This window comes from Durio zibethinus, chromosome 6 (genome assembly GCF_047325235.1).
Source record: "Durio zibethinus cultivar Kanyao isolate XHJ-2024 chromosome 6, ASM4732523v1, whole genome shotgun sequence".
In the NCBI taxonomy this organism is placed as follows: Eukaryota; Viridiplantae; Streptophyta; class Magnoliopsida; order Malvales; family Malvaceae; genus Durio; species Durio zibethinus.
This window is the reverse complement of record NC_143167.1, coordinates 32,615,323-32,721,393: the sequence shown is the minus strand read 5'-3', so window position 1 is coordinate 32,721,393 and position 106,071 is coordinate 32,615,323. Positions and strand designations below refer to the sequence as shown.

General features: G+C 33.1%; 12 protein-coding genes and 1 non-coding gene across 27 annotated transcripts; 6 read left to right on the top strand and 7 right to left on the bottom strand.

Annotated features, from left to right (window-relative positions):
- Positions 1–1,521: 1,521 nt before the first annotated feature.
- LOC111285854 (uncharacterized) lies at positions 1,522–4,940 on the top strand. 2 transcript variants are annotated; one of them, XR_016343188.1, is made up of 3 exons: positions 1,522–2,249; positions 2,382–3,771; positions 4,604–4,940. XR_016343188.1 is itself a non-coding variant. In XM_022875486.2 (2 exons), the coding sequence occupies exons 1-2, from the start codon at positions 1,744–1,746 to the stop codon at positions 3,718–3,720; spliced, it is 1,845 nt and encodes a 614-aa protein (XP_022731221.2). In that variant the 5' UTR covers positions 1,522–1,743; the 3' UTR covers positions 3,721–4,940. The 2 variants fall into 2 exon arrangements, 1 of the variants encoding a protein (XP_022731221.2); XM_022875486.2 differs by having other exon boundaries at positions 2,382–4,940.
- A 6,742-nt stretch (positions 4,941–11,682) lies between these two features.
- On the bottom strand, positions 11,683–13,365 carry LOC111284480 (transcription factor MYB123-like). Its single transcript, XM_022873131.2, has 3 exons — positions 12,811–13,365; positions 12,567–12,696; positions 11,683–12,476 (listed from the first exon to the last, which is right to left on the bottom strand). Exons 1-3 carry the CDS (start codon positions 12,941–12,943, stop codon positions 11,957–11,959), a joined length of 783 nt encoding a protein of 260 aa, XP_022728866.2. The 5' UTR covers positions 12,944–13,365; the 3' UTR covers positions 11,683–11,956.
- Positions 13,366–16,624: 3,259 nt separating this feature from the next.
- On the bottom strand, positions 16,625–18,035 carry LOC111286267 (transcription factor MYB1-like). The gene is made up of 3 exons (XM_022876151.2): positions 17,812–18,035; positions 17,513–17,642; positions 16,625–17,432 (listed from the first exon to the last, which is right to left on the bottom strand). The coding sequence occupies exons 1-3, from the start codon at positions 17,942–17,944 to the stop codon at positions 16,784–16,786; spliced, it is 912 nt and encodes a 303-aa protein (XP_022731886.2). The 5' UTR covers positions 17,945–18,035; the 3' UTR covers positions 16,625–16,783.
- Positions 18,036–23,526: 5,491 nt separating this feature from the next.
- LOC111285972 (uncharacterized) lies at positions 23,527–29,389 on the top strand. 10 transcript variants are annotated; one of them, XM_089763038.1, is made up of 16 exons: positions 23,527–23,834; positions 24,100–24,166; positions 24,263–24,332; positions 24,719–24,855; positions 25,020–25,090; positions 25,189–25,249; positions 25,379–25,494; positions 25,722–25,892; positions 25,987–26,259; positions 26,424–26,471; positions 26,578–26,612; positions 27,019–27,109; positions 27,208–27,394; positions 27,483–27,611; positions 27,953–28,642; positions 28,862–29,389. In XM_089763038.1, exons 1-15 carry the CDS (start codon positions 23,666–23,668, stop codon positions 28,614–28,616), a joined length of 2,289 nt encoding a protein of 762 aa, XP_089619164.1. In that variant the 5' UTR covers positions 23,527–23,665; the 3' UTR covers positions 28,617–28,642; positions 28,862–29,389. The 10 variants fall into 10 exon arrangements, with proteins under 10 accessions (XP_089619164.1, XP_089619161.1, XP_089619159.1 ...); XM_089763035.1 differs by having other exon boundaries at positions 27,190–27,394; positions 28,947–29,389; XM_089763033.1 differs by having other exon boundaries at positions 27,190–27,394.
- Positions 28,947–36,808, top strand: LOC111285974 (peroxisome biogenesis factor 10-like). 5 transcript variants are annotated; one of them, XM_089763039.1, is made up of 13 exons: positions 32,680–32,818; positions 32,923–33,041; positions 33,272–33,469; positions 33,567–33,598; positions 33,678–33,767; positions 33,897–33,991; positions 34,119–34,329; positions 34,522–34,591; positions 34,675–34,774; positions 34,933–35,066; positions 35,453–35,541; positions 36,102–36,187; positions 36,278–36,808. In XM_089763039.1, exons 3-13 carry the CDS (start codon positions 33,274–33,276, stop codon positions 36,378–36,380), a joined length of 1,206 nt encoding a protein of 401 aa, XP_089619165.1. In that variant the 5' UTR covers positions 32,680–32,818; positions 32,923–33,041; positions 33,272–33,273; the 3' UTR covers positions 36,381–36,808. The 5 variants fall into 5 exon arrangements, with proteins under 5 accessions (XP_089619168.1, XP_089619167.1, XP_089619165.1 ...); XM_089763040.1 differs by lacking the exons at positions 32,680–32,818; positions 32,923–33,041 and having other exon boundaries at positions 33,061–33,469; XM_089763043.1 differs by lacking the exons at positions 32,680–32,818; positions 32,923–33,041 and having other exon boundaries at positions 33,257–33,469; positions 34,689–34,764; positions 34,930–35,066.
- On the bottom strand, positions 31,259–32,851 carry NDHU (Chaperone DnaJ-domain superfamily protein). Its single transcript, XM_022875717.2, has 5 exons — positions 32,590–32,851; positions 32,350–32,411; positions 32,177–32,266; positions 31,934–32,074; positions 31,259–31,486 (listed from the first exon to the last, which is right to left on the bottom strand). Exons 1-5 carry the CDS (start codon positions 32,849–32,851, stop codon positions 31,391–31,393), a joined length of 651 nt encoding a protein of 216 aa, XP_022731452.2. The 3' UTR covers positions 31,259–31,390.
- On the top strand, positions 33,025–33,096 carry TRNAD-GUC (transfer RNA aspartic acid (anticodon GUC)). The gene has a single exon. It is a non-coding gene; the product is annotated as a tRNA-Asp (tRNA).
- Positions 36,809–37,327: 519 nt separating the features above from the next.
- On the top strand, positions 37,328–39,906 carry LOC111285861 (small ribosomal subunit protein uS3y-like). The gene is made up of 6 exons (XM_022875495.2): positions 37,328–37,487; positions 37,832–37,979; positions 38,093–38,264; positions 39,075–39,129; positions 39,221–39,352; positions 39,548–39,906. Exons 1-6 carry the CDS (start codon positions 37,458–37,460, stop codon positions 39,728–39,730), a joined length of 720 nt encoding a protein of 239 aa, XP_022731230.2. The 5' UTR covers positions 37,328–37,457; the 3' UTR covers positions 39,731–39,906.
- Positions 39,907–49,233: 9,327 nt separating this feature from the next.
- Positions 49,234–52,214, top strand: ACL5 (S-adenosyl-L-methionine-dependent methyltransferases superfamily protein). Its single transcript, XM_022875320.2, has 10 exons — positions 49,234–49,492; positions 49,766–49,832; positions 49,960–50,054; positions 50,700–50,802; positions 50,891–50,979; positions 51,072–51,228; positions 51,324–51,399; positions 51,487–51,545; positions 51,646–51,782; positions 51,881–52,214. The coding sequence occupies exons 1-10, from the start codon at positions 49,341–49,343 to the stop codon at positions 51,957–51,959; spliced, it is 1,014 nt and encodes a 337-aa protein (XP_022731055.1). The 5' UTR covers positions 49,234–49,340; the 3' UTR covers positions 51,960–52,214.
- Positions 52,215–66,892: 14,678 nt separating this feature from the next.
- LOC111286626 (mechanosensitive ion channel protein 10-like) lies at positions 66,893–72,378 on the bottom strand. Its single transcript, XM_022876687.2, has 7 exons — positions 71,928–72,378; positions 70,187–71,638; positions 69,969–70,089; positions 69,011–69,304; positions 68,728–68,930; positions 67,723–68,034; positions 66,893–67,211 (listed from the first exon to the last, which is right to left on the bottom strand). Exons 2-6 carry the CDS (start codon positions 71,629–71,631, stop codon positions 67,761–67,763), a joined length of 2,337 nt encoding a protein of 778 aa, XP_022732422.2. The 5' UTR covers positions 71,632–71,638; positions 71,928–72,378; the 3' UTR covers positions 66,893–67,211; positions 67,723–67,760.
- Positions 72,379–73,147: 769 nt separating this feature from the next.
- On the bottom strand, positions 73,148–77,351 carry LOC111284479 (serine/threonine/tyrosine-protein kinase HT1-like). The gene is made up of 8 exons (XM_089761602.1): positions 76,699–77,351; positions 75,642–75,920; positions 75,048–75,561; positions 74,793–74,935; positions 74,381–74,526; positions 74,048–74,117; positions 73,391–73,469; positions 73,148–73,194 (listed from the first exon to the last, which is right to left on the bottom strand). The coding sequence occupies exons 1-8, from the start codon at positions 76,945–76,947 to the stop codon at positions 73,148–73,150; spliced, it is 1,527 nt and encodes a 508-aa protein (XP_089617728.1). The 5' UTR covers positions 76,948–77,351.
- A 4,457-nt stretch (positions 77,352–81,808) lies between these two features.
- Positions 81,809–83,574, bottom strand: LOC111285311 (protein BIG GRAIN 1-like D). The gene has a single exon (XM_022874685.2). The coding sequence runs from the start codon at positions 83,241–83,243 to the stop codon at positions 81,852–81,854; it is 1,392 nt and encodes a 463-aa protein (XP_022730420.2). The 5' UTR covers positions 83,244–83,574; the 3' UTR covers positions 81,809–81,851.
- A 9,087-nt stretch (positions 83,575–92,661) lies between these two features.
- LOC111285979 (omega-amidase, chloroplastic-like) lies at positions 92,662–97,458 on the bottom strand. The gene is made up of 10 exons (XM_022875722.2): positions 96,915–97,458; positions 96,708–96,824; positions 95,965–96,189; positions 95,388–95,481; positions 95,063–95,137; positions 94,551–94,629; positions 93,917–93,932; positions 93,377–93,457; positions 93,144–93,226; positions 92,662–93,033 (listed from the first exon to the last, which is right to left on the bottom strand). The coding sequence occupies exons 1-10, from the start codon at positions 97,182–97,184 to the stop codon at positions 92,955–92,957; spliced, it is 1,119 nt and encodes a 372-aa protein (XP_022731457.2). The 5' UTR covers positions 97,185–97,458; the 3' UTR covers positions 92,662–92,954.
- Positions 97,459–106,071: the final 8,613 nt, after the last annotated feature.

Genomic DNA, 106,071 nt, shown 5'->3' with positions numbered 1-106,071 from the left:
AAATTAAATCAAATAATTATAAAATAAAAGTGAAATCAAATTTTAAATAAATCTCTCTTGATCTAATTCGATATATATATAAAAAAAATTATTTTTTAATTAATTAGTTATTTATATATATTTAATTTTATATTTATATTAAAAATTAATATTTTATATATAAAAAATATTTTATTAATCAAATAGAATCAAATTAAATATAATTTTATATAACATCTAAGATCAAATATAAAAAAATTAAAAAAATATCAAATTTAAATATTATTAATAATCTATCAAATCATATTCAAAACAAATAAAAATACATCCGATCCGACCGACCTTTTACCATACCCATGCGCGAGTGAGGTGAGCGGCAGGTCGAGTGATGTGCAATGTCAAACTGGCAGCAGACAGAGAAATTAAAAACGAGAGGAGACATGAGGACAATGTACTGTATTGAATTCACGTGCACATCAATTGTATGCTTCCAAAGAGGATGTCTTTCACGTCTGCCTGGGACACGTGTCACGTTTCCTGCTCCAAATACAAAATACTACGGACCGTTTGGGACCCAACCAACCCTCCCCTTTGCCTTTTGCCGTCAATACGTAACGACCCCCACACCTTACTGCAAGGCAAACTCTTCATTTAATTTGGCTGCCTGCCTTCCTTTTCAACCTTAGTCTGCCTTGTACTGCTCATAATATTGCTCTTTTGCCTCTCTAATGGTGCATGAACCATTACTAACCCTTCCTACCAAAAAGAAGAACAAAAAAAAAAGAAAGAGGATTTTACCTTACTACATTTTCATGCAAAACAGATGCTACTATATTTTATTATTATGCTGGAGGGCAGAAAAAAAAAAAAGAATCAATTTTAGTTGTGCAGATGAAGCATGAATGTTGTTATATATGATACTTGAGAAAAATAATAATTGGAATGAGAGGGTTAATCTAATATGTAGGAATTATCCTAAAAAAGGATAAAATTTAAATTGAAGTAAATGATATCTAAAAAGTTGGTAAAAAAAACATCACACCTTAAAACTACATATAGATCATTGAAAATAAAATGATAATCATGAAAAAAAAAAAACATATGTTTCAAATTTATGGCAAACTATATATTTTCTAATTGTTAAAAATTAAAAGGTTTTCAAGACCAAGTTCCAAATCAGCCTTTTTAAAAAATTATTAAAAACAAAATGAAAGAATAATGAGTAGAAGTGTTTATTGATCGAGAGCAAATTAGTGTTAAAATTAATATCTTTAAATTTTAAGTTTAAACTTGATAAATTCAATTAATTTGTAAGTATTGTTAAAATATAAAAAAAATTAAAATTAAAATTAAATAAAAATAAATATCATAGATAAATCAAGTTGAGTCAAGCATTGATCTTAAAAATCATTTTCAAAGTTTGACTCAGTATGAATAGTGTTAATAATGAGTAAATTACATAAAAATTAAATTTGGGTCATAATCTCATAATACTCTTTTGTTCTTTTTTTGTTATTATTTGGGGATAAACCAAAACCCTAACGACCAAGATGACTTGTAGAAGTATCTATCCCACGTAACAGCTTTCTATGTTTCGTCTCTACGCTTCCTCCTCTCGCACTCGCACTCTTCAGTCTTCACCCTTTTAAGCCTTCTTCAATTTTCTCCTCTCTGTGTGTTTAAATCTCTTTTTCTGAAAGGGAAGGGCCTATTTTGTGTCTTCTTCCATTTACATTCCAAACCAAACAAAAATCCTTAAAAAAAATGCATCCTGTTAAATATGGTGCCCATCATCTACAGCAACAGCTGTTAATGGATGATGATGGTTCTTCTTCTTCAGTTTTCTCCATTTCCAATCCTTATCATCAACAACAGCAATCTGTTTTGCATCCTAATTACCCATTACATTTTCAACAACAACAGAAACAACACCAAACACTTTTCCAGCAACATTCACTTCCTGTTACCCATCAGCTTTTCCAACATCATCATCAGCATCAGTTTCAACCATTTCAAGAACAAGCAGAGACTGTTCATCATCATCATGTCCATCAACAACCCTTTTTGGCTGTCAATTTCAAGTTGGGTCTTAATGAAAATAGTAGGAAAAAAGAGGTTGCTTTAGCATTGAATCATCAAACAAATGATGCTACCTTTCTCCATGGAAATGAGCAACATGTTCCAGAGAATCGCCGGCCACAACAACATTCCCTTTTGACACCCCATTGTTGGCATCCCCAAGAAGATTCTCCCATCAAAGAACCCTTTTGGTAATTTATTATAATTAATATCTAATGTAGTGCTCTATTATATATATATTTTTTTTTCAAAGAAAAAGGTTGCTTTTTTTTTTTTTCAAAATTGACTTCTTTGTCACCATGTGTTTGTGTTAATGTTACCAGGAAGCCCCTAAACAGATGTGAAGATAGGCAGTGCAGTGGAGATGAAGGTAGAGAGATAGAGTGGAATAAGTACAACAAGGTTTTGCAACAACCGGATCAATGTACAAGTGAGATAAGCAAGAATTTAGAAAACAGATATAGACTCTTTGGTGAGCTTGAAGCTATTTATGGCCTTGCAAAGGGAGGAGAAACTACTCGAGCTGGTTCTGGGTCTGCTCTCACGGGTGAAAATTCACCTGCAAATGTCGGTCTTTCCATGCTCTTAACTGAATTTCAAGGGCATAATGTAGGTGCCAATGTTGGGTTTGGTAACGTTGCAACTGGGGTTGATCATGGATCAGAAGCTTCTATTGGAGAAGAAGCTTCACTAAGGAAGATTCAAAAGAAGAAGAGGAAGAAGAAAATGAAGGAGCAATTGAGTTCAATGGTTGGGTTTTTTGAGAGTTTGGTGAAGCAAGTGATGGATCATCAAGAGGGTCTTCATAGAAGGTTCTTGGAAGTGATTGAAAGAATGGATAAAGAAAGGTCAGTGAAAGAAGAATCATGGAGTCGACAAGAGGCTGAAAAGCGTAATAGAGAAGCCATTGCAAGAGCACATGAACAAGCTTTAGCTTCGAGTAGAGAAGCTTTTATTGTTTCGTATTTGGAGAAAATTACAGGTCAAAGCATCAATCTCCCGGCAAGGGCTCCATTGTTAATGCAGCGAGAAAGTGCAATCGAACCCTACAATGAAAGCACGCCTGTGAAAGTTGATAACAATAGCAGGTGGCCTAGAGCTGAAGTTGAGGCCTTGATTCAAGTGCGATGTAACCTAGAATCAAAGTTTCGAGAACCTGGATTAAAGGGGCCTCTTTGGGAAGAGGTGAGCTCTTTCATGGCTTCCCTTGGTTATCAAAGAAGTGCCAAAAGGTGCAAAGAAAAATGGGAGAACATTAACAAGTATTTCAGGAAGAGCAAAGAAAATGTTAAGAAGCGCTCTCAGCAATCTAAAACCTGCCCTTATTTTGATCAATTGGATCAGCTTTACTCAAGAATACCCATTACTTGTCCCACTTCGCCTACGCCTTTGATTAACAGCTACATTGAGATGCAACAGCAAGATGATTCAAACTTTTTGGAAGCCTATATGCCTAAGAGAGACCTTGGGACTGCACAAGTTAATGGTAGCGGGAACCTTAAAGTTTCTGAAATGAACTTCCCGAAATTGGATTTTGATGGCGCGGTTTGTGAGAATATAGTACAAGGAAGCAATAGAAAGGACAATGAAAGCCATGGAAATTACTTGAATAATGAGGGTGAGCGAGTAGATGATGATAATGAAAGTGATGGGGAAGAATGAGAATTGTGGTGAACGAAAAGAATAGAATGCTAAAACTCGGTCTGCTACGAGGTAATTCCTTTTCCATTCTTAAAGATTTTCAGCTCCAATGGTGTTTAGTTCAGCAATTGTTGCTATTAACTTTGATTTTGAACTAAATTTTCATTACAACTGACTGTGTATAAGCAATATGTTCGACCAAATATGTTGGATATGAACTAGTAATTTCAACCCATCTAAAAATAGTTGATAAAAAAATTTAAGTGAATGCAGACCTCTTCTCTCGATGTGGTAGGCATTACTTTTTCTTATTCTTTGTCATTTCTTTTGTTCTTTTTTTTTGTTTTTTTTTCCTTTGTATCACCTGTCTATTTAGGATGGATAGTTTTGGTCCAACAATCCATTTTTAGTTTCAAAATTTGAACCTTTATCTATGGCTTCCTCTTCTCTTCATAGTAACAATATTGTTCTATTGGCTTCTAATAGGATTTCATTTGATTGAAAGTTGGGGATGTAATGAAACAGATACAGAATAACTGTCTTGAGTAAGAACAATACTGAGTACTTAAAAATGAAGTTCTTATTGTTTTAATCCATTGGTATGCCAAAATATTAGTACAGAAATACAAACTTTTCAAATGAAAAACAAAAGATGCTAGTAGCATCCTTCCCTTTCTTTTTTTTTTATGTAGATGATGATTCTGTTTGGGCAAAAAGAGTAGATTATCTTTAACTTCTCCTGGGAACAGTGCATGCAATTGGTGAGTACGTGTGGGGGTGGGGCCTGCCCTGCATGTCATGGGACGGCACAGAGAGATTTGATATGAGGGCTTCTTTTCCCTCTTCCAGTATAGGTTTGAGAAAAAAAATCTGAAATCTGAGTACATTTGATTTTAATGAGCAGATGAGATGACATCACTTGTAAGAGCACGCACGGTGACCCGATTCACATGGCTGCATCTGATTTACAGCAGAACACTCCACTTGTTTTTCTGCACTGCCTTCCATTGCTTGCATCCAGCAGCTATTAACTCCCTCCCCAGCCCTGGAGACTGCACCAATAATTTTCATCTTGGGTCTATCAAAGTTTTGTCTTTCTTATTTTCACATATTCTAACTTTATTATTATGGGATTGGAATTCTAATTATTGCCTTCGATTTTTCTATTTTTTATTCAGACAAAAATGGCTTTCCATTCTTGGATTACACAATAACAAGTAATTAGTAGTAAATCCACCCTTCTGCCATTTTATATTCACTCTTATAATGGATCAACATTAATTGATGATTGATGTCACACGACTGCTGCGTGCTGCGGGAGTAAATTTTGGCTTTAAAACATTTGGGTTTTCAAAGTTTGAGAGAATTAAAGAAGCTAAGAATTATTTGACTTGGCTGATTCCTTTGCAATCTTTCCCCAACTCCATTCACCATGTTCTTTTGATTTAATCTGAAATTGGCCTCCAAAAAGTAGTCCAAGCCTCCCTTGTATCATCGTCCAACTGCACTAATAATATAAAAAGCGACAAATTATAAAGTGAAATTTATCAAAATATGAGGTGGTGGTGAATTGGCTCGGTTTGACAAATGTGACAGAAATAAAAATTTTTGTAAGTTAGAGTAAGTTATTATAGAAAATTTGTTGAAAGGTTTTCTCAAATTGCTATGCTATTAACTTGTTTAACTCAAAAACAAGTGAAATTTGAGCCGACTGAAGAATGTGAATAGAGTTTTCAAAAGTTAAAACAACAATTGGTATCAACACCTATCTTTATCTTACATTTTAATATTGACAGTTTTATTATTTATAGTGATGCTTCCAAGAAAGGGTTGGGTTGTGTGTTAATGTAGAATGATAGGATAATTGCTCATGCTTCTAGATAATTAAAACCATACTAACAGAATTATCTGATTCATGACTTAGAGTTGGCCACCATTGTGTTTGCCTTAAAAATATAGCGACATTGTTTGTATGGCGAGCTTCGTAAAATTTATACAGATCATAAGAGTTTAAAGTATCTATTCACGTAAAAATAATTGAACATGAGACAGAAAAGATGGTTGAAACAAATCAAAGATTACGATTTAACCATTAAATATCATCCAAGCAAAGCTAATGTAGTCGTTGATAATTTTAGTAAAAAGTCCATTGGAAGTATAGCTGTTTTGATTACTTCGTAACCAAAATTGTTAGAAGAACTTAATGAACAGCAAATCAAGGTGACTATACAAGGAAAATGTGTTGTTATGGCTAGTTTATTGGTTCAACCAACTTTGATCGAGAAGATAAAATTGACACAAAAGGAAGATAGTGAGTTGTATAGAATCAATGAATATGTGCAGAATGATTTGAGACCATAGTTTAAGCTTCACGATGATGTCACATTACGCTTTGGGAATAAATTATGTGTACCAAATGATTTTAAGCTCAAACGAGAGATCTTGAAAAAAACACATAGGTCTCGATTCATTATACATCCTAGATGCACTAAGATGTATAAGGATTTGAAAGAAAGTTTTTGATGGAATAACATGAAATGGGAAATAGCTCAGTTTGTATCCTAATGTCTAGTGTGTCAACAAGTTAAAGCTGAATACCAAAGACTATCAGGGTTGTTACAACCTTTAAAGGTACCGAAATGGAAATGAGAGCACATCTTTATGGATTTCATGATGAGATTGCCTAGGTCATCGAAAGGGAATAATGCAATGTGGGTAGTTGTTGATAGGCTCACTAAATCAACTTATTTTTTACTTATCAAGTCGAGTACTTCACTTGATAAACTAAAACAATTGTGTATGGATAAAATTATCCGATTGCATAAAGTTTTAGTAAGTATTGTGTTAGATAAAGATTTTAAATTTATCTCTAAATTTTAGATAAGCTTGCTACGAGCTATGAGGATAAATTTGAAATTGAGTATATCTTTTCACTTTCAAACTGATGGGTAAATGAAGAATGAATCAAATTTTGGAAGATATGCTTTGAGCATGTGTGATTAATCCAAAAGGTAGTTAGGACAATTACTTACCTTTAGCAAAGTTTGTTTATAATAACAGTTACCAATCTAGTATTGGGATGGTTCATTTTGAAGCCTTGTACGATAAAAAATGTAAATCCTATTTATGTTGGGATGATGTTGGGGAGAGAAAACTATTAGGGTCGAAAGTGGCGTAATTGATTATGGAAAAGATCAAGGTGATTAGGGAAAGAATTAAAATAACACAAGATCATAAAAAAGAGTTGGGCAGACAAAAAGATAAGGGAGTTAGAGTTTCAATAGGAGGACTATGTCTTTTTAAAGGTGTCACCCACAAAAGATATTATATGGTTTGGAAAGCGAAAAAAGTTAAGCCCATATTATATAGGATCGTTTGAAATTTTTGATAAGGTAAAAGAAGTTACATACAGATAGCCTTGCCATCTCAGCTATATAGTGTGCCTAATTTGTTTCATGTGTCATGTTAAGAAAATATATCTCTGACATGAGCCATATGGTAGAGTATAAACCTTTAGAAGTTCAAGAGGAGTTAATTACTTGAAATATCATATTTGAATAGTTGATTGAAAATAGCAGGTCTTGAGGCACATAATTATTCTTTTTATAAAAGTTTAATGGAGCAATCATACATTAAGAGAAGTAACTTGATAAATGAAAGATAATATGAAGAAATGACATTCTCAATTATTCGAAAATGAATGTAAATTAAGTTTCGATGATGAAACTTTTTATAAGTTTGAGAGAATGTAATACCTGTAAAAAAAAATTATGTATTTTATAACTGAAGGGAGTATTTTATAAAAAGTTAGAAAGGTAAAGGACTTATCAATAAATAACTCAATTTTTAGTAGGGTTAATTTATACTACTATTTTCGATCGATAACTGATAAAAAAAAAAAAAGCTTATTTCTCTTTTTTTTTTTCTTATATAGAACACACAGGTTAAAGAATTTCAATTGAAGGGCAAGAATAAAATCTACAAAGAAAGTCATATTTCAAAGGTCAGTAAATAATTTTTTTTTATTTTGAAAAATAATAGTGATGGTTAAATCTTAAGGTTTAACTTGTAATAAAAAAACCTAAAATTTTAGGAAATTCATTATCCCTCTACAAGATTGGTTTAAACAAATCATTTAGACTTTAATTAGGGTATAATAAAGTGTTGATAAAGTTTAGTAATGTGATATTATTGCTATAAAAATAAGAAACAAAAATTTGATGGGGTTAGAAAAGAAAATTTATGTTTCATATGAACCCTAGTGTTTGCAATGGTAGATTAAGATAATATTATGTATTAAGGGATAAAATATTGCTATAATTATTATATATCATTGGAAAGCTTGCTGAATTTACTTTTCAATGAAATAAAAGGGAGTTAATTTCAAGTTTTCTATGAAGAGTAGTTTAATTTTTACTTAAGGATGTGTAAGTTACCTACTAGCAATAGTAGAAAGGAATTATGAAATTTCTCTTAATTTTTATACAAAGAATTATATATTAAGCCATACATGTTTGAAAAGATCATTAAGTTTACTTTTCAACAAAACAAGCGGAATTGAATTTAGAGTCTCCTATGAATAAATATGTAATTTTTATTAGAAAATATATATGTTATATGGCAGTAGCATATGATGTGGATTACAAAAATTATTACAATTAATATACAAGGAATAAAGAGATGGTCCAATATGGGTAGAAAGCTTATCGAGTATAGTTTTCAATGCATTAAAGAGATCTTGATTCCAAATTGTATATCTTGAGATAGGGTCATTTAAGTGAAAGCAACTTAGGCTGGCAATATTAGTTAATTACGTTAACTCTTGTGTAACATGGTTGTTTTTAGTATTAATGGTTTTAAAAAGAGTTGATTAATTTTTGATGTGTTGATATGATCTTGAATCGATCATTAATTATTTTGAAAAATAATTAAGTGGTGAAATCAAAATGAGGTAAGTAAAATCTCACATAATTTACTTGTTTTCAAATCTATATATACTTATAAATGAGTAAATATTTATTTCTTTATTTTTTTTATATATAAAAAGGATCAAACATATAATTATTTTGTGTTTTTGCTATGTAAATAATGGATCATTCTTATGAATGAAATGAGAAAATTATTTATGTTTAAGGAACAAATTTATGATAGTTACATTTTTATATCCTAAGAAGTGCGATCATCGACATCAACACTAATTCTACGACCATGGTTAATGGATAATAGTAGTTAGTATAATCATACGATCCTACTAATGAGTTATAGTAATTAGTGTAAGGTCATGATTAATAGGTTATAATAGTTAACAATGATCATGATGATGAAATTGTCGATATGACTAATGTCATAGGTTATAGTAGTGATCGTAGTTAATTATAAATGAATGATAATAATGACTTATGATGATTTTTTAAAATTGATTCATGATTTTATTTAATTACGATATTTGAATGACGATACATTTTGAAATGATTTATGAATTGATATGTTTGATATTAATTTATAAATTTATGAAATGTTTAATAGAACGATGATATTTGAAATGCTTTGACATTATGATTTGATGAATTTTAAATTATTTATATGATATGTATAAAAATGATACTTGATCCGATAAAGTATATAAACTTATATTTCTTGAACTGTGATTTACTTTTTTTTTTTTTTTCTCTTTATAGATAAATAAATGATAAGTTTGATTAATCTTATAAAAAACTAGAAGATCAAATTAAAAAGATTATTTGAGTATTAAAAATATTATTGACGAATGATATCTTATTAAATAATTTTATATTTTTATTAATTTATATTTAAATATATAAAGATTTATTATCAATTTATTAAAATAATTTAAAATGATTAAAAAATATTTTATATTATCTTAAATTTTATTTTAAAATAATATGATTATATTGAATCTTGACCTGATATAAGCATTATCTCTAAATTAAAGTAAACTAACGAACTAAGGACCACACATAGTAAAAGAATGGTGTCAATCATGTTTGTTAATAATTAAGTGATGGTACGCGCTTGTTCCTTTTTCTCTTGCTTCCTTCGACCCTTTTGCAGCCACTAGCCAGGCCTTTGAGTTTTGGGCTACTTTTGGGTCTAGATTTTCCAGGTCTTGAGTCCCCTTCCTGTTTTCTATTTTATGATTAGAAGGGCCATCGAATTTGTCCCATATGTCTTGTTTTGGGCTGGATGTTAATGCAATTGCAGACCAGCTATTTTTTTAATTTTTTATTTTAAAACCATTCAAGCATACCAACATGGATGTCATATGACATCCACATGAAATTTTCATGTAGTATTTAATAATTTCTTAATTAAGACATGGCAAATATGTGGCGTGTTGTATTAATTAGATGCCACGTATATGTATTGAGTTGTCAATATTAATCGATGAATTAAAATATTATAAGCTTTAAAAATTCGAAAAGGGAATCGTATATTTTGTTAAAATTTGAATATCAAAATTATAATTAACTCTATAGTAAAAGATTTGATAATAATTATAATGATAATTACAGTTGGTTTAGCTAAACCTCGCAGAGGAATCGATTTGGTTGACAGTTAATAATATATTTGGTATAAAAACAGCCAAAATTAACTTTCCAAAAAGATGGGCCTAGGGAGTTGGTTGTCTAGGCTTTGCTAACCACCACAAAATCAAAATGGTGGTGGCATTTCGTCTGATTAGTCAACATAGTTGTTATTGTGGTTTTTTTTTTTTAATCTATGAGAACACATGTGATCAATGAGATTGAAAATCAAACTTTTTGTATCCAATGTTTTAGTTATAGAATTTTTACCCTCTTATTTATCATTTGTTCAAGTGAATTTGGTCATGCACAAATGGAGTACAATAATTGTTAAATCATAGGATGGTAGACTGTAAAATTCAAAGGATGAAATATAAAATTAATGAAAGGTAAGCCTAGCTGAATGAAGCTTCAAAGTCAGGGGAAAACAATAATGAAACCTGCATTTATACATATATATATATATATATATTCTTCGCATGATTCACAATTCATTTTTCACATTATTTTATATATATATATATATATATTTCATGCGGTTGATAGCAGAAGCAAAACAAAAAATTAATAAAGGAGATATTAAATAATAAATTTTAAAAAATAAAAATAATAATTAAGTGAGACTAATTATTATATAACAAGAGAGGTAAAAAATTTGGGGGCGGCTAATCCTTTCACCCTGACTACAAACTTACCTAGTAGGCGAGGATGTTCCATATCGAACTCCAACTATAATCCTTCTCAGCATCTTATGACCACATATCTCATGCCAAATGAACCAAGGGCTCATTGACTTATGCTTTATTATTATTATTATTATTATTTGTTTAGTGATGTTGGCCATCACCTTATGAAGTTTGGCATATTACCATATGTCTGATGTCTCCCAACGATGTGAATGATTGAAGGAGGCTAATTTGTAGCGACGTGTGATAGCATAATTTAACAGATGAACAAAATTTCCGTTGTATTAGTATTATTTTTGAAGTTTTTTTATTTATTTTTAAATTTTCTTACTCTATTATATATTTAATTGAAAAAATTATTACACATTTAAATTTTTTTAAACTCATAATTTACCGACTGATTTAAGAAATAATCGATAAATTTTTATTATATTAATATAAATTATAATTAATATTTTAGCCAAATTAAAAAAATTGTGAATCATGTGTTTAAGCTTAAACCAATCATTAAAACTTTATATGCGTCCCCACCCACGCAAAAAGTAGGATGCCAAAAAAAAGAAGAAAGCAAAATCAAACCAAAAGTAGGTTCGGACTTGCTTTATCAATTAGATGATTAATTAGTCTAATTAATAAAATATTTTTCTTGTTATTTTAACTTCTTTAAATCCTTCTTTCTAAAAAATGTACAAAGACAATAGGTCAAAGTTGTAAAATTTTTATTTAAAAAACAAAATCAATACGAATTGTATGTCAAGTCAATAATTTAAAACAGATTTCCTTTTTTTTTTCAATCCAGAAATTTGAAAAAAAAAAGGAAAAATTACTAATTGTATGTCAAGTCAACACCTTTCATTAGCTGAAAAGATGGAAAATACCGATTTAATTCTACAATGTGCGCCAAGACTTTTACAGTGAAGGTAATTTTGAACGTCGGATTTTCTTCAATATAATAATGCCTTGGAAATTCAAGAAAAGTAGAAAACAATAGCCCATCTGCAAAACAGCGAGGTAATTTAGCACATACTACATATCATATCTTATCCAATCTTTGAGCATTTCCTCGGAAAATTGAAGATGTTGATCTGAAGAAAACCAGGTTTTCCTGGCAACACCGCTGCTTTCAGCTTCTTCTATGCTATTATTATTCTGACAGGACTTCCAAAACTCTGAATCTGAGATATCAAGCGCCAGAAGATCCGCTATATCAAAATCCAGTGTTGAGTTCACTGAATGAGTTTCCTCTGATGTGGTAGAAAATGTTCCATCACTCAGTTTGGCATCATGCACCGGGATAGAATCAACATTTTCAGCTTTATATGGCTCCTGGTGGGTGACTAAAAACTTGGAGCACTTCGATGCCTTGGTTTTAATTGCAGTGAATTGTGGGGTTTCAGCCGCTGATTGTGTCTTGGCTTTCTTCAAATTTTGGTCTTTAGATTGCTTCAGTTGTTCGCCTCCAACCTTTTTTCCTAAGGTTGAGTTCCAGTAATTTTTTATTTCATTGTCTGTTCGTCCTGGAAGTCTCCCCGCTATCAAAGACCATCTGCAAACAACACAATTTGATATATCCACTTATATCAAATAACATTAATAAAAAAATTAGAAATGAAAGAGAAAAAAGAAAAAGAAAAACCTGTTGCCTAGCAACTTGTGAAGCCTAATGATAAGATCTTCTTCTTGTTCAGATATGTTTCCTCTCTTGATATCAGGCCTCAAATAGTTCAGCCATCTAAGCCTGCAACTCTTTCCACATCTCTTTAAGCCTGAGCCATAAAAAAACCAGTAATAATTAGTGTCAGCAAATATAGAACGAGCCCAAAAATAGAACTGTGTCTTTGTGTATACATTGATCAAAAGTAATTAACAGTACTACTTACCAGCTTTCTTGGGAATATTTCCCCATTTGCCTTCACCATTGGCTTTGATGTAATCTATCAGAATCTGGTCCTCAATAGCATTCCAAGCTCCTCTGTTCAGTCCTTCTTTTGAGCAGCAAGGTTTTCTACCCATTTGAACTTCACTCCTCTGTCTGTCTATCTCTCTCTCTCTCTCTAATTAATAAAATTTCAAAACAAACTTTGCATGGGATCTTGGTGTTTTTTTCTTTTAACTAAAGAGAGCAAGATTCTTATAGACTGTCCCTTTTCGTTTGGACATGAGGGTTGTATGAATTCAACATACAAATTTATTCAATTCAACTTACATAATAAAATGAAATCAGCTTTTTGGAAATTAATAAAAAATTATGGCGGTGAGGAAAAGTTCATGTCAATATTTAGAAATTCAAGTAAGGTATCAGTGGAATTGGGCCTTGTTCTTAATTTTCTTGTATCACGTGTTTTCATGGTTAATATATAATGCTCTAAATTCTCTGTTTGATATAGGCTGTTTGATGATTAAGAAAATTGATTGCCTTATTATACACAAAAAGCCACTTAGTGATTGAGAGGGATTGCGTGCCTTAAAGGTAGTTTGATTGATTCATCGTTTTTTGAGCTTCTAACCAAATCAGAACAAGACAAATGCTACTATTTTTTTTTATTGCTAGAGTCAAGAATTTCCATTCAACTATGGAAGTCCAGCATCCAAATAAGAAGAAATAAGCATGACAATAACTACAAAGATGCCGAAAGAAAAAAAAAATACCAGTCCCTTTTAGAACTTAGCTACTTAATTGATCTTAAAAACTTTGGCAAAATAAAAAAATAAAAAAGAGAAATGTTGACAGGTATTTATCGCAATACTTATTAAAATGATATTAAAAAAATTATATTTAGCATACTGTCATGTATAGATTTTATAATTAAATAATATCAATTTGTTAATAAATTTTTTAATTAAAAATAAGTTTTTAATTATAAATATATATTTGATCATTCATGATATAAAATAATTTGATTTATTAATAACATATAAAATATATAAACTAATATGTATCAAATATTAACTTTAAAAAATTATAGTTATGTGTTATATAACCTTAAATTTGATGAAAAGGGTAAATGAATATAATTTTGGTTTGGCAACTTGCAGGAAGTAGTTAGGTTTTTTGCCCAATAAAGCTACTTTTACTTTATTGTCAAGTTGTCATATATGCATGGAAAAAAGTACGCATGTGTAAGAATTGCATCAAGGAAACTCAGTTTTCACCCCAAAAAAATGGGTCAATTAGCAGCCATTAACATTGTTGAAGGAACCTTCCTTTCTGGCATTTCATTGATGAGTAGGTTTTATATTTTTCATTCATTGTCAAGTGGCCTATATGAAAAAAGAAAAACCATTAGAGTTGAAGAATTGTCAAGATGCTTCCATGGAGTAAAAAAAAAGGCATCACCCGTCAGCAAACACGCAAGATTGAAAGAGAAACAACGAAAATTTTAACATTATATTTACAGTTATACTACTGAGTGTTTAAAATTTGCTTCAACTTTATGTACACAGAACCAGCAAGCATTTATTTACAGCAATATTATAATTAAATATTAAGAATTAAAAGATCGGTTTCATAACCAATCAATTTGATCCTACCTTTTGTGACCATTTAAGGTAAACGGTTAGTGAGATTCAGTCTCTTCTAGTTTGCTACTAACAATGATTATAATTCAATCGCTTAAGCTTGAATCTTCCTGCAGGAAATGAGAAAACAAATAACAAGTTTTTCTCCACAGAAATTAAAAATTCTGATGGCATGTTTCATGCTCAACATTCATTGTTCAGCCTTTTTGAGTTTCATTTCATTAGATTTTCTCCCATTGGGTTCTGCAATACAAGCTTTACCGACACTCAATCTTGATTACTTTAATGTTGCGAATCATGATTTATCTAGCTTAAGGGTATAAAAAAATTCTATAATATGCACCATTGATTCACCAATGGTCACTTACTTATAAGCAATATCGATATTTCCAAACAGTATTTGATCTAATACTGTACAGAGCATGCAGCTAAACAAAACCTTACGGCGAAAGTCATGAGATATGTAAGGGTACGGAAGATTATGAAGCGTTTGTTTCATTGCTAATTAATAATTACTAGAGTATTAAAAATGTAATTAATGTCGATGTAGATATAATACTTGCCTTTTCTTTAACGGTTGAGTTATCAAAACAAGAGAAAAGTCAATCCAGCTATTATAAGTGGATTTCTGAATCTCAATCTCAAAATTTTATTAGAAAAATCTAAATTTTTATACATAAAAACCTTGACTAGCTAAGTTTATTTGATAGAAAAAAAACAAGAGAGAGTTCATTTTAAGGGAGAAAAAATCCAAAAAAAGAATATTAGCTGCTAACACAACGATGCTTTACTGCTCTTGCATAAAACAAGTAAAATTTAACAGATAATAAATGCATATAATGATATGAATAGGATAAAAATTCCCTTTCTCCAAGATTTTAGCAACTTACTAAGTGCAAGGTCAGAAGACAGAAATCAGAAAAATCCTTTGGGTAGTCTTGTTTGATGTTCGGTACCGTTTTGATATGGTTGTATGTTAATTATTGTAGTCAGCACCCCAATTTCTATGGTAGGTTTTTGGGTTTTCGTGTCGTGAGAAAGTTTTCTTTCTACCAATATAATTGAGACAAAACAATAAAGAGTTGACCAAACCTTCCACCCGGTATTGGGCTAGGGTGTAGAACAAGTAACAACCTTGACATTGCCTAAGATGCCGGCGTCGATTTGCTCAACTTATTATGACTCCACTATGTTTCGAGAACCGGGCTCAGTTTCCGAAGTCGAATTTTTTTTTACTTAGATTTAAGAATTTAAATTTTCATCATTTAATAAACCTGACAAAATCTTAATTTTTTATATTAAGTTTGTTTTAAATCTTAAAAAATGTTTATTGATATTTATTTGTTAAGATCAGTGTTTATACAAAAAAATTATAATTAATGTAATATTATTTTCTTTTAAATTGGATGAAAACAGTGGATACATGCAAAAAAAATAAAGTTTTCTAAAATTAACGTGCACCCATTAATTGGAATTTTTTTGGTATTTTTGTGAAAATATAGCTAAAAGATAAACTAGATCCTAAGATCTTAGATTATATAGGTTGCAAGAGTTATGTATAAGAGGCCAAAGAAGGCCAACGATGACATTTATGAGCAAAGATTAATTTCTTTTCATTAAGAGTTGTTGAATAATTATATGGTCAAAGTATATGAATTTAAAATTTAATTCAATTAATTTATATAATTACTGTTAAAATATGACATTCGATAAATTTAAAATTTATATCTTAATACATATAATCCTTTCATTACTTTCAAATTATGACTTCTTTTATATAAAAGAACAAACTTAGTACTTACAACTTTCATTTAATCAATTATTTTATACATTAATTGGCTGCACTGTTTTAAACATTTGATACTTAATTAACTATTGCTAATAATACTAGGATTGAGTTTAAAAAAATAACTAATACTAGGATGTATTATGGTTATTTTTCGTCATATATATATATATATATATCTAGATATCTATTGCAAATTAAAAGAGATGAAAATTCTTATATTATTTAATTAAATCCTGGATTTCAGAAAGCAACCATGTGTATATATATTAAAATAATTAGTCCTGTTGCATATGAATACTATAATACGAACAAATAATAATATAAAAAATAAATATATATGGTTAATATTTGATTAATGTAGAATCAATATTTTACTTTTTTTTTTTCGAAGTTACAAGCTCAAAATTTACTCATTGATAGTTGGCTCCACACTATGGCATTTATTCTCATGCACTTTTGACATGGACAGAGGTAGGGTGCCATTGCAACTGCCAAGCTAACAAATGTAAGATCTATACTCGCGAGTTTAGATTAACAAAAAGGAATCAAATTATCCATTCTTCAGCAGATTCAAGGAAAGCAACCAGAGATCCAAAATCTGAATCCAAGTTGGCTTGAATATTATAGTCACTTCCACGCCAGTTCTGCTCCATTTCCTCTGGTAACAAAAATGCTTGTGATTCCGCAATTTTGCTCGTATAAGTATCAGCATCATCTCCTTTCATCACTCTATCCATCTCCGGAGCATCAAGATCATGACTATGATTTGTGAAACCAGAATCAAGGATTTCTGAAATATTTATTTCCCTAGGCTTGATATTCACCATGAAATCCAGAGAATAATTTTCTTCATTGCAGGACATAAATGTAACATCACTGGATTCCAATCCTGCTGCAACATTTTGCACTAAATTTGCATCCACTGAGGGTGGAATAGCCACGATTCTGTGTTGCTGAATCTGATCATCAGGGGTGATAAAGACCTCTTTGAAACGCGGTGCCTTGGTGCGAATAACACATGACCTAATTGGGTTCTCATCCATTCTACTGGTGATAGGTTTCTTTTCAACTTTGGAATGGTTTGATTCTGGTCGTCGCTCCTTCTCTTGTCCCCTCTTTGATAAATGGGTGTTCCAATAGTTCTTGATTTCATTGTCCGTTCGCCCCGGAAGTCTCCCTGCTATCAGGGACCATCTACAAGAACAAATTATATTGCATTAAGTCAACAAATCATCCATTTCAGTTGCATTATTATCATGAAAGTAGAATAGAACCTGTTGCCCAAGAGTTTGTGAAGTCTGATGATGAGATCTTCTTCATCAGAAGAAATGTTCCCTCTTCTGATATCAGGTCTCAAATAGTTCCTCCACCGAAGCCTACAGCTTTTCCCACATCTATTAAGGCCTGCATGAAATAAAAGAAATGAACTTGATTTTCATGCAACAAGCAAACCCAAACTCTGTATTTCTTTGGCTTAGACGGTAATGGATTCATTTGCAGGAGTGCCACTGAAAAAGAATAAGCCAATTTTCCATCCTAATTAATCATTCATGATCAAGTCTATATATCTCACCTGCTTCCCTGGGAATGTTACTCCATTTCCCTTCACCATGAACCTTGATATAATCAGTGAGAATTTTGTCTTCAGTGGCGGTCCAAGCTCCTCTGTTCATTCCCTCTTTAGAACAACAAGGGCTTCTACCCATTACTGCTCTACTCTGTCTCCTCTCTTCTTGTGCGAGTTCGAGACAACTGAGAGTTCCAATAGATGTGAAAGTCCTTTGCTAATGAATGTACGGTTGGGGTGTCAGTAGACTGACTCTTATATAGATGTATTTGTTCAATTTTAAAAATTTGGATCAGTGTCAATAGGTAGTAATTAAAGTATTTAATTATTATTTCAAATTTTGTTTGTATTTAATTCACTACTTTTATCGATTGATAACAACAATTTTTAGAAATTAAAAACAATCCCAATGTGATTCAGCTGCAAGTGCTTTTAAACAACAAGAAACCAAGCTGTAATAATCAATTAATCCCAAGTTCTTAAATTCATATTAAATAAATAAATTATCATTATTCTGTGAAGGTGAGTGAAGTAGCACACTGTCATTTCAGTCCCCAAGCACTTTTAAATATTGTCACTCGATTGGGCTCTGCATTGCCTTTGATCTGCAGGATCATAATAAAGTAATGACTTAATTACCTAATGCGCGCTTAACCATTTTCCCACCTAGTGTAAGGCTTGATCATGTTAGCATTGCTGTTTCCATTATGAGTTGGAGATAGACAACTTGATATAGAAATTCAGCTACCATTCCCAGTTGTTTATTCACTCTTGAACTAACGTTCCCACCCCGGTCTAGAAGCTTGAAAGTTTGTTGCTTTTCTCTCATCCTTTTATGGAAAGGATTGCAAATCTACAAAGGAGAGGAATCAAAAATAAATTATTTGTAAGGGTGAATTACACTTTTTATCATCTAATTTTAGGATGAAATTTATAAGACTTGCACTCGTGGCGAGGAGGGTTCTACCTCTTTTGGGTAAATTAGTTTAATTTTCCACTTGAATTTAAACAACATTAATTTTAACTCTATGGGCAGGTGGTAATTAGTAATTGATTAGAGGAAAGCTAAATTAAGCACAAAACAAATAGAAATTGAAACTTGACAGAAACATTGAAAAATAAAACAAAGTGTTCAAAATATATATTACAACTTGGCAAATGCCAAGGGCTTGGTTACTAAATTTCTGTGGGGTGCTCATGCATGTGTATATACATATATATGCTTTTTCAAGAAACGGCCAATTTATTTGCAGAGGATGTATAACTAGAGCCTCCCAACGAGCATAGAAAATTTCTGGCATCCGACCCATCATCATAATCTTCTCTTGCATGCATGCATGCTCAAGTGTCTCTGATTTTTCATGGTTGTAGATCCTGAAGCAATATAATAGTATAGCCAAGGGTCCAATTAATTAGTCTCGCAATAATACAATCAAATGCTGATTGCAATGGACTATGCTCTTGGTATATAGTCAAACAAAACGAAGTTTTGCATATGAATGATTTATTACCTATAGAAAAAGAATTGTCACATTACTCTCACAGATCAATCTTTACATATGCCAGCAGTAACAAGGAGGTGAGACAAAAAGCTTGCGATCGGGTGGGATACGGGTATCAGTTTTAAATGTTCACGAGATCCTAGCATAGATCTTATATATATTAATATATATATATATTCAATTCTTAAATATTCTTCAACTGCAAATTAACTTAAAATAGTAATATAAAAACAAATATATCAAGAGCATTTTTTTAGAATTTTGTTACTCTTCCAACTAAATCTGGTGAGTGAATTAATTAAGAAAATATTGTTATCCAACGCGACATTTTGTGATTAAATATTGGATAGCCAAACGTCCATAATAGGCCATTTGTAAACAATTGGAGTGTCGAAAGTGATCAGATAAAATAGCAACACTCATTACATTAATTATTTTTATAAAACCTTCAACTTAAATTATATAAAAAAAAAAGTGAAATCTATCTTAAATTCAACCATCTCACAATTTTTAACCATTTGAGTATACTCAAGTCTATGTCACTTTTGATATAAAATTTATGTCTAAATTTTATGGAAGAAAGTACCCATGATATTAGAACTTAAAATTAAAAATGGGTTCATTTCCTTTGAGTTTGAGGATAATAAGTCACCTAAAAATTTTAAGTAACAAATTCTATAAATTATTCACCAAATTAATATCTTATACATTGGGCCTTATGTAAAACATTTTCTTTAAGCTTTATATTGCTTAACACATATCTTTTGAACTTATATATATAATATATCTAATCAAAATAAAAAATCGTTCTTTTAAAACTTTGATATTAAATAGTATGTCAACATCGATCTCAGGAGTTTTGCCCCTTTTTTTTTTTTATTAACATTGGCTACGTTAACTAGCAATAAGTAGAAGCAAGAAATTTGGGGTGGTGGACTGATTTTCATACAAAAATCAGATAGCAGTTTGCTGCTATATTTATAAAATTTATGTACTTACGATTATTAGAGATTGAAATCAAATCATTAAAAGTAAAAATCAACATTTTATCAACACTTAAATCATGTAACTATTGAAATTACTCAATTGAATTGGACTTGAACAGAGAACCAAAGTACATTTTTTCTCCATAATCACTTTTAAAATGATAGCAAAAGCTATAATTAATATTAACTCTTCATTACAGTAATAAATATATATATATATATATATATATTTATATTCTGCACGATCATTGATATTTAATTAACAGAAAAAAAAAAAAAGAAAGAATGGGGCATATAAATATTTGGCCATGATATTTACAAATCAAGAGTTTGGTAAGTTGATTAATATATATATATCAGAACGTGATGAGAGAAGATACTATCTTACAAATTTCAGAAAATAGTTTTTTTCTTTAATTAAAGATTGAAAGTTAGCTGAGACCTAACTAGGAATTGACAATTTCAACGCAGGCTGGAAAGCAACCCACAGCAGCCCTCCCGAAATAGACAGGCTTTAATTTGTTTATATTCATTCTCCACGTTTTCGTGCTTCTGCTGCATTGTTTGCATTAAAAAAATGCTGTCTTACTGGTTCTTATAGAAGATGAAGGGAAAAAAATGCTGTCTGACGGACTTCACCCTCATCATTTTTTTTTCGGTAGTATTAAATTCCTGATCTTTACCTAGCATCTAGCGAGTTTGGAGATCTTAATTTAGATTATTCTTTAATAGCTGGATCAGTCACCGTCATTCTGATTCATATTATACATTTGCCCGAATGGCTGGCAATGAAACAATAACTCTTTTTTTTTTTTTTTTGCTTGTAAAATTAATAAAGGGAGTTAAAGTGAAGAACAAACCGAAAAATCTCTCATTTTCCACTGTAATTAATTCATCGGAACCAATTAAAAGAGACGACACCTGAACTGTAACTGATATCGTTTCTCAACAGAAATTCTAAACAGTAGTCGACTGGTTCTTTTTATGTGTTTCAATGTCATGATTTGACTGCCATTGTTCTTAACTGCAGACCTTTTGCTTTTTAAACGTACTTCATGTTCTTAATTTCAGCTTTTGGTACGTACACGTCTCAGAAGGGCATGTGCTCCTTGGCTGCAGCATGCCCGCAATCCCAGCCATATGATTTAGTTTGGAGTTTATCAACAGTATCCTCGGATAGATAGAAGTAAATGCTGTCTGTCAATCCTGGGGTCCCTATTCTTTGTCCAATTGCTAGAGTACAGATTCATAAATTAGAATCATACGATTCAAATTTCATCACCTTTTTCTCTGAGCCAGTATTCGTTTCAGTTAGAATTAAGAAATGGGTTTTCTTTTTCTTTAACAAAAATGAGATTATCTTCATTAGACAAAGACTAAATGTAGATCCGCTACAAATGGCTAATTGAGAGCTTAAAAAACAACAAAGCAAACAAAACAGCATAAAGCAATAAACTTTATTTAAATCGTCAATATTAAAATTCTGAATCTGTTCTTTGTCTGTCAATAAATATATGTATAAACACCAACTTGCTGTAAAATATCAAATCCCATTCATCAAGATGCTTGACAGAAGAAAACATATCAAAGTGGTCCAGGTGATCAAAATAAACAAAGCAGAGGAGGCCGATGTAATAACTTGGTCTTTCCAGAATGGTTGAAGAAATTAAACCTTTATCAGCAGGGAAGGATCCAAGAAATTACTGTTGTTCAAAAATTATCATCCAACATACTAGGCCAAAAATATTCGTTTCCTAATAGTCTTTTCTTTTCAGACTTTAGCATATGTTTTCTTAAACCCTAACCAAACCAATATCTATATTTGTACGACAGTCAGATTTCCTACTTCAGCGTTCTATTTTTTTTTTTTTTTAAACTTGATTCTAATTTGCAAACTGTTCGATTGCTTCCCCAGCCCAAAAAAGTGATTTTTTTATAATTAACATGAGCTTCGTAGCCACCCGGCCGCTCGTGATGACATTTATGACTGATATGATAACAGTCTAAAAGCCCAATATCTTGCGGAGGCATATCTCGAGTGCTCGGAGGCTGGACCTAAAAGCAGCACCCTAGCCTGTTTGCCATCTTTTCAATGGGCCCATGGGTCCTGGTCTGATCGTGGTCGCAACCGATAGCAAGACCGGATTCTTCGTTTATTTATTCACTACCATAACGTAATGAACCCACCTATTAGATATTTATATTGATTGTGAAAGCTAAATTACTAAGGTGGACAATGGTTCGTTTCATTTTGATTTCATAAAAATATTTTGTTTTTTGAAAAATAAAACCAAATTTAATAATAAATCAAATCAACTTTAATAAAAAAAATTTTGAACTATAAATTTATAATGATTTGATCATCAATATTTATAAAATTTAATATAAGCTTTTTATCAATAAATATTGATTAAATAATGATTAGTTTTAAATAATTCATAAAATTATATTTTTATGTAAAAGTACATCAATTAAAAGTTTTAAAAAAATATTGTCAATTGTGCATTAGTTTAGATAGTATGTAGTTTGATTATATTATCGAAGGTTGTGACTTTGATAGGATTTATATATATAATATTTTTACATGAGTTATAGGAATTTGGAGATTAATGGTAGATTAAAAATTTTAAAAAATTTATAAATTAATTACTATTTCATACATTGTTATGGATTTTATAATACTATTTATTTATTAATGTTTTTAAATATATGTTAATGATGTATAAAATAACTCTCGAAAGTCGTAATGCACCTTAAAAAATTTATCAAAAAATAAATCAAAAAATTTTTCTCTATGAATAACATCTCAACTAATAATAAAATGACATTATATATATATAGGAATTGTGATGATTGACATTTTTTTTTCTTCATCACTAGTTAATTCATGATGCTTTAATATCAAGAGGTTATGGACAGTTGGATAGTACTTAAGATGTTTGGTTCAAGAAATAAGAAAATGGCTTTTTCATAAAAAAAAAAAAAAATCGCTTTTCCGTAATGCCATAATTTCATGGAATTCAAGGAATAATAATTCAATCAATATAAAGAATACAACTATCAATATCAGTTAGTAAAACTTATTTGTCTATTTTTTACTTAGCTTTTAATGAAAAAAAGGACTCAAGACGTTCATTCCAATGTCACGTACATCGCACGTGACTTTCCACATCCAAATTTATTCTTTTCGTGCATGCCCCGTTATAAAAACCGTTTTGATTCCCACTTCAAACGAACAAAATCCCCAAATTCTCTCAATTCGACGGTTCCTACGCATAACCGGATCGCCCTTCTCCCTCCCTTCTTCCTTCCTTCACGAGCCTATTCGAGAAAATTGGGTTTACAATTGAACTCGCCGCTTCGAGCTCGGCCATGTCCGTCCGCTTCAAATTCAGAAGCTCGGCCCACTACGACTCGGTCGACATTGGAGGGCTGCCTTCGATTTCGGTTCGTGATCTCAAATCCAGAATCGTCCAAAACAAGAAACTTAATCTTTGCCTGGATTTCGATCTCCTCTTCTCTGATCCTATCTCCGGTCAAGGTTACCTCTCGCTCTATCTGCTTTTAATTTTATTCTCTGTTTGGTTGCTTTCTCTGCACGTTATCTAGGAATCCAAAATTAAAGAATAAATCAAGCTTATAGGTATAGTAGCCTCATGAATTACAGGGAACTGGAATGTCGAAAGGAGGATTGAATTATTTTTGTAGCCAAACGTAGCTTTCTTTGTATTAGTTTCAGCTTAGGGTTAGGCTGATTGGTTTGACAATTTGACAATTACTTTGGTTGTTTGATGGATTTAATGCAGAGCACGTGGACGAAGATTTTCAAATTCCTCGTGATTCGAGTGTGATCATAAAGAGAGTTCCCGCGGGGTTAGTGCCCTTTCTGTTGATTTTAATTTTATGTGCAAATTTTACTATGTGCCATCCTACCTTTGGTTCCTTACCTATGATGCTGATTCTGTGCAGGGCACGCGTTAGCTCACACAAAAAATTTGCTACGACAGATACCAATATTCGCAAAACCTCTCACCCAGAGGTGAGTTTTATGCCTGCTATTCAGTGCAACTATATGTCTTAGGAGAAAATAATTGCATAATTTTATGTTGTTACAAAATAAATAGATTTAGAATTGGGGTTTGGATAGTTCTCATTTTATTTACAAGAAGTGTGAAAAGAAATAAATTGTTTTACACATCTTTCTTTTATTCGGTTTGGCCTGAAGTTTTACGCTATGTTCACTGCTTCTTGTTAAGCTTTAGTTATTCTACTACGTTTTTTGTGATTCAATGAATTTCTAGATAGATGAAGAACTACAAAATTTTCTATTACATAATATATTGTGACCTCAAAGTACGGTTTTCTACTTAATTTAGTTTTGAACTTTTTTTTTTTTTAAGTGGTGGGATAACATATCTTTTGCAGAATGTGGAAACTGTAAACTTTGATGACTTTGGGGCAGAATTATGCCCTGTACCTGAGGGGAACTTATCTCGCATTGATCTTGATATGGAGAACAAATTTTGTATTGGCGATGAGAAGACAAATATCAAATTAAAAAGGTATCAATTATTGCATTTCTTATTTCTTAAATGCATTATTTAGTTGCATCAGAGGTTTTGATCTATTATCAGTCTATTTATGATTGAATTGCTAGTATAGAACCTGTATTATTATTCTTTCTCTTATAGATGGGTTTTTTTTTTTTTTTTTTTCCGGCATTCAGGTGGTCTGAGCAACCTGTGGTAGAATGTCACAAATTTGAAGTGAGTGACATCAGTGAGGCCATTCCACTAGGTGTGAAATCCTTTGGCTACTCCTCCTTAATATGGACAGCTTTTTTTTATTTTATTTTTTATTTATTTTGACTTACCATGCAGCTATTTGTATATCAGGTCTGAATGCATCAGAGACAAAATCAAAACCTGACATTGAACTGAATACTAAACTGTCTGAGTAAGAGCTTTAGTCACTTATCACACCAGTTATCTTATTGTCATTATTTAGTCTTAACATCTGTTTTCCAATTTTTTTTTTTTTAACTTTCAAATGTTCTGTGGATGTTGAAAGAGTGGTAATTCGCAGTTTTCCAGCAATGCAAACTGCTGATTTTCCCTCAGAGATGAAATGCTCTCTTTGCTACACATTTTTTAAGGAGGCCGTTATGATACCCTGCTGCCAGCACAGTTTCTGTGATAAATGTAAGTATCATGTGTAGTTGTTGACATTCGGACATTTTTGCATTTTCCTTTTCCTATGCATTATAAGAAGGTACTTCTTAAAATGTATTAATCATGGAAGAAAATTTGAGTACAAAATGCTCTCTGGCTCCAGAGTACTTGTTTCTTATATGAAATTTTAGTGCAATAAGGTTGTTTACTGTTTGCACCTGTCAGTCTTGTATACTGATGATGGTGTTTGTTTGCAGGCATTTGTCATGTGCTGGTTGAGAAGGCTACGTGTCCCAAATGCTTTTCTACTAAATGCAAAGTGGAAGATTTGTTACCAAATGTGTCACTGAGGCAAGCCATTGAGCGTTTCCTGAAGTCGCAAATTCTTGTTAATGGTTTAGAAAATGCTTTACATCGATATGCTCCAGGTTTGGGAATAATATATTCTTGACTTTTTCTTCTCTCTTTTCTTCTTACACTGTTCCCAGGACAGTGAATAATTGCTTAATAATCCAAAAACAGACGGAGAATCAGGGATTCAAGTGAATGATGTTTCTTGTGATGTATCTGTCCTTCAAAGAGGAGCAGAGTTGCCTCCTTCTCCCTGTGCAACAGGGAGGGGATCCAATCAGGTTCCTGCAGAATCGATGGGTGGCGTAGGTTCTCATTTCAATGGTAATCATTTGCTCAAAGACCAAATCTCTAAATTGCCTGTTCACAAGATGTTGCAACTACCTGAGGACCTGGAAGGTTTTGCTGATTTCCAGGGGGAAAACCAGCCCATTAATGAGGAAGGTATAATCTTTTAGAAGTTCTCAAGCTATTTATCTAATGATTCTATTACTAGTCTTTTAGCTTCTAGCAAGTGATGCCAAATATACTGCTTTTTAATATCACTATATTTATCTTATTTATTCTCCATTCTTGGAATTCTAACTTTTTTTCTTGTGTAACTACAGCTGAATTCAATGTCAAGAAGAAGAGGGCATTGTGGGTTAACACTGCAGGTAGAACATTTAACCTAATTTAGAGACTTTCCCAACTCTAATGTAGGCATGATATCTGTGTATGTCTTCTGTGTTCTGACTAACTTGGTGTTACTTTAAGATGCAGAGAAGAGTTATGTGGAGAATGGAAGACTAAAAAAGGTGATATGTTTGTCTATCATCTCCTTGAACTGAATGTAATCATCAGTTGACATGCCTGAGCATGCAGCATACTACACATATAATTCATTCTATAGTATGTCTTTGATGTGCTGCTTTGATAACAGTTGTTGTGCATATTTTATCTGTCTGACATGTCTCAATTTTGTGCTATTCTTCTGGGTCCCAATGCCCTGCCTGACATCATTCATGCGTGTTGCATGTAAGCTTAGTTTTTACCTTCTTAAAATACAGGTTTCTACAAAATGGTTAAGCATTAAGTTTCATAAAGTTGAACTCTTCTTTGCACTGTCCTGATTAACTTTCAAGCCAGTTATTTGCTTATTACAAACTTGCAATATCTAAAATGACAACAATATGGAATTTTGATTTGTTTGATTGAAATTAGGGGGACCGTGCCTGCTACATGTGTGGTTCTCCTGGTCATTTGAGGAGAGATTGCCCAGCTGTTTCCAGTCCACATCCTATGCTTCAAAGAGGTAAATGCTGGACATTTTGATGTCATTTTTTTATTTACTGTGCAAGCTATTTTTTTCGTTATGTTTTATTGGCTTTGTAGGAAATGCTATGTTTCCAGGAGCAATGCCTGGTTTTGTATCAGTAGCACCCTACTGGAATAGACCTCCCTTTCCCCATATAATGCCATTTGTAAACCCATACGGCAACTCTGGGATGATGCCCTTCAATTCAACAGTGATTCCTGCTGCACCTTTTCCTGTTCCTACATACATGCCATCTATGTTCAGTGCATCACCTGCCTTTGGGTAAGTCCGTTTATTTATAGTGCCTTCTAAAACATGTATTTCTTTTATTGCATTATGTGTCTATATTTTATACTGGGGCATTTTGTAGGGGATTTACAAGGATGGGAGGCATAGCAGCTGCAACAAAAAATAATATAGACCACCAACTATTTCGTTCAAACTTGGATGCTCAAGATTATGATAAGAGACACCAGTTTACAAATGAGAATGTCTTGAGGTATAAATCTTTTCCATATTAATCAACAACTTTGTGTGTGAATAATTAGAATTTTCAACGTGTATGACTCTTCTATTTGGTGAATGAACTGTTTTTTTTTGGCATGGTCTTTTGGATTTAAGTGGTGTTTTAAGTTTATTCTTTCTTGGACTTTCAACTAATCTAAATTTTGAGAAAATATCTGAAGAAAGTTGCAACAAAACCCCTCTTTTTCTCTCTTTAAAGAGTCCAAAATGGAAAGTCACACTCAGATCATTGTCATCAATTAAATTGTAATTTCTTTGGCATACTTTTTTCTTCTTATATGCTGATCTTTAATATGCTAATTTTCTGTGCATCAGAAAACATTTTTATGGTGAGGATGATGTTAAGAGACCTCAATATGATGAGGCGGAAAGAACATTTGATAAAAAATTTAATCATGAGAAGGAAAGGAGTGCTAGCTACTCTGAAGACAGCTTCACAAAAAAGTCACTTAAGAAACATTGGCATCCACATAACATTGATGACGATATTTATTCTGACGATGAAATGCATGAGAAAAGTTCTCAAGTTGTTGGTCAAAATCCAAGGCCTTATCATCACTCCAAGAGATCAAGGTCAGAAGTAGATGATATGCCCGGTAGCCCCACCTGGCACTCTGAGGAGAGGCATAGGCATGGTCATAGGAGCTCCAAAAAGCATCGTGACCATGACAGTGATTCTAGTTGGACCCACTATCCAACTAATAAAGAGAAAGATGTTAAAAGAACAGTTAAGCATGATTCTGAGAGACAGCATCAGAAACATTACAATCACTCTGAATCCAGTATGGAACCAAACCATTCCACTGACCAGAAAAAGAAAAGAAGAGAGAAAGATTCCAGCCGAAGTTCCAGGCATTCTGGGCATAAAGCAAAATCAGCAATTGATGAATTGAGTCATGGTAGGTGGCAGATGGCCAGCAGGTCAGATGAAGACAATCAAGAGGACTATCAATATTATAGAAGGAAAAGGGTTTACTAAAACAAGCAACAAGTCTGATTTTTGAGGTAAATGTGTATATGAAGTTGCATATCAGAAATTAGGTGATAAATATGGTACTAATTTCCTTGCAAGTGAAAAGAAGTTAAATGTATTAACTTGGTTTACTACTAGTTCTGTTTTATTGCTTTTTATCTGGTTAGGATATGGATTTAGCACATTGCACTGGATGAACGCAGGGATGTTTCGTATCTAATTTTGATTCTCTGTTGGTTTTCTTGATACAGATCTAGTTGAGTGGTCGGCTTTTGGACAGTAGCTTCATGGATTATTTTAAAGTATCTTTCTACTAACCATTGTTTCCATTTCTAGCTTGAGCTGTTGAGGCAAGCAATAGGAAAGTTTTGACCAGGGGAGCAATTGCCTAAATTATATTTTAGGTTCGGATGCTTTGTCCTTTGCCCAAACATTCAGAAATTGATGAAGCCAGGAAAGGTATGTTTCCTTTTCCAAGAAAGAAGAAAATATTAAAATAAGGAGAAAAAAGAGAAGACACCTGATTGCCAGTTAATTTCTTTTCACCACTTTGCATGTTTGCACCCTATATAGCAACTTGATAAATACTACATAATTTAGCTAACAAAGGAGCCGAGGGGTTTTTTTTTTTTTTAAAGGAGTGGTTGTTTTGAACAGTCTCTCATGCTTGTGGCAGTGGGCTTTATATTCCGTTTTTGGGTTGTCCACGGCCCATGGACAATATGTTGTTTTCTGTCAGATTTAATGCAGGTAGAGCTAGTCAAAACATTTTGAAACAATCCCCCTCCCTTTTATTTTCTTTCTTTTTTTTTTTCTTGAATCGGAGACTTTTTCTTTAAAAAAAAAATGGAGGGAGGTTTTTGGTTTTAAAAAAAAAAGGAAATATGACTAAACAATATTGTTTTTCTTTCAAAATTCTATTGATTGTCCTCGACAGTTAAAAAAAAAGTTTTGATTGATTACCAGTCTCAAGGTTTACTACAATTTTTTTATATTTTTGTACAAAGCACAGCTGCTGAAAAACAAAATAGTAAATATATTTGATTTAGAAGATCAAATGTTACACTAGAAACAACTATAATATTAATTTTAAGAAGAGGAAGCTAACTTGTACCAAAAAAATTTTTAATCTCTTTACATTTTTTTAATAATAGAATTAAAACAGATTACATTTTTTTTGTTTTCTAATCTTTTAGATTTATTAAAATCAATGATTAAAAATGATTAAAAAATATGTAAAATTAAAAATATGTTATACAGTTATAAGTTGATATTGCCCTTAATTTTTCTTTGTGTTTTGAATGATTATGATTTTGATTCTAAATGCGCTCTCGTTCACGGTGAGTCGATCAAGCTTGTGATGCTTGTTGGAGCATAATATTCACGAGTCTTAATTTGTACTACTATAAAAAAAAAAAAGAAAAAAGAAAAGCCCTACGTGGGTGCCTAATGGGCTTTAAAGTAAATTTTTCTGTCAAAGAAAAATGGACTGATATGTTAACCGAGCATGTTGCCATATCATGCAGTTTTAAGCGTCGCCTTCAATTGCGAAAATTATTTAAAAATTTTAAAAAATTATAATAAACATAATTATTATTAAATAAAAATTATAAAAACGTTAGATTTTCCAAAAAAAAATACTGAATTTTAATTTTCAGAAAAAAAAATTGCACATGGGTGTGCCAAATTTTAGTAGTCATAATTACACATAAGCTAGTTTATTTTTGTAAGCCATTTTCGTAATATGGTGAGAATCTGTGGTTAGCGATGTTGCTAGAAGGTCGCTCTTTGAAATGCGATCAGTCTAGGGCTTTCTTTCAATGGGCCAAAAATCTCGCCGACGGTATTACGTTCATTTGTTTGGTTATTTTCCATATTTCCATTATCCTTATATGTTTAATGGAAATCTTCTTCTAAATTATTTTTAATGTGATTTTTGGAATTGGTTTAACATTTCATACATCATTAAGGGAAAGCAGTTGTTTTTTTTTTTTTTTTCTATTCCAAACTGGAAGAAAGATAATAAAAGAATTTTCTTTTACTTAAAAGTTTTTCTTTTTAATCGCTGGGGTGAGGGGGGCTACTTTCAAAAATCGAAATTGCTTTATTTTTTTTCAATAAAAAATCCATTTATAATGTTACCCATTTTTTCTTGTAGTCTTAAAATTTTCCTTTATTTAATTTAATAAAATATTTCTCAAAAGATTGATTAATTTAACATGCACGTACATTGCATTGTCCTGTGCTCTCGATGTGATCAGACTTTAAGTGCAGGGTCCTTGATGCTAGAGAATGATGGTGGTAGCAGTACTCTTCAGGTGAGTTCGTGTGAACATTAATATTTGGATTTTTTAAAATTAAAATAAGTTTTTGAGTTATTTTTTTAAAATAAAATTATATATTTTATTGTATATAAATAAATTTTTATTGTTTTATTTGTATTAAAAAAGCTTTTTATTTTCAATGAGATATTAATTTATGTTAAGAATTTATTTAAATACAAATTAAAAGTTCAGAGTTTATTTAAGTATAAATAAAAAAATTAAAGTTTTATTTGAATGTAATAAGAGTAAAAAGGTTTATTTTAGATATAAATTAAAAATTAAAAATTTATTTGGATGCAATAAGAATATAAAGGTTTATTTAAGTAAAATGGTAAAATTAAGTGATTTTTTTATTGTTTTAATTTTTTTTATCGAAATTTGTTTTAATCACCTTTATTGTTGTTGACAAAAAAAAAAAAGCGCTTTATGATTAGTTATAGAATAAAAATACATCCCCTATCGAGCAAGGGCGATAGACAAGACGAAGGACAGTATGAGCCATACCAGCATGAAATACCCCACCAATCTAGTTGGGCCGACGTCCTCTGGCTCCTGTCAACAAAAAAAGCTCTCATTGCCAGCTGAAACTGATGGTTTAAAACTAGTATAATCGGCCGAAATGAAGAAATACTTTCATGGGCTTTCGTGACTTTTAGAATTTAATCAGAGTAGAAAGAAGATAAAATATATTGAATTTCATGTGGAAAAAAGAATATAAAAGCTTTTGTTTATTGTTATCAAATTCAAAGGTTTTAGCTTTTTATCTCGGTTTTTCCATGGGGGAAAGATAGGAAAAGAGAAAAGAATCTGCCTTTCTACTCCTACGGAATTCCATTCTTTTTTTTTCTTTTAAAATGAGGAACAGGAAAATAAGAGCAATTTGAAAAGAAAAAAAATTCACTTGTAGCAAAAATTTAAATGAAGAAACAAAGAAAGAATTAAAACTGACTAAAATAAAAATTTGATACCTATAGGTAGATTCAGGATTTTGGTTCATACCTCTGGTGGAGGGTCCTCCCTGGGAGTTTGGGTGATGTCCACCTCGAAAGGCCAGGCATATATGTCCGGTTGTTCACTTCTTGCCAAGCTCCAATCATACATTCTTCTTTCTTCCCCGGAGGACAAAATCGAGTAAGATTCCTGATTACAAAATGGTGAACTTTTCAACATGTAGTTATTGAGCTGTTAGTCAAGTTTCAATTTTTAACAGAAAAAATAATGCACATTATCTTTCAGACTGACTTTTAACAGATCCATTTTCTTGCTGAGTTCTACTTCATCCAGCCCCTGATTCAGTAGTTCATCAACCTCATTTTTGTAGGCCACGGTGACCTGAAAGACAATGGGACAGAAAGAAATTGAAAAAAAAAAAAACCAGTTTTGTCAGATGGGACTATGCTGATTTGAGTAAGGACCTGTTCATAAGAACATCCTCTTTGTAACCCAAGTCTGCCATAGTGATCTGCATCTGTGATCGCTGCATGCTAAACCAAATCCTCATCAATTGAGTACAGTCTTTCTCCAGCCGTAATGGTGGATGCACAAGGATTTTAAACAGTAGTAATAAAAAAAATCTCTGAAATCTTGTCAGAATTTAAATTGGATTAAATGCTAGTAGTATAAATAACACACGAAAAGGGTCAATCATGATTTACCGATGCCACGAAGAGCTCGTTCAACATTAAGAGCAGAGATCAGGGAAGGAGGTCCTTTTGGAGCTTCATCAATGGATTTTTCTGATTCTGCTTCTGTTGCTGGTGTCTCGGATGATACATCACCAGAGCTCCTGATGCTTAGTCTTCTCTGCTTTGTTGCGAATCTGATGGTATTTAAGAATATGGAGCCGTTTTTGGGCGTTGGGGCGTGAAGACTGTTGCCTGAAATGTAGAGTGTTGCAATTGTAGATGACACAGCCATGACTTCTTGACAGTTTTCTGCTACCTGTTTCTAATGGCTTTTCTTTATTGGGTTTCCTATTGCCGTTTCAGGAGAGAGATAAGACGGGCTTTCAACCAAAGGAGCGTTATCTTGACTGAAGGATTACTAAACAATACGATATATTATTGGCCTTCATTTAATTTGCCAACAAAGTCGTTGTAGTATAGTGGTAAGTATTCCCGCCTGTCACGCGGGCGACCCGGGTTCGATCCCCGGCAACGGCGTCAATCTTTTTCCTCTTTTTATTTGTTAGTATTTTGTTTCCATTTTCACTGTTTAGCGTACGACATCGTTTAGTCTTTTTTTTTCCAAATCTCTTATCACTGTTTGTGCCTCTGCACTCTTCCACTCGAGTTAAAAAGAAAAGACTTGGATTTGATTGAAACAAAACTGAAACAGAGATGGGATTGGGGAGAAACGACTCGCCCGGGTTAGACGACCCAGGGCCAAGTGGGGAATCCTATCCCTCCACCGCGACGGAGCCACGACGGTTCCTTCTGGCGGCTCAACCAGAGATAATGAGGGCAGCCGAGAAAGACGACCAATACGCTTCCTTCGTCTACGACGCCTGCCGCGACGCCTTTCGCCACGTTTTTGGTTTTTTTTTAAAAAAACTTTTCCCTATTCTCTTCATCGTCTTATGAATTAAACCTAAACCCTGTAAAAGATAAAGAAATTTAAATTTTTTTGGTAGGCACTAGAGTTGCAGTAGCTTATCAGAATGAGGTTAGTTCTAAATTTCAATTCATGAATAATTCTCTAAATATTTTTAAAGTTTTAATTTTTTATTTAATTTATTATGCAGACAAAACTTCTGGGTCAGATGCTTTACTATGTTTTAACAACTTGTTCTGGGCGGCAAACGTTAGGAGAAGAATACTGTGACATCACTCAGGTTTTATATATTTAAAAAGAAATGAATTTACTTTTAGGGTTTTTCTTGCTGAAATTTGCATCTGAATTCATCTTTTTTAGTATCTTACACTTCATTTATTCTCTTATAGTTGATATGGTGTTTTGTTAGGTTGCAGGACCTCATGGCCTTTCGCCAACGCCAGCTAGAAGTGCTCTCTTCATTGTGTATCAGACCGTGGTTCCTTATATTGCCGAAAGAATTAGGTTTAAATTGATTTTTTCTTCCCTTTTTGGTGTTCATTTTCCATATATATATATATATATTTTTTGGTGATAAAGGGACATCTGAAACAATTTTTGGAATTTGAGGAGATCTCTTTTGCTTTTTCAGTTCCAGGATTGCATCCCGTGGTATAATCCTTTCCGAGTTACAGTCTGATGAGTTCTACGGTAACAATGCTTCTGAGAGGAGTCAAGTAGAGTCATCTGCGGCAATTGAAATTTCATTACCCTCAGAATCAAGAGAATTGGTTTTGGCATTGTCGAGGTTGAAAGAGAAATTGAGTGGAATGTGGCTGCACGCGGTTCAGAGATGGCCAGCAGTATGAAAATTATGATTTTTATTTTCAGAAGATTTCATTTCATTTATATAAACCCTATTTTGTTTTTACCCTCTTATTAACCTTTTTTTCCTAGGGCTCTTTCTCACAAGCTCAACTTAATTCTTTTTATGTATATTTTTCATTGTTGATGTAGTCCTTTAGATGAATATGTTTTGGTGCTATTATATACAGATGCTGCCTTTACCTCATGAATTCTTGCAATTGGTTCTACGTGCTAACCTCATGTTCTTCTACTTTGAAGGTATTTATAGCTTACTTTTGTAGACTTGGTATTAAATTTTGAAGAGGAAGTTTAGTCATCTTAATATTGTTAATTGTCCCTAGGCAAACCTTGGCAGGTCTCTATTATCATATATCAAAACGTGCAGCTGGCATTCACTATGTGTTCATTGGGAAGCCATCAAATCAGAGGCCCAGTTATATGGTTTTCTACTTGCATCTAGATATCTTGTTTGCTTTCATGTGGTTTCTGTTGTTTACATGTTTGGAGCTCAACATAATGCAGGGAAAAATTTGAGTGTACTGATAGTGAATGTTCCTTGTGAGATTTTTAAAAACTTTTCTGACTGCCTTCAACTGCAGGTATCAAATTTTGGGTGTGTTCCTTTTAATTCAGCTATGCATCATTGCTGCTGAAGGTCTGCGACACAGCAACTTATCTTCAATTGCAAGTTCAATTCATCAGACCTCATTAGGGTCCCATCAAAATCCTACTGGTTATTTTTAACAAGTTTTGTTATAGTGCTTTAATAAACTTGCAGCTTTCAAAATGAAAAGCTTACATTGTGCCAATTGCCAATTGCATGATGATTAACTTGTAATCTAATAAGTTGAACTTGCTTCCTTGCCTATACGTTGAATCCATTTTGATTGTTCCAAGAATGAATGTCAACTTAATTGTACCAAAAATATCAGTTCAATCAGCAAATATGGAATCTGGGTTCTTAAGTTGTATTGCTACTTAGTGAAGCTCTTCAAATAGCTAACTTACTCTTTGCACTAGGAAATGCATATTTAGGACTTCTTTTTATCCTCATTGGAAATGATGTTGTTGTGGGAGATTAGCATGTATTGTTTGACATATTAATGTCTGGGCGTGTAGGACGAGATTTGCCTGTTTTAAATGAAGAAGGCAACTTGATATCCATGGAGGCTGACCAGGGTAGTTGGGTTGGCGAATCAACTTCAGAGGTAAATTATCTTTCTCGCTGAATATTTTTTTGTAATCATCTTCTAATACTATTTGTTTTCTAATGCCAGATTCATTGTAGGAAATTGCTAGATTAAGAGATCATAAGTACTAGGCAAGATCAGCAATAGGGTATTTTTGTTACTAATCCATGGCAGGTGCAATTGATGAAAAGATTTAAATAATAATGGAGCACTGATCTCATAAACTAATGAATTTATCTTTGATAAACGCCCAAATTTAAAAGCTCTTCCCAAAGAGGGTTGCTTTAAATATTACAACTGCTTATCTTTGATTTAATTAGATCTATTAATTATTAGATGTTAAAGATGGAAATTGTTTTGGGTAATTTAAAGTGCCATGAAGTGATTTCCCGGTTGCCTAAACTTTGCCTAATGAAAACATACAAAGCTTAAAAGATGCTTCTGCGGCATGGAACAGTTTGTTCTCTGTGCTTGTTAGAGAAATTCTGCCATCTGCAAATGAAACTCGTCAACCTAGTTAATTGTTTATGGGACCCCTCTGCAAATGATTAACTAAGCTACCGCATGTGCAAATTCAGTCAACAGGTGGTGTGAGCAAATGCACATTGTGCCTGAGCAATCGCCAATACCCAACAGCTACACTATGCGGTCATGTATTCTGCTGGTACAATTTCCTTGCACCCAAAGGCTCTTTTTCTCTGGATTTTATGTCGACAGAAACTGCAATAATTCCTATAACATGGTTTGCCTGTAGGAACTGCATCATGGGATGGTGCAATGAGAAGCCTGAATGCCCACTTTGTCGTACACCCCTAACTCATTCAAGTCTAGTTTGTTTATATCATTCAGACTTCTAGTTTGTGATTACAAGTACTGCTGAACACCCTGGAAGAGATAACAAATTCAAGGCAACCCAGTTATCCTTCTATTTTGCTCGTGCAAAATTTTTTTGGAGTATTCAAAAGAATAAGGTTTAGTTTATTGATCGCCAGACGTGGACTCTAACCAAGGGCAGGAGTTTTTCCCCTCCAAACTTAAGATGGAGGTAAAATATCTGCTTAGGCCTCATGTTCAGTTTCCATTGCCAAAATTGTAATGTATCAATAGGGCAGTGTATTTCCATCACAGATAAACTTTCATGTATCCCATTTGCTATCTTTAAATATTTATGTTAGATCTTATAAAGTTGTAATTCTTGTATGACTTCATCCACTTGTGGGCAGATGGAATCATGGAACTTCTAAGGACTACATTTCATACATGCATCTAGTCTAAGTTATTATTCCTTTGTTTTTTTTTTTTTTTTTAATATTACAAGTAGAAAAAAAAGTTACAGTCATAATAAAGTATTGCATCCATAAATAAAAAAATTATTGAATAATTATCTAACAAATTAAAACATAATTACATAAATTCAAAATAAAGTTGAACTAAGTACACACATAAATGGGATTTGAAAAGGTTTTAGGACTTTTTCTTTGCTATTAAGACAAGATCTCATTGGCATTATTCCTTATTTTTTAAAGCTTTAAACTCCTTTTCTATCATATAAATGATGAAAAAAATCCACAAATATTTCATTTAATTATACACCAAGTTTTCCTAATTGGGTTGGGTTAAAGGTTTTTTAAACTTCAAGTACTAAAGAAAAACATGCAAATCTATCAAAGTTACATGGCCAAAAATTGGCCTTGACTTCTTGATCGGGCCGTGAAGGTGATTTTGGGTTGGATTCTTTTTCTCTTTTAGCCCAAAACCCACACAAACAAAAGCCCAAAATTTAACCCTAAAAGAGACTCGCGATTCATGAGCCTTCAAAAACCTAGTCAGGATTCAACATACTATTTGTTAGGTTAGATAATCCATCAGAAGCGGCGAAGAAGCAAGTCGTAACCTCGACTTACTATTTCTTTCTATTCGATTCGCCTAAAAACATGACTACTCAGATTAGCAAGAAGCGCAAGGTTCGCCCCCCCCCCCCCCCCCTTTCACTTTCTCTGATTCATTCTTTTACGTTTCATTTTCCGGAATTTATTCAGACTTCGAACTTTCGTTTCGTTTCCCCTTAATATACAGTATAGTATTTAGAATTAATAAAATAATTCTCACTATGTTTCTTTGATTTGGAAGATGTTAGATATGATTTTTATTTATTAAAGAAACTGAAAATGATTTTATGTTTGGTTATAAGTATAATAAGGTCTCCCAGTGACTATGATTAACAAGATGTAAACTTTTCTTTCGTTGAGCGGAAAGAGCCATCATGTGATGCTTAAAGTTTTGATTTACGATTTGATTGGGCGGCCAGTTTGTCGCCGATGGAGTGTTTTACGCAGAGCTGAATGAGGTGTTGACAAGGGAGCTTGCGGAGGATGGATACTCTGGAGTTGAAGTTAGGGTTACTCCTATGCGTACTGAGATCATCATCAGAGCCACTCGTACTCAAAATGTTCTCGGTAATTCTCTCAATTTTTAGTAAAGGTGTTTTAATTGCCCGTTTTCTGCTGTGCCTTGTAATGTTAATTTCAATCATATAATTCTCACTTGAGGTTTAATGATCTGATGTTAGGTGAGAAGGGTAGAAGGATTAGAGAGCTTACTTCTGTTGTTCAGAAACGGTTCAAGTTTCCTGAGAACAGTGTAGAACTCTATGCCGAGAAAGTTAACAACAGAGGTCTTTGCGCCATTGCTCAGGCTGAGTCCTTGCGCTACAAGCTCCTTGGAGGCCTTGCTGTTCGGAGGTAAATGAATTAAATATTATGCTACGTCGGGATTTTTCATATTTGACTTTTCTATGTTATATGTTACACACACACACAAAGTCATCGTTACGGCGAGTTGGTTGTCAAAAGTTTGCCTCTCTCGTGTCTGAGGATGACTATATTTGTTAATTCCATCTAGATTTCTTAGGTAAAGGAAAGGTACTTATATATGTTCCTTGCAAATCCAATCTGGATGGTAGATTTCAATGAATATATTAGCATTCTGTTTTTATTTTACCGTCAGTCTTTTTACGGAAGAAAATTGATTTGGAAGCATATACCTTCTCACTTGATGGTCTTTCAATATTTTGTGCAAAATTTGTCTGTAGCAACCATCTGTCTGTGCAGGCATTAATGTATTACTATTGTTTAGCCCCCTTTTGTTGCGTGATAGCCTTGGGGGTGTAATCAATGCCCAAATAAAAGATTTCTTGGAGTTTGTCAGGCTTCTTGTGCTCAATTTATGGTGCTTGGAGTTTGGAATATCCTCCCACATGCTGTATATTTCCATTAGGTTGAATGTGTAATAATTTTAGAAGATTGGTTTATTCCTCTGTAGCTAATTTTCTTTTTTTCTTCCACGTCTTGATTTAGAGCAAGTTGATTGTAGTATTTTTATGACCAAACTCTTAAGGATGTTATAATACATGTTGACATTTGAAGTTTCTGTTTTCTCAAATGTATGCTAGCATTCATTCCTACCCCTTAAAAATAAACAAAGGGCTAATTATGCTCCTTTGTTCTTTCTGGATAGTGGGCATTAAACGTCTTACTTTTTCATGTTTATAGGGCTTGCTACGGTGTTCTCAGATTTATCATGGAGAGTGGGGCCAAGGGATGTGAGGTAAATCCATCAGCATTTTTCCTTCTTATTTCTGAGTGCTTACACCTGAGCATTCGCACATTATAGTTTTATTTTGTTAATATGCACTCAGGTCATTGTGAGTGGAAAGCTCCGTGCTCAGCGTGCCAAGTCTATGAAGTTCAAGGATGGCTACATGATATCCTCCGGTCATCCTGTCAAGGAATATATTGATTCTGCTGTTAGACACGTCCTTCTTAGGCAGGTCAGTTAAAATGCATTTTAGTGCCTTTTTGCGGCTATTATTATCCAACAATGCGGTTATGTGTTAAGACTTGTAACTTGAGAGTTGTCCATTTTTGGTTTGTTATTTTTTAAATATATTTCCACTTGTTTCACTCTGCCTCACAATACTTTTATGGATCTGAGAGACCTATCGTTCTGTTTGAAATGTTTTCAGGGTGTGCTGGGTATCAAAGTTAAAATCATGCTCGATTGGGATCCTAAGGGCAAGCAGGGCCCTATGATCCCATTGCCTGATCTTGTCACGATCCACCCTCCAAAGGAAGAGGAAGAGCTAAAAGAAAAACTGTATGAAGCACCCCTTCCCCCAGCCAATATCGAGGTTCCTGCGGTGGTTTAGAGCCAATATTGGGTTGCCCCAAATAAAGTCTAAATGTAGTATTTTGCTAAGTTTCCAACTCTTTAGATCTTTACATATGCTAAATACCCTTACGAATTACTGTTTTGTGGGTTAGCCTTTGTTCAGAGGAATTTCGCTTGCGTTTTCGTAATATATTTTAATGTTGTTTTGAGTTATACTACATCTGTTTGCTTAGCTTAGCTGGTCGTCCATACTGATTAAAATCATCCAGAATATTGAGGGGTATCCAATTTAAACATATTAAAGTACAGGGTTCAAGGTTTTAAAGTCGTCTGATATATTCGACGGCAGAGGATTCTAAACTGTCAAAAATATATGATCTATATTTAATCTAGTTGTCTGAGTGAATTAATTACCTTATCAAATCTAGTTGTCTAATATATTTGATGGCGGAAGATTCCTTTAAATTCTCAAATATATATGATCCATATTTAATCTACTAGTGTTTGTTAATTAATATTTATAAATTTTTAATAATGTGGTAAATTTACTAATAATATATGGAACTTGAATATGAAATTATAAGCATTTTTCTTGTCGGTTTAAAAGGAAGCTTCATTAAAATTAAATAACTACATCAGTTTGGGGACAAGACCCCCTACAGGAGAGTTTCACGAATGAAACTCCATTGGAGCCTGTCATAAGCTTTTTCAAGGTCGATTTTTATCAACATATGCCACATTTTTTCCCGTTTCTTTCTTCCAAAGGAATGAATAACCTCTTGAACAAGAACCACATTGACTGCTCCTTTTCTGCCAGGTATGAAGCTAGCTTGATGGGAACTGAATGATAAGGTCATTCAGCAAAGCTTGGAGTAAAATCACAACAATAGGTCTAGAATCAGGCTAATGGGCAGTGGGAGTGATGAAGTACCAGGATGTAAAGGTTAATTTTTAACATTTCACCCATTATGAGCTTATGCATGCTTAATTTTATCGAATATCTTGTTTTTACATGACTTACCTTTCTAACTACAGAAACCATAACCTCAAGCTATGGACAGCGATAAGATAACCAAAAAGTGAGTTTCGGGTTTTAATCAGGATACATAATTAGGGTTAGGGAGGGATATGTCTGGCATCAATGATTTAGAATTCACGTACGTATTAGAGGTTAACCTTGAAATTTGCATGAAATTTTTTTTTTTTGGTAAAGTAAATTCCCAAGACAAACACAAGATTGAGGGCATTAGAGTGGGTTTACTCAACTATTAACTACAACAAAAGTGCATCATCAAATGTGATTATAGTCAAAATGTTGTCTTCTTTTGTCAAAACATGGTTCGACCACGTCTCCTTTCAATACAATTGCTAACTTCATTTTTATTTTTATGCTCAATTATACTGCTTCTTCAATATCATTGCAATATATAGAAAATAATTGTGGAACTCATTATTGGCTTGGAATTAATTCTTTTATTTTCACCGATGCTATTCGGTACAAATGGAAGATTTTCAGCATACACGTCATAAATGATTAAATGGTAGATTTTACATTAATAATCTTATTAATTATACATAACTCATATAGTTCTCAATAATTTTTTCTTTCTTTGGCTTTTCTCTTCAACTAGACATGAGCAAAAATCACTCTTTACACACTCTATATTTATATATATATATATATATGAGCAGTTATTCTTGTTGTTGGGCCTGAGACGATAAACACAATAACGTAAAACAATATATCACAATAAACCTACAGCAATAGACAACAATCAATAATATAAAATGCAGGAAAAATAAAGCACATCAAGATTTATGTAAAAAATCCTCCAACGTAGAGGGAAAAAATCATAAACCACTAGAAAAATCTTTACTATCAAATAATAGATATACAAAGTTATTTTTTAGCTAAAACTAGAGCTAATAAATAACTAGAGAGATAATTGAAAAAATCTCACCAAATAAGTAATTCAACAAATACACCATGGATTTGTTCTTAGAGAGTTTCAAACCCAATTTTTACTGTCCAAAATATAAAACATTGAATCATAATCTTAGTGATAAAATTTTAACTCAATTGAACGAGAAATTGATTTTCGTTCAACCAACTATTTATTCTTCTTTTTCTTTCTATCTTTTCTGGCTTTTTTTTTCTCTTTTTGGCACATTTTCTCATCGCCAAAAACGCAGCCCTCACTTCTTTAATATTTAAGGCTTTTTAAAAGTCAAAAACAAAAGGCTTTGGGCCTTTTAATTTGCTAAACAATTGGGCTAGACCATACATTCCTAACAATCTTTCCTTCCAGTCCAATTAGGTAGAGATTCATCACTGTAGCAATTTCATTTAGAACTTACCTTGGCCAAGGAACCCATTCAGGCTAAGTTATTGTAGAGCTCAAACTTTTCTCTAGAAAGTGTTTTAGTTAATATATTTGCTGCATTCTCATTAGTATTGGCTTTTTTTAATTGCATCTATTGTTCCTTAATCACTAAACGCAACCAATGATATCTAACATCAATGCGTTTTATTCTAACATGATACATGACATTCTTATTCAAATCTAAAGCACTATGACTAGCACAAAACATCATATACTCTTTCTGATTCAACTCTAATTCAAAGATAAAATATTTCACCCAAAGCATTTCTTTACCTGCTTTGGTTGTTGCAATATATTTAGCTTCTGTAGTTGACAAGACAACACACTTTTACAACTTAAACTGTCAAGACACAGTTTCTCTTGTAAAAGTGAATAAATATCTCGAAGTAAATTTCTTACCACCAAGATTACATGATATGTTAGAATTAGTAAACCATTCTAAAACTGATTGTGAAACTCTATAACTTAAACACATTTTTAAGGTGCTCCTCAAATATTTAAAAATTCATTTCACTGCTTTTTAGTGAACCTTTTTGAGATTAAAAAAAAACTACTCACTATACCAGCTGCATGAGTAATGTCAGGTCGTGTGCAAACCATAAATACATTAAAAAAATTGAATACAGAAGAATAAGGAATACTAGACATAATTAGTTCCTCTTCCTTAATCATTGGACAAGATTTCTTACTCAAATGGTTGGCAAGTGGATTAATAACCAATTTAGCATATTGTATGTTGAATCTATTAAACACCCGTTTAACGTACTTTTCTTATGATAACCATGACATTTTAGCTCTCCTATATCAGATAATATCTATACCGAGAATTTGTTTTACTAGACCTAAATCCTTTATATCAAAGAACTTAGACAATTGTTCTTTTAACTTGCAAATCGTACCAAAATATTATCCTACAATCAACATATCATCAGTATGTAATAAGAGAATAATAAAGTTACCATCAAAGAATTTTTTGATATACACTCAAGGATCCACTATAGTTCTTTTATAGCTATGACTCACCATAAAATATCAAACTTTTTATACCACTGTCGTAGAGCTTGTTTCAAGCTATACAAGCTTTTATTCAGTTTGAAAACTAAGTGCTCTTTCTTTTTCACTTTAAAACTTTTAGGTTGATTCATATAAATATCATCATATAAGTCACCATGTAAGAATTTAGTCTTAATATCAAGTTACTCAAGCTTAAGATTCAAACTAGCTACTAATCCTAGTACCACTTGAATGAAACTCATTTTCACAATTGGAGAGAAGATCTTATCAAAATCGATGTCAATTTTTGAAAAAAACCTTTCACTACCAATCAAGTTTTGTCACTCACTAGTTTGTCACTATCTTTTTTAAACTTGAACACCCATTTATTTTTCAATGGCCTCTTTCATTTTAAAAGTTTAACAAAACCATATATATCATTTTTTTTGCAATGACTATAATTTTTTATTACTTTTAATCAATTTTTTCTATTTGGAGTAGTCTGTATATCTTAAAAACTCTCTGACTCCCCCTAATTGGTAACAAAGATAAAATCTAAACTTGGATACCTAGTGGATGGTTTACACTATCTGATTCTGAAAGTAACTCCCTTTGCTCAATACTTTTTGATGGAGATGATTGCTCACCCTATTTAACATTCTCAGATAGAGAGAATTACTCTTTTTGCTCAAAACTGATTACATTTAGCTTATTACTAACTGTGACTAGCTAATGTATATCCCTATGTTCTATCTCTTACCTATTTTCATCATCTATGGCTCTTTTCAGTGGAACCCCTATCAATGTTGAAACATCATACTTACCAGTAACTCGTGTAGTCTTCTTATTTTTCTTAAAGTTTGTTATGAATTTTTTCATAGAAGATCATATCTCTATTTTTGACTGTCTTTCTTTTCATCGGATCTTATACCCTGTAGCCAAATTTTTTATCACTATATCCTATAAATATATACTATGTAGCTTTATTGTCAAGCTTTAACCTCTGCTCTTTCGGCACATACATGAATGCTTTATACTGAAAAATTTTCAAGTGAAAGTATGAAGCATCTTTTCTTATCCATACTCTTTCTGAAATGTCAAAACCTAAAAGAATTGATGGTGATCTGTTAAGCAAATAATAAGTTGTACTGACTATTTCACCCTAGAATGGCTTTGGTAATTTTGTCATCCTCAACATAAATTTAACTTTTTTCATAATAGTAAGATTCATCCTTTTAGCTACACCATTATGTTACAGTGTTCTAGGTTTTATCATCTCATACATTATCTCATACTTTAAACAATATTCTTCAAAGTCTTTTGATATGTATTCTTTAACATTATCAGTCTGAATACACTTCAAGGATAATCCTGTAATCATTTGGACCATAATATGAAATTTTTTAAAATCCTGTAATACTTGGCTTTTGTTTTTTAATATATATACCTAAGTCTTACGTGAAGCATCATCAATAAAAATAATAAAATATATGCTACCACTCAATGACTCAAGCTTAATAGGACCACATACGTCATAATGAATTAATTTCAATATGTTTTTTCTCTAAGAATGCTTACGAAAAAAATTTTATGATGCTTACCAAACAAATAATAATCACATGAATCAAGAGATATATATTTAGTTAAGATAATGAGAGACTGTCTTACCAAAACCTGTAACCTTTTTTCGCTCATGTGTGCTAGCTTTTTGTGCCACATATTTGCTGAAACATCATCTTTAATAGCATTTATCTAGTTGCTATTCAATTGTATTCATATCTTATACATTGTGCAGCATAGTTTTTTTTAAACTATCATAGATCATTTGATAAGCTTTCACTATATATTCTTTTATTGATTTTCATATCCTTTTTTATCAAGAACATTAATAGCAAATAAGTTTATTCTCATATCCAGAATGTGTCTGACATCCTTCAAAGTCAGCAAATAACCCGTACTAATTTGTATAACAATATCATTAATCCCAATAATCTGTGATACACTATTATGTTTTATCTTGGTGTAACCAAAGTCTCTTACTTTTTAAGTTATAAATAACTTTTTTTAAGAATACAATGATATGTCACTCTTGTGTCAACTATCCACTCAAAGTCGAGATCATCAATGTGATTACAATCACTATGTGTATAAATCAAAGTAACTGAATCACTATCTGAATTCATTGTTATAACATTGTCATAATCTAAACTCTTATTTTTCTCATTTTTTTTCATTTTTGCTTTAAGATTTTATAGTATCACTTTATATGATCTAGTTTACCACAATGGAAGCACTTCATTTTATCTTTGGACTTGGATCTATGTTTAGACTTACTATGGCTTTTCGAGTTTTGATTTCTGTCAATATTTTTACCTTTGTTCTTTATGACAAAAGCTTGATTCTTAAGGTTTAAATTTTTTCATCTTTCTTCTTCATTAAGCATACCGTCTTTTATTATCTCCAATATCACCTTATAAGCATGAGTTGAATTAAGAATAGTCATAACTATAGTATTCTAACTATTTGACAATAAACTTAAAATAAACAACGTCTTCATTTTATCATCTATCTTAAGCTTCATAATAGTCATCTGATTAAATATATCTTGAAAATCACTCAAGTGCTTTTATAATTGATCGTCCATCCTTATGCTATAAAGTTGCAAGCTTTTTAACAAACATAACTTTATTCATGCATATTTTCCTCTCATACAATGCTTTTAATTTTTTTTCAAATAATGTGGGCATTTATTTCCTATGTTACATGATAGAAACACTAATATCAATCTATTTTTTTTTATTAGAACTAGTGTCTTTCTACCAGCTTCTTCTAGTTTTCATCTTTCATACCGGATGTCTTAGCTGAATCACCCAATATCAACTTATACAAATCTTTGCAATATAAATGACACCATTATAAGCTTCCAAATTGAATAATTTGATACTATCAATTTTATCATAGAACTTGTTTCAACTTTTATGATCTTAAATATAATTTCCTTTTATCTTGGATTGTTTCTGTATCGATGTCTCAAATAAATCTCGCTCTGATATCACTTGTTGAGCTTAAAGTGATAAATGTAATAATCGAGAAGCAATATATCACAATAAATCTCAATAATAGATAACAATCAATAATCCAAAACACAAAAAATAAAGCATACCAAAATTTATATGAAAAATCTTTCAGTGTAGATGAAAAAAATCACGAACCATCAAAAAAATCTTTGCTATCAAATAATGAATATATAAAATTCTTTTCTAATTAAAATTAGAGCTAATCAATAATCAGATAGACAATTAAAAAAATTTCACTAAATAAATAACTTAATAAATACATTCTAATTTTATTTTAAAAAACTTCAAACTCAATTTTTATTATTTAAAATATAAAATACTAAATCATAAATCTATTTATAAAATTTTAACCTAATCAAATCACAAATTAACTTCGTCTAATCAATTATTTCTTTTCCATTTTCTTTCTATCTTTTCTAGCTTTCATTACACTTTTCGGCGCACTTTCTCATTACAAAAAATGCAGCCCTCACTTCTTTAATATTTAGAGCTTTTTGAGGGTCAAAGATAAAAGACTATGTCTTTTAATTTGCTATACAACTGGTGCTCGACCCCCACAGATTCCTAACGCTTTACACCCACCATCTTCCTTTTCCCCCTCAAATCAAGTAAAGACTTGGTGGAGTTTATAGTCAATTCAATGAACATACACCTAAAATCCTACAAAAGAAATCTAATGGAATATTATTATAAGTAAATGCATGGTTGGTTGGGAATTCCAGTTTGATCACTCTTACGGGCCATGTAGTATTAGCGAGTGATGATAAAGCACATGTGACATTATTAGACATTAAGCCACTTGGTTGTCTTTGGAAAATTAAAGCTTCACCCCCAAAAAAAAAAAAAAAGGTTATTGTTCACTTTAATTTCACATCATTTTTATGGTCACATTCAGTTCAATTGAAGCAATAATTAAGTGCACGTGTACAAGACAAATTGACGGCATTTCACTCAAGATCTCTTCACTTTTTTATGACAACAATCAATCCTGAGAAGATTTTGCACCTAAAAAGGTCGAAAAGTGGACATGAGTTGTCCCCCTCTCCCTCCTCTTTCTTCCATTTCCTGTGTTTCTCTCAAAGTTTCAATTACTTAGGTTTTTTTTTTTTGGCATAGGAATGAAGAAATGATAGTGGGCAGCAGCAGTAGCACCACCACCACCACCAAGCACGCCTGCCTCCATGCGTAATCTCCACTGATGTATCACTCCATTACCTCTATTTTTTTCAAAACCAAAACAGATATTTAAAGAAAAAAAATCCAACCAAAAGAAAATGTTAAAAACACTAATGGGTTTAAAAAAAAAACACACATAAATTCATATACTTGGCTTGATAATAATGAGTAACAGGACAAGAAATCATCATTTGACCTTTAAAATGAAATAAGCTTTGATACCAATTATGCATAAACGTTTGAACTTTGATTTTTTTTTCATAAACAAAAGGATTGTAGGAAAAGGTGTTAATTTCCAAACGTTTTGACTGAGAGGTCAAGGATTAGTAAACCGTTGACTTGGATGATGGGATATATATAGATAAATTAGAGAAAGGTGGGTTTAAAACTTTTGAAATAGTAGCAAAACGATTGTGATGTGACTTGTAAGCCGCCCTTGCAATGAACACTGTCACAATTCATTTAATAAAAATATATAGTTTCATGCACCCTTGTCTCCCCATTACAAGAAAAAGGTTTCAACTTCCAACCCAAGTGTAGCACTTCGGCATTTCCCTTTGGTGCTCCAATATCGCATTCCTTTATCACCATTATATATATCCCCTTCAAGTTGAGAAAAATATTTCTTATATTATCCAAAAAAAAATTAGCATGTTTTCCTTTAAGTTATCAACACAAAATTACAATTAAATCCTATTGAGGTACAAATGTGAGATTTTGATCAATATCTATCTTCAAAAGAGATCTCTAGCATGCTATGTTCTTAACACGAGATTGGTTCTCCTCTTCCTAATATTTTTGTAACAAAAAAAAAAAGAACAAAATTTGTATAGTTATCAATTGCCACATTTGCCGTACATCATAAGAAAAGAATATATATGAGCTATCATACCAAAAAGAAAAATAAAAAAGAATTAGGTGCAAATAGATAAAATCAGTGGTGTTTTGGTAGTAATAATGGATAATCAAAAGCTATTGTTGCATTATCTCATGAAGATAGACAAAGGGTCATTTTGAAATCTAACAAAGTGCATGAGGGGATATGATGGAGTGAGGTAATAACATTGGAGTGGATTTCACACACACAACAAAGAAAAAAGAAAAAAGAAAATCACAAAGTGGAGTCACCCCACGCTCAACAAATGCTTCTCATCTCCCATAACACAAACACACTTTCATTCATTGGGCTTGGGGACCCACAAATCCTTCTATTGCATGGCTCCCAGCTGCCCCTCATTGTTCTTCTTTGGTAGGCTTGTCAGTCGGATTATAGTACCCCCCACTTAGCCACAAGCCCACACCCACAGGCAACAACAATCGCTTTTTTGAAGCATAAATAAATATCCCACAACTGTAACCCTCTTTGTGGACCATCATCATCCTATCATATAATGCCACATAAATTCCATCCACGTGTCATTACTAAATGTACGTTGTGGGCTCCACCATTAACCCACGCGGACACATCCCTGTTTTTCTTCCTTTGGCCTTTTTTATTTGGTTCCTTCCCCTCTTCTCGTATCCACCAACTCATAGCAGATGTCATTCATTTACATCATGCGCATGCTTCTTTCAAAATTCTAGAATGACTGTCAATCTCTTGGAAATTTCACCCAATCTAGCTTTAGATGTCAACACATGTCCTCTCATTACTGCCAGCTTAGAACTTCACTATGAAACAACGAGGGTGGGTTATCGCCATTTTCATGAATCATGTACGATGATAAATGGCTTGAGTGAGGGGTTAATGTGACAGAAAATCCATGGGACTCCCTGTGACAGAATCATTGCCCGTGTTAGGAAAATACCATAATATATATAAAAGATTGAATTTTCTTTTTTCCTTTGTTTTGGAGTTAATTTCCCTTTACAGAGTGCTATAAAAGCACGTATCTTGTCGTTACAATCCTCACACTTTTACTATCGTTTGCTCTTCTTCTGTTCTTTGCTGGCTTGCTTTGTCTCTAACACAAATTGTCTTTCTTTTCTCTTGAGGTTTTATTAAACATTTTTTATCATGGGTGAGGCTGTTGAGATCTTCTATCCAAATGGTTTCTCTAAAATTTGCAATGGAACAACTAACCAAACTCTTGTTGAGACTCACCAATTTGATTCTTGGTATGAAGAAAGCATTGATGAAGATCTCAAATGGTCCTTTGCTTTGAAAGGGTCTGAGCCAAATCTTGTCCTTTTTCCTAATCATAATTCATAATCTCAGATAAAGAAAGATAAAAAAAAAAAAGACTATAATTCTACATTGGTTTTATGATATCTCTTAGTTTCCATAGTTTGATCTTTAACTCTGGCTATCAGATTGCTTAAGCATTAATGATATTTACGCACATTACCCAAACCATAAAGAAAGCAAAGAACTTTGTGTTTCTTTTTGATTGATAGTTCAATCTAAACTAAAGTCTAATCTCTTGTTCTCTCTCTCAACAGTGTGCTGTATAAAGGCACAAGTGAGTACCAGGATATAGCTCTTTTGGATACTAAACGTTTCGGAAAGGTACGTAATACCCATGGTTTAGTTTCATTTTCTTTTTCATCCTTTCAAACTCATTCAACTTTCAAGCCATACATCTGATTTAATTTTCTCTTCAATTGTCTGAATTGCATTTATGCTTTGGATGTAGGTGCTGGTGATTGATGGAAAGATGCAGAGTGCCGAAGTTGACGAGTTTATTTATCACGAGTGCTTAATTCACCCAGCTCTTTTATTTCACTCAAGGTAGGTCTTTTACCCTTTTTTTTAGGTTGGAAGGTGGGGTCCACGGCTCCATTGCCATTATCTGCTTTTTTTATTAGGTTTTTTTTATTGTTTTTTTTTTTTAATTTTGTCTGACCGTTATTAGTCATCAACTTGACTAGATAATAATATGCCAATATATTATCTGCAAAGTACTGTATAATTTAAAGCAAAAAAGAAATGCTTAAATAAGATAATTTATATATTTGTGTTATGTGTATATTATATTAAATATATATAAAATATACAAATTATAATATTATAATTTGTGTTATCACATAAAATATGAAACATATTTTTTTTATTTTTGTTAAATTTATATATAATTTATATCAATTTTAAATTATATTACTTTATGTCTTATCTAATATTTTCATGTGTTTCTAATAAAAATTAGCAATGAAACTAACCATTCTATCTTATAATTTATTGAAATAAACTAATGAGAAGTTGTCGTCTATGGTAACCAAATCCAGCATTTGATCTATTGGATTTATGGGAGTTACCTATTGTTCTGCTGTTTAACACAAAAGAAGATGGAGGCTCAAATGCTTGTATTAATTGAAATAAGAGCATCTAAACTATTGTTTAGATTTGATGATATAAATTTTCTTACCAATTCTGCAGCCCTAAAACTGTGTTTATAATGGGAGGTGGGGAAGGGTCTGCAGCAAGGGAAGCACTCAGGCACAAATCTATTGAAGAAGTTGTCATGTGTGATATCGACCAGGTAATTAACTTGCTTGATTTTGTTTTCTGCATATTGCCACTTAATTTGGATGGCACTATCTGATAATTCTATGCTTGCTAATTTGCAGGAAGTGGTCAATTTCTGCCGCAGATTCCTGACTGTGAATCGAGATGCATTTTGCAACAAAAAGCTTAATCTTGTTATTAATGATGCCAAGTAAGTATATTGAACTATGTGATGGCGATTTGCTTCAAAGCAATTTGCCAATTATTGGAAGCTGACTAAAAGTAAGTGTATATGTTGTAAAGGGCTGAACTGGAGAAGAGGAATGAGAAATGTGATATCATAGTTGGAGACCTGGCAGATCCTGTTGAGGGCGGGCCTTGCTATCAACTTTACACAAAATCATTCTATGAGAAAATTCTTAAGCCTAAGCTCAATGAAAATGGCATTTTTGTTACTCAGGTTTGTTTTCTCTTGTGCATGGTCATACTCTTTTTTTTATTAAACATTAGAATAAAACAAATATAATGAAATCTAAGACAATTTCTATTCTGTAGGCGGGCCCAGCTGGCATTTTCACTCACAAGGAGGTCTTCTCTTCCATATACAACACAATCAGACAGGTTTTCAAGTGTAAGTTTCTCAATCAACTCCAAATTTCTATAAAATAGATTGAACAACAACACTAAATCATGTTTTTCTTCTGTGTGTTTTATGCAGATGTCGTGGCGTACACAGCTCATGTGCCATCTTTTGCAGATACCTGGGGATGGGTTATGGTATGGAAATTAATGTTGAAATTTGTGAGGTTAAATGGACTAATGTCTAGCATCTTCAGTTTTTTTTTTTTTTTCTTAAACTCTATTTGCTTTAATATAGGCCTCGGATCAACCATTCTCCATTGATGCTGAGGAAATTGATAGGAGGATTGCGGAAAGAGTAGATGGTGAATTACTCTACTTAAATGGCGCTTCATTCCTTTCCTCTGCGACCATGAATAAGACTGTTTATTTATCGTAAGTTCGCTGTGGTACTATAAATTAAAAATTGTTTTTATTTTATTTGTTGCTTAACAACTTTTAGCAAATTGAGATGGGTAAATTTCTTGTTTCAGGCTGTTGAATGAAACTCATGTTTACACCGAGGAAGATGCAAGATTTATACCTGGACATGGGTTGGGTAACCGCCTTTGAGGTTTCAGGCCTCGGTCTGGGAGAAGTTGTTGTAAATAAAAGAAAGGGAAGGGTAGCAATTAAAAGATAGCAGCAAAAACTTTGCTTCAAAGAAATTAGTCACCAATTGTTGAAAGAACTTGGTTTTGATTGAGACATTATGTGTTGGCTTTGGGTTGTCTACAGATTTCATTAGAATGAACTGATGCATGAGAGCTTTATATATAAATGTAATCAGTTCCTCCATTCAGATATATATTCTTGAGTATTAGTTGATCTTGGCTTGCTATGTGTGATCACCTCCATTCAGATATCCTCCATTCCTACAATTAATGTTCGAATCTTGCAAAATTACAGTATACCACAATCTCAGTAAACTATGAAACTGACAATTGAACTCAAAAATGTCAATCCATCTCAGATGTATTTCTAGAAATTTGCCACTCTGAATCAAGCAATCTTCTTTTTTGTGTTTTCTCTTATAATGAGACTAAAATGTAAACATGGGCAACCAGAATACGATCCTGGGATTGTTATGAGACATTCAGAGTTAGATAAGCATGATCTCGGTTGCAATGAAAGATATTTTTATTTCCAACTTCAAGTGTTTCATGCTCATATTTATAGCTAGAACATTTGTATTAGTACTAACATAAACTACACAACCAAAATAGCAATATCGTGAGGATAAAGGGCAAGAAAATTCTCACGGGAGCTTTCAGATTCTCCTCAGGCTCGCTTGACAGGATCAAAGTTTAACAGCTCCAACAATCGCAAAAAGCACGACTCCACCAGCTACTATGCTAAGCAAAAAATTTTTGAGAGATGGGGAGACACCAGACTCGGCTGCTTCTGCTACGTGAGGTATAATCATAGAAGATGTCAATGCGGCTGCGGTTAGTCCACTCACTGCCTTTTCATTGAAGGAGGACTTCACTTGAAGCCTAGCTCGGGACTTTGGGTTTGTAGGGATAACAGCCTTGGATGGCCTTAGAGGCAAAGGTTTGACGAAGGGTTCGGACCGAAAAATAAGAAAATGATAGAAAATTTTATTTAATGACTTGTGTATTACAATGAGAGTTAATACCTATTTATACAGGGGTTAAATGTTTCAAAAAAATATAATAAATAAAAATAATGATTAAATTAATATTTAATATTTTCTAAATTAATATCAAATCAATATAAAATATTACTGAAATATTTTTAAAATAATATCATCAATCTAAAATATTATCAAAACATTACTAGAATATCATTGACAACCCTGCAAACTCAAGATGGTAATGTAGATGCCAACTTGAATTTGAAACTTAGAAAAGAAATTGACTAGGTGAATGTGATTTAGTGAAGATATCTACTTTTTGATCAACATTGGTAATAAGAACAAGTTGAAAAGTTTGAGCAAACAGATGGTAACGAATTAAGTGACAATCAATTTCAATATGTTTAGTATGTTTATGAAAAACATCATTATGAGCTATTTGAATGTCATTATAATTATCACAAGATATAAGAGTACTAGAGTGATAAGAAATACCTATATCTTGAAGTAGCCATCGTAATCATAGAAGTTCTGATGTGGCATCTGCAATAGCTCGACACTCAGCTTCAGTGCTAGAGCGGGTCACCACATTTTATTTTTTACTTTGCCAAGGAATAAGAAAAGAACCAACAAAGAAATAGTTTTTATGGTGAAATAACAATTAATAGAATCTCCTACCTAATCAACATCACAATAACTAGGGGTGTAATCAAGCCGAGTCGAGCCGATACAGTGAGAAGTTCAAGCTCGAGCTCGACTCATAACTCGAGGCTCGAACTCGATCGAGTTTTGTTTTTCAAGCTCGAGCTCGATTCATGATCGAATTCGAGCTACTCAAGCTCGCTCGATTAAGCTCGATTAATATGTAAAAATAAGCTCGATTCGTATACTCGACAAGAGTTCGATTATTCATGCTCGAACTCGAACTCGGACTCGAAATATTTTATTAATTAAAATAATAAAAATATATTTAAATATAAAAGCTTGATTAGGTTCGCGAGCTACTCGAGTCAGATATAAGAATACTCAAATTTAGCTCGATTGATAAGTCGAGCTACTCGAGCTCGAGCTCGACTTGATAATAATCGAATCGAATTCGAGTTTTCTTCGAATCAAATCCGAGTAGCTTGCGAGTACTAATGTATCATTTACACCCCTAACAATAACAATGTAAGTCCAAAGAAGAACTAAAGGAAAAATGCAAACCATGAAACATAGTACCTTTGACATATCGTAGGATTTGAAGGACTGTAGCAAAATGAATAGATCAAGGAATAGACAGAAATTGACTAACTAGATGAATAACATAGGCAATGTCTAGATGAGTAACTATCAAGTATACAAGACTACCCACCAGAGTTCGATACAAAAAAAAGGTCTAAAAATGATGTACCATCAAAAGGAGAAAGCTTTAAATTCTGTTCAAGTGGTGATGATGCAATCTTGTTATCAGTTAAACCTATTCGAGCAATAAAATCAGAAGCATACTTTGTTTGAGACAAATGTTAGCCAGTAGAATTACTAATGACTTCAAGGCCTAAAAATTAACTCAAAGGACCAAGCTCTTTCATCTCAAACTTAGAATAAAGAAAAGTCTTCAGATCTTGAATACCATTTACGTCATTACCTATAATGATCATATCATTCACATAAAGTATAAGAAAAATAGTATCATTTTTAGTAGTTTGAGTAAAAAGGGTAGAATCATGATTACTAGATGTAAAATCAAATTGTGTAACAGTAGCACTAAACTTTGATAACCAAGCTCTAGGGGTTTGCTTAAAACCATATAGAGTACGTCAAAGATGACAGGCCATGTTGGAAGGTATAGTATCCAAAAGGTGGCTTCATATAGACTTTCTTGTAAGATCACCATTCAAGAAGGCATTTTTAATAACCATTTAAAAAGTTAGCCGCTTTCTAGCTGCAGTAATTGTAGAGACCCGCACCCAACCTGTGAGGTATTATCCACTTTGACCCGAAAGTCTCACGATTTTGTCCTATAAAAGGCGTCTCACAAGTTTGAGATTAAGTCTTTACATATATATATATATATATCATTCTTTATCCACACATCCTCCTGATGTGGGATCGGGGGCGTTACAATCTTCCCACCTTTAATGCTTGACGTCCCTGTCAAGCCGAGTCCATCCACAGGACCAAGATCACACCAGACCATCGTGTAGCACTTAGTGACTCCCACGGCTCCACTGTGTAGCACTTAGTAACTCCCACGACTGCGGATTGGTGACCGCTCTGATACCATTTGTAGAGACCCGCACCCAACCTGTGAGGTATTGTCCGCTTTGACCCGAAAGTCTCACGGTTTTATCCTATAAAAGGTGCCTCACAAGTTTGAGATTAAGTCTTTACATATATATATCATTCTTTATCCACACATCCTCCTGATGTGGGATCAGGGGCGTTACAGTAATAGCTAATAATGAATGAACAGATATGAGACGTGTAACTGAGGTAAAAGTCTCTTCATAGTCAATGTCATATTCTTGTGTAAATTCTTGAGTAATAAGACGAGCTTTGTAACATTTCACTGGCCTATCAAATCTAGTCTTGATCTTGTAAACCCACTTACAATCAATCATTGACTTATCAGAAGATCATTTAACAATATCTCAAATATGAATTTTCTCAAGAGTCTGACATTCCTCTACCATTGCTTGCTGCTACATAGGATTAAAAATAGCTTCACAAAAGTTATGAGGTTCAGGTAACGTAGCTAAAGCATAATAACAGTGAAAATCATAAAGTTGAGTGTTGAGTTCTTTTACTCAAGTGGAACAATGAAGTGGAGGAGGTATGTTTGGTGAAGGGACAACTGTATTAATAGAAGCTTCAGTCAGATCAAACATAATAAGAGCGAAAAAAGATGGATCATTGTTCAAATCAAAAGTACTTATAATAATATTTTCATTTAAAGAAAAATCAAAATATAAATATGTAAAAATACATGGAGAAAAACACGGTGAATGTGATGAGGACACACTAATGAACTTTTATGTTTCTAAAAAACTACATGTCTTGAGATACAAATACATTGATACTGAATTATAACACCTAGACCCCTTGTGTTCTATACCATAACCTAAAAAACAACATAATCTAGCTCTAGGTTCAAGTTTAGTCTTTTCATGAGTAAGAAGTAGAACAAAACAAGGCATCTAAAAATTTTAAGAGAATGGTAATCAAGTGCCTTATTGATAGACACTCATAGGGAGATCATGTGCCTAATACTGGTTTGGGAACACAATTAATAGTGTAAATAGTAGTGAAAGTAGCTTCACCCCAAAAATATTCAGAAAAGAAAGAGAAAATGAAAAAGCTACAAACTATGTCAAGAATATGACAATGTTTTCTTTTAACTCGACCATTTTGTTGTAAAGTATATAAGAAAGACTTATGAAAAAGAGCCCCATCATCCTTTAACAAGTTACGAAACTCAATTGTTATATATTCAATAGTATTGTCAGACCTAAAAATTTTTATTTTTCTAGAAAATTAAGTTTGTATCATGTTATTAAATTCATGAAAAATGGATAAAAGTTTAGTTCTTTGTTTGAATAAATATATCTAAGTATAACGAGAGAAATCATCAATAAATGTAATAAAGTAATGTGAATATCCTAAGATAGGCGTAGAAGTGGACCCCAAATATCAGAATGGACTAAATTAACAAGAGCAGATGAGATAAAATCACTTTTATTAAAAGGTAAAGCACTTTGCTTTGCAAGTTGACAAGACAAACAATAAAAAATATCATAAAAAATATTACCTAAGACACCAATGGAAGCAAGTGACTTTATTTGAAAAATAGATACATGTCCTAGCCGAGAATGCCATAAATCTAAAGAAACTAAAGAATTAGTTGTTTGAGATATAGCAACAGTAAGCAAATGTTGTGGAATTTTTAAAGTTTTAAGCCCAAATAGTGTTCCAACGTTACGCCCTATTCCAAGTTTTTGACCTATTTGAGGATTTAAAATAATACAACCATATCGTTATGAAAAATGCAAATCAAGACCAATGTCACAAAGTTAACCAACAGAAAGCAAATTTAAGGCAAGATCAGGAACAAGGTAAGTGTTAGATATACATAGTTTTTAGGTTTCAATATTATCAATGTGGCTAGCTTTTAATACAGATCCATTTGCTATTTTAATGATTAGACCATTAGGTATATTTATCTTACTTTTGAATAAAGAAGGGTCAATAATCATATGATTTTCATAGGTAATATCAAACAACTAAACATTACCTGATGCGATAGTGGAACATAAGATCAAGATAATACTTGATTGAATAAAGTTTACATATTAGTAGTGGAGATTGTAATGGTCTCAGAAGAAGATTCAAAATTGTTTGGTTCAGTGGTTGTTGCTACAGCAGTCTTGTTAGTGCAAGGATCATGAATAGACTACTGTTATAATGATATTTAGCTCTATGTTTTTGAACGGGATGATTAGTCCTCCCATATCGTGAAAAAATTTGTAAAAAGTATAGATTATACTTTTTTAAAAAGCAACAGCAATAATAGTATCAACACTATGAGTCTGACTCATACCCAACCAAGTTTTCTCATATATCAATTTCATAAGAGCGTTATCCATAGTTGACAAAGGATGTCGGCACAAAAGTAAATACTTGGTATTCTCAAATTCATCTCGAAGTGCTATTAAAAATTAAATAAGACGAATTTGATTTCGATAAGTAATAAAAATTACTAACATCACTTTCATCTTTGAATTTCAGCTCAGAATTTTCAAGCATGTCCTATAAATGTTGCATTTTAAAATAAAAATCATCAATCAACTGACCTGGTTCTTAACGAATATGAGATAAAGTTATCAAAATATGATATTGATGAGTAAAGATAGTAAAGCTATATCGTGTCGCAAGAAAATCCTGAGCATTTTTAGCAAGTTTAAATTGCCCAAAATGTATATTGATAGAAGAAACAGCAGTGTTAATGAACCAACACTATGAGTCTGACTCATACCCAACCAAGTTTTCTCATATATCAATTTCATAAAAGCGTTATCCATAGTTGACAAAGGATGTCGGCACAAAAGTAAATACTTGGTATTCTCAAATTCATCTCGAAGTGCTATTAAAAATTGAATAAGACGAATTTGATTTCGATAAGTAATAAAAATTACTAACATCACTTTCATCTTTGAATTTTAGCTCAGAATTTTCAAGCATGTCTCATAAATGTTGCATTTTAAAATAAAAATCATCAATCAACTGACCTGGTTCTTAACGAATATGAGATAAAGTTATCAAAATATGATATTGATGAGCAAAGATAGTAGAGCTGTATCGTGTTGCAAGAAAATCCTAAGCATTTTTAGCAAGTTTAAATTACCTAAAATGTATATTGATAGAAGAAACATCAGTGTTAATGAACCAAGTCATAATTCGTTAATTCTTACTTTTTTATTCCTCTAGCCGATCTATAAATTATCATCAAATTCTTTTTTTTCTTTTTGGTGCTTTACGTTCTCTAGTTATAACAAACTATAATTTTATTCCCTTTAGAAAACTATGTATAGCCGTAACTCACCTATTGTAGTTATTTTCATCACAAATGATTGAAATTTATTGTACATTTTCTCATTGAATACCCGCCATTAAGCTTTTGAAAAAAAATAAAATGAAAATTTAAAAGGTTATAAGTATTGATATAAAATATAAATATTGAAGATGAGAAAAGAAACCCAAAAAAATTGAAGTGTATAAGCAAAAATGAAGTTAGAAATAAAAATAAACCAATGATGAGAATAAGTAAATATTAATTAATTCAAGGTGATTCACTTTCGAAGTAAATTATGAAATCGTTTTGACGTCATAAAAAATAAGAAAATAATGAAAATTTTATTGTAATGACTCGAATATTATAATGAAGGTTAAAACCTATTTATACAAATGTAAAATGTTACAAAACAAAAATATAATAAATAAAAATAATGACTAAATTAATTCATGCAATCAACTAAATCAATATCCAATATTCTGTAAATTAATATCAAATCAATTTAAAATATTATTGAAATATTATTAAATTAATATTATTAATTTATAATATTATCAAAATATTATTAAAATATCATTGACATGGATGTTGGTTGGTGAACCTTTTCCTGTGTTGTAGATGTAAAAGGCACAACTATTGAAACAGAGGCCATTAGGTACAGGTGATAACCAAACCCATTATCATTCTGTTAATTCTGTGATTAATTCACACACCTCTACTTCTAGAAAAACTAGAAATGAAGATATTAAAATGTTTCATTCTATAAATAATTATCGTATTTTTGGCACTTATACAAAAAATGATTTAAGACTAGAAATAATATCATTTGCCAATAAGGTACAATATTATACTTATATAGAAGGTTATTTTTATTTTCAAAACTATAAACCTTATAGTTTAAATATTTTGATTGACACAAGAGCAACAATCTCTAGCTGTCGACCTAATACTTTGCCGTCAACAAAATGGCAACCCATGAAGCATCCTATAATAATAGTAGGTATTGATGGAAAAGAAACCATTGTTAGCCTAAAGGCAAAGAATATACATGTTGCCTTAAATGATAAAAAATTCATTATACCTAAAATATTATGTTTTTCTAATATGCATGGAGACATTCTATTAGGAAATAATTTTATACATATATATTTACCATTTTTTGTTTATTCTGATTATCTTATCTTTACTATTGATAAAAAATCAGTAGAAGTTCCTCTTTTATCCAAACATAACCATGTTTGTGATAATGGTTTTCGACTAAAAATAACACATATTTCTGAAATTAAAGCTATTAATGAAAAACATTGGCTTTATAGAATTTTGTAGAAAAACTTCAGTGAAGACCTATTGAAGCTTTGGAAATGCAATCCCAGATACTGTGAACTTACTCTTCATTCTCCTAAAGAGATTATTAAAGTAAAGCCCATGATCTATACCAAACAGGATATAGATGAATTTGAAGTTCAAATTTCAAAATTGCTTGACAAAGGTTTGATAAAACTAACTACCAGTCCACATTCCAGTCCAACATTCATGGTAAGAAACCATTCTAATATTAAACGAGGTAAACCCTGTATAGTTATTAATACCTAAAATATTATGTTTTCCTAATATGCATGGAGACATTTTATTTTAGGTATAATGCATTTTTTATCATTTAAGACAATAGGTATATTCTTTGCCTTTAGGCTAACAATGGTTTCTTTACCATCAATACCTACTATTATTATAGGATGCTTCATGGGTTTCCATTTTGTTGACGACAAAGCATTAGGTCGACGGCTAGAGATTGTTGCTCCTGTGTCAATCAAAATATTTAAACTATAGGATTTATAGTTTTGAAAATAAAAATAACCTTCTATATAAGTATAATATCGTACCTTATTGGCAAATGATATTATTTTTGGTCTTAAATACGATAATTATTTATAGAATGAAATATTTTAATATCTTTATTTCAGTTTTTCTAGAAGTAGAAGTGTGAGAATTAATCACAGAATTAACAGAATGATAATGGGTTTGGTTATCACATGTACCTTGCTGAGATGAATTATCTCCTGTAAAAATAAGAATTTAAGCATTATCAATATTACCTGATTGGCGCATATTGTTTGCTCGTCGGAGGGCTTTTGTACTGTTTGTACTATGAAAACCTGAGAAAGAACTTCGATAAAGAGTACAAAAAGATTGATTACTATTTATACTCTCTGCATCATCATCGGGTTTATGATCAAAAACATTTATGGGAGGTAAAACCAGGTTTGGATTAAAACTGGTTGATTCATTTGGATTTTTAAAGTAAAGATTTTCCTGATGAGAAAAATTCTAAACTTGGTACTTTCTGTTTTTCAAAAATATTTGAAAAATCTTCGAGACACCATCCTTTTGGGATTAATAAGTTTGCGAGATTAACTAATTTAGGTTTAATTTTTGAATCAAATTTATTTGGTTCAAAATTTTTAATAATATTAGAATCTATCAGTTTGATAGAAGTATTAGTAGTATTTGTAAATTCATAAATCGCTGACCAGTTGATTGAAAAATCATGCGAAGTAGATTCGAAATCAGAATTGATTATTTTGATTCGAAGACATGAACATTTTTTAATGTTTTCATCAAAAATAGAAATAAAATAGTTTGGTTTAACTTTAAATAAAATTACTCCTGCTGCTAAATTGGATTGGATTCCACCAATTACAGTGTTAGCAGGGTTTTGAAAATGATGGTCCATTAAAATAGCTATTATGGGAATATCCTTTGTGGATAAAAATAATAGTTTAATGGTGATCAAAATCATTCCTATATGGATGTATTTGACCTTTGGATATCTAGAAAGAAAACGATTTTTTTTTTTTAGTAAAAAAAGAAATATCTACTGATCCTTGTTTAAAATCATTAGTGACTGTGTCACCATATAATTTTTTTATATGGCATTTAGACCAAGGTTAATATTTTTTAAATCAACTTGTTTTCTAAATCTCATCTAGTTTGATGAGTTGTAATTCTTTAATTTTTTCATCAGAAATAAAATGAGTTTTTCTCATAATATTTTTGAGTTTAACCATACATTCTTTGTTGGTGGTTGTTGTACCTGTAGAAGAGGTTACTGAAACATTACCTTGGTTAGATTCAATATTCTGCATAAAAATAAAATCTAATTCATCTTCAGAAGAACTATAATCCATTTCTGAAAAAACTTCATAATAAATTTTTTCGTCAAATAATTCATCAGCAAAGCAAATTTGAAGAAAAGCTTCATCAAGGTTTTTGATCATTTTCTTCGCACTTTTTCCTTTGTTAGGACAAGCATTTGCATAGTGACCTTCTTGATCACAAAGAAAACATTTACAATTATTTTTAGAAGATTTTTTCTTCTTTTTAACAATAAATTTACCTTTTTTAGGTTTAAAAGTTGTGGGTTTCCACTTTTTTCAAAAATATTTTTGTTTTTTCTTAAAACGATGTTTCTTTGAAAAAGATTGTTCATTACAACCAAATTCAAATTCATTTTCCAAAATCTTTGTACATTGTTTATACGAAAGTTTAGATTTTACCTGCTTAGCAGTTTTTTGCTTGAGGCAGTATTCGGTAACCTGATTCTGAACGTAGTGTATTCTACATCTAAGAGTATCATAAAGTTTGATGCTTGGATTTGCAACATGAACAATTTTGAGTTTTAACTCAAGGTAAACGGGGTAATTTTACGAACATAATTCATCCTATGGTGAGGAAAGTTTGAGAAAATATTATTGTAACCAAAAGTTTGAATGTTTTTATCCAATTTTTGATATTCAAAAAGATATTTTTTAGAAAAATCATCTAAATACTTAATATCACATAATTTTATTTTTGATAAAATAAATTGAGCTTATTGAGTGGGATCCAGGGATTCTGTACTACCACAAAACTCATTTTTTTAAGATTTAGGTTAAATCTTTCAAAAGTTGAGGTATATTTCCTGCGACTAACAGAGTTGATTTTTGCTATTCTCTGAGGGTTATAGTTTCTCATTTTTTGAAAAATTAAAAGACATCACCTTGTCATGTGCCACAAAGTAGTTGAAGAATCTTTCTTTATTCAATTGCTTCTTGTAACCTATGACAACAATAAACATAGATTGTGTCCAATCGTCTATGATTTTTTCATTGTCTTTAAGAGCGACTTTGGTTAAGTCTAAATAAGTACTGCCTTGAGAAACCGTTCGTTTGTTTAACGAATCGATAACAGGGATTTCTATCTTAACTTGACCTGTTTGGCCAGAGTAAGATGTTTGTTTAATCTCATCTTTGTTTAGGTGAGAATATTTTTCTTTTAAATGAGGAAGATGTTGATCCATTATATCAGGATCTAATAAATCTGAAAAACGTCTTATATCATCAATATCTGGGTTAGATATTGCTTTTGCTTTTCTATTCCCACGTGCTTCTATTTGAGGGATAGGAATTTCACTTTGTTCTGGATCTGGTTGATCATCAGAACTTTCAGTTTCATCAAATATGGTTTCATCGAATGAAAGTGGTTCATCTTTGACTACTGGATTAGTAACAAGAATTTTAAAATTATCATCTACTATATCATCATTTACTTTTTTACTACTGGCACTGGTTGTGTCATAGTTAAACATATAATAATATTTATATTTAATAAGGAGGTCTTTATGTTCTTCATAAAGAGTCTCAACTGCCTGAAGATAATCAATCCGTTGTTTCGGATCATCAGTTTTTTTCATTTTATCTTTAAAATTTTCAACAATATATTTATAAGAGTCAAAATCAAGTTGTTTTTGTTTTTTTTTTTGCTAAGGAAGATGAAGGTTTATCATCGTTCATCATAATATTGCCATAGTAAAGTGGTTTAAAATCTGTTGATGTGTCTTGAGGAACATATTTTTAGTCCATCTTTTCTACAAGCATATCTACTTTATCTTCTATATTATCAATTTTTATAAAAAGTTTATGAAAAAAAGAAGAAGTTAAATCTATTAAACCATTTACAGTTCTACTTATGCTAATATTACTAGATTCATACTTATGATCTATATGTAAATCATGATTATAAGATTTATCTTGACAAATACAAGAATTTTTTTCACAAGTTTCCATTTTTTGGTGCTTAAAATCAGTGTGTTGTTCTGAAAACGCTAGCAACAAAGGCAACTCAGGCCACAAAGCTAGCCACAACTCAGATATACACATATGAGCTTTAAAACAAAGAGCTTAAGAAGAAGATACAAGTAAGAGTGAAGAAAATCTTACAAGATGAGTAACAAGTATATCTTTATTGTTGAATCTATAATATAAGCTTTAGCAAACCTTTGTACAAGCTTAGAGCTCTGATTCCATTTATAAGAAAGGTACGAAAAAGATCTATGTATAAAGGATTACAAAAGCTATATATGTATATATGTATACAAGTGGAGGATAAAAGGTAAGAAAAAAAAAAGAGATGGAAATATGAGAGAAGAAAAAGGATTGGGTTTTTAAAGATTTCACCTCCTCGAGCTTAGATACAATGAGGCTTTAAATAGAAAAATTTTAACCTATGAACAGTAATTTTGTACAGTTACCGTTACAATATACAGTAGAATTTTTATCTACAGACCGCTACAGTGACTTGCTACGGTATCTTTCGTAATAGGTTTTTATTTTTTATTTTTTTTGCTACAGTGACATTTTATCTGTCTGCTACAGTGACTGCTACAGTTGACTGCTATAGTATTTTATGTCTGCTAGTCGTTGACGTCGAATGGAGTTTTATCTTTTTGTGTCGGCTGTTGATTCTGGCTTACCCTGGATTAGAATATGCACAGTTTATCCTTCCATAGCATTGTTTAAGTTATAAAATTTTTCATCCAGTACGTTAAGGGACTGGAGAGATTGAAGAGATCCGAAATATAATTTGTTTCACATCTGTCATCCTTCTTGATACTGGTATAATAGGTAGGTCGGATGATCAAGATCTTTCATTTTTGATAATTTTTTCAAAAGCTCAATTGCTTCTGGGGCATTTTTTATATCAAGATCGTCATGTGGTTTCAGAAATTTGATAACAAAAATACGTCTGCCATCTGTCCAGCAAGCTATTTTTGGATAGTCTGGTTTTGTGGCTAAATGGAGAAAGAATTTTGCTTTGTCCATAAGGTCAGTTCTTGTTTGGAAGTGGTAAGAGTTTAGGTTGGTATATTTAGAGATGATTTTGTTTAAATCATCTGAGAATTCGATGTAGTCTATAGGTGGATCAAGTATATTTAGAGGTTGAAAAAAATGTCCACCGGATACGGTATCAAATTCTCATATTTGGTAGGATTGATAAAATCTTTCTCTTTGAAAGGTACCCAAAAGACTTAATATAGTAAAATGAATGTAGTAAAGGTGTTTTGACCATTTTACACATTCAATAAAGTGATATTTAATAAAAGCTGAAAAATTTTTTAAAAGGTGAAAAGAGTAATTTTGTACAATTATTTGTCCAACTAAATCAAATTCAATCCTTTTTACATCAAAAGTTTCATGATCAAGTCGAAACTTAAGTTTAGGTATGTACTCACCAAAAGAAGTATTATAAATATATGTAGAAGTATAATATTCAAAAAAATTTTCTATCAACAGTGTTTCTGTTGACTATAAAATAGAAGAATTAATTTGCTGGAATAATTCTTTAGTTAAGAATACCGCAGCTTTTTCAAAAAGAAGAATTCTCTTAAGCTTGTTTAGCTTAGAGGAAACATAATTTGTTTTTTCAAAATATTTTCAAGAAATTGTTTATTTCTTGAAGACTGTACTGATTTTCTTCCAAAGCAAAGAAATCAATATCTTGCTTTTTTAGCAGATTTGTGGATAGAAGGTTTTGGAAAGCTATTTTTTTAAAATTCAAAAATTCTTTAGTCTGATTGACTAAAAACTCAACTAAGTTGGTTATCCCTTTTTGAAAGCTGGATTTATTTTCTGAGAGATTTGATTTCAAACTTTGTTTAATAAATTGTAGACTTGTGGTTCAAGTCCAAGGTTGTAAAAATCTTTAATCTCTGGGTTAAAGAATTTTGTTCTTTCAAGCAGTTGTTTTGTTGAAAAAACTATTTGAGAATAACTCATAGGTGTCCAGTCGTTTGGATCTTGAGCAAATTGTGAGTATTCTGATTGAATCTTCATGAAAGGGGGTCGATAAAGAGGTTGTTGGTAGAGATATAATCATTGGTTATGATTATTATAAAAGTTAAATCCTAGGTTAAGATTTGTAGAGATCAGTGGTCGTGGAGAAGAAGGAGTAGAAAAAGAAGAAGATGACTTTTTACTTGGTTTCTTCTTGACGGTTCTCCATCCACCTGCATCATGGATAGGTTGTTTCCTCGATCCATGTGGTCGACTTAAGAAGTCTGCAAGGAGGTTTTTATCTCCGTTGATGAACTCTACCTGAAAATGATAAGAACAAAAAAAATTATACCACCTAATTTGTCTGGGATTATCAGAAAGCTTTTTATTTTGGAGAAAGTTTTTGACTGCTTGGTTATCTGTTCGGATAACAAAGATCTTCGGGGCTAAATAGATGTGAAATCATTGTATGCAATTTTTTATGGTTAATAATTCTTTTTTAAAGATAATATAATTTATTTCGTTCGATTTGAACTTACCGAAATTGTAACCACAAATCAATTTATCTTTTTTATGTTGATTTTTAATTTTTAAGACACATCTCCAATGTTCATCATTGGTATCTGTCTCTAAAATAAATAAATCACATTGTTTAAGTAAATAGATCTTAGAGATAGTGGTTAAATCTAATTTGATCTTTATTTTTCCTGTTCTTCGTGGATTGTAATTGGTAATAGTTTTGGACTTTGGCGTTGGTTTATGAAGAAAATTACGGCCGGATGGAGAAATGGAGGACGCTGAAGATTTGAGGTTGACGTGTATTCTGATGCTGTCCCTTGTGGCAAATTCTACACCTGGGTTTAATGGATAAGGTTATCTTACTGGATTGAGGTTACATGGAATGGATTTCTGCCACTGAAAATAACAGCCTTAAACAAACTCACGTTTTACCAAATTTATGATAGGGTCAATCTCATGTCTGCAGTCCAAATAACAACAATTTCCTGGAATGTTTTCCAAATTTGTGAGACTAGCAGAGGACTTCCAAGGGGTTAATACTAAAAGAGTAGCGGAGCAATCACCAAGACAAGGTGCCATCCTAGTGAATCAAGCTATCAAGTCTTTAGCCAACAAACCTTGGATGTAAGCAAAGTACTCGTCCAAACAAGAAATATATCATTTACTACTTCAGGTCTTTTTGTCCAATGGTGAGACTTCTTATTTCACATAGAAAACTAGTTTCAGAGAATGAATTCTTCCCGACAAATATATGAATAATGGATCAGAGACTTGAAATATCGCAAGAGTTAAAACATTTATCTTAATAAGGAAAACTTGAAACAAACCACAATGCTACATAGCATTGGTCTTTAACCCTTCAATTCCATAGATACAATAATAAGCTTACATCTCAGAATCTTACTGGACAAAATAATATATATATATATATATATATATATATTATATTTACCACCTGGAACGTCTTGTGCGGAACCATTTTCCCCTCATCCATGTTAGGTTACCACAACTAAAGGGCTTCATTATCACTCTTAGCCAAAGCCCCCATAAAGTTCTGCCAGTTGCCATCTCTAGTTGAAACAAAGATACCATGAGAACTGAGTGCACACATTTTCAAAAGATGAAATAAAATAATTGCTTCATATCACTGACTAGTGACTAGCATGACAGAACCCAGAATGCTGTCTTCCATAAAGTTTTAATTCAAAAGTCGACTAGGATGAGATTCAACTACCCATAATTTATATTGCTCCCCTTTCACAAACAACACAAGTAAGTGAGTGACCATTTTCTTCTCAAAGGGATCCCTTATATACACAAAGTTTCAACTGATTAAATCCTCAAAATGTTATGATTCGAAATCTGGAATTACTTATTCAACAAATGCAAATCAGATAAAGAGCACACATCTAAATCTAAGCTGAAAAGCAATGCTGATATAAGGAATGTTGAGGCCCAAATATTACAATTAGTGGCCTTTACTTTATTATCATGCCAAAAAAAAGGGATTGGTAATGTTGATGATTGTTCAGAGTTGCACAAGTTCACCTTGTTAAAGAGGAGTAAAATGGGCATGCTTACCACCATACAAAACACTCTTGAGCAAAAAGCAATAATGATTAGGCGGTCACATATGTTGCGTCTGGCCTATCTTGATTGACTCGGTTGAGATTCACATGCTGGGGAAGGAAGTTGTATCTTATACCCAGCTCCTCAAAAATTCTCTTCAATTCAATGACCAGTTCACTTTTACGCCTGTTCTTCTCTCTGAAGTCCTGGAAGTTCATTGTGTGATTACAATAGAGAGCCATCTTTAACTTATTCACATTCTCAATCTCTTTCACCACCACAAGGTGGTTAGGATGCCACAGGGTATTATTGGCCTCCAAATGCCTGGTTGATAGCACAAAAAATATAAGTAATATAGAACAACATGAACTTGGAATGCAAAATTGTAAGTTCCATAAACATAATAAGAATCCTACTATCGAGATCAAAACACAATACAAAAAATTAATAGCAATTGCTTGTTTGGCTAGAAAGCTATCAGTTTACATGTGCTCCTATCTTTATTATTTACCGTAGATAAGGGTTTTCATAGTTTGGCTGCATTAAGAACTATGTAAGCATTTTTTTTCAGGAAACTTAAGATGCAGGGCAAACTGACAGCTTAAAAGACTATTCCAATTAGATTTTATCTTGTCAGAGTTAAATGCTTACTAAAGCTCTGCCTCTTCTCCTACTTCCTTTCAACTAAAACAGATAGATGTATCAAAAGGCCATTGCACTAGTATGCTAACAAAGAAAAGTACGTTGGTAAATGAATCAGACTGTTTACCCTTTCTACAGGGTCCAGAACACCATCCAATGCAACAAGCAACAATGAGAACATTTAGCTCAGAGAGGGGAATTAAGATCTATAGGGCCAGACTAAGGCAAAAGTATTTTAGTCCTCTGATAATTATTTCGGTCAATTAAATTGTCAAAGCGTAAGGACATCTGCTTGGAACTACAGCAAGGTTTGATTTTCACATAATCCAATCTTACACATGAATTAAAGGAAGTATAAAGCTACCGTCAACTTACTTCTTTATTTCTTCTTTCAGCCTGCCTATCGTTATTGCTGGGGTCATAAAATCAATGGAGAACTCTATAGTATCACCCATATCAGGGCTTCTGTAATAGTTGCTGATGGGCTTTGTAGCCAAAACTGAATTTGGGTAGTACACCTTTTCATTATCAAGCTTCAAGAAGACGGTGGTTAAAATATTCATTTCCTCAACCAACAACTGTCAGTTACCAAGTGATAAGCATAGTTAGTAATCTTTTTCCAGACATATATACAGACACATACCCTTTCAACAGTTACCTGAACACCATCAACCACACAACGATCACCAACATCAAATGGATGCATCACAAATACAAATATGATAGCTTCAAATATATTCTTGCAGGTGTTTCCAAACATAAAAACTGCCACTACAAGCTGTGATGAAATGAGAACAAGCACTTTTGTGGTCGCAATTTCCGTCAGAAGAAGCCATATGATAACAGCAACAATAATCAGGACCACTGTCACAAGTTTATTCAATTGCTTTACAGCTGTTTTGGTGTCACTCAAAGCATGTGCTAGTGTTTTCTGATCATTGTAAACCTTGATCTGTATGAAATAACAAAAACAGGCATGTTAATCAAAGATTCCCTACCATTTGTGAAGGTTTTCCTTATTGGGTTTACTACAGCAAGATAAAATGTCAGGATTTGTGTTTATTCCATCAAAACTCAAAACTATGAGATCGCAGAGGCATAGTGCATTTAACAACAAAAAGATCTTTCTCTATCTAAAAGCCTGCATTTTATGTCCAAATCAAAAGTCTTTTCATCAAAAACTACAACCATGAAGTCATATGTGACGGGGTGCATTTCGTTACAAAGATATGTAGTTCCAGAAAAGGAGTAGTTTTTTACTTTCAAAGTTTCGATTCTAAATCAAAAGCACAAAAAGCACTAGAGAAGTCGGATTATCTTTCCTTCATGTAGTTGCCAAGTGTAGTCAAATTTTGTTCATGTTAATACAGCAGAAACGTGTAACATTCTTTTCTTCCTGGATCTAATAGTCAAATAAGCCAGAGAACAACATACGCGATATGGGCTTCCAGAAAATGATAGCAGCAAAATTTTCTTATACTCACTGTTGCATTTTTGGATTACTAAAAGTACTTTAATACTTGCTATTTACATGGAAATCCCCACCCCACCGTAAAATATAAAAGAACTTTAAAAAAGTACTCAACATTTATTGGAGTTTCATACAGTGTTCTTACCACCCAGTTTGTGAAACTTTTTCTGGAAATTTTTTTAGTGCTTGATCCTTCAAACAATGGAAACACGAGATCCACCTCCTCCTTAATCATGAACCTTGAGAGGTCATCCTCATCAATGTAACTGATCATAAAGAGCATATAGTTAGAGTAAGACAAAAAGGAAAAATTGGCTGGAAAACAAAATCACTAGAAGCTTCCTGAAAAGCTGATTTTCTCACTTGGGATTGTGATCACCATCATTTCGGACAACATTTGAGAAAATTTTATAAGCAGCATAGTGTGCCTCCTCCTCACTAGTAATTTCTTTATCGGTCTGTTCGCCACCTTCATCATAAGCACTTTCCTCTAATGTATAGGAGATAGTGGAAAGCCCTGAATTTGTGATAGCATCTATCAACACCTTCATGTGCCAAGACGAAACTTTTTCTCGCTTCAATTTATGGACCTTTCCCATGTCAATAAGCTTTTTCGTTTTTGCTCCTTTACCCTTTTTTGCATTGCTAACAGTCAAATGAGCTGGCGCCTTTGGAATCCCATTAATCTCCATAAGTGGACGTCCTGAAAGGGTCTTAAGCACGTAATGATGGAAGATTGATTCTTGTATTCTCTCAAAGAATTTATTCATATGGAAATTGGAAGCCAAGATCTTTAACAGCAAAGTCTTCAACAACCACAAAAATGCTCCAATGAGAATGCTTACTAGAGTCCAGGTTACATAATCGAGAATTTTTGTGGTAGCCTTTGATCGCTTAAAATCAAGAAACAAAATAACCCAGGTAACAAGAACTAAACTCAGCCAAATAAACACCTGGACACTCTTCTTCAAACCATGAACGAAATAGAGCACTTTCTTCTGTAGCAGAAAGTTAAGCTCAATCAAGAAAACAACAAGATGCATAAACCAACGAGTAACCAACATACCACAGAATATAACCATCACAAGTACACACCATTTCCAAATTGTCAAATGCCAAATATGGGTGTCCTGTAGTTTATCTACAGTTAAGCTAGCTATTAAGCACCCCAGGAGGAGCAAAAATACGACACACTCAATCACAACCTTAGGTTTCACTCCCTTAAGCTTCTCTTTATGCAGTTTAACTTTCTTAATTATGTCCTCAATTTCATCTCCACTGGGGCCTGTAGAAGCCATTGATAACGTTTTCGACACAGCAGAATCTGTCCTAATACTTCTCGTAGACTTGTTATTAGGGGAGGCCTTATTGAAGGAGTGTCTATAAGGTGAATTAACACCAACTTGTTCCTGATTAGCTAAAATGTTCTCTTCCATTTGATCAGATTCAAGAAGATAAGATTGTTCCCCAAATCTTGACTTGGGTTTTGCCAATGACCATTTTCGACAAAAGGGGGGCTCATTACCTGAACTTGGGATTTTGGGTGGCTTATTTACACTTGGACCAAAATTTGTGGTCTCCGAAGACGGGCTACTCGCTGGCACTGATTTAGCCAAACCAGCAGTAACAGCACCAGGTTCAGTTGATGCTTTGTTGGGTGAATCTTGATCATTTAGCTTAGTGGCCAATGCCTCTGCTTCTTTTGGAGAAGACCCCTTTGGCCCCTTTGGATTTTCTTCACCGGAAACATGAATCACCACCTCTCCTCCTGCAGTGCTTCTCTTCTCTGACATGTCTTTAGCTTCCATCAAAACCCTGGCAAGAGGTAAAAATATTAGGCAAAGAAGTCGGCTTCCACTTATAAAGTAAAGGATCGGATTTATATTTAAGAATAAAAGAGGAAATTTTACACCTAAAAAATGCAACCTTTCTTTTATGAGATCTTAACAGCTATTAAAGCTCAATAAATGGCTCCTTAAAGAAAATGAACAGTCTTCAACTTATTACTCTCACTTTCAAACTAAACTCAAAAATTATAACTTTTGCAAAAATCATAAACAATTTTATCGCATCATCAAAAGAGCTGAGTACCCTTTGCCTTTACCTGAAAAAAGATACAGATTTCCAGAAAAAATAAGCATCCACACAATACCCAGAAAGAGTAGAAACAAGATGCTCGACTACAATACTTAAAAAGCACTGCAATGACAGCAAAAAGCAAGCAGAAAAGATATGGTAAAGCAAGAAACAAACAACAGAAAAAGACCAAGATTGATAGATATTTGGTTCAGACAGTGATATATCAACTCTTGCACTTGTTACTCTCACATTATAAGCCAACAAATCATCTAACAGGTATCCAAAGAAAAATGGAAAATGCTGAAGAGTTTAAAGTGGGAAATGGAGAAATAGACTGTGGGGAGAGTCAAGAATGGAGTGAAGAAAAAGAACCAATAATGAAATGGGATTCAACTTTTGACCATAGTTATGCTCGTGGTTCCAGATGAATAAGAGCTTATATCATAGAGTAGCAGTACTGTTACCGGAGGAAGATTACTGGCTAGCTGACTGAGACTGGAAGTCTTATTTTATTATTAATGGACCAAAAAGACCATAGGCCCTTCTATATATATTTTTAATAATGTTAATGTAGAAGGCAATACCGGAAGCAACGAGACGAAGGTGAAGGGTATTTCCGGGAATTTAATTTACAAGTACATAATCTCAAAGATAATCTTATATTACTAAGGTATTTTTTATAAAAAAATTTGATCAGCTAAAATTAAATATTTTGTTTATAAAATTTTAATTTAATTTTTATTATGAATAATTTTTGTATTTATAAATTTAATTTAAGTAGTATTGAAGTTTGAAACATGTTCTCGTCCTGTTTCCTCTGTCTAAATTTTTTATAACAAAAAAAATAAAACAGAAAATGGACCATACACCGAGGACTGGTTTATGTCACATTAATTAGCACGAATAATTCACTTCATATCATCGAGTAAAAATAGCTCTGCTAAATATAATTAAATTTTTTAATAGAGGAACGTGAAACATGGAATTTGGAAAAACCACTCCGATTTAGTATTGTTTTTTTATTTCATTGCTTTTCCTTCTTAGAGTCAACAACTTTAGGGTGATTGAGAAAAATCATAGCCGTCACGCACCAGGGAGTGGCTTATGCCGCATTAATTAGAACAAATAATTACACCATAGCTGGGCATCAATACGACAACCACAAAACGTTATAACCGGCATAGAAATTTGAGCATTGACATGACTTTTCTACTACTTTTGGCCTACATCAATCATTTTTCTAGCTTATCGTGCATAGTGTGGGGGAGATTGTGTTGATTGCAATAGCTCAACTTTCAGTCATTTCCAGGGCAAAATATGAGAAAATATCAGTGCATGGAGGAGTTATCTTCTTTCTTTTATTAATAATGGCAGGTGGGAAAAAAAAAAAAAAGATTTATCATTGCATGCAACTTTATTACTTATGACGTGGCTACGCTTATATCATGCATGGCTCGAAATCCAAATGACCTTTAATTTTTTTCTCACATGTCTTTATCCTAGAATTTGTATGTGTCCTTTTCTCTCTTTTGCATTGAATTTCCGTTTTGTCTGTGATAAGTTGATGCTGTAACATCCAAACTAACAAAAGATATTTACAGCAGCGACTAAGGATGACCCTCTTGTCTCAACTCTAGTAGAGAGGCTTTAATCATGAAAGAAAAATTTTTGTCCTTTTAAACTCGTTTCATGATCGACCTAAATTCCTGAATAATAATGTATATATCTTTATCCCTATTTTAATAGTAGTAATTTGGATAATGCTTTGGTAATTGAACTTGCAATGCTAAAAGGTATAAACGAAGAAGGAAACAAGTGTAAAGAAAAAAGTTGACGCATTGTGTTGGATGGGTTGACAACAAAAATCGGTTTTAATGTGCACACTGTATTAGTTCATGTGACATATAGCACATGCTAAAGAGTAAAAGGTCCAGACCATCCCTTCCCTATCACCGCAACCAAAAAGAATAGCAAATAAAAAGAGAGGCAGCTTTGAGTGATTTATTAATTTGTACGATATGATCTGCTCCATATTTCTTTCTTTAACACCACAAGACTTTTTCAATCTTTTATCTCATAACATGAAAGAAAGTGAAGCATGGGCTTTTATTTCGTTGTTTTGCTAGGCCCCCCGTATAGCAGTACCTTCTCGGAATAATAATCCCTATAAACTGTGATGCGTTCCCCAAATTTTTGTAGGAAATCACAATTGCACCTGAATGTCGAGGAACAAAAGGGAAGCAAAATCCCAAAGACGACAAGGGCGGCAATCACAACTATTTCTTAGACTACCAAACATTAACGCTTGTTGTTGTAGACAGAGACTATTGTAGCATTTAACATGTTTAAATATATTTACTACGGCTTTGACAGGTAAACAAGTTACTAGCTAGTACACTGGCTATTTTGTTTATCTAATCGGATGGTGTATGGAGGAGTACTCAGCAGTTTTCTTTGATTCTGTTTTGGATCGTTTGCAGAGTAGATGTGATATTTGCAAAGCTTGGTCTAACAGAAGCATCACCATCCCATGACTGGCAAATAAGGTCAATCAGCTTCCCTAATTCGCCATTGTCTTCTGGAAGCGCTGGCCTTAGCTTTCCTTCTGCAACCTCCATAGCAATCTAACCAACAACCAGATCAAATGGATTTGTACTAGTCTCTTGACTAACTTTATTTTCTAGACTTCTTTTTCCCCAATATTTTCTAACCAAAAATATTTGAGGAGATTTTAATAGAATGGTTAAAATTAAAGAGTATTCCACGGAAAAAGGGGGGGGGGGGGGGTTCTAATGTGCTATGCTTTTCTTAATAATTCTTATAAAGGTTAATGATTACAGATAATTAATGAGGCAAAATGTTATATTCGAACGAATAATCGATTAAATACCTTGGCTGGTCCATAATTCGTCTCAACATAGGGATAATTGCCGGTGATTAGTTCATTGAGAATGATTCCAAAGCTGTAGACATCGCACTTTTCATTATAAGGCTCATATCTGATAACCTCTGGGGCCATGTAAACATAAGTTCCTGAGAGGACAAGAGCAAGTCACTAGAGTCACCAACGGTATGTCTTAATAAAGTTATTTGGAGTGGCTTAATCCGTCACTCAGTTGGGAGGGAAAGGAAAAGAAATCCTTGCCTGTTTCGCCAGTAAGTGCCATCTCTTCATCACCTAAAAACCGAGCATGACCAAAATCTGCCACTCTGACATGCTTGGCATCGTCCAGGAAAATGTTGCTAGGCTTCAAATCACGATGAACAACTTTTGGTTTTTGCTCATGGAGATATTGCATTGCTTGTGCAATCTCCACCGCTCTAGTCAATCTCTCTTCAAATGGTGGAAGTGGTGTCACCCTCTCTTTTCCCCTGTTATTTCCAGGCCCATGTAACCAATCCTTGAGTGTCATGCTCAAGAACTCAGTCACCACCCACCCTTGCGTAGGTGGGTTGAGGCATGCACCCATTAGCTGGAGTATAAAGCGATGTCTCTGCCTAGATAATGTTTCAACTTCTTGAGCAAAAAATGTAACACCTTTCTCATTTTTGTGGAAGAAATCGGGGTATATACACTTCACCGCAACATCAACGCCTCTCCAAATTCCTCTGTAAATGTCTGCAGTGCTTCCTTGGCCTATCAGTTCTTGCAATTCAATCTGCTTCAATCAATTATAATACCATTTTACATTTCAAGTTGTATTGTAAATAAAGAAATGAAGGACCAAAGAGACGTTACCTCGACAGGGTCAATGTACCATCCATTCATCTTGGCTTGGCTGATGATTTTGCCTAGATCCGATTGCTGAGAAACTGAGGCAGGCACTTGAGGACTGGCACCAACATTGACAACATCGGGAGAAATGGGAGATTTGTTGTTAGTTATAAGGTCCAAGAATCCATTCTCCTGAGCTATTTGAAGACAGTACCTTAAATTATCTTGTGTTCTCTCCGTTCTCATTTTGTACATGGTCAGAATTTCTTTCTGTTTCTGGACTTCCTTTTCAAGGTCTGTCACCTTCACCAAAGCCCAAAAGACACATAATTTTCTCTGTATCAAAACCTCTAACCCAAGTTAAAGACCCATCATATCCTGGTCTTTTGTGGCCCACTTGCAATATATAATATGGGGTTGTCGTTCTTGCATGAAATAAACATGAAAAAGGAAATAAAAACAGATAAATGGAATCATAAAACAATCCATGCCACATGCCAACCCTTTATTTTATCTGTTTATAGTTTTAATGTTGAAAAAAAGTTTAAATCAATAGGTGAAACAGCGTTTGCCAAACTGGAGAAAAGTAAAGAATTTGCTCCTCAGAGTGAATGGATCTCATATTCAGATTCTCCGGCATTATATGCTGTAGTATATGTATATACCAAACAAGCTCAGTCCACTTTGATGATTGCGACGGTCAACCTGAAAGCTTGAGCTTCTCTACAAAATTGACATGTAGCCTCTACCTCCAAAAATATACCATGTGAATCCAAAAACAAAAACTTACAAAATTTTTTTTGGACTTCAGTCTTTTTTCAATGATTAAGTTGAAAAAGTTTAAAATTAAACTAATAATTTATAACCATATTTTTTCCTCCATTTGAAGGAGAAGTCTAATCATTTTATTGTGATGGAAAATGGTTTTTTCATTTCAAAAAAGAAAAAAAAAATCAATATCAACTTTCTTTTTTTAAGTACCACCCATGGACACCAGAACAGTATTATGGTCCAAACTATAACCACGCCTATACCCAATAGTCACCTAACAAATAATTGTGGTCCAAAGTCCAAACTATACCTGCTGCTCTAATTTGGAGGTCGACTGCTGCAAACGTTGTTGCTTTCTTTCTTGCTGCTGCAGCTGTGGGCTCGTAGCGGCAGCCGACCCCATACAGAAACAATCATTAAATCTACGGCAATATTGCCTGGACGACGGCGTAGGTGTCGTAGCCTTTTCTATTTTTACCAGGGGACTCGTTACCAGTGCTCGTTGATAATGCGATAAGGTGGCCTTCTTCTGCTCTGGGTTGCCTGCAGCCGAGTTCATTCTATGTTTTTAATGTTGTTTTTTTCCCTTGTTATTAATTATGGTGTAAAGAACTAATACTAAGTGCAAGCAGAGGGAGGGAAACATGAACAAAGTTAGTGGTGCTTATAAAGTGGTCTGGTTCTTGTTTTGTGCTTAATTAAACGACAGTTTTGGACGGATTTTCTAATGAACAACAGACTAATTTTGGTCAAATGTCCTTTTCAACGAAAATTTTATTAGGAAGTTTGTTTCAATCTTAACTGTAAACTGGGATTGATGGAGTCCATCTTGTAAGTCTCGGAAGGGGGGAAGAGTTCGTTTTTCTAGGATTGTAAGTGACAAAGCGAGGGGTGATACTGCCTAGGCAAATTTCGACGTTTATGCCAATGCCAAAAGAAGAGGAAAATGAAGTTGATCATGGGGCGGGGTCATCTAGAAAACTCATGGAGAATGGGTACAAAATTGGACCACAATTAGATATGGTCCATACTCTTCAACTTTGAAGCGTGCAAGGTTATTGAAAATTAATGTTATTGTATCCATTCTTTCCCTCATCCCATATTGAAATCATAGCTTTAATAAGTTTAACGAATACTAATTAATGAAATTTTTTATTAAAAATGATTCAGTAAAAACGCAAATATAATTATTGAAATAGTTTACTAATTGCATTAAATGGTTGCAAACGTGAAGTTGGTGACAATAACTCTAGCCAAATTATTGTATGGTCCCAAGAATATGCAAAAGAAGCTAAAAAAAAATATAGCTGTTTCTCTTTTTAATTTTTCCTTTCTTGGTATGATTGAATCTTTTGTGGATCAAACAGAATCGTCCTCACTCAAGCATCTTCTTCACTTCTTTTACTTCGTAGAAGAGAAAAGCAAAAGCTGCCAAGGATCTTATGGAAACTCATCTTGGGATCGATCGCCAATCATAAATCTTTGTCATTTACTACCAAAGCAAAAGCAGCAAAATAATGGACCACGCCAAGTTGCGGAGGCAGGCCTGGCTGATTCCATTGCCAACTCTTACGTGGTTTTTCTAAAATTTGAAAATTGTTGAAAGGGGTTTGTTCAACTTTAGGTTTAAAATCGGTTGATAATTAATGACCGAATAGAAAGGGAAAAGAAATCTTGCTGCCTTCTTATTTGTTAAGTTCCAAAAGAAATGTCAATTTCTCTCAGCATTTGAAAACAAAAACAACGGGGATTTGTTTTTTTCTTTATGGGAATTGGGAAGAGACGAGAAATTTCTTAATGTTGAGCAAGCAAAGTTGCATGAAATACAATAAAGAATATAGCATCATGAAATTGAGCTATCTAGTGCTGGGAGGTGAATGTTAAATTCAGATATTTGTTTAATATGATACATTCTTTCTTTTTCTTTTTTTTTTCAAAAATTGAGAGGATCTAATTTTCATACTCATATTTATGGGTATGCGTCAGAAAAAATGAGAGCAGCATAGAAATTAATTGATTGTCAATTTAACAAGCTAACTATAGAAAGCTCAAGTTATTCTATGAGATTCCAAAGAGCTTTACCAGTTGAAATTGGAATACACCCTGGAAGGAAACCAAGCCCCCCTTGTTTGTCTTTTTCCTGCCTTATACGACAGAAGAAACTTGAAACTTGAAGCTAATGCTCCAAACTCCATGACTCGATTCCATCAATTAGCAATTTATTACCACACCTTGGGCCCAAGACCCTCTGCCCACATTTGAAATAGAATTAATTAAGTGGGCATCAACTATTCTTTCAAGATGATATTTCTTTAACTCCAAAATAAGATGAATTGGTCAAATTTTGTTGGTTGATCAGGATAGTTTAAGCCTTAAGGAGACAATGGGGCCTGATCGTTTTGTCTAATCCCTGCTCGAAATTGAACTTATCCAATTAAAAGTAGGCTCACCTTCCCAAAGCCCGAGCCAATTTTGCATTCATCTCACATGGTTTAAACAAATCAAGATAGCTGCATGAGGGGAAGCACATGATGATTATGACCTAAGGAGTCCTTAGAAGAACTGGGACACGTTCATGAGGGGAATGAAGAAGCTGAAAAGAACCAAAATTTGGCTTACTATATGGACCCAAAAAAAAAAAGACCTCAGGCTAGCTAGGTTTAGCTTATAATCTTTCGACTGATCTCTCTTCATCTGCTTCACAACTATTATTCTTCTCTATCATTGCCATCAACTTCTTCCCCACTTCACCTATTGCCTAGAATCTCTAACAAATGAAACTCATCAGAGAAAGATGATCCCAACAAAAATATATGATCCCCAAGTTCGCAGCTGATAGATTGTTAATTCACACTGATTAGTTCGATATCATTATATTAATTATTAATTAATCCATACAGCTTTTGTTCTAACTACTTTCAAAATTTTCAAACTATAAAGTGAAGCATGAAAAAAAAAAAAAAAAACTAGTGAATAAACAATTCTGAGCCGCCTACAATTCTTGAATAAGTTACAAATCCACTGCCGCCTTAAACAAATGTAGTTTAAGCTTGTTGATTAGTTTCTAATCATATGATCATGTTAGATTTTGACTAATTAAGCGAGATTCTTCATCGATCGGCTGATAGTGGGGAGGTTCAGGCCCCATTTTTAGCAGTACAAACTCTCATTGCAAGCTTATCACGTAGTACTAATGGCGTGTGTTTATAGGCAATTATTTGGTCTACTAGCAACAGTAAACCCTCTCTATGTATTTTATGATTTTATATGCTTCAAAGCATGGTTTGTTTAATTAACATCAAACATGGTTTTAAGTCGGTTAAAGAGTCATTATCTCTAATCTATTATTCCGTTTCATGTTTCCACATTTCATTACTAAGTTTTTGGAGGTTGCCAAAAGCAAAATTGATATAAAAAATTATATATTTTATATAGATGGGATGAAGCTTGACTGGCTTGAATAAAATATATAGTTATTAAATTTTTTTTTTTAATCAATCGATAATTTATTTAAATTTTTTTAAATATGATTGAAATTCAAATTCGATACGATCAATTTTAAAATCGATTATAATATCACTAAAATTAACAGACCATTGATATATTTTATTAGTTATTAATTAATTAGTGTAATTATTCATTTCTTTTATGTAAAACATTTGAGTTCACACGAAAGACTCCTGGAGAAAAAGAAAAGGGGGATTCATGTTTTCCTTATCTATTTATTATGTGTGCGCAGGGGGGAATCAGGTGTAACTGTTGGGGCATATTATAAAAAAAATTATTTCCTTCTGTGCTTTACAAATTTATCTTGTAACATTTTAAAGTGCATCGTCATTGTCAAAACATGATTATAGAAGTATAGTATATATATACACGTTGTTTCAAAGCTGAAAAAGATTATACGTTGATATATATGTTACATTGACATATATATATATTCTTAAGTATATATTTTGTTTACTTCTTTCCTTGTTTCATGGCATTATCTCTAAGGAAGATTGTGTTCCCTCGTATAACAATTCAAAGCAGGGTATTATCACATAATATAAAACAAATTTTGTTGGTTGTCATATTCAATCATGTTCATAACTATATTTGTAAGATTCCTTCTTTGGGACCCAAGCTTCAACTCTTTAAATTTGCATGAAACCGCCCCCCTTCCCAATAAAGAATAACATAATAAAAGAGACTATATATTGAATGTGAGTTCCGATCATAAATATGTTGATCAAATTTTTAAAAATTACGAATTTAAAAAGATTTAGACATGTAATATTAATGTAATAATTGGCAACTTTATATAGCTCCTCCCCTTATTGCCTTCTCCAATCTTTTGGACAAAGAACTGTCTGTAGAAAGTCCGGTAAAATTCATAAGCACACTTACATTGTTGGAATCCTAAGAGTCAACTGTAATAGAGAGAGTATAACTCTGTTTCTTGTTGAAATAGCTCTATTCCATTAAATTCTGTGGACCATCTTCTTCTTGCTTGCCTTGGAAAAAAAAGGAAAAAAAAAAAAACAGATAATGCTTGTTCCTGATCCTGACATATTTTGCATTTTACCTGTTAACATATAAATGCTGTAAACTTCAGTCGGATATGTTCTCTTTTCATGTTCATAGTAATTATTGTAGTTTTGGTTGTTAGAATATAAAGACTCAAGGAACAGTAACAGCCATGGTTTTGGTCTGAATCGGACTAAGAATTCAATACTTTATCGACAAACTGTACTGGGTTTTGAATCTTTTGAATGGTTTTATGAGGTGTCGAAATGGGATATCTTTTTTGTTAACTTGATCCATAAATAAGAGAAGTCTTGATGGGAGGGATAGTTAAGCCAAAAGAGTGCCCTTTTGTCTTGGTAGTAGGGAAGGTGTGAGGAGGGAATGGTGATGCTAACGCAATGTTCAAGTAAGAGGGTCCAATCCAAATTACAAATCCAATACTAGAGAAAGGAAAGAAAGCAAAAGCACCTCTCTCAACTTTCTCTATTCCCATGGGGCGAAGATCTGCCTTTGCCTTTACCATCACCCTCCCTCCCTCTCTCTCTCTCTCTCTCTCTCTCTCTCTCTCTCTCTCTCTCTCTCTCTCTCTCATTTTGCTTGTGATTACGATCTCGAATCTTTCATTTTCCCCTCTTTCTTTTTCTTTCTTTCTTTTTCCTTGTTCAATCAAATGGCACTGTCAGTATCTCTTCAATTCAGATCGTGATCAAAGAATTAACGCATCCCCAGTTCTTACTTTTCAGAAAACCAAAATTCCATGCTCACCTTTTCCTTTTTTTTTTTTTATCCCCTTGTTTTTCATTTTTACATGGTAGCTAGCATTAGCATCTCATTTCAGTTGAACACAAATAATTGGCCTTAAAGATTGCATGAAACTTGTCAAAACTAGAATGAAAAAAAAAAAAGAAAAGTTAAAGCTGAAAATTTTGGTTCTTGGAATCATGTGAAAATCAACTACACTATCAAGCCATTAGCAATGGCTCGATTTGTTTCAACATGAGTAGTTTCATACACTGGAAGTTCTTCTCTATACCTATCATTACCAATAAGAACAAGGTGATCCAGCTCGAACAAATCCGAGCTTGAATAGCTAGCTGCATCATCTTCATCTTCATCCATCTCGTCCACAACATAATTACCGTGAGTGTCCCTTGAAATAAAATCCTTTGTCTTCTGATTTAGATGATATTCTTTCAAAAACTCTCTTGCCATTTCTTCCACTCGCCTTGTCTTCTCCATTATTTGAAACTTTAGCTCTTCTTCGCACTTTCTTGTTGGCGATTTCCCAATTTTCCATGCAGTTGGAACTGAAACCGACAGTAAACTGGACTCTTCTTCCTCATATAAGGATTTTTGCCCACATGGTCTACAGTCTTCATCAACAATTACGCTCACTGGGCAAAATCTAACTGTTCTTTTAACTCCATTACGCAACCTTTCTCTCGTAGAAGGCGAGTTCTTGCTTAGACATGATCTTGAAAATGAGGAAACTGAAGAACACGTTGAGACCTGTCCTGACTTCACTTTTCTTTCATCGTCACAGCTTACAATTGAAGATGAACTCTTGGCTTTCTTTGTATTACCTGTTGTGAACAGAGAATTGATGAAACTCGCGAGACGGCGACCAGGTGAAATGGGTTGTTTCACCTTCTTTAAATTGCCATAAATTTTCATGGCTCTTGATTTTGACTTGAAAAGACTTTCATCAAGCTTTGGTGTGTGGTCAGAGGCAGAATTATAGTGATAATCATCAAAGACATGGAACTCTCTTTGTTCATAAAACAGAGTCCGCTCTGTTCTCCCTGTTTTCTCTGTTTTGAGTGGTTTCTCCGGTCGAGCCGACACGCTGGTCCTAACAGATTTAGGCCTTGGTGATATAAAACATGAAGATTTTGTTTTTGAACCATACATAGATTCAGTATCAGATGATGAGAAACCACCAGAACTGGAATCAGACGAGCTGGAAGTGGAGCTAAAGAAAAGAACATCATGATCATGATCATGTTCATGATGTGATTTTTGTTCAAACTCAGAGAAAACCTGTTTCCTGTCTGCATTTGCCTTTTCACTAACCTTCTTTTCCATCCATTTCTCGATCAAACAAGCTCGTTGGAAACTCGACATTTCATCTTCTTCTCTTCCTCCTCTGCTTCTGTTGGTTTTCATGTTACCTTTGCTTTGCTTCTTTTCCATTGTTTCCCTGTAGAACTTCAAGTCTTCATGTTTCGTGTCAGCATCATCAATGGAACGGTAGATTTTGTCAAGTAGAGTAGAAGAGAAAGATGGGCTATCCCTCTCAAGCGTGTATCTTTCTTCTCTCATCAGTGTTTTCTCAAATCTATACATGGCTTCTCGTTTTGGAAAATGGACAAACAAAATGATAAGCAAAGACACTAACAATTACTATCAAACAAGAAGTTCTTTTTGTCTATGAAGAAGGGTTCAAAAGCTGCAAATTAGACAGCAGAAACAGAAGGTTTTTGCAACAAGAAATGAGTCCACTGTTTCAAAACAAGGACCTCTCTTTCCTTTTTCTCGGTCTAAATTTTCTTTCGAATTGTTGGAAATGAAAGAAAGAAAACATGAACAGAGAAATTGATGGTTTGTCTGAAGAGAAAGAGAGAAAGAGAAAGAGAGTAATGAAAGCAAATCGGCACGCCTTGAAGATGAAGAGAAGGGGAACAGAAGCTGGGCACTATATAAAGGTGTTTACATCTTACTACAACGGAGCCAATGCCAGATTGTCATCTGTCTACGTGGCACTCCTCTGCCTCTTTTTCAATTCCCAGATTAGCCCTTCTTTTTCTCATAAATTAACCTTCGATTTCCATTCAATCTCTTTGAATTTTGGACCGTTCGATCATTATAGGAAGAGAAGGGTTTGTCAGTCTTAGTGGGTCCAGATGTTGGTTTAAGATGGAAAGTTTTTCTGGGTGTTTAAACATGGTAACGGTGGACTGGGATACATTGGATTTTAACATACAAAATTAAAAAAATTCATGTAATATTATTCTTTTGGAAAGAAAAGCTGGAGGCTTTGAAGGAGGAGAAACTTTGGATGTGAACAGATGAACTGAATTTAGTTTAATTATTTAATTCTAAAGAGTGCATGTGGAATATAATAATACTCCATGTAAACAAATCTAAGTTTTATATGCTAGGAACCAAGTGTTTGATTTATTATCTTGAAAGATTTTATATTATTTTTTTGTATAATCAAGATTGTTAAAAATTAAATTGTGATTAATATTTTATTAATAAAATATTTAATATTATATTAATAAATCACAGGTAATTTTAATTTTTATAAATAAAAAATTTAAAATTAAAATTAAAAGCTGTGAAAAACAGGGAAATTAAATCCACCAACTCATTCCAAAGTTTTGAATAATTAATCAAAAAAGGAAGGAAGGTTCAATGTTGCTAGGGTTTTAAAATGCCATTGAGTTGGCATAGTGATTTATTAATTATTGGAAGGAACCAAAACACCACATGAGACAAGAAATAGAATGGAATTAAACAATCCGATTTTTTTTCATATTTTGTTTGTATTTGAGATTTTTTATTTCCTTTTAAAAATTTATACTCATCGAATTATTTTTTTGTGCATATTATTTTGTAATTAAGTGAATAACATATATGGAAGACCTATACAATACGGATACCATATATATGTGCATTATTTTGGCTACCAAGTTTTATAACGGTAATTAAGCATGTCTAATTTATTCATTTTGATTTCATATCATTTATATTTAAATAATTTTAAATTTAAAACTGTTACAATCTCGAGTTATTTTGGATTTGGATCACGAATCATTGTAAATGTTAATATTAATATGATTTAAGGTAACAATCCACATGGAGCTAAAACTTGGATTATTGCCAAAATACATTTGTAATTACATGTGTTGTTTTAAACAACTTATATTACCTATCATTAAAGTGATAGCGAATCACTGTGGAATTGTCTTCAATCTTCTGCAAGGAGTAGCACAATTTTGAGACAACTCTCTGATTGGTACAATAATGTACCCCCAACAAAATCTTCTTGGTACAATATATTTCATATTTTTCAGAAAAAAAAGAAAACATTTTTTCCCAAATAAACGATATTATATAACTATAAATGATGTAATCCAAACCTCACTTCTTACGAAAGCTTAAAATACACCATAATCTTATAAATTTATGTCACGGGTCGAGATTTAAGTTTCAAATTCGCGCGACTCTTAGACTCGGACATTCATTCATTCGATGTCTCAAATCAATTTATCTGTTACGGTTCACACCCTTGTGAAGTATTATCTGCTCTGCTCTCTGACCTCACGATTTTGTCCTACACAAGATACTTCACAAGGAATAAATTATGTGAACATTTTTATACTCTAGTGATCCTCTTATTATGTTCGATGTGAGATTCAAGATTCTTCCTTAAATCTGTCACATTTACATATACCTAGTAAAAAACTATTATATTATGAGATTTGATTTTTTTTTTATATATTTAAAATTGTTAAGAACTGAATTTTGGTAAATTAAAAATATAACATTTTATTCATTATATTACAAATGTTGGCAAATTTTAGCATTTTCCTTACATCATTACACTTATATATATATATATATATATATATTTTGAGTAAAAACCATTGCACTTATGTTTAATATTATAGAAATGTCTCCGAATTTTTAATCTAATGGTTAAAAATGTTTAAAAAAAATCAAAAATTTAATTTTGAATCAAACATATCATTTTTTTTTTACTTATATTAAAATTTTATCTTCATAATGTAATAAAAAAAAAAAAAAAAACGTTACAGAAATGAGAATCCTGCTCTACTATACGTAAGAGACAGATATGGTTTCAATCTGTACTGGAAGAAAATGGACCCAACTGGCTTGGATTGGGTGTGAATCTTTTGAATTTCAAAGTGATACGAGCTCCGTTACCAAAAACTAGAAATGATAGTTAAAAAGTTTGTAAAACGAGCGGATGAAAGATTTACCTTTAATCATGAAAAAAGAAAGCTACGCTTTTAACCGTGGGTAATTAACAGAGGGGAGCCTGTAATTGTGTTCTTTAATCATGAAATTTTCACCCAGGAGCGTAATTCATTTGTTTATTTTGAAGCTCTAATTAACTATGTTTTGAAAATTGAAACAGAGGAGAGGATTATTTTTTTTATTTTTTTATTTTTTTTGGGGTGTCCATTTCTCCACTTCTGTCCTAGGCTAGATGCTTTTCTTCTACTCAAAAAGGGTGCAGTCAATATACGGTCTAAAAAGGATTCTAACACATGGCATGACCCAGTTCTTGAAATGTGCTGGAATCATCTCTGAAAGTGCCCCTACTTCACAAAAGCAAATTGCATTATTTTCTTTGACATGATTTGATGATTTAAGCCATTTCAGTCTGATCATGTAGTTAAGTGTAAGTCACATTATTTTGATTAGGACAAAACTGTGTTTTTCTCTGTTCTCTTCCGGCCACATGTTTTTAGCTAATCCAAAGCTAAAACTCATTCCATCATATCAATATATATTTTTTTAAAACTGTGATGGAAAACATTATTGATTTTATTATGTGCATTTAAACATGTATATTTTTTATTAATTTTAATCTTATGACAATAATTAATTTCATAACATTTACTTTTAATCTTATCAGTCATTCAAATATACGTCATGAATTTTAATACATTATCTCTTCAATGTCGATAAAATTATCTCGTAAAAATTAAATGTTGATAGCTTAGGATATGCATGGTGGGACTTCATGTTTGCATATTATATAATTGGGAGTTCGAGTTTTAGAGAAGAATTTATAGCATGGTTAGTATAGCATTTAGATAAAAAAAAAAAATTAATTACTACTCGTAAATGGTAAAAATGTAGTCCAAGAAGATAAGCGGCAAGAAAAACAACTCTCCCTGTCCTCATCTAATCCCTGTATAATTAATGAAAGTGACTTTACATAAATAATCAGATGGGTATCAATTGAATCCACCAATCTAACAACTATGAACCATGCATGTGGACGAAATTTGAAGGAGGCTGTAGACATCACATGCAAGACTATATGCAAAAGTTATGTTAAACTAGTCAGCAAACGCGATCGAGACATGATCTAGTTGCTTCTCCAAAAACCTTGAGAAAACATTAGTATATATTAACCAGCAACATCATTAAGGATGCTGAAAAGGATGGCTTAAGTTTATAGGGTGATTGAACAAGGTGTGTGCCTCAATAATCCCTGTCAAGATCACATGTTTTCCAGTTTTCTGGTTTGCTCATGTACATCCATTTGCAGGACATAAGCTATCATGGATGCAACATCTGTAACCCGATCTGTGCCCTTTGGGGTGGGAAAAAAGAGCGAGTGATGCAGAAAGGTCAGTGATCTGGTCTCTTCAATTGGTTTCAGCAGTATATCTCTCATCAGTTACTTTGAATTAGAGAGGTAAGGTAAGGTACATTGCAAGGTGGATTTCACCGGCAATTAGACAATGATCGATGAGTACTTTCAATATCTGGTGCTAATAGATCTGGTTGAGAGATTAAATAATTACTACTAAGGTAGGGCCTAAGTAAGAATAAAGTTTTGGATTGCCCATATATATATGCATGATGCCCTGTGCGGCATTGCACCTGCTTACCAACAAAACGCTATATCCCAGGGCAATTTCCCATTGAACTTGAGCTTGAATGGCACCTTGGACAGCCCCATCGTGCCTTTATTTTCCTGTTGAGCGACCCACGGCTACAGTATGTTGGTCCCATCCTTCTCTTCAACCAAAGTCCCATTAAATCTCAACTTTTTAAGGTAACCCATCTCAAAACTTTGGTGTCTTTCCGAACTGAGATTTAATTTCATTCTTTTTATATTTTGGTGATAAACACCCAAAAAAAAATTACTTCAAATTTAGGTTAGGGATGCATATGCTTACTTGATAACACCAAGAAGAAACATATTGATGCACTCATGATTTGGACTCAAAAAAAAAAAAAAAAAAGACATCTTCATAAAGAAAAGATGTCTTTTACTTATAAAATCATATTTGATTATTAAAAATGAAAATTATTTTCCCTGCAACATATCATTAATGATAAAACATGAGATTAAAATACCAATGACTTTAGTAATTATTCAATCTGTCGTCATACAATTTTTTTTCTCTTTTTTGAATGTAACAATTTTGTCAATTTGTGGAACAAGTAAATTTCTGACATATTTAAGGGGTTTGTAATTGGGCTGCTAAAGGGTGTTAAGAGCAAGCAAATAGTACGGACTGTCCGCTGATTTTTTTCCCCCTTAAAATGTGGGGTCCAATATGAGCAGAAACAGCCAATGCCATAATCTTTGCACGGGCGTCAATAATTAACGGCTGATATGGCATCAAGCGCTGTTCTGGTGGGGCAATAAAGTTGGGCCATTGGTATTGGGGAAAATGTGGGGACCATTTCCAAGGCACCTAAAGAATAATGCCAAAGGATTAAGATGGGATAAGTTTTTGTTTGATATTATTTCGATGTGTTACCTTAATATTTATATTTGAATTTGATTGGATTTGGTATTAAAATATTATTTGATTTGATTTGATTTATATATTTTTAAATTATAATTAATTTTATATTATTTAAAATTAATTTAATATAATATTATAAAATATTATTTGAAATATAAAATCATATTTTAATTATATATAAATATAATATTTTTATTAAATTAATATTTTAAATTAAAATATTTAATAAAATATATAATTAAATAAATATAATTATTTTATCATTCTATGAATTATTTCCACTGTATCTTTCCAATGGCATCTGAGACTGCCTCTGACACCTGCTCTTTTAAGGGTACTACTCTCTCGCTTTCTGGGTTTCCCTCTTCGGACCCCCACGTCAAGAGCTCATTAAGGTTTAGTTTCGCCATGTTGGAAGATGTTCCACCAATTGTCTGGTGCCACGCTTATAAAAGTCTCTATCTGAATGGGCACTGGGCCAGTAGTACTGGACCCGCTCTGTTCCACGCCGATTCCCTAGGGTTCAATTTTCAATATTTATATTTTGAGCAAATAAAAAAACTAATAAATAGTTTTATTTTTATTTTCAAAACTTGATTTCATCTTAATCTTTAATTTTTTTTTTACATCGGAAGTTGTAATATGAGGATAAAAAAAATTATAAATATTAAAATTATTATATAAATCAATCAAATTAAATTATAATTTTTGTTCTAATCATTATTAGCAAACTAATTGAACAATGAGCACATGTTGTTACAGTAGTAAATTGAAAGTATCATTATTCTTAAAACAAACAAATAAATAAATAATATATTATAAAATTTTCTTTATTGAGATTTCTTCTTTATTATAAAGCCTTCCAAGATCTACTTAGAGAAATTGTTAAAAGATATGGCTCTAAGACATTAATTTTCAATTTCTTATTAACATAAAAAATGTATAACATTTTTTTATTATAATGTAATTTTAATTTTTAATTTAATGATTAAAATTTGATCAAATTAAAATACAAAGTAATTGTAATAACAATAGTAATAAAATAAAATATATGAAACAATTCATTTGAAAAAGAGTTGGGTTTGTCGATTGAAAGAGTTGAATTCAAAACAGGTAATGGGTTCAGTCCCTTAAAAAAAGGGAAATTGACAATACAGCGTAAGTGTAGAAAATATGAGAAAGTGTGGAATAAGTAAATGAAATAAGTCGGGTGATTTTGGGGGGCGGGGGGCAGGGGAGCAGAAGATGAAAAATTGGGCCCCGAAAGGCCCAAACTAGATATGTAACGTCTAATCACAAGGGGACATAGACTTCGTAGGGTCGGTCCAACCTGAAGTTGCCTCCTCAGCTGACTACCACATGACGTGGCATGGCCACACATTGATTTTACCTCATCACTTTGCAACCCTACAAGCACAACGATACACCCTGGCTCTACCCTCACAGGTTTTTCACGTGGACAAGATCTCACAATCGCTTGCTGTTGTCCATGGTCAATCTGATCACCTCCACATCATGGTGAGGATGCGAAGGTGGAGAGTGGATTGGAAGCTTTGTTAGTCTATTTGGTGATGAAGAAAGGAACTCTGTTGTTTTCCAACGAAGCAAATAAGACGAAAGTTTTAATAGCGTTTTGGGATCTTTGCTTTGTTTGATAGAGCTAAGAAAAAAAAGAAAAAACCGAGATAATGGAAATTGAAACTCGAATGCATTTATTCGATTAGATTAAATTTTTAGTTTATGAAATAGAAACTCAAAATTATTCCAATTGAAATATGTTTATTTATTAGTCTTTATATGATTTTTTATTTAAAAAATAAAATAAAAACTAAAAAATCTAAAAAATCTTTAAATTTTAAAAATAAAAAACTAAAGTGATATTAACCAATTAATTTCATTTGAATGGATTGGATTATTAAAATTATTCGATTCAATTTCTGTTCGAGTTTTTAAAAAACTAAAATACTTTATATTAATCGATTTTTTTAAGATCAAAACAAACTAAATCAAATCATTATCATTATTAAAGAATTGCAATCGGACATGGTGCATCCACGTGCGGTGCATGAGATGGCTAGCCTGCTTTGTATTTTCTCTGGGTTTGGGGTCTCAGTCGTCACGTGCGTACGCCTCTGTCATCGCTGTTGCTTCTCTTAGTTTCTTAATTAATTTGTATGTAGGAGTACGAAAATGGCTGGAGGATAATCATCAAAAGAGTGAGGTCATTTAATTGAATAGCCAACTCTTTTTCTTTTTTTTCTTTTTTTTAAATTTCCCATGACTTTACATTAATTTTTACGCATTTTAGGGGACAAATATAGGTTTATTTAGTACAAATTTCGAGTTGTTAACTTAGGGTCTCATTTTAACGTAATTCATATTTGTAGGAGTTATTGGAATTGTCAAATACATCATGTTCATGAAGAAGTTAATTTTTGTGCTGATTAGATAACTTTTTTGTTAGTCAATGGTCACTTGGGTTTCATGGAATTTACAGAATATTGATGGAGTAAAGACTCTTTTGTTTTATACAAATAGTAGATGAATAGGATTTAAAATTTTAGTAAAAATTATATATTCGATAAAAATTAAAAAATATTTTATATTTGATGTATATATAAAATATATAAAAAAATAATTATTTTGTTTTTATAATGTTTGATAAAAAAAAAAAATAGACGCAACACAAATATAAGAATGATCTGATCTAATTTTTTTTGTTTTTTTCGGCTAAGATGAGTTGCAACCAGACCAGCAGACAATCACAATCTGATGAAAAGGCAAATGTCTTGAATGGACATAATCTGCAAAAACCATTACATATGTCTAGGGATCGTAACGGATCGATCCATCAAAAATTGATTTAATTTTATATTTATAATATTTAAATTTTATTTAATTCGATATTATATAAATTATGTTTGATTTGAAAATAATTATATATTAGATTAAATTTACTTAAAATTTAATTTTAATTTTTTTATTATTATTTAATCAAATTTAATTTAAAATTTAATTTAAAATTTAATTTTAAAAAAATAATTTTAAAAAATTAAACTGAACCAAAATTCGTCGAAAACGAATTAGACTACCATCCTTCCGTATATCTATGCAAAAGGGTAAATGATTCAATGATAAGCGTCTGTTTGGGGTGATTGTTTCGATTCTTTTGAAGGTCAAATTAGGTTGTCAGATGCTTTTTTCTTTTTATAAGGTTTGGAATTAGTTATCTTTCCCTTTGACAGTGCTGGCTGCTGGGTTTTGGCTTAAGGCCAAAGGTTGTGATGGGAGACACTGTCGCAATTCAGAAGTAGGAGACAGCCACATTTTTGGTGCCGTCCCAAGCAGAATAGCCATGTGAATGGAGAGTGAATTGATCCAGGTCGTCGTCTTCTTCAATTTCATGTCTCCAAGCTTAGTAGGTCTAGCTGTTTAATACATTTTCTGGCTATGTATGGTACTTGTTAGGTTAGACCCACTGTTTTGTGGTATCTATCCACAGGATTTAATTTGTCCATTCAACCATAATAATTGATAAATCAAGAGTAAAAAAATTGAAAATGATATCCGGCACAAGAAAAAAAATAATTTGACTTGATTAAGATTCGTATTGGACGGTGGCCGTTGGGTTTCAAACTACAGCTTTTCTTGTCCAAGTGGAACAGAGTGGGGAATTTGGGAACTTGCTTTGTATGGAAAGCTTGATAGAAACACGTCATTTCCAAGCCTACTTCAGGGTGAAACTGACTCCAAATTGGAAATAATGCTGTAATCCTTGTATAAGCAAAGATGCCGCCGAGTCTTTCTTACGATTCTGCCAACCTCACTTTTTTTTTTTTTCCTTTTTTTATCTCCATCCATATCCACTTGAACTTAGAGATTATCTAAATGCTATTCTGGGTAATTTATTTCCAAAACTTGAGTAATCCTTCCAGTAGCTACTCCTGAACCAAACTCTTGAGTAGCATTCATTTCTAGAGGAATATTGTAGGATAATGATGTCATGTTTTCAGCAAAACAATCGATGTTATCATATTTATAAATATCATATTTATTTCATGTTAAATACATAAAAAACATGAATATTATTATATTACAATTCATAACAATATACCAAATACAAAATATATTCTTTTGTTTTTATCGAACTCTCGTATATATTTTTTTATCATATATAAAATTATCATTTCTCTGAATACTTCGGAACTGTTCTTTCAAGTGTCCTAGACGCAAAATTATGCAATATATAAGTGTATATTCCCATATCCAACCATCCAAGTCAGAGGGTTGTAAGGAAGGCCGTCTAAATTAGGAATTACAAACATGAAAACAGTAACAAATCCCATTATTGTGCAAAAACGAGTTTCCAGCAATCATCCGAATGATAAAATTCTCGTTAACCATTGAGTGAGTTTCCTTAACTGAGTAAAGGACTAGAACAGTCCCATAATTTTTAATGGAGTTCTACCTTTCTCAATGAAATTTCTCACCATGAATCACAGCTCTCTCACAAGGTTCTCTATTCTAATCAATTCGAGTTGAGTCTCTGCAAGTCTACCAACTGATAAAGATCACCTCGCCGTTGCTTTGCAAAGGGAAGACTTGCCCTAAATTTCATACAAGCACCCAATTAAAATGAGTAGAAAGTATGATAAAATAAACAATTCCGTAAGCATTTGACATGCATAGAACAAATATTAGGTGGAAGCCACGTCACCTTCGGTGCTCAAGTATCGAATAATCAATCTCTGCTATAATTATGTCCTCATCATGTTCAGTTGTAGCTAGGACTTCTCCGAACTGTTACATGCAAAAATTTAAGTATGGGCTTGTCTACTCAAAAGTCTTCAAACCACAAAAGATTCAGGAGTTCTTGCTTTCCACATGTATTATAGGAGCAAAGCCGTATTTGGTTAATACACGAGAGCTAAAAAACAAGCATCTACTTACAGGTCCTACAAGGGTTGAGTGACCCCAAGCCACATAACCGGCTCCAGCATCTCGAGCAGGTGAACAAGTTGCAACATATAACTGTCATTTAAAATTTTGTTAGAAAAATAAACATAAAACAGAAACCTTTTATGAGCAATCAGACATCCATATTCTAGGCAGCAAAGAGCTCTTAATGGTCTCAAGTCTCCAGTTCTGATGAATCTACTCCACTTTCACCATCCAGTATCTATGGCGACATCAGAGCATGAACTATAAACAAGTAGTGTTCGAAGCTTAATAAGACATAAGAAGGAAATAAGGCACCCAGTCTGTGCCACTCAACTAGAACAGCATCAGACTGCAACATGCTAAACTTACCAAATACTGACTGCATTCTAGTTTTGCCTATAGAATGATAGAATCTACATAATTTTCATCTGTTTCAATGGTACTAGCACCAGTTCTTACTAAACCAAACATTACAGTATGCTAATTATAAGTCCTATGAAATTCTTTACACCAGTCAATTGAAGAAAGGGAAAAATTTCGCTACTATACCTGATTATCCATAGCCCTGCATATGGAACAACAAGAATCACATTAAAAGATGAACAACTATCATACAGACACAAAAAGCATAAATTACACTCTCCTACATGGCAAAATAACATTTAGCTTACTAAATCATCCGATAAGGCAGTTCCCTTCAGGTTAGGGGAAGGTTGGATGTTCAAGCAAAAAAGGGCAAATCCAGAGGACAAACCGGATGATCAAACATGATAATTCCAATTTATCAAATAAATTCATTTGTTTCTTGGCAAAGCAAATTCAGCTCGTAGTGTAAGGCTCATTGTCAAAAGAACTAATGAGTACAGAGTTCTTTACAAGTAAAGAATGTGTGTTTAAAATCAAACCTAACACCTCAAAACTAGTAGTTCAGCATTCAGCTATAGTCAAAGCAACAAAATTTCTGCATATTTCAGTCACTTTAACTGCACTATGACGTCCAGACAAAAAACAAAACAAGGAACCATCCCTGTAAGGATATGAGGCCAAAAGAACTGTAACATGGACTTTACATTGCTCCCTGCAGGTACTGCATCCCTTCCCCAGCCTACCTTATTTCTTTCAACCTTTCCAGTGAAATTTAAAGAATTAACAAGGAGAGTGAAAGCAGGGAAATAACTAGCACCTTGCTCGCTGCAGCAATTCCCAATGCAATGGTCCGGTTGTCATGTTAAATGCTCCAGGATAACATAGCAAGTGAGCACCTAATTTCAACAACACAACACAGACATAGTTCAAAAAAATTCATAAATAAGATGGGCAATACAATAACTTCAAAAAAAAAAAAAGAATTAAAATCAACATGAACAGAACTTGTAAATATCAGAAAGGGAAAACAATTGAAAAGATCCAAACCACAATATAAAACATATAAATGCTAGTGAATTATGGGAATAAAAGGAATCATTAGATGTAGGAAATTTGGCATAAAGAATTCAGGAAGAAATGATATCATCTAATAATTAAAATAAGGATTTGGAGTAAAGAAAAGAACACAAGAAGTAGGTTATCACAAAAATTCTCCACACTTGCAAAATTATTTATCAGTTAGGAAACAATAATAGTGTTCATCAGCCAACAAAATCCAACTAAAAATGAAATTAATTGTATCATGGTTCACTGGAGAAGTAAACAAACCTCTTGCTGCATATATCATCGCCAATTCCTGAAAGCGAATGTCATAACAGATGCCTATACCAATACGCCCAACATCTGCATGAACTATTGATGATTAGTTTACCACTTAGAAAATTACTCAAATAGTGTATTCAACTGCCCAAAGGAATTAGTTGTCAGAGAAATCTGATTCTATTTTAAATATCAATTTATCACAATAATGGTGCAGATGTAACCCATGACAGAGAAGAGATGATTTACAATATATGGTTTAGAAAATGCTTCTAACAAAAATTATCGACAGGGTAATATGTTTATGCATGCAAAGTCTAGGGAAACATCAAACCTGTGTCCACAATGGTAGGAGTCTCCCCAGCAGTAAGGGTCTTCGATTCCATAAAGGTAATCTTCCCAGGAATATCAATATCAAAAAGGTGAATCTGCAATTCCACAGGAATTCATAAATATTATGCACTCCAGCTTCAAAGTGCGTCTTCAAAATGATATCAGTAAAACTATAGAATTGTCTAAAGGAAGCTGCCAAGTTGGTATCTAAGATCAGGAATTTCGCGTTTGTTTACAAATAAGTAGTGGCAAATTCTAAAGATAAATAAAACTTAATACCAATGATCATTTTCTTCCAAAAGGCACCAAGGTTTTAATGGTTCAAAACAAAAATTCGTCCACAAAATAATGACAACTGATATATTAGATGGCTGAATCATCTAGTAATATGTGTCTATGTATAAGCTTATATACAGGTGATGGCAGATGTTGTACAATAGTAAAATCATTCTACCTAATTGACATCAAATAACGGATGGCCCAGGAATGCAGTTCTTTGCCAAGTCTGGCCACACACAAATAATGCGCAAAATTGGCACTTTCCTTGTACTACCATATGGGATAGGAAGTGCCTCTACCTTGCGGTGCTTGGCTTTCAGCTTTCCATCAGTACCAAAGACACAACAAGTATTATACAACTTATCCCCACAGCGTTCAGGTATAGAGCCACCAACTATTGTGATCTTCAGGCGACTAGAAACTTCAGACAGCATAGCTGTTGAAGGAGATGCATCACCACCTGCGTCAATATCTTCAGCATAAACAGGGAAGCTGTCATTTGAATATGGGCTGTTCCATATTTCCTGATACAAAATAACAGACAGGAATGGAAGGCCTTAAATTGATGCTACGATATCATATTCATAATTTTAAAATCTTGCTTGCAAAATCTATTACATGTAATTTGTGAACACCAAAACCACCATTTCATGGAACAGCAATGAGGTTTATATTCCACCATATACTTGGCTCGTCAAACTGAAAGGTGAAAATCTTCAGTTTCATTTTCACAAAAAATAATGAAAAAACATTAGGCTTTAGCTAAATCGCGTGATCAACATTCATGATTTGTCTGTCTGAGTAGCAAGATCGATCCATAAAGTATCCATGTCTATTGAAAAAAATTAAGTAGTCTAAAATTTCCTACATCTGGTTTCCTCAATTTTCTAAGATCCACCAAGCAACACAATTTCTATTTTTTCAAGCCGCGAATTCGATACAACCAAGCTTAATTTTGCAAAAACTGTTGCCTAACAAAAAAGCCCTCAGTTGAACATCGGAAAAGATGAAACCTTGAGACAAGGACAAGAACAAAACTCACCGGCAAAAGAACAAGCTGGGCACCCTTTTGAGCAGCCTCCTCGATGGCCTTCCGAGCACGCCCTATGTTCCTCCCTTTATCAGGTGTCACCGACAACTGGCAAAGCCCAATGTTGAACTATAACAACAACCCAAAACAGAACCACTTTAACAAACACCCAACTAAAACAACAACAAAAAAGACAGTAAATAAAGAAAAAGAGCTTGCCTTGGTGACAGGAAGGGTGGGAAGAGGGAGGGCAGGTGGTACGCTGGCTTGTTCAGGCTTGAAAGATGATGCCATTACGGATGTCGAGTTGGGCCTGATTTGGAGTTTTTTGTAACGTTGACTATATAGATTTTTGGTGTTTCTGGGAATGGTTGGAATGAAGAATGTTGTTTGAGAAATGGGTTTCGATGAGTGTTGCAGAATGGGGCGTGAGATTGCAGAATGACTTAGATTCTTGGAGCTAACTAGTGATGATACCGCTGACTTCATCTGATTTCACTTTCTGCCCCCTGGAGCTCGATTTTTGCATTTGGGTCTTTTTTTTTTAATTTTGATCATACAAGAGTTTTTCGTCAATTTGATATCAAACGATGTCGTGTTAATGGCTAGATATGATCGGTTCTTGATTAGTTGATTTTAATGGCTTAGGCTCTTATAGTGAAGATGGGATCACTTGATCATGGCTCGCTAACAACGTTTCAAGAAAATACCATGTCCCAACAACCAACCGTTTCCTCGTTTCACAATGGTCATTAAGTGCCTTCTCGCGCCCTTTCCAGTTGATTTATGTACTTACATAAGGCTAAAACAATTTGCAACAGCGGTTCTCAGTGTCGATTTGTGGCTCTGTCTCCTGAGGCCTCTCACATGGTGGCGCTTCCATTTCAGGCGCCACCACCAATCAAGGCCAAATTAACCCCAAAGGACAAAGGTCCCATCTTCCGCCAAAGAAATTGAGATTTAGACTAATAAATTAACACAATTTGTCGGGGCATGGCGGATCCAAATTTCACTGTTCCCTATCATGATGATCCTTATTACAACCCATATACAGATTACTCTATTAATATCGTGGACAACTTGAATCCTGCTCTTCTTGCTGACTCTCCTTTAGTTCCTCAGTCTAGTGAGAAGTGCAAGGAAATTATTGATATCGAAACTATAGAGAATATGGACTTTTGGGCTTTATATGACGAGTCTAGTGGTTTGTATTCTCAAGTGGGTCCTTTTGGGATTAATGGTGAAACGAGTACTCGAATAGAAACAAACTTGGAAAATCACAGATTAAACAACATGAATATTCCTACTCCTGAGTACTTCGCTATTCAGGAACCCGAAAATCCAGTTCCTGAGTCTTCTCATTCGGGTCCTTCAAAGATGACTAATGGGGAAATGAGTAACCAAGGAGAGACAAATTTGGGAAATGGAAGTCTAAACAACACGAATCTTCCTATTCAAGAGGCGTTAATTGTTGATGAATTCTTTTCATTTCCCTCTTTAGCCATTGATCCTTTACAGAAAACAATCATTTCAGGGGGTATGTTTAATGGGTTCTGTGAGGCGAATTCTCAAGGTAGTTCTTCGAAGACTTATGAGGAAAATGGTAATCGGAGGGAGAAAAATGTGGGAACACAAAAGCAACATTCTGTTAGAACAAGCGAACCAGTCCCAGTAGATTGTAGTTCTTGCGATGTGTTGAGAGAAATTATTCATATTAAGGGTGCGTTTCAAGTTATTATTACTTGAAACGGAATATATTCTTATTACGTTAATTTTTTTTTTTTTGGTGGTGATATTTCGTTTCTATCATGATAGGTCCTGTTGTTATGAAACTTCAGATTCATGGAAGATTACTTGGAATTTTCTTTCATGCTATTCTTGATGTAAAACTTAGTACTAAAGCAGTTCGTCATGAAATGTTCGAGTAAGTTTAATGTTCATTTCTTATGTCCACTTTCTTGTTTCTTTTTTTATTTTCTTATTTGTGATTATAACTTGGTTAGAATCTCGAGGACTGAGTTATAGAACTCATTTTGATTTTCTTTCAATAGTTTCTGCCAAAAAGAATTTGAGGAGGTGAAGCAGTTTCTGACTCAATATTGCAGCAAGCGCAGGCAAGAGGGATACATCATGATTAAGGATCCGCGCTCAACTTTCTATGAAGCACTATGCATAGGGCTTGATTGGTATGAAAATCTGCCTGATGCTGACTACACAGAGATAACATTGACACCACATCCAGGTATCTTCTAACTATGAACATGTGAATTGCGGAGTAGTTTAATCTCAACATCCGGCTTCTTCTAATTGCGGACTCAATCCTGAGCAGATCATTTACTAAATACAATGATTTATATAGAAGGAAAAAACCAGGGTTGATTTCCCCATTTCCACATCGATGGTTTGTCATAAAGTAACAGTTTGTTGGAATTTGTCTAAATTTTTGCAGGGGACATTCAGATTATTGAAGCTGCGAACGACAGTAACAACCAAGACATGTCTCCTATCTCCCAGGCAGAACAGGTTGTAGCTAATGGCTCTAATGAAGCTACGAACAGCAATCACAAACAGAAGTCTCATGACCTGAAAGAGCAGGTAGTAGCTACTGTCTATGACCCCATTAAAGGATCCCAAATTGAGACTAAAGTAAATCTACAATTTTGGCCTTAGATTCCTATTTCAGTCAGAGCGTCTGGGCAGTATTGATTGAATTTGAAAATGATTGCATTTCAATGAATCTGGCGGCTATGTTTGTATTCTATCCTCTAACTTGGTTATTTTTCTTATTGGGGGTGCAATAATGCAGAGAAAGAGAGCCAAGGAGATCACCTTCAAAGATTTATCAAATTTTTTTCATCTTACTAGAAAGGAAGCAGCCGAGATACTGGGATTTTCTGAAACAGTGATCCATAACATATGGCTCAAAAAGGTTGGCGCAGGAAAAAGATGGCCTTTTAGGAAGGTCGGTTTTCATTGCTTTAGCTTTCTATGATTCTTCTCTCCACAATTTAAATACTACCGTTCTTTGTTTACTTTATGTTTCTGTTGTGCATATATCAGGTTCAGAGCATACAGAAGGGAATTGCGAATTTTAGAGCTCTATTGAATTCAGATGATCCACACGAAAGGATTCGTGCTGGATATGAAATCCGAAATAACGAGGAAAAAATGAATGAAATTTATAAAGAACCAAAAGAAAGAGGAAGAAATGAATGAAATTTATAAGAAACCTGAATGAGCATTTTTACTATTATGATGCTGGTCAATCCAAACTTATAGATAATTCTTGCTGGATCTTGAGATTGTTGGAATAATTTTTTTTTTTTTTGTTGTTGTGATTGTGATTCTTTGTAAATATTACTTTTTGGTGTCAACTGTATTATATTTGATTGATGAATAAGCATAACTTTATCTGATTTATAAGAAGGTTCAATTTTTATATGTGAATTTGGAATCTAACTGTAACACCCCAGCCGACGGGAAGACCCCCACTTTTGCGTACACGTCTCGGCGGAAAGGAGTGAGATCTCCTGGCGCCGCGGGTTGCGGATTTGCTTCACCAGCACCATATCGCTGACGTTAAAGTCCCGAGGCCTCCTATCCCTGTCAGCTCACTTCATCGTTTGAACAAAGTCTGGTTCTAACGAGCCAGGAGTTGTTCCCAGTGAAAAGGAATTTCTAGAGTCCGACTTCCCTGCGTTAAGCATATAGCACATGAATCAATAGAGGAAGAAGTAGATGGACCATAATCGGATGTGGGAGGATATCTCATACTCAAGAAGGAGCTCTGGTCTCTCTTATGCAATAGCTCAGTTAAGAGTTCATTCTTCGACTCCTCTCCTAGTATGAGTGTGAAAAGGCAGTCAAGCATGGAAGGACGGTATCCAAATGATAATAGACTATTATTAGTCCATCAATTTATTAAAAAATTAATTAATAAATAAAAAATAATTGAGGTTTATATGAAAGAGAAACTAGCTACTGTAAAATAGAAAATAAAAATAAAGTTTTTTTTCTTTATATTTTTTAAGATTAAAGAGTATAAAAAATAAAATTAGAGATTGAAAATTAGAGATTACAATTAGTTTAATCTTTTAAAAGTGAATATATATTCTCTTATTATTAAAAAAAATATAATTTTAGTTGTTAGGAGTTAAAAGTTTTGAGAGAAAAACTAAAAAAATAATGAAATCTTTCATTAATCTTCATGATTTATTTAAGTAAATTATTGAATTTTATTTACTTCATATTATTAAGATTTAATGATGATTATTAAATGAATTATAAAGGTTGAAAGTGAGAATTTGGATTTCTAAAGGTTGAAAGATAATTTTGTTTTTAGACAAAATATTATTATATTAAGTCTACTTTATAATGAAACAAGTGGAATTGAATTTGGAGTCTCTTATAAATAAATATATAATTTTTATTAGAATGTATACAAGCTGTCTGATAGTAGCAAATAACGTGGATTGCAAAATTATTATAATTAATTATAAAGAATTATGAGATGGGTCATATATTGTTAGAAAGTTTATCAAGTTTAGTTTCTAGCACATTAAAAATATCTTAATTCTGAGTTGGATATATTAAGATATGACATTTTAGTGAAAAGAGCTCAAATTATCAGAATTAGTTACTTAAGTTAACACTTGTGTAACTTAGTTGATTTTAGTATAAATGATCTAAAAAATGGTTAATTAATTTTTTATATGTTAAAATGATCTTGAATAGGCCGTGAGTTATTTTAAAGAAAAAATTAAGTGGTGAAATTGAAAGGAGATAAGTAAAATCTCACATGTTTTGCTTGTTTTCGAAACTATGTATATATGTATGTTTTAAATAAGTGAATATTTTTTATATATAAAAATAAGATCAAGTATTTGATTATTTGGTGTTTTGTTATGTAAATGATGGATCATACTTATGAATAAAAAAATAATTTATATTTTAAGGAACGATTTAATGATAGCTGTGTTTTTACATCATTGAAAAGTGGGATAATCGATACCAGAGCTAGTTTTATGACCCTGGTTAACAAGTTATAATAGTTAGTATAGACATAATTATATGGCCTTGCTAACGGGTTATAATAATTAGCATAAGTATCACGAGCTCTAACCTAAGACTCAGAATCCGTGCAGCCTTAGGCTTAGAATCACCTCCTTCTAGCCTAAGTCAACCTAAAACACAAGCGTGCGGGTATTAGAATAACTGGAAGGACAAAATACGTAAGTTTGAAAAAATAAGAGAATAAGAGAATTATTAGAATATGTACTATATATTACTGAAGCAAAGTATATGATGATGTACAAAGGAGGGTAAAGTGATCTTCTATTTATAGTTGATGCTCTCAACTACACTTATGGCTAAGCCCTAAAATCATGGAATTACAATATCTCCTAAAAATCAGGGATTACACATATTACAAATTAATACAAAAGGCTTATCCTAATTTTCACGGTCAACCAGATCTTGTTGAAGGCTCTTGTTGATCCTGTACGCGTATGAAAGATCCTGGAGTGCATTTACTTTCTTGGGCCCTCTTGGATGTGGTGCGGGTGTCTTGCGGGCCTAGACCTAGTTGTGCGAATAGGCTTGCATGCTGTGCGGGCAATTTGAACTCCTCTTCAAGGCTTAGTGCGTAAACCCCAGCCAATGCCCTTAGTGTGCGAGCCTTAATCTCTGGTGCTCGAGCTTGTGCGCCTGGTGGCCCCGTCCAGGGCATGACATTTTTCCTCACCTGATTGCGTAATGCCCTTGTTACGTCTTTTGTATGGAACTGTCTGATCTGGTCCTAAAACTACTATAAGTCTTCTGATGGCTCTCAGCTTGCCTCACTGTTCGAAAGTCCTTTCCAGCGTACCAAGTACTCATGTCTTGGTTGGTAGTTTTTCTGCTTTACTTCTCAATCAACAATGATGTTGTGGACCTCCCTCTCATATGAGGCCCTCACTCCCAATGGTGCATACTTTGACTCTACCCGTCTTAGATTTTTCTCATTCTTATGAAATAGCTTGTGCATGCTAACATAGAATACCGGGTGTACTCTTGGCTTGGGTGACATATCTAGCTTATAGGTAACCTTACCTACCATCTTGAGAACTCTAAAAGGTCCTTCATACCTCCGAACTAAGCCTTTGTGTAGCTTCTATGGCGTATAATGGGGTACAACTTCACCAATACCAAGTCTCCTACTTGGAACTGCATGTCTTACTTGTTTTGGTCTGCCCACTTCTTCAACCTCTTCATGATTTTATGGAGACAAACTCTAGCCAAGTCGACTTGCTCCTGCCAAGCCTTGGCAAACTTTTATGTTGCTAGATTTGGCTCTGTATAACTTACAACAATCAAACTGGGAGTTAGCGATTGCTGACTTGTCATAATCTCAAATGGACTCTGGTTCATTACTTCACTCCTTTATAAGTTGTAGAAAAATTGAGCGACATCTAATAGCTTTGGCCAGTCCCTTTGTATGGCATTCACATAATGCCTGAGGTAAACTTCTAATAGTCCATTCACACACTTAGTCTGTCTATCAGTCTGTAGATGTATACTTTTAAAAAAGTTTAAGTCTGACCCAAACAGCTTGAATAACTTAATCCAAAACCTACCCATAAAATATCTATCCCCATCACTAACAATGGTCCTCGGCATTCCCCAATAATTCACCACGTTTTTCAAGAACAATCAGGCTACCTCTTCGGTTGGGCATTTTTTGGTTGCTAGAATGAAAATTCCATACTTAAAAAATCTGTCCACCATTACCATGATGCTCCCAAACACTCTACCTTGGGTAAACTGATTATAAAGTTAAGAGCGATGCTCTCCTATGGTCGCTCTGGCACTAGCAATGGCTCCAAGAGATCGCCTGATTTTCTGAGCTCCATCTTGTCCTATTGGCACACAAAACAAGTCTTAACATAGGCCTCCACATCTTCTCTTATGTGTGGTTAGTAGTATCAGTCCTTTAGCAAAGCCAAGGTATGGCTCACTTTTGGGTGTCTAGCTAACCTCGAATCATGGCATTCATACATGACTTCCCTGTGGAGTTTCCCATGCTATGGCACAAACAACCTACAACCCTTGGTAAGCAACAAATCATCTTGCAACCCAAATCGTCCAGTCTTACCTTACTTGGCATACTTGATGAGAGCTGTTACTGTAAGATCGTGTGTGAGCCCCTTTTTGATGCCCGACATATAAGAACCTTCTGGTTGGCTAATGGTAGCTAGGCTCACTTTTTTGCTTAATAAGTCAGCCACTAGGTTTGTTGGCCTAGGCTTGTACTCCAACCTGTAATCAAATTTCGTAAAAAATTCATGCCATATCGCTTGCTTAAGGGATAGCTTTTTCTACGTATAGAAGTAACTGGTCATCATATTATTTATCCTGATCACGAACCTTGACCCCAATAGGTAATAGTGCCAAGTGCCCAAGCAGTGCACCACTGTTGTCATCTCATTCTCCTGGACCCTGTACCTGTGCTCGATCTCATTGAGCTTTTGACTCTTAAATGCAATCGGATGACCTTCTTGCATCAACACGCCCCTTATTGCATAGTCTGATGCATCTATATGCACCTCATATAGCTTGGCATGGTCTGACAAGGCCAAGATTGGCTCTTCGATCATAACCTACTTCAACTAATCAAAAGCTTCCTGGCATCCTACGATCCATTCCCATGCTCTTTCTTTTTTGAGTAAGTAAGTCAATGATGTGGCTATGGCTAAGTAAATGTGGCTATGGCTAAGTAACCTTTAATGAAGTGCCTATAATAGTTGACCAGTCTAAATGACCTCAATTCAATGACCTTGGCTGGCTGTTCCCATTCTAGGATGGCATGCACCTTACCTTTATCCATGTGAATCCTGTCACCTTCCACTATGTGGCTTAAGAACGAAAACTCTTGTTAGGTAAATAAGCATTTCTCCCTCTTAACATACAATTTATGTGCCCGTAACACCTCGAACACTTACCTTAAGTGATCTACATGCTCTCTTAATATCTGACTATAGATCATAATATCATTAAGATAAACTATAATAAAATGATCAAGAAATTACTGAAATACCTTATTCATGAGTGTACAGAATATTACTGGGGCATTGGTGAGTTTGAATGGCATGACCAAGAACTCATACAAGCCATACCAAGTGACACACACTGTCTTGGGCTTATCTCTCTTAACAATCCTAACCCGATAGTAACCTGACCTCAAATCCAACTTGGTGAACCACCTTGCGCTCCCAAGTTGGTTGAACAAGTTTGCAATGAGTGGAATATGATATTTATTCTTGATGGTCAGCTTATTCAAAGCTCGTTAGTCTAGACATAATCATAACGACTCATTATGCTTGCGTTGGAACAGAATCAGGGCATTATATGACGTTTTATATGGCTTGATAAAGCTAACATCAACTAACTTCTCCAACTCTAGTTGGGACATTTGGTAAGAGGTTTTAGCTGGTGGCTTGGCCTTGGGCACTAACTCGATCTTATGGTCCACCTCATTTTTGGGTGATAGCTTACTAGGCAGCTTTATGGGCATCATACAACTAAAGGTCTTCAGCACCTTTAGCACTTTCAAAGGGGTGTTGGTCTCTTTTTCCCTCGATTTTTCACACTTTAGGGATGCCAAAAAGGTGTCTTCATCTTTGCTTATAGCCTTAACAAATTGAATGGCTGACACCACTTTAGACCTAATCCTGGACTCGCAACTTAATGGTATAAAGCATTGGCATCGTGCATCCATAATGCATATACAATTGGTAAAAGGCACAAGGAGGGTCTTAATCTGAACAAAAAAATCTAATCCAATCACAAACTCATAATCATCCAAGGGTATTACCTCAATGGTTTCATTGTCCTTTCAATCTCCAAGCTATAACTCCATTCCCCATGCTACTTCAGTGGTTAAAACTTTCTTGGAGTTCATTGTCTTGATGGTATTGGTCCCTTTCTGCACCTTCAGTCTGAGTTTCTATTCTCTATCACTTGAAAAAAATAAATGTGAGGCACTTATGTCCACTAGTGGTTCACTTTTTTGCCTGCAACCATCAGATCCGTAAACATCAAGCCTTTTGGCTTACGGTTCCCTTTACTCTAGATAACATTGAGCACCAACGACCTAAGCTTTACTGTCCTTACTTCTGGCTCCTCATCCGACTCTTTGTCTACAATAGCCAGCTTGCCCTTTTGTTTGTAGTTACGCATTATGTGGCTTCCTCCACATAGGTAGCATGAGAGCGGCTCTTGGTCACTTTTTACCTTTTATTTTTCTACTGGTGGTTTTTTTTCATCATTTTTGTTCAAACGATCTCAATCCCTATCCTTGGACTTCGATCACGGTCTTTTCTCTTAGACTATCTCTTTC

What these genes read in the sequence shown, in the direction of transcription:
- LOC111284479 (XM_089761602.1), bottom strand. Translation starts at nt 76,947, where the DNA reads ATGAACTCGGCTGCAGGCAACCCAGAGCAGAAGAAGGCCACCTTATCG. An exon ending in CGAATTATGGACCAGCCAAG is followed by an intron (nt 74,527 to 74,792) that starts GTATTTAATCGA and finishes GTTGTTGGTTAG; the next exon opens with ATTGCTATGGAGGTTGCAGA. An exon ending in AAATTCTAGGATAAAGACAT is followed by an intron (nt 73,195 to 73,390) that starts GTGAGAAAAAAA and finishes AATGACTGAAAG; the next exon opens with TTGAGCTATTGCAATCAACA.
- LOC111285861 (XM_022875495.2), top strand. Translation starts at nt 37,458, where the DNA reads ATGACTACTCAGATTAGCAAGAAGCGCAAG. An exon ending in AGATTAGCAAGAAGCGCAAG is followed by an intron (nt 37,488 to 37,831) that starts GTTCGCCCCCCC and finishes TTGGGCGGCCAG; the next exon opens with TTTGTCGCCGATGGAGTGTT. An exon ending in GACACGTCCTTCTTAGGCAG is followed by an intron (nt 39,353 to 39,547) that starts GTCAGTTAAAAT and finishes AAATGTTTTCAG; the next exon opens with GGTGTGCTGGGTATCAAAGT.
- LOC111284480 (XM_022873131.2), bottom strand. Translation starts at nt 12,943, where the DNA reads ATGGGTAGAAAACCTTGCTGCTCAAAAGAAGGACTGAACAGAGGAGCT. An exon ending in AAATATTCCCAAGAAAGCTG is followed by an intron (nt 12,697 to 12,810) that starts GTAAGTAGTACT and finishes TTTATGGCTCAG; the next exon opens with GCTTAAAGAGATGTGGAAAG. An exon ending in CACAAGTTGCTAGGCAACAG is followed by an intron (nt 12,477 to 12,566) that starts GTTTTTCTTTTT and finishes TGTTGTTTGCAG; the next exon opens with ATGGTCTTTGATAGCGGGGA.
- LOC111286267 (XM_022876151.2), bottom strand. Translation starts at nt 17,944, where the DNA reads ATGGGTAGAAGCCCTTGTTGTTCTAAAGAGGGAATGAACAGAGGAGCT. An exon ending in TAACATTCCCAGGGAAGCAG is followed by an intron (nt 17,643 to 17,811) that starts GTGAGATATATA and finishes TATTTCATGCAG; the next exon opens with GCCTTAATAGATGTGGGAAA. An exon ending in CACAAACTCTTGGGCAACAG is followed by an intron (nt 17,433 to 17,512) that starts GTTCTATTCTAC and finishes TTGTTCTTGTAG; the next exon opens with ATGGTCCCTGATAGCAGGGA.
- LOC111285974 (XM_089763039.1), top strand. Translation starts at nt 33,274, where the DNA reads ATGGGATTGGGGAGAAACGACTCGCCCGGGTTAGACGACCCAGGGCCA. An exon ending in CAGTAGCTTATCAGAATGAG is followed by an intron (nt 33,599 to 33,677) that starts GTTAGTTCTAAA and finishes TTTATTATGCAG; the next exon opens with ACAAAACTTCTGGGTCAGAT. An exon ending in TATATTGCCGAAAGAATTAG is followed by an intron (nt 33,992 to 34,118) that starts GTTTAAATTGAT and finishes TTGCTTTTTCAG; the next exon opens with TTCCAGGATTGCATCCCGTG.
- LOC111286626 (XM_022876687.2), bottom strand. Translation starts at nt 71,631, where the DNA reads ATGGAAGCTAAAGACATGTCAGAGAAGAGAAGCACTGCAGGAGGAGAG. An exon ending in GATGGTGATCACAATCCCAA is followed by an intron (nt 70,090 to 70,186) that starts GTGAGAAAATCA and finishes CTTTATGATCAG; the next exon opens with TTACATTGATGAGGATGACC. An exon ending in CTGAAAGAAGAAATAAAGAA is followed by an intron (nt 68,035 to 68,727) that starts GTAAGTTGACGG and finishes GCTATCAACCAG; the next exon opens with GCATTTGGAGGCCAATAATA.
- ACL5 (XM_022875320.2), top strand. Translation starts at nt 49,341, where the DNA reads ATGGGTGAGGCTGTTGAGATCTTCTATCCAAATGGTTTCTCTAAAATT. An exon ending in ATACTAAACGTTTCGGAAAG is followed by an intron (nt 49,833 to 49,959) that starts GTACGTAATACC and finishes CTTTGGATGTAG; the next exon opens with GTGCTGGTGATTGATGGAAA. An exon ending in CTTGTTATTAATGATGCCAA is followed by an intron (nt 50,980 to 51,071) that starts GTAAGTATATTG and finishes TATGTTGTAAAG; the next exon opens with GGCTGAACTGGAGAAGAGGA.
- LOC111285311 (XM_022874685.2), bottom strand. Translation starts at nt 83,243, where the DNA reads ATGTATAGATTTGAGAAAACACTGATGAGAGAAGAAAGATACACGCTT.
- LOC111285854 (XM_022875486.2), top strand. Translation starts at nt 1,744, where the DNA reads ATGCATCCTGTTAAATATGGTGCCCATCATCTACAGCAACAGCTGTTA. An exon ending in CCCATCAAAGAACCCTTTTG is followed by an intron (nt 2,250 to 2,381) that starts GTAATTTATTAT and finishes TAATGTTACCAG; the next exon opens with GAAGCCCCTAAACAGATGTG.
- LOC111285972 (XM_022875707.2), top strand. Translation starts at nt 23,666, where the DNA reads ATGTCCGTCCGCTTCAAATTCAGAAGCTCGGCCCACTACGACTCGGTC. An exon ending in TGATCCTATCTCCGGTCAAG is followed by an intron (nt 23,835 to 24,099) that starts GTTACCTCTCGC and finishes GATTTAATGCAG; the next exon opens with AGCACGTGGACGAAGATTTT. An exon ending in ACATCCTATGCTTCAAAGAG is followed by an intron (nt 27,110 to 27,189) that starts GTAAATGCTGGA and finishes TTGGCTTTGTAG; the next exon opens with GAAATGCTATGTTTCCAGGA.
- NDHU (XM_022875717.2), bottom strand. Translation starts at nt 32,851, where the DNA reads ATGGCTGTGTCATCTACAATTGCAACACTCTACATTTCAGGCAACAGT. An exon ending in GAGGATGTTCTTATGAACAG is followed by an intron (nt 32,267 to 32,349) that starts GTCCTTACTCAA and finishes ATTGTCTTTCAG; the next exon opens with GTCACCGTGGCCTACAAAAA. An exon ending in GGGAGGACCCTCCACCAGAG is followed by an intron (nt 31,487 to 31,933) that starts GTATGAACCAAA and finishes TTTTGTTGACAG; the next exon opens with GAGCCAGAGGACGTCGGCCC.
- LOC111285979 (XM_022875722.2), bottom strand. Translation starts at nt 97,184, where the DNA reads ATGAAGTCAGCGGTATCATCACTAGTTAGCTCCAAGAATCTAAGTCAT. An exon ending in TCCTACCATTGTGGACACAG is followed by an intron (nt 95,138 to 95,387) that starts GTTTGATGTTTC and finishes TAGTTCATGCAG; the next exon opens with ATGTTGGGCGTATTGGTATA. An exon ending in ACTCAACCCTTGTAGGACCT is followed by an intron (nt 93,227 to 93,376) that starts GTAAGTAGATGC and finishes TGCATGTAACAG; the next exon opens with TTCGGAGAAGTCCTAGCTAC.